Source organism: Ctenopharyngodon idella, chromosome 3 (assembly GCF_019924925.1).
Source record: "Ctenopharyngodon idella isolate HZGC_01 chromosome 3, HZGC01, whole genome shotgun sequence".
Lineage (NCBI taxonomy): Eukaryota > Metazoa > Chordata > Actinopteri > Cypriniformes > Xenocyprididae > Ctenopharyngodon > Ctenopharyngodon idella.
In genome coordinates, this window is record NC_067222.1 from 12517407 (window position 1) to 12661585 (window position 144179).

The 144179-nt window shown below is 37.6% G+C and overlaps 6 protein-coding genes, 3 long non-coding RNA genes and 1 pseudogene across 18 annotated transcripts; 6 read left to right on the forward strand and 4 right to left on the reverse strand.

Moving 5' to 3' along the window:
- Positions 1–9798: 9798 nt before the first annotated feature.
- Positions 9799–10719, reverse strand: LOC127510096 (uncharacterized). The gene is made up of 4 exons (XR_007929480.1): positions 10689–10719; positions 10515–10605; positions 10208–10261; positions 9799–10101 (listed from the first exon to the last, which is right to left on the reverse strand). It is a non-coding gene; the product is annotated as an uncharacterized LOC127510096 (long non-coding RNA).
- An 8365-nt stretch (positions 10720–19084) lies between these two features.
- Positions 19085–33191, reverse strand: LOC127510069 (uncharacterized). 5 transcript variants are annotated; one of them, XR_007929450.1, is made up of 5 exons: positions 32861–33110; positions 32329–32550; positions 32111–32206; positions 22868–22998; positions 19085–20982 (listed from the first exon to the last, which is right to left on the reverse strand). It is a non-coding gene; the product is annotated as an uncharacterized LOC127510069 (long non-coding RNA). The 5 variants fall into 5 exon arrangements; XR_007929449.1 differs by lacking the exon at positions 19085–20982 and having other exon boundaries at positions 22568–22998; positions 32405–32550; positions 33058–33191; XR_007929448.1 differs by lacking the exon at positions 19085–20982 and having other exon boundaries at positions 22568–22998; positions 33058–33191.
- Positions 33192–38016: 4825 nt separating this feature from the next.
- On the forward strand, positions 38017–51685 carry LOC127509930 (neural cell adhesion molecule 2-like). 2 transcript variants are annotated; one of them, XM_051889303.1, is made up of 10 exons: positions 38017–38235; positions 38530–38844; positions 38946–39269; positions 39354–39674; positions 39778–40086; positions 49033–49068; positions 50313–50388; positions 50692–50720; positions 51005–51059; positions 51277–51685. In XM_051889303.1, exons 1-8 carry the CDS (start codon positions 38175–38177, stop codon positions 50693–50695), a joined length of 1446 nt encoding a protein of 481 aa, XP_051745263.1. In that variant the 5' UTR covers positions 38017–38174; the 3' UTR covers positions 50696–50720; positions 51005–51059; positions 51277–51685. The 2 variants fall into 2 exon arrangements, with proteins under 2 accessions (XP_051745263.1, XP_051745262.1); XM_051889302.1 differs by having other exon boundaries at positions 50313–50384.
- Positions 51686–57121: 5436 nt separating this feature from the next.
- On the forward strand, positions 57122–63681 carry LOC127510222 (gastrula zinc finger protein XlCGF52.1-like). Its single transcript, XM_051889788.1, has 4 exons — positions 57122–59584; positions 61163–62300; positions 62438–62505; positions 63671–63681. The coding sequence occupies exons 1-4, from the start codon at positions 59527–59529 to the stop codon at positions 63679–63681; spliced, it is 1275 nt and encodes a 424-aa protein (XP_051745748.1). The 5' UTR covers positions 57122–59526.
- Positions 63682–67104: 3423 nt separating this feature from the next.
- On the reverse strand, positions 67105–72918 carry LOC127509911 (zinc finger protein OZF-like; annotated as a pseudogene).
- Positions 72919–73011: 93 nt separating this feature from the next.
- Positions 73012–88737, reverse strand: LOC127509947 (zinc-binding protein A33-like). 5 transcript variants are annotated; one of them, XM_051889352.1, is made up of 6 exons: positions 87982–88737; positions 84475–84570; positions 83423–83653; positions 76594–76616; positions 76394–76512; positions 73012–74949 (listed from the first exon to the last, which is right to left on the reverse strand). In XM_051889352.1, exons 1-6 carry the CDS (start codon positions 88366–88368, stop codon positions 74453–74455), a joined length of 1353 nt encoding a protein of 450 aa, XP_051745312.1. In that variant the 5' UTR covers positions 88369–88737; the 3' UTR covers positions 73012–74452. The 5 variants fall into 5 exon arrangements, with proteins under 5 accessions (XP_051745312.1, XP_051745311.1, XP_051745314.1 ...); XM_051889351.1 differs by lacking the exons at positions 83423–83653; positions 84475–84570; positions 87982–88737 and adding exons at positions 76687–76917; positions 77152–77247; positions 77393–80265; XM_051889350.1 differs by lacking the exons at positions 73012–74949; positions 76394–76512; positions 76594–76616 and adding exons at positions 78337–80807; positions 83126–83244; positions 83326–83348.
- Positions 88738–98916: 10179 nt separating this feature from the next.
- On the forward strand, positions 98917–103965 carry LOC127510223 (chymotrypsin-like protease CTRL-1). The gene is made up of 6 exons (XM_051889789.1): positions 98917–98921; positions 99465–99556; positions 99664–99829; positions 99908–100176; positions 100293–100438; positions 102607–103965. The coding sequence occupies exons 1-6, from the start codon at positions 98917–98919 to the stop codon at positions 102898–102900; spliced, it is 972 nt and encodes a 323-aa protein (XP_051745749.1). The 3' UTR covers positions 102901–103965.
- An 8959-nt stretch (positions 103966–112924) lies between these two features.
- Positions 112925–120437, forward strand: LOC127510055 (chymotrypsin-like protease CTRL-1). Its single transcript, XM_051889570.1, has 6 exons — positions 112925–113323; positions 114263–114283; positions 114857–115022; positions 115858–116126; positions 116234–116382; positions 117465–120437. The coding sequence occupies exons 1-6, from the start codon at positions 113269–113271 to the stop codon at positions 117783–117785; spliced, it is 981 nt and encodes a 326-aa protein (XP_051745530.1). The 5' UTR covers positions 112925–113268; the 3' UTR covers positions 117786–120437.
- Positions 120438–121140: 703 nt separating this feature from the next.
- Positions 121141–127433, forward strand: LOC127510017 (T-cell ecto-ADP-ribosyltransferase 2-like). Its single transcript, XM_051889500.1, has 3 exons — positions 121141–126287; positions 126368–126472; positions 126548–127433. Exons 2-3 carry the CDS (start codon positions 126422–126424, stop codon positions 127319–127321), a joined length of 825 nt encoding a protein of 274 aa, XP_051745460.1. The 5' UTR covers positions 121141–126287; positions 126368–126421; the 3' UTR covers positions 127322–127433.
- Positions 127434–133618: 6185 nt separating this feature from the next.
- Positions 133619–137260, forward strand: LOC127510072 (uncharacterized). The gene is made up of 2 exons (XR_007929453.1): positions 133619–134761; positions 134909–137260. It is a non-coding gene; the product is annotated as an uncharacterized LOC127510072 (long non-coding RNA).
- Positions 137261–144179: the final 6919 nt, after the last annotated feature.

Sequence of the window (144179 nt, forward strand, 5' to 3'; positions counted from 1 at the left end):
TAATGCTGAACCAAATACATTGACAGCAGCTGAGCAGCAGTCTGGAGGAGATTCCAGTGCATCTAAACCCAGTCAAAAAGATATATCGGAAGATCCAAAGAAGCCTACATCGGAAAGCAAAGGCCCAAACAAATCTAATTCTTCAACCGTCTACATACGTATCCCACTCTCAGACTTGTTTGACAATCAGTCAATATATAATGATTGCGGATCTTCCTATAAATTAATAGATTATAAATTAACAGATCCTGAATTTACTGAAATAATAAAAAAAAAAAGTTATGTTATATTATTCAACAATCAAACAGGGAATGCGGCATGGGTGTATGAGATATTGAACAGGAGTAGTTTAGCTAAACATTGTGTGAAGCAAAAACACTTCCCAAAATTTGAGATCAAGGAAGAACGTAAAAAAAATTATGAGAGAGGTCATCTCGCTGCAGCTGCCAATCACAAGTGGTGTCAGGAAGCCTATGAAGACACTTTTGTGCTTGAGAACATGACACTAATGTGTAAGAGCTTAAACCGCACAATCTGGAAATCATTGGAGAAACGCTGTAGCAGAAAAGCACGCAACAATTTAAATCAGATCCGTAATCTCCATGTTTACACTGGACCACTTTACCTATCAAGCAATGATTCAAACCACGTGATACATAAGGTTGGAAACAAAGTAGTGCCGACTCACTTCTTTAAGGTGATAATTGTTGAGAATGAGAACGGGACAGTGTTAGAGCCAGAATGCTATGAGATTCCCAATGAGGAACAAGAACACAAGGGTCAAATGCCCAATAAGAAACAAGAAAACAAGGATCAAACGCCCAATGATGAACAGGAAAACAAGGATCCAATGCCCAATGATAAAAAAGAAAACAAGGATCCAATGCCCAATGATGAAAAAGAAAACAATGATGAAAAAGAAAACAAGGATAAAAATCCCAATGATGAAAAAGAAAACAAGGATCCAATGCCCAATGAGGAACAAGAACACAAGGGTCAAATGCCCAATCAGAAACAAGAAAACAAGGATCAAACGCCCAATGATGAACAGGAAAACAAGGATCCAATGCCCAATGATAAAAAAGAAAACAAGGATCCAATGCCCAATGATGAAAAAGAAAACAAGGATAAAAATCCCAATGATGAAAAAGAAAACAAGGATAAAAATCCCAATGATGAAAAAGAAAACAAGGATCCAATGCCCAATGAGGAACAAGAACACAAGGGTCAAATGCCCAATAAGAAACAAGAAAACAAGGATCAAACGCCCAATGATGAACAGGAAAACAAGGATCCAATGCCCAATGATAAAAAAGAAAACAAGGATCCAATGCCCAATGATGAAAAAGAAAACAAGGATAAAAATCCCAATGATGAAAAAGAAAACAAGGATAAAAATCCCAATGATGAAAAAGAAAACAAGGATCCAATGCCCAATGAGGAACAAGAACACAAGGGTCAAATGCCCAATAAGAAACAAGAAAACAAGGATCAAACGCCCAATGATGAACAGGAAAACAAGGATCCAATGCCCAATGATAAAAAAGAAAACAAGGATCCAATGCCCAATGATGAAAAAGAAAACAAGGATAAAAATCCCAATGATGAAAAAGAAAACAAGGATAAAAATCCCAATGATGAAAAAGAAAACAAGGATCCAATGCCCAATGAGGAACAAGAACACAAGGGTCAAATGCCCAATGATGAAAAAGAAAACAAGGATAAAAATCCCAATGATGAAAAAGAAAACAAGGAACAATCAAAGCACAAAAAAGAAGTAAAAGATTATGAAGAATTGCTAAAAAAATACAGAAAGAACATTGAATATATTGAGAGAGTCTCTGGGCTGAAGTTCACAGAAAGCAATCCCAATTTGAGAGTGATGGACAGTACAAAGACAGTGGAATGGCAGGGACAGGATGGAAATAAAGAGTCACATACAGCTAAGATAACAGTCACAATAAGCACCCCATACTGATAATGATGATACTGAATGATTGCCTATACTTCTGACATGTTTACAGTGAATTACTATATTACCCTAATGACATTGTACCATGGTGAGTGTTTGATCTTCAGTGTGTGTTTGGATTCCAATTGAAAAGAGGGAACATTTGTTTGAGCTTGCAGTGATATATGATTAACAATCCCATATACTGTATGAACTTATATACAGATGCACACCATTCAAAAATAATTTCATAAACCTTTTGATCTGAAAGCTTATGCTTAAATACTTGAAATTAGTTTTGTAGACAAACATATAATTATGCTGATGTATTCTTTTCTTTCTTTACAAATTACATTATTTTATATATAAACAGCTGACTTGAGCCAAATAGCTCAGAAAAGCAACCAGCAAGTAGCCACAGAAACTGTAATACTGTGTAAATATCATCTCATGTGGAAATATTATTATTATTATTATTATTTTTTCCTGGGAAATGTGAAGTGTACAGTTCTGAACATTGAATCCAGTCTGTGAAGAAGCGTATATATAGTTACAATTCCCTTTCTTTAAATTGTGTTATGGGTCATTCATGGGATTCTGTAATGTTTCTTTTCAAAGTGGTGGTTCACCAAAATAAAAAGTTAAAAGCTTTTTACAATACTTTGGTTTGCCCAATATGATGAATAATATCATTGCATGTAAATAATTTTAATCATAAAATGATGTCTTATTTCTATCTTACACTAATAATTTTGTCATGTCCCTGAGGCATTTTTGGCAATTATCTAAGTTTTTATTTGTGTTCTTAATATGTTCTTCTAAAAGATATTTTACTATAAAGTTCTGTCCCTCAGTCTGTACTCAACCCCGTCACATCAACCATTCTACACCTATGATTAGTAGCGTAAAGGAATTTCCCCCTGCATTATTGTCAAGCAGCAGTTTTGAGATTAAAATTATACTTGTTTAGTGTAACTTAACAATAAAGTTCAATATTTAAAACTGTTTATTTAGACTTACATGATATCATACCATGTATGTCATCTTTCATTTATCTAAGCGAGATGTTTTCAGGCTATGTCAGTAAAAGGAATCAATCACATTTCTAGTTAGATCAATGCTTAACCCAAGGATTTTCTAGAGAAACGCTCCGTGCTGATCTGCTCTGACTCTCTCTCATCTGCTCACGCTGAAAGCAGCGCCGGCGCGACCAGTGGGCGGGACTTATGAATGTGCCGCTCCTATTGGCTCTTAGGAGTGTCTCTCACTGCAGCACAACCAGTGATTGGATGAATCTCTTTTGGTATGCGCTTTAGATTACAGCCCGTAAAGTACTGCGTAACTAAAACAAATTTACAGCGTAACTTTCGATAATTATAGTGTACCTATAAAGTAAGTACGTGTAAGTATAGGGGAACATTATGTAAAGGGGTAACAACCAGGAAAATAACAAATTATTTATAGCCTACTGTAAATATTTTAGAACTAAGGGGTACTTATACTATTATGATGACAACAATCTTACATTTGGGAGCTATTTAGCGAGAAAGTGCACTGATTAAGTGCACTGATTAAGTTGTTTCAAGGCAAATAGAAAGAACTATTGCAATCTTTTTTAATACATGTGGAAATATGCTTGTTTCATGTAGTTACAGGGTAAGTATGACATTGCGGGCCGTAAATTAAAGTGGTGCTTGTTACACTCTTGCTTCATGTAATTACAGCAGTGGTGTAGTCTACGTGATACGCAGGTATACGCCGTATACCCACTAGGAAAGTTCAAGGATTTCCGTATACCCACTTAAAAAAGCACGAGGATACGTAACATCCAATAAATCACAATAAGCTTTGTGGTTTGTTGCTTTTGACATGAAACAAAGTCTCATATTTCAAATTCTGCCCATTTTACTTCGAAATAAAAACAAAAAACAAAAAACAAATACTGCTTTGGCGATCTTCAATGTGTATAGTGAGAGATCACTGTAGTGCAAGAGAAGTGGCAGCGTGAAGCGCGCGTGAACTGATCCTCTCCTCCGTTTTAATACCAGTTACAGTGCGAAATAAACATGAATGAACATCTTAAGGTATGTTAAAAGATAGTACAACTTAACGAAATCTGTATCATGTCTTGTGTAATCCCTTAATCAGTGTTTCAACCGTGGAAAGACGTTAATAACAGTAAACAATGTCACGTAACGTCACATTTAGGCAGAACAAACATATTCAGTGACCATAAACTTGTTAGTCAGCTAGAAAAATGAACTCTAGAGAGGAGCATTTAGCTAAATATATGCACCATATAACATAATAATTACAATTTTATTGTTCTTCAATATCCTATATAATGCATGTTTGAATAAATACGCCAAGTTGACAGCCACCATTTAAATGTCTATATTTCAAAAAACGAATTGGAGTAGAAATAATTTTAAAGTTCGAAGGCATATTATTACCTTATTATTATAAAAAATCAGACACATAATTATAGAGGCAACAATAATAATCAAAAGGTGAGCATTTATTTATAAACAATTTAATAAATCTTTATTCTTTAATTATTATAATTAATATTAATAAATGTTAATTTCCAACATATTTTGGGTTCATTTTAAGCAAGCAATACAGCAATTTTTACACAATAGTTGAGTTAAATAAAACAGCTGGTTGGGCAAGTGGTTTAACCCAACCACTGGGTCAAAACAACCCAGTTGCTGAGTTTGTCCATTTTCAACCCAACTTGGGTTGTTTTTAACCTAGCAGTTTTTAGAGTGTAATAATAGTTGCAACTTGCACTCTTAAATGTGCAATGAAACTTGCCAGCTGAAAAAAACCTATGCTCCAGGCATCATATTTATTTAACATCTAAGGCTAATGTAGATCTTAACTGGTTGAGTTAGATGGTGATTGACACTAAACTGTAGAAAATCAGTCCAGAGTCTCTCCAGCTGTCAATGTCATTGGCTGTTAAAGTCTTGTGTTGCTTCTAATAAATTGACATGTTGATAACACACACATAAGCAGTCTTTTGGAATGCTCTCAATTACATATAGCCTAGATCAGATGCATACTATATGCATTAGTAAGTGTGGTGGTGCTTATAGGGTGTCACTCTGGGATGGGTGCACATGAGGCTGGGAGGGAAAAAATCAGTATACTCACTACAAAAAACTAGACTACACCACTGAGTTACAGGGTAAATGTGACATTGTGGGCTGTAAATTAAAGTGGTGCTTGTTATACTCTTGCTTCATGCAGTTACAGGGTAAGTAATAAAAAAAACAAAATAAAAAAAAACACAAACAATCTGATATCACTGACTCCGAAACCTTTATTTGAAAAACAACTTAATTAAAAACAGGTCTACAACACTTATTATTCAGTTATTCATTTTTTTTTTAAATCAACTTTTCATTTCAAATTCTAAAGTCCTGACAGAAAGTAACATGTTTTGTCCCTTTTTTTGTTGTTGTTGTTTCTCTTGCTTGGCTTCCTCCTCTGGAAGGATGAATCTTAAGAAGGAATCCCATTGCTATTCTGTATTAAAAGAAAATACAGAAAATTTTCTCATGGTTTAAGCTATTCATCTTTTCGCTTCCGACCATATTGTAAAAAAAAAAAAAAAAAAAAAAACTGATGGAATCCGACATCCATGTGATTTTTCACGTGAGTTTCTCGGCACGCTTACGTCACGCTTCAAGTTACGTCAAGCATGAACTCTCAACCCTCTCATGCACCTGCAGGTGAAAGTTGGTCGAAAGTTTTAAATTTTTTAAATATTTGGTATTTTTCTTACAAATACGTATCGTTTCACTTCAGAAGACATTGATTCATCCATTGGGGTCGTATGGATTACTATAGTTATTGCTGTATGTGCTGTGTGATGCTTCGACTTTTAGGAACACATGAGCTTGCATAAAGCATTCCCAGAGATTATTTATTTTTCTAAAAACCTTTGTTTGTGTTCATCTTAAGAAGGAAAGTCGTATACATCTCAGATGAGGGTAAAAGATGAGTAAATGGTGAGCAAATGACATGGGATTCCCTCTTAAGATTCATCAGTGGAAAGAAAGAAAAAGAAGAGGAACAAGAGGAGGAGGAAGCCAAGCAAGAGAAACGAATAAGAAGTGTTGTAACTTTAAATCTGTTTTTAAATAAGTTGTTTTTCAAATAATGGTTTCCAAGTGATATCAGATTGTTTGTGTTTTTTTTTTTTGTGTTTTTTTAATTACTTACCCTGTAACTACATGAAACGAAAGCATATTTCCCCATGTATTAAAAAAGATTGCAATAGTTCTTTCTACTTGCCTTGAAACAACTTAATCAAGTGCACTTTCTTACTAAATTGCTCCCAAACGTAAGATTGTTGTCTATCATAATAGTATAAGTACCCCTTAGTTCTAAAATACTTACAATATAAATAATTTGTTATTTTCCTGGTTGTTACCCCTTTATTCCCAAGACTTTACATATTGTTCCCCTATACATACACATACTTACTTTATAGGTACACTATAATTATCGAAAGTTACGCTGTAAATTCGTTGTAATTACGCAGTACGTTCCGGGCTGTAATCTTAAGTGTTACCTCTCTTTTTCTTATAGAATTTGCTTTTTTTCCTTAACTTTTTTCTCTTTACTGGTAGCCTGGGTTACCCGGGTTACATCAATCAATCTGGGTCAGATCTGATTTCAACCTCTTATTCGTTACCATATTGTTACAGCCACATCAGTTACAGTGTGTGTGTGTGTGTGTGTGTGTACTCTTACTTGCCTTTTTTTTTTTTTTTTACTGCAGTGCATTGTGGTTGAATTATTGATTATTCCACACATTTGCAAAAACTTACTCTGTGTTATAGTCACACTAGTGTGCAGGTGGGGGGTGGGTGTGTCTATTTTGCACTTGTGAAATTTTAGAGTGTCACCCCATCATTGCTGTGCACTTTTTTCTGCACAGTGGTTTATCTGAAGTTTGTACCACCAAAAGATTCTCTGAGTTTTCGTATTTTTCCTATTTCTACTCTTTTTCCTATTTCCTATCTCTACGATCACAGTTCCTGCCTCAGTCGGATTCTCTGCCAAATATCATATCATCTCTGCCAGACATTGTCGCTACAGCTGCTCGAGCACAGAGAAAATGGAGGACAGCATACAGCTCGCTGATGGCAGAAACTATGGTAATGCAGGACTGTCAGTCAGCGGTCGTGGGATGGGCCTGTGGCTTAATGTGATGTAACATTAGAACCATGGCTAAAAACAGAGCTCGTGTAACCGCTCTTAAGATGCTGCGCTGGCTGACTCAAGCCCAAAGTATACTTCGGCTGTCCGCACGTCCGCACACCCCGTCTGCGTGTAGCCTAAATTTCGAGACCGCGCGGACAGTGCGCTTGTAACAGCACATGCGCAAGCAGGACAGAAGAGTCCACTAGGTGGCAATACGCACAGTGTGCAGTCGTTGAAGAAGAGTGTGGAAAAAGCGATTCAAAAACAACACGCTTGAAACAAGGTTCTGATTCTTGGTGTATCTTCTGAACTATGTTGCAATGGTGGATGCACTATTTGTCTTCTCCAATCCTACCCAGTGAATGTCCCGTTGATGACACGACTCAGTGCTGCTCTCCAATGTCTGGTAGAGTATAGAAAAAAATTGTACTGCGCATGTGTCAAACTTGGTCATCCGCGGTTGAGTATACTTTGAAAGATGCGCAGACATGACTGCGAGCGAGACGCATCCGGGCACGGAAAGTGAAGTATACCCTGGCCTTCAGTTCTCGCGGTACTTTGATGCCATACGTCACAATCACATGGTGTCGGCGCTGTCTCAACTCTGACAAAATTTCTTACCGGCATGCACTGCTTCAAGTCAGCCGCCGATCGGTCTGTACAACACTGCATGAAGTCGAACAAGCCTAAAAACATCATTGTTTTTATTGATTTGAAAACTGAGTTGAAAACTGTAATATAAAATAAAAAGAATACATTAAAACTGTTACATGGTGAATGTTGAGTCCAATTGTTTAACGTGAGATAATCACGCAAAATGTTTACTACATAAATGTACTGAGACATAATTGCTAAAGATCTTTAGCAGTAGATACATTCTGAACAGAACTACGCATTTTACAATAATATCAAAGAGTATAGAACCCAAGAGGCGAAATTCTTATCCTTTTTGGGCAACAGCCACTAGATGGCGCTCCGGTAGCGCGGCCGCCATTATGGAGTGAAAATACTAACTGGACCATAGAACCCTTTACATCTTACACACCCAAAATCGGCGAATTTCACAACCAAATCAGAAGCACAAAATTGTATGGCTCCTACAGTAAATGTTGTATTGTCTTATATATGTTTTATTTTACCAGTTGTGGAATCCAACCATTCAACCATCTGATGTAACGTAGTTAGCCTACTTTATTGAGTATTTCCATTTTATGCAACTTTACACATTTATTAATAGTAAATTAATACATTTAAGATCATCATGTTTGCAGCGAACAATATAGATCAGACCTAGTGGAGTAATATAATAGTATTACTCCACTATCTGAATTGAAATATATATATTGTACGTTTTAATGGATCACGCTACAAACATAATGATCTTATAATACATGATGCATTGCTGTGTCCGTTACCGCATAATTCACACTTTTGGACACTTTTGCTTTAACTGCTAAATCAAGCTGTTATATTCATATATTTATTGTCCAACATTCCCAATTTTTCTGATGCATGTCCTTAATTTAATTTCATATGTTGGTATTAATTCAGTGTTTATAATGTTAATAATTGAACTTCAAAGAATTTTAACCCAAACTGACTGGGTTTCTAGAGAGCAAAGGTTTTGTGAAAAAAAAAAGTGGAAGACTTAAACACAAAGTGTGTAAAATAAACTGTTCTATTGAGTTTCGCTGTTAGTGTATATTCTTTGATAATATGTTAAGAAAACAATTACTAAGTTTTTCTACACAAAACAGCATAATCAAAAACAATGAAACTTGACTTACAGGTGGTGAAAAAATACTATAGTAATTTATAGTAAATACTATGGTGTTTTTGAACCATATAGTAAAGTACTTGAATTAATTTGTTGTGGTAATTCTATAGTTGCTGTGATAATATAACAACTATAGTAATCTAAACAAATTACTTTACCCAATACTGTACTAAATTCTCTACAACTTTAGGGTATATTATATTACAATATACACTACAGTTTACTGTAGGATTTATTACAGTTTATCAGTTCACTATAGTTAATACTACAGTATGCTGTAGCATTCATTAACAAAGTGTTGTAAATACTATAATATATACAGTATACTACAATTTACTACAGTATGGTTCAAAAACACTATAGTATTTACTATAGTATTTTTTCACCTGTGCCTCGTTAAGCAAAAGAAACATGCGCTACCGTTGTTCTTCAGAACTTAATCCCGGAAACTGAATGATATAAATTTAAGCTGTAGAATATAAAATGACCAGTAGGGGGAGCAAAAACACTAAAATAGGCAGAACCAGAACATGAAATGTCATTTTTATTAATTTAACTGATCACAGATTTAACTTGTCATTTACCTCTCTAGTTCTGTTCTAGGTCTAAACAAACACAGATTCAGTAAAGCAGCTCTAAAAGAGTCACTATCAGCTCAGTTTGATTCAATTTTGATTCAGTTCAGTAACAGTAAATTTTCTTGTGGAATTATTACTGGCATGTAGAAAAACAAGTAAAAATGCATAGCTTTTCATAGAATAAGAAAATATGTTATATTTTATTTGAAAATAAGAAACTTATGTCATACAGAGTTGTATTATAATATGTTTGCTATAAAAATTGTTTTTAAAAAAAATAACATACTGAGATTTCAAACACCGAAACTGGCATCAGTATTTCATTATTGAGTGCAGAAAAGCGAGTCGCAAATGCCTGATATCTTTGAGTTTGTGATTTATACTGTAACAGATGTAGACGTCAGAGACGCTTCAGTTGAGTCAATAACAAATTGACCTGAGAATCATGTTAATTCAGACCGGCAGATCCTGATCATCCTCTGGACACGGAGCCATTGAACTGATCAGATTCAGAGTGATTCAGTGAATCAGGAGCATCAGATCTGACCTTTATTTGGAGACCAGTTTCAGGATCCCTGTGAGAATTAGATTCATTTAAACATTAATATTCATAAAGCCTCATCTGTACACTAAAACATCATCAGCCCTTAAATGTGCTCCAGTCTCAGGTAATTCACTCACCTGTTTCCTGAATCATTGCACTGATGGACAGATGGTGCTGCCTTTGGAAAACATCTGAACACAGAATGACACTTATTAATATTATATTCATCTTAGTATTTCCATGTATTCAGAGAAATTTTATAGTTTAGGCCAGATGTTTTCAAAGCGAAAACAAAGTGAAATTATAAAATTGTGCTGCGTATTAACAGATGAGGGTAATTTGAGTCAATAAACAAGCATACTGTGTTCATTACTGACACATTAATAACAGTATTTTAGTTTTAGTTTTCATGACTCTTTCTGACACAATTAAAGTTTCTCTCACCTGAAGATCCTTTTCCGCAGCATGAAACACATCAAGATGATGAAGATGATGATGATGATGATGAAGAGAGCAAACAGCCACCAGAACTGATCTATATAAGTGATGAAATATCAAATCAGCTGATGTGTAAGAATGACGAATCAATATTAGAGTTTAGGTTTAAAGCTCTTAAACCTGAGTGCTGGAGAGACAGAGCCACATCATCCAGAACATCTTTAAAACACACAATGATCACAAATATGAGCCAAAATGACAGAAAACATACTGGATTGAGTGAATGAGACACAGTGTATCAGCTGAAACTCACCTGGAGTTGTTGCAGTTTCATTCCTCACTGAAAAACACATTCACAGTCATCAAAATCCCAGGGTTAAATTACAGGGATAGTTCACCCAAAAATGAAAATTACCCCAAGCTTTACTCTCCCTTAAGCCATCCTAGGTGTATATGACCATCTTCTTTCAGATGAACACAATTGGAGATATATTAATAAACACCCTGACGCTTCCAAGCAAATAATGTAGTACTTAGCGTAGTTTGTCGCGTAAGTTACGCTTTAGATATAAGTCGAATCTGTATGGCCGGAAGCTAGTTATTTTACTTTATAAAGTGTTGTAAACTGGTGGTAACCGCTTGGAAGAGCCATGATATTTTTTAATATAACTCTGATTGTGTTCGTCTGAATGAAGACGAACACCTAGGATGGCTTGAGGGTGAGTAAATCATGGGATAATTTTCATTTTTCAGACACCTGATAATGATGAGGAGAATCATTGAAGGAAAAAGAAACACAAGAACTACAACTGACTGGCCACAGCCTTATGCGGAGTTCACACTGCACAATTTTAGTCAGATTTTCACTAATCAACAGATTTTGCAAAATCGCTGACAAATGTCCAAAATCGGAGGTAAATGCTCGTTCACGTGAGTGACAATCACGCAGTGTGCATTATCAAAGACGCGATCTGAGAGAATCAACAATGTGTTGCTGATGGCCGTGAGATATTTGGCATGCATGGACCTGTCTGCGATTCAAAATCCTGCTGTGTGAAATGTGTTCTGACTGAAAATGGCATCGCCGATGACCTACAGCCAAGGAGAGAGCAAGATACAGGGCAGCGGGAAGTTTGGGGAGGAGTTTTAGACCAGAATATCACAAGCTCCTTCTTGGTCTATTTGGACCCAAGAAATACAGGAAAGTTTATTTTTCTCCTTTTCACTGCAAATCAGTGCGCAGACTATTTGGATCGCAAGCTTCTTGCCGGCTACTTTTTAATAACAATTCCAGTCTTGCGTGAGAACTGTGATCTCATGTGTGATCTTGCGTTATTTCCTTATAACTTCACGTGTGTTTGGTTGTGAAACGTAGTTTGTGGACCAGGCAGAGGTGTCAGTGATTCTTCCTATTGTAAAGACATGCAATGTGAAACCCCCTGTCGCTGATCCATCATGCAATCTGCACAAAGCAGTGACTGAATGCTATACCAGATAGTCGTGCAGTGTGAAAAAAACAGTGAATTTGACGACTTTGAAAATTGTGCTGTGTGAACTCAGCATTAGATGAAAACAACTGAAAAGACTCTCTTAAATCTCTCTTATTATAAACCAGACTGACTTTATTTGTCATTTTTTGCAGTTCTTTTTGAGTATTAACAGAGGTTTCGATATTGATGTTTTATCGAAAATATTTGATCACCATTATGGTGATCAGTGTTTCATTTAGTTTGACTCTGAAAAATTGAAACAAAAAAATAGTTACAAAGGAAGCCAGAAACAAAGATGAACAGGTGATATAGTTTTCATCATCATAAAGTAGAATTTGTTAATTTCATCTCTGAACAAAAGTGGTTATTCCATTATTAAATTTTTTCACCAAAAATATTTCCTTACCACTGATCAGACAGTCTAATTTTTTTATATATATATATTGTGGGAAAACATTTTTTAGACACACACAGACATCGTTTAACACCCAGCTGGTGGTTCCCATATAAACACTGAGTGGTGCTAATTTAACTTGAAGCAGAGAAGATTCAGTTCAACACAGAGTTTGATCTGAATCTCTTAATATTCTCTGTTCATGCTGATAGTTGAAACGTTTCTTCTCTTACCTCTGAACATGGTCACATGACTGTAATGAATCTGAAATAAACGAAAGAATCATTAAATCATCACTTATAATGTTCATGAAGGATTAATGCTTCAGATGCATGTGTACAGGTAAGAAAATAATCATCAGTTCTATGTGTTATAAATGTGTTGAGTGAAAAATTAAAATCATTTTACAGATTTCGCAGAATCGCAGATGATCTCATGATTCAGATTCACACAGCGAGAAGTGACGAGACGATCCGATGAGACTGAAATAACAGGATCAATCAGTGTTTCAGGAACTGATGGATCTGCGATCTTAAATCCATCCTGATCAAATCAAACACAAGACAATGAATTTGTCAGCAACAGAAGAAACTGAGGTAATGTTCACAAACAGATGTTTGTGAAGCAAGCAGGTGAGTATCTGAGTACACAGAATGACATGACAGCTGGGTAAATAACAGTCCTTTTCTTTGATTTGTGCTGCTGTCACCTAAAATTATTTGCAATCATTCTGTTGAAGCTGTTGAAAGATACAGTGTCTTGTATGTTGTTCAGTGTGTTTGTAACCAATGGGATACGCACTGACTGCACTATTGCCAAATTAAGTGCTCCAGTCAGAGAGAGGAGCAGGAGGGATTTCATTTGCCACAATACTTTTAGGCCTTTTTGGAAAATGTCTTAGTGAATGTTTTAGTCTGGTTTTAAATGTTAGCTGTCTGTTTTCTGTAATTTTGGTTAAAAAAAAAAAAAAACACACACAAAAAATTTTCATTTCAAACACACTGTTATTCCTATTATTATGTAGACTCTCCATAGACTTAATGGTTTTTATACTGTACAAACTGTATATTCCATCCTATACACTAACCCTAAACCTACCCATCACAGAAAACTTTCTGCAGTTTCACATGCTTAAAAAACATCATTCTGTATGATTTATAAGCTTGTTTCCTCATGGAGACCTAAAAAATGTCCCCACAAGGTCAAAACTATACTTGTAGAGACATTTGGTCCTCATAATGAAGGGAACACTAGTGCACGCACACACACTTTACAACACAAACACATGTTAATTTTTTTCTTCTTCTCTCTTAATTTCTTAACTTGTTAGCGTACACAGAAAAACACCCACCTCTGAATACCAGCTCTGCTCACAGTCAGGATTGAGTGTTTGATTGAAGATGGCAGAAGAAACCGCATACAGAAACCCCAGAGAGGTCTGAATGTCCCCACATGTTACTGTGATGTTATTCATGATTCAGTGCTGAAGGAAACAGTTAAAAACATTTGTGGATGAGGTGTTAATGGTCTGTAATGGAAAGCAGTAAAAGAACCTCATCTTCTGTTATTTCTTCATGTCTTTCAAATAACAACAGGTCTGCTTCTCAGATAAAGCTTTCACATCGTTTCATAACATTATGACATTTGACAGATTTATTAGCTTCTTTACACACATTCAAAACAAAAATTCTAGATTTTTTGTCAGAGTTCAATAACAAGCATCAGTCGAAGACTCACCAATTTAATTTAGTCACATTGTTTTTGTGAATATTTTACATTTGAAGCCTTTAAGATGGTTATAAACTTGCTACTCATAAAAACTGTAATGAAAAGTATTTCTTACCTGAAGTAGATAGCCTGAATGATGGGAGCAGAGAGCTGATGCTGAATGAAACTCCTCCAGAGAGAGGCTGTATTTGAAGCGCATGAGCGACTTTGTGGTGAAATTAGACAAAAGGAAGCAGCAGATGCAGAGGACTTTCCACAAGCACACTACCCCTCTAACATCCAAACCAATGCATGTACACACACCCACACATCCTTTTTTTATACTATACCTAAACCTACCTACCACAGGAACCTAATTCTAACATTCTAACATTCTTTTATAAATATATAGATAGATAGATAGATAGATAGATAGATAGATACAGGTGCATCTCAATATATTAGAATGTCGTGGAAAAGTTCATTTATTTCAGTAATTCAACTAAAATTGTGGAACTCGTGTATTAAATAAACTCAGTGCACACTGACTAAAGTACTTTAAGTCTTTGGTTCTTTTAATTGTGATGATTTTGGTCACATTTAACAAAAACCCACCAATTCACTATCTCAATAAATTAGAATACTTCATAAGATCAATAAAAAAAAGGATATTTTAAACAGAAATGTCAGGCTTCTGAAAAGTATGTTCATTTCTATGCACTCAATACTTGGTTGGGCCTCCTTTTGCGTGAATTACTGCATCAATGCGGCGTGGCATGGAGGCGATCAGCCTGTGGCACTGCTCAGGTGTAATGGAAGCCCAGGTTGCTCTGATAGTGGCCTTCAGCTCTTCTGCATTGTTGGGTCTGGTGTCTCTCATCTTCCTCTTGACAATATCCCATAGATTTTCTATGGGGTTCAGGTCAGGCGAGTTTGCTGGCCAGTCAAGCACAGTAACACCATGGTCATTGAACCAGCTTTTGGTACCTTTGGCAGTGTGGGCAGGTGCCAAATCCTGCTGGAAAATGAAATCAGCATCTCCATAAAGCTTGTCAGCAGAAGGAAGCATAAAGTGCTCTAAAATTTCCTGGTAGATGGCTGCGTTGACTGTGGACTTCAGAAAAAACAGTGGACCAACACCAGCAGATGACATGGCAGCCCAAATCATCACTGACTGTGGAAACTTCACACTGGACTTCAAGCAACATGGTTTCTGTGCCTCTCCTCTCTTCCTCCAGACTCTGGGACCTTGATTTCCAAATGAAATGCAAAATTTACTCTCATCTGAAAAAAGGACTTTGGACCACTGAGCAACAGTCCAGTTCTTTTTCTCCTTAGCCCAGGTAAGATGCTTCAGACGTTGTCTTTGGTTCAGAAGTGGCTTGGTACGTGGAATGTGACAGTTGTAGCCCATTTCCTGAAGACGTCTGTGTGTGGTGGCTCTTGATGCACTGACTCCAGCTTCAGTCCACTCCTTTTGAAGCTCTCCTAAGTTCTTAAATCGGCTTCGCCTGACAATCTTCTCAAGCCTGCGGTCATTCCTTTCACTTGTACACCTTTTCCTACCACACTTTTTCCTTCCAGTCAACTTTCCATGAATATGCTTTGGCACAGCACTCTGCGAACAGCCAGCTCTTTCAGCAATGACCCTCCATGGCTTACTCTCATTGTAGAGGGTCTTGATGATCGTCTTCTGGACACCTGTCAAGTCAGCAGACTTCCCCACGACTGCTGTTGGGATTACTGACCTAAACCCAGTATTTATACCCTGAGAATGGTCCTTTAATAGAACTTGAATATATATATATTATATATATATAAGTATGTTAGAATAAATAAAAAAAACTTCACATAATCATAATCAGTCGCATAGTCACATTACACACACACACACACACACACACACACACAGTTATTCCTATCATTACGGGGACTCTCCATAGACGTAATGGTTTTTATACTGTGCAAACTGTATATTCTATCCTTACTCTAACCCTAAACCTAAACCTACCCATCACACAAAACAACAAAAAACATCATTCTGTATGATTTAAAAGCTTGTTTCCTCATGGAGACCTAAAACATGTCCCCACAAGGTCAAAATGTACTGGTATTACTATACTTGTGGAGACATTTGGTCCCTGTAACGTAGGGAATACCAGTGCACACACATACACACACACAATTGTAAGCTGCTTTACACATCTGCTAAATGTTAACCCCAAAAAGGGCAAGACCATAAAGAGACATCAGAAAATTATTTTATTGCTATTTTCCATCTTCTTAGGACACAAATAAAAATAATAATAATATTTTTTTTTTTAAAAACATGACTTTTATTTTTTATTTTAATGTTTGGTGGTATAAATTAAGTGAAAACAGAATGCTTGTTTGGCAATGCGTATTACAACATTATAGCTAGATTTTTAAAGTTATTTATTCTCTCATAACTTAAACTAAACATTCTTTGAAAAACAAAGTTATTTTTGTTTTTATGGTTCTTCTGTTGAACAATAAGTATAATGCGTATTTATGAATATATTGTATAATGCTGTATAATATTTAATACACAAATTTCTAGAGCCTATAAATTATCAATACAACCAAAACTTTGCTGAAAAACCTGTTGTACACAATCTACTTCATGCCTTCTGTACTCTGATTGATAATTCATACTTTTTTTTTTTATTAAGTAAAGTATTTTTTGCTCAGAAATCTTTAATTATTTTTATAAAGTAAATGTAAGATAAACAGTTATTATACTAAAGCACCTTGTGTTTAGTATCAGGCTTTTATGGCATATATATTGGAGGAAATGTTCCCCAAAAGTCTGTTGTGTTATATTTGAAATTTACATTAACATGAAAAAAATGTAAAAAGAATTTTTAATATTTAAATTTAAAAAAAATATATATATAATCAAGTAAATCCAAGTTGCTTCAGTCCAGTAAATGTTTATCTTGCATTTACTTTATAAAAATCATTAAAGATTTTTAAGCAAAAAGGATTTTATATGATAAAAAGGTATGAATTATCAAGTGCAGAAATCATGAAGTAGATTGTGTACAACAAGTTTTTCAGTAAAGTTTTGGTCGTATTGATAATTTATAGGGCCTATGTGTATTAGGGAAATTTGTGTATTAAATATTATACAGCATTATACAATATATACATAAATAGGCATTATACTTATTGTTACAAAGAATGTTTAGTTTAAGTTATGAGTGAAAAATCTAGCTATAATGTTGTAATACACATTGCCAAACAAGCTTTCTGTTTTCAATTGATTTATACCCCCAAAGGGGCGACGTATCCTGGGAGATACAAACATTTACACACAAATTATGAAAAATGTAAAAACTAAATTCATAAAATTTCAACATAAACGTAATAAGCTTATACTGAACAACAACTTTTTAAACATGTAAGTCCCCTCCAAATATTGTAAATATGTGAAATGTATCAACTTTTATCCGAGGGTGGGTGGATTTCCCACATGTTGTTTTTAAATGCTGCCCGTAAGCTAAACAAAACATTTATGAATAAATTCACCAGATTTAAATATTCACAGCAAACACCCTTTCAACATGAAACCAAGAAATGAGACTCAAACTTTCCCTTTCCCCACAGCCTCTCAAATGTTTGTATCCCCCAGGATACACCGGCAGTTTTAGGGTTAAGAAAACTGTCTCAAAAAAGCGTCTGAAAAAAAAAAAACACTAACTTTCAAATATCAATATATCATAATATTTTACTTAAATATTCAGTTCAATATACCATAGTAAAAAATAAATAAAAACTTTTGACTCGTGTGTCTCTAGTAGGTTTCACATCACTGTCACTGTGGTTTTTCTGGGTTGAGAAAATCTAAACCATGGGTTGATTTACATCTCTTGCGGTTAAAAAGTAAGTGTTTGCATGCTCATTGACAGAGACATGTTTCATATCCTGAACGGATGCTTGTACAAACAGCGGTTGAATGGTGTGGTGTTTTCAGAGCCTTTTCGCCGGGTTTATCAGATGTGTCAAATAATCCCTCTTCAGAATCATCATGATTGACTCAATTCAGCAGAGTTTGATCTGAATCAGGACAGATGTGTGTGTCTCCTTTAATGAAAGTCTGTAATAATGTCAAGGCAGATTCTCATAGTGATGAATGTGTTTGAAGTGTATCAAAAGTGAAACTCAGTTATCATTGCCTCTCCTTTATGTCACTCCAAACCTCTGTGTCTTTACTTCCATGGATCAAAAACACTAAGGTTTTCTTAAAAAAAAAATCTGCTTTTGTTTGACAGAGGAAAGAAAGTCAAGTTTGGAATGACATGAGGGATATATCAGAGTGAAGTGTCTCTTTAAAAATCATCTGTCCATCATAAACATCACGATTAGAGTCGATGATGTCTCTCTCACCTCTGAACATGGTCTCCATTCTCAAATAAAATGACAGAAAAAAGCGTCAGAGCAGTGTTTATAGAGTTCATGAAGGATTTGTTACTGTATGAGTTTATTGTGTTCATGTTGACCTGCAGCTCTAATGATTCATAATTAAATCAAAAGAACATGATCATGTGTGTTTAAATATGAAAACAGATGAATGTTGAGAGAGATTGAGTTGATTTACTCCTTTAGAATGACACTGAATCTCACGATGAAGGAAGTGACGAGATGATCAGATGAGACAGATGCCGCAGGTTCACTCAGTTCGCATACATCGAATCCACACAAACTGAGAGAACCTGAGTGAACAGACGCCCGTCCTGAACAAATCATCAGTGAATTATCATCAAGTGAATAATCCTGCAGCTTGAGGAGCGAATCACACAGACGCCACTGAATACCAGCTCTGCTCACGGTCAAGATTATCAGTTTGATTCAGTAAATCAGCATGAAGTGTGTATTCAAAAACACTGTCAGTCTGAATCACTCCACACGATTCAACTCAAATGAAGAACATGTTTGAAATAACTGAACAAATGACTACAATATATTACTATTGCATGACAAGGCTTTTATTGGAATAAGCATTTAAACATTTCTGGAAAAATGTTAAGAGGATCATCTTATATAATATATCATACGCCAACATAATTATTCATTTCTAAAAGGATCTATGGACGTTTGTAAGCATTTCAGAAATATATGGATATTTTTCTTACAAAAACTCATTGATTCATTTCAGAAGGCCTTTATTAACCCACTGGAGCTGTATGGATTATTTTTTATGATGGATGGATGCATTTTTGGGGGGCTTCAAAACACACCCTTCTGTTCACTATCATTATAAATCTTTGGAAAGCCAGGATATTTTTAGGTATATCTCCGATTGTGTTCGTGGGATAATTTTCATTTTCGGGTGAACCATCCCTTTAAGTGGTTTCCCTTCACTACATCAAATGTTGCAGACTGTAGCATGTGTTTTATTTTGTTGCATAGAATATGTTAAATATGCTTCATGCAAATACCTAGATTTTAAGTAGGTCTATGCAGGTATATCAACCCAAAAGTAATAATATATGCAGGCTTTTTATTGAAATAGTGAGAAGAGAAGTGTCAGCTGACTCCATTTTAAAGTCTGAGATTATATATTCAGTTTACAAGAGACATTGTTTACAAAAGGAATATTTTCCAAGACATGTTTTAACAAAAAACAAAAAGAGAAAGACTTAAGTTTGACAATATGACCTGACGCTGTTGAAGTTGGTTTAGACTAGGGGATTTTTCTCCCTCTTGTTTTAGAAGTGGGTGGCACTGAGTCAAAACAAAATAAGAGTTGCGGCCGCAATGTGGTGGCAGAAAACTAAAATAACCTACTTGAGCAAAATCACCGACTCTAAATGAACTTCCTGAGCAAAAGACATTATTTAGGCATTGTTTACAAGGCGGAGAACTGAAACCAGTTCAAGATTAATAATCATAATTAATAACCAGCTCATGGTGCAATTTCAGTTTGATTAATCGTAATACACCTCTTTCGATTTATTCATCCAAATTCCGTGACATTCCGCGTTATACAGTAAATTCCAATCATAACTGGATGCTTTATAAACCTGCTAATCAAACATTTGGGCCAAATGTGGCAGATAGTTGGCACACTGGCCTGATATATAGCATGGCATGAGCGCATGTGGGCCAAAGTTTCACCGTATGTTTTGCCATGGCTTTAGAATGGACAGGAAAGTTTTTTGGGATCACTATTGCATTGAGGTATATGGCCCAGATGATTTATTGGAACACCAGAATCGGGATCCATTCAGATTCTTTTAACATGGAGATTCAGAAAGCTTCTGCCTCATCTGTACATTAAAACATCATCAGCTCTTACATGTGTTTCAGTCAAATTCACTCCTGTTTTCTAAATCATTGCGCTGACAGACGCTCAGCTCTGATCTCTGAAAACATCTGAACACAGAATGATACTTATTAATAAAATAGTATTATATTTATCGTAGTATTTACATGTACTCAGAGAGATTTTAGGTTACTGTTTAGGACAGAGGCTTTCAAAGTGAGGTTCACAAATTAGGCTATTTTACTTTACTGGAAAATTATAAAATTGTGCTGTATAATTATAAAGTGCACATTTACAGATAAGGGTAATTTGCATCAATAAAAAAAGCATATTGTGCCCATTACTGGTACTCATTAATAACCATATTTTAGTTTTAGTTTTCATGACTCTTTCTGACACAATTAAAGCTTCTGGACTCACTTGAAGATCCTTTTCTGGAACACATCAAGATTGATGAAGATGATGATGATGACGACGAAGAGAGCAAACAGCCACCAGAACTGATCTATATAAGTGATGAAATACCAAATCAGCTGATGTGTAAGAATGATGAATCAACACTAGAGTTTAGGTTTAAAACTCTTGAAGTTTGACCTGTGAAGTGAAATAAATGGAGAGTCAGATGCAGAAAGGAAACTCACAGTGAGGTCACCACACCTGCTTTTGAGCGTCATCTAGTGGACAGCAGTGATGAAACATCCTCATATGCACATGTAATATATAATTAAATTTCCATGCGTGAATATTAAGTATTAAAACACATATTAGAAATAGGAACAATTTCGTTTTCGTAAATGTTTCACATCATGTGAGGGGAAAACCTTTTTGCATCCAACAGGAATCTGCCAATGAAAGACTTTAAAACTAGTGTCTGTATCGTTCCACATGTGCGATCCTTCTTCTGCAATTCTTAAAGCAACTTTTCCTATTGTTGAATGCTGTTTATGACATCGATGCTGATGTGCTTTTAAGATGACTTTTCCTATGTTGTTCTCCTTGTGTGAGCGCGCACGCGCAGATGAAAGCGAAACTGCGCACAGTGCGCCGCGCGGAAGCGGGAGATGGCCTTTCTAACACACTCCACAGTTTAATTTCGTTCTGTTTGTAGCGTTTGTCAGTTTGTGTCTTTTCATGTTTTATATCCGCTGCTATTTCATGTTTTATATCCGCTGCTTGACATGTATGCGCTGCTTGACAACCTGCTCCGTTTTCCAGGACAGTTTTATTCAACGAATTCTACTGCAAAGATGTCATTCTCTCCATAAAACTATGAAAGAAGAGGAAAAATGTGAAACTAATACCATCCACATGAATCGAGGGATCAGATAATTTCAAGTGTCATTCATACTGAAATGTGAGTATTACGTTAGGAAGTTTACGCAAAAGGATGTTTGCGCAAAAGTAACCATTCAAAATTCTACAACTGTACATATTAGCTAAGTGTAACTATACAGGCCTTTGTCTAATATAGTTTACACTGTACATTTAACACAACAGACAAAAACAAAACTCGACTTAAACTAAAGCAGCAAAAGTGTCACACTTACCTGGCTGATTCACTTCCGTGATCCACTTGCAACAAGTTAACTTCAAAATTAACTCATTAGGTTAGTTAATGTAAATGCTTCATTGCCCCTGCCACATTACAATGTACTATATGAAATACAAATGCATGAGCAAGTAACTCTCTAATGATAATATAATGGCTTTGCAATGCAAGTTTCAAACATTTTGGCATTACATGTTATTATTGCCACTTTGTGGACATGCTAAGTCCAGCTGGTTGAAATATATACGTTTTTGTAGCTTAGCCAGCCTTGACTGTTTGCATTATGATCTTTTTAGCCACTTAACTTTGCTATGTGGTTCTAGCTTGTCCTGACATGGCGCATGACAAATAACACTTGTGCTATTTCATCACAGCAACAATGGCTTCACCCAGACATCATCATCGGCGAGGGAGCATGGAGGAACCACTTACCATGTCGTGAGAGATTGTTGTTGTTTTAATATGTTGTTATGGGTTTCACTTCATGCAGAGGCTTAATAAAAAGCCAGCCCAGGCTCATTGGAAATACATGCTTGTGGCGTTGTTTCTGCAACACCGATATTACGTACCTTACTGCACATTTTGTGGCAGTTTCAAAGTGGAATATCTAGTGTGGCACTTAAACACATATTCAATACATGGCACGTTTTTATTACGTTGGCACAGGAACGTACTGCAGGTTTTTTTTATTATGCTACTTCAGGCACGTGTTACGGCGTTTCAGAATTGAAAGATTCAGGCTAAAAGGTTAATGCTGTATCACATTGGTTCTCAAACCTGTCCTGCACATTTTGTATGTCTCTCTATATCTGACACACCCATTTCAGGGCCGTTTCTCAATATACGTTCTTGTCTGTTCTTGTGAAACTCATCAGTTTCAAGTTCTGTTCCAATTCAAAGTTCATATCTAGCCAAGTACAGTTCAAATACCCGGATGTGTTCTTGATCCGTCCCTTTTATCGAGGATGCATCAAGAGGTGACTTCTGCGGACTTGAGACAGCCAGGTATCCCAGAATGCATCTCGCACCAACCAGCAAGCGTCAATAGCAGAGGAGAAAACCTGTAATTTAAACATATTACCATTATTATGTCATGAATATGTATTTGCTGATGCAACTGTGCTATTTAAATTTCATTATACACGGGATTGAGCTGTTTTGTTGAACCAGTTTCACAGGATTCATAGCGGAGCAAACTCACTGAGTTAGAAAAGTCATACAGATGAAGCTGTATATGCATCACTAATGTTCATAAGTATCAGTTTTTAAATCTCACAGCATGTTAGAATTGTTTTGAAGTCATAGCATTGTACAAGGAATTGTGCGAAAATTACGCTTTCTTGATCGAAACTCTGGTGCTGTAAAACGTTTTTTGTGTGAAAAGGAATAAATGTCAGAGTTTTACCGCCTCTAGTGTTCGTTTCAGCTGGAAACTGCCGTGATTTGTATGTATAGGTATGTGAGTTTTGCAGAAATGTAGGTAGAGGCACGTGTTTCCAATGAACCTGGGTAGCAACAACTCTACTGTATATATCGTAGAGTATCATCTGAACATAGCAGTTATAACACGTTTACCATAAATGTAGCAAAACATACAGAATATAACTTATAAATATCGCTGATGTTTGTTTTTTGTTTTTCCTTCAGATCTTTTATTCATCTGAGTGAGGAACTGAATAGACTCCAGAAGGATTTTTCTCCTGAATGCCACAAGCATCTAGAGACAATGGATCATCTTTTTAATGAGTTAAAACCCATTTACATAAGTTCTGCTTGCAGCTCTATAGCAGGAGTGAGGGTGGGGGGATATGGACTGGCTGTCCTGTTTGTGGGATTAGCTTTATCTGTATTTAATGAAGAGGTTTCTATCATTGTTGCTGCAGCAGGGGCAGGTATGGCTATAGCTGGTGGATTAAGACTTGCTTTTGGGCGATACAAGAAACTACAGCAGGAGAACTTAAAACAAAAAATTAAAGAGGAACTTAAGGGAATTCAGGATAAAAGTAACTCTATTATTGATGTATTGGAAAAAATCTGTCAACATGCTGTGGAAATATTGAGAGACCCTTGGCTATCAGACCACACAGCCCAGGCATTAAGTGAACGTTTTGCCTACCGCTTTGAAAAAAGGCACTTAATTCAGGAACATGACAGCAGTAAAGTGGGTGACCAGATGTCTAAAATCATGCATTTGTCTGGAAACCTTGCAGAAATGATCGCCAAGGTTAGTTCTGTGCCTGAAATCCTCAAAGAGATTATCGAAGACAACAAGAGGCGACATGACAAACCTGCTAAACCCACACATGAACAAATAAATATAAAAGAGTTTAGGGAGAAAGATAAATTCTTTAATGAGATGCAGAAAGGAATTTCTGGTTTAAAAAACATAGTGAAACAAATCGGTCAAACAGCAGAACAAATAACAAATCTTTGAATTCAACCTGACAAAATGAAAAAGTATGAACTGGATCCACCTGACAGGGGACAACACAAATAGAGAGCAATATTCCATTGCAGTATTGAAAAAAATTAACATTTCATTGTCCTACAACAACTGATGTTATCATTGTCAAAAGTTAATGTAAATAAAGGAAATTGATACTTTGTTAAATGCAGAAATCCAGGATTGTTTTTGCTCTGCATTACTGATCAAAAGTAGATGTTATTTTGTGCAAATTCTGTTTTATATTAATCACTTTCATAACAAAACATGTAATAAAATGTACACACAAAAATGTGTTGGAATATAAGCTGAATAAAGTAATTGTCTTTAACCCTTTAAATCCTTACCAAAAAAAAGAGAAATGGATAATTATTTATTTGCATTTTTTTTAGTTGGGGCAATAATAAATCTGAATGATTTCACTGTTTCATTGTCCAATGTAAAACCTCAAGTCAAATGTACTGTAAAATGGATTTGTTCTACTGCAACATAATACATGTTTAAAGGTGACCTATTATGCCTATTTTTATAAGATGTAATTTAAGTTTCAGGTGTCCCCAGAATGTGTCTGTGAAGTTTCAGCTTAAAATACCTCACAGATAATTTATAAACCCATGTTGTAAATGCCTATTTTTGACTACAGTCAAGAACAGCCTGTTCCCTTTCAGTCGGTCATGTTCGACATACGTCAGTAGTGACCGACAAATTGGGATATCGCTAGAGAGCCCTATCAGCTTCAAGTGAACTAAAACAAGCCAATGGAGTTGGCGTGCGATATTTGCATAATGCGCACCGCCCCCGCCAGGTGGTATAAATAGGGGAGCAGATGCAATCGCACTCTGTCTTTCTCTTCGGAGTCAACCGTTTGTGTTCTCCAGCTTTCAGACTGAGAGTGAAACTCTACAAGCCTTGTGGTGTACAGCGTCTTGTGTTGGTGTCATGGGACTTCAGCGAGGTCGCAAGCTTACTGAGGAGCCTGAGCTATAAACTCTCAACTGCTGTTTTAACAGCAAATCTTCCCAGCTTTGTCTGTTGCGATTTGGACTGGTTCCTCCGTTGTGTTCAGGAAGTGGTGTACCCGAACACATCGTGACACTCCCTGTGTGCTTCGGCACATGAGAGCTGAGCATTTCCCTTCTAAAAGAGCTTCACAGATGAACCCTGTGTCTTTTTCAAGATGTCAGTTCGTCTGTGCGTTACTGGATGCGGTCGTTCATTGGTCCCCGCTGATGGTCACAATCGCTGCATCACGTGCCTGGGCGTTCAGCACGCTGAAGCTGCTTTTGTGGATAGCTCATGTTCTCATTGTGGGAACATGACTATCGCAGTGTTGAGATCGACCTCCCCTATGCCCTGTTCTGCCGTTTTCTCTGGCTTCAGCCGGGATGATGGTGCGTCGGCGTGTAGGCAGGGTGATCTGAGGATCACGGTCAGGGCTTCCCCGTTGCTGCCGTTGGAGCGTGCTGGTCCCTCTACGTAGCGGCCATCCGTTTCCTTCGGCGCACCCGCGGATTAGTGATACGACCCGCGGACCCCACAGGTAACCCGCGGGTCGGGTTGGGGCGGGCAAAGAAATTGTCACTTTATATGCGGGGCGGGTTGGGGCGGGTCATTAAAAACAATTTTAAAAAATCCATGTATGTTGCGTGCAATTTTCTGTAGCCTATATTAAATATTTGGAAATATCTATTTTCATATTTTATTAGGTTCTTTGATAAGGTTACAATACGAAGGCCGTAGCAACGTAACTTATGTCCCCAAACCTTTGGCGTGACCTGACACGTCACATAAGCGGCACGCCAAGCAGCTCCGGCCGCCAGCCACAACAACAAAAATGAAAAAAATAAAAGTGAAGAAGATGGAAGATGAGGTGCGGGAGAAATTGAGGTCGGAAACTTACATAATTAAAAGAAAAACAGGTCAGGCTGCAAAATCTAATGTTTGGGACCGGTTCTCAGAAATAATTGCAGCAGGAGACAACAGCAGTATCGGCTATGTGAAGTGCAACTCGTGTGAAAAAATGTACAAACACGAGAGCCACAAAACAGGCACTTCTAGCATGGCAAGACATATTTGTGGGGGGTCTAAGAAAAAGAACGACAGTGACACGTCTCAAAATATTACTGCTTTCCTCAAAAGTAAAGTATCAGCACATGTGAAGTCCGAGGTCACAGACGCTTGTGTTGAATTGTGCTGTCGAGATCTGCGGCCCTTCGACATAGTATCTGGAGATGGATTTCAAACCGTAGCCCAGTGTCTAATTAACATTGGTTCACGTTACGGACGTGTGAATGCCGGCAGTGTACTCCCTCACAGGCAAACTGTTTGCGACAGAGCTAAAGCAACCGCGCAAGAAAAAAAAGAAATCCTTTCAAAGAAGATAAATAAAGCTCTGGATTGTGGCATAGCTATTACCACTGACATGTGGACTGATGAGTTCAACAAACGAGCATACACGGCGTTTACTGGTCACTTCATTAATGACGACTGGAAACTGGAGAGCCGTGTCATAAGCACAGCTGAATTTGACTCTACTCTAAAAAAGACAGCGCACAACATCCATGAGCAAATTATTAAGGAGCTGCATGACTTTGGCATTGAACCTGCTCGCATATCAAACGTAATGTTTGTTAGTGACCAGGGCGCAAACATAAAAGCAGCCCTTCGCAGCTACAAGTGGATGCCGTGCACAGCACATGTCATCAACATCGTTCTCAAACACACATTTGATGTAAAAGAGAACACGCCAACATACATGCGCGAAGTTAGTGATATCATTGCTAAGTGCAAAAGCCTCGTGACATACCTGAAAAAATCCGGCACTGTAGTACAACTCCCACACACCGTGACACAGGAATGCGAAACCCAATGGAATAGTAAAGTTGCAATGATGCAGTCAGTCAGTAAACAGTACCATGAAATCCAACAGGCCTTGCAGGAGAAAGATCAGCTCCACAGAATGGATGGCATTCAGCTGGATGTGTTAAACACAGTTACTGAATTTTTGTTGTCTTTTAAAACTGCAAGTGAAGAGATGGAGGGTGACACGTATCCAACTATTCAGCTGGTCGTGCTTTGGTTTTTTAAACTAAAGAAACACTGCGAGCCCCAATACGGTGATCCAGAGTACATGGTTTATATTTGGGCACAGGCAACGCAGCTGCTGAACGAGAAAATGTCCATCAGCGTCACCCACAAGCTTGGAACGTTTCTTTGTCCCCGTTTTAAGTCCCTGAAGATGTTTCAAGCGGAGGAGAGAAACGCTGTGTACGACCAGGCCAGAAGACTTGTCAGGGAATTTGACAGTGCGTCGCTTACACCTCCAGCAAGTGTCAGGGAGCCAGAGCCGATGCCCCGACTCCCTCGAGGTGAGTAGCACCACCAGCAAATAAATAGGCCTGTAGGCCCGGGTCTTGCGTTTCAGCTACAGTGGTCTAATGTATGTTTAAAAGCTTAAATATTGTTACGTTTTATTTTTAGTTGACGAAGCCGAGCGAGTCAAAAGAAAAAGAGATGAGTTTAGTGAGTGGGAGGATGATAGTGAAGAAGTTGCCGAGAGAGACGAGGTTCAGCGCTACATTGAGGGCCAGTTCTTCTGGGACGGAGAGGACATTCTAAACTTCTGGCAGTCGCAGTCAATCGCCTTTCCTGTGCTTGCCAAGGTGTCTAAAATGATTCTCTGTATCCCGGCCACAAGCGCATCAAGCGAGCGCACATTCAGCTCTGCTGGCCGGGTGCTGGAGTCGAGGCGAAATAGATTAAACCCCGGTACAGTGGATGCCATTCTTTTTTTGCACAGCGAACGTAAAAATGCTAAATGAACATTTCTGTGCATTAAATGTGTGGTAGATGCTGTGGGCTATTGTCTTTCTCTTTCTCTCTCTCTCTTTTCATTTTTCCTTTTAAAATTGGACCTGGAGTCTGTTAAGATTGATTGATTGATTGATTGATTGATTAAAGTTCAGCGGTTATCACTGTAAACTGTCAGCCTCGTACAAATCAAAAAAAAATGTTTAGTCCATTAGATGAATAGGCTGCTTTCTAAATGTTGAAAATATTTACCATTATCTTGTTATTAATATGACCTGGTTTATGGTTCATATTCAATCGGATGTTGTTGCCAGTTTACAGGGCGATGTTTCCAAGCACTTTCAGGCTGAAATAAAGGCTGTGTTTATTTAACATTACAATGCCTATATGTCTGTTTAATGGTCGCAGGTGCGGGGCGGGGCGGGTTGTAAAAATAGATACAGTGGTGCGGGGCAGGCTGGGGCGGGCTATATAATTTCACAAAAGCGGGACCCGCGGGTTGGAAAAAAAGCCGACCCGCGCATCACTACCGCGGATGACCGTATGTTGATCGCGGCATCGGAAGGTGAGCAAGAGTCCTCAGGAGATGAAGACTCGGCTGCGTTACCTCCCTCCGGGACAGTAGCGTTGCCCGAGGCCGATCCTGAGTTGACGGCTATGCTTTCCCGGGCTGCCGGGAAATATAATCCTCCACCATGTCCCGGCCCATCTCGGCTTGATGATTGGTACCTCGGGGCGGCCCGCGCTGGTGCCCAGCGCCCCGCCCTGATGCCTTTCTTCCCGGAGGTGCATGATGAGGTGACCAAGTCTTGGCGGACGCCCTATAGCGTTCGTGCTAGACCTGGCCCCTCGTCCGCCTTCACCACCCTGGATGGCGGAGAGGCTAGGGGATACATGTGGATTCCCCCGGTTGAGCGGTCTGTTGCGATGCAGCTGTGTCCAACGGCCGCTGGCTGGCATGGTGAACCGCGTCTCCCATCCCGGGCCTGTAAATTCTCGTCAGGACTGACGGAGAAAGCTTACAGAGCCTGCGGACAAGCTGCCTCCGCCCTGCATGCCATGGCCCTTTTGCAGATGTACCAAGCAAAAGCGTTGATGGAAATGCCCCAGCAAGAGGGCGCGGCTGTCAGTGTGCGAGGCCCCGCCTTGCCACTCGCAGCCCCCTCTCACATCACCAGCAGGTCCCAGTGTGATGGTTGAGGCCGCCTCCCAGCACTCTGCTTCGCTGCCCCACCCCCGGTACGTCTGTGGTGCCTTTGGTCCCACTGGCTCAGTGTCTGAAAGCCTGGATAGCGCTCCCCAGCCTGTCCCGCTGGCTCATTCGGACTATCAGACTCGGCTATGCGATTCAGTTCACCCGGCGTCCCCCGGTGTTCAGCTGTTCAGCTTCACCTGTTCTCCGCGCGGAGATTGCTGTCCTCCTGGCGAAGGATGCAATCGAGTCGGTTCCTCCAACCGATATGAAGTCAGGGTTTTACAGCCCCTACTTCATTGTACCCAAGAAGGGCGGTGGGCTACGGCCAATCCTGGATCTGCTTGTCCTGAACTGGTCCCTTCACAGGCTGCCGTTCAAGATGCTTATGCAGAAGCGCATTTTCGAATGCATCCGTCCCCAGGATTGGTTTACAGCGATCGACCTGAAGGATGCGTACTTTCATGTCTCGATTCTGCCTCGACACAGACCCTTCCTACGGTTTGCGTTCGAGGGTCGGGCATATCAGTACAAAGTCCTACCCTTCGGGCTGGCCCTGTCGCCCCGCGTCTTTACGAAGGTTGCGGAGGTGGCCATTGTTCTGCTTAAGAAACAGGGCGTTCGCATCCTCAACTACCTCGACGACTGGCTTATCCTGGCCAGCTCGCGAGAGCATATGTGCGAACACAGGGATATGGTGTTAGCTCACCTCAGCCGGTTGGGTCTTCGGGTCAACTGGGACAAGAGCAAACTCGCCCCCGGGCAGAGGATCTCTTATCTCGGTATGGAACTGGACTCGGTCGCCCAGACAGCGCGCCTCACAGAGGAGCGCGTCCAGTCAGTGTTGAACTGCCTGAGTACGCTCAAGAGCAGGACAGCGGCCCCACTGAAACTCTTTCAGAGGCTCCTGGAGCACATGGCATCCACAGCCGCAGTCACGCCGCTCAGATTGCTTCATATGAGGCCGCTTCAACACTAGCTCCACGGCCAGGTCCCAAGATGGGCGTGGCAGTGCGGTACGTTCCGTGTCCCCGTGACACCGAACTGCCGTCGCACTCTCATCAAGTGGTCGGGTCCTTCGTTCCTGCGGGCTGGAGTTCCCCTCGAACAAGTGTCCAGGCATGCTGTGGTCCACACAGATGCCTCTGCCACAGGGTGGGGGGCCACGTACAACGGGCATGCAGTGTCGGGTCTGTGGACGGGTCCTCAACTGCAGTGGCATATCAATTGCCTCGAGTTGCTAGCAGTATGTCTTGCACTAAGCCGCTTCCAGGAGCTATTGACAGACAAGCACGAGGTCGGTGTGTGGTCCCTGGACGGGACGCGGAGGTTCTGAGTGATCTCCCGCAAGCGATCGTAGACACTATTACTTCCGCTAGAGCTCCTTCTACGAGGAACCTCTATGCGTTGAAGTGGAACCTGTTTGTCGAATGGTGCTCCTCTCACTGAGAGGACCCCCAATCATGTTCGGTCAGATCTGTGCTCTCCTTCCTGCAAGAAGGCTTGGAGCCAGTTGTGAGTTAGTTGAACCTGATCTAAACCAGGTTGGATTTATATGGATTTGTCAACTCTAAACCTACTCATTTTTGGCTGAAAAAAATGTTCCATTGTCTTTGCCTTGGTATAACACTTGGTGAATTTGTGCTATCAGATAAGATCAGACTGATCACTGAGAAAAGCTAAACTAAGATTATTCGGTAACACTTTACAACAAGATTTCATTAGTTAAAATTAGTAAACTACATTAATTAACATGAACTAATAATGAACTGCACTTCCTCGGCATTTATTAATCTTTGTTAATGTTAATATCAATATTTACTAATACATTATTAAAACCGAAAGTTGGATTTGATGACAGTTAATGAACTGAAGTAACAAACGTTGAACAGTTGTTTTTTATTAAAGGGTTAGTTCACCCCAAAATGACATTTCTGTCATTAATTACTAACCCTCATGTTGTTCCAAACTCGTAAGACCTTTGTTCATCTTCAAACACAAATTAAGATATTTTTGATGAAATCTTAGATTTTCAACCGAACGTAAATAACGCACAAGAACAAACCTCTTGCAGAAGCTCAAACGTGCTGCGTTACACACAATAATAAACCTCATTGGTTACACAGCACGTTTGAGCTTCTGCAAGAGGTTAATTCTAGTCCGTTATTTATGTTCGGTTGAGCTTATGTTCGCGGATCAATGTTTACATGTAAGTAAAGCCTAAATTAAAACTATTCATCATAAAAAGCGATCAAGTCTTTTCAGAAAATTTGGACTAAACCGCTTGATTCATATGAATTAGTTTTACAATCTCTTTATGAACTTTTTGAAGCGTCAAAGTGGTTGTAGCAAAGGCAGTCAATTGAGGGACAGAAATCTCTGATTGCATCAGAAAGATCTTCATTTGTGTTCTGAAGATGAATGGAAGTCTTACAAGTTTGGAACGACACAATGGTGAGTAATTAATGACAAAATTTTCATTTTGGGGTGAACTATCCCTTTAACTAACATTAACAAAGAGTAACAAATACAGTAACAAATGTATTGCTCATGGTTAATACATTAACTTTTGTTAACAAATGAAACCATATTGTAAAGTGTTAACAATTATTAAATAAACTATTTTTTACCTTTACTTTGTCTCCTGCTTTCTACTCTTTTCCCTGCCTCTTGTCTGATAGAACAGTTGTTTTGGATAGTGTATGCTGATAATAACACATTTTCTTACCAGGCAGGTCTTCAGGACGTTTTCTGACTTTTCCCTCATAAACACAGGGAGCCCTTTGAGAGCTGTTGCCTTTCTTTGAGCAAGGATATCTGAGGTCTGAAAGACAGAAAAACAAAAAGGACATTTGACTGTGTCATATTTCTTCAAGTGATTTCTAATATGGTTTAAAAATAAAAACTGAGATGGCTGACAAAAATCTTTAAAATCACATAACTCACATGAAAAATTAAAGTGCTCTTTAACTGCAGCACTCTGTTTGTGTGCTCTTATCAAATGAGATTTTAAGGCACCTACGGTTTTGAAAGTGCAGATGCAGTCAGTAACAAGCAAGGCTGCTTCCAGGATCACCCTTGATAGTGGTGAAACCTGTAATGTTTCAAGAGGACCTCTCTGCTAGTATACTGTGGGCAAATTTGCAAAGCTTACACTGCATTCCAAACCTATGAAAAGGGAAAAAAAAGAAATAATTTGAGAGGTGCAATGTTACATTTACTACAAAATTAACATTAATGTTTAAAACAACATAAAATATTAATAAATGATGGTAACACTTTAGACTGTTTTATTAGTTAACATTAGTTCACTACTTTAGTTAACATTAAAGAATGAACAATACTTCTACAGCATTTATTAATCTTAATGTTAATTTCAACATTTCTTAATACATTATTAAATTAAAATGTTGTATTTGTTAACATTAGTCATTTTGCAAGTTGGATTTTTTACAGTGTACTCCAGATACACTCTCACATGATCAAGCTTTCGTTTATTACAAAAGCCAGATGGTTCAGACAGTCCTTCCTGTTCATACTCCACACTCTAGACATCAGTGTTAAAACAATCACATCCCTTCCTTTGGTTTGATGCTATAGTTACTCCGTGAATCCAGCAGAAACTCTTTAACCTCCACATCCCAGCAGTGTGTTCCTGAGTTAGGGTGTACTCACACTAGGCATGGTTGCCTTGAACCGAGCCTGAGCGCGATTTCCCCCCTCCCCACTTCCCCACTGGCCCGCACTCACACTTGCACTTAACGTTTCAGGCCGAAGCATGCTTACGTCATATACGATGCAACTTTTTGAATGGAAAAAAACTGAAAGAAATGCACTTTCGCTAAGATACTGCCTAATACTGTGTCATTGCCTAAACAGTGTCATTGTCCAGCTTAAGTAAGTTCAGTGTTGATTCTGTTAGTCAGTTAGGCTGACTTTTTATATTAAAAGTAAAGTTAAAGTCTTTATTGTCATTATATTGCTGTGCAAGACAACAAAATATGTTGATATCCTATGTTCTCAAACATATACGTAAAACAACAACAATATTAAAAATAAAAAAAGGCAACACAAAGCACAATAAATATAAAAATGTCAGTATAGTTTAAAAGTATGTAAAAAAAAATACTGTTTAAAGTGAGTAGTGCAATTACAAATATAATTTATATACATTTATATACAGGAACCAGTCAGGAAATGTTCAATAGTTGTACAGCTCTAGCAAAAAAGCTATCTTTTCAGTCTTTTGGTATGAGAGTAAATTGTCCTGTATCTCCTACCCGAAGGGAGGAAATCAAAAAGGTAGTGTGCAGGGTGAAAGGGATCTCTAATAATTTTGCTAGTTCTGCTCCGACATCTGGACAGATAAATGTCCTCAACTGATGGAAACTGTGTGCCAATGATATTTTTTGCCATTTTGGTAAATTGTTGCAGAGCCCTCTGTTCCTCTCTTGTACAATTACTGTACCAAGATGTGGTGCAATATGTTAGTACACTCTCCACATCGGTAAAAGTTAACAAGAATTTTCTGAGGCAATCTTGCTTTCCTTAATCTTCTCAAAAAATAAAGATGTTGTGCTTTTCCAATGACAGTGGATATGTAGACCAGGGGTGTATTCCAGAAAGCAAAGTTAACTTACCGTCACATATACCCTGAACTCTTGGTTTATTAACCCAAACCTTGCTTACTCGAGGTATGCTGGTTCCAAAAACGCGTCCGAGAGTAAGTTCAGCCAAACAGGGTCCTGTCTCCACAGCCACCACATTTATGAACACAGGACAATTCAAATTTAATTTAGAAGTAGGAAATTACTAGTCATCCAGTTTTGTTTATCAGCAGTAAAAGCAGCGGTCCTAATACTGAGCCTTGCGGTACTACATACTGAACTTGTGATCGATACAATCTCTTATGACCTGGTCAGATAAATATGATTTGAACCATGCCAATGCAATTCCACTAATGCCAACATAATTTTTGAGTCTGTTCAAAAGAATGTTGTGGTTGAAATGCAGCACTAAGATCCAATAACACTAATAGTGAGATACAACCACAATCTGATAAGAGCAAATCATTTGTAACTCTAATAATGGTTTAAATTGATGAATTATCAAGTTTAGACAATTCTTCCTCTCCTAAAGCAGTGAATGAATTGAATTTTTTCTTAGGGACACTACAATGCAGTGTACAATGTAGTAGACAGGTTGCATGGTTATAATTTTTTCTCTAATATTATCAATCTTGCAAGTAAAGAAGTTCATAAAGTCATTACTGCTGTGCTCTTTGGAAACATCAGAAGTTGAAGCTTTATTTCTCATTATTTTAGCCACTGTATCAAATAAATACTTAGGGTTGTGATTTGATATTAATGGGGAGATCTGTTAGTGTTTAAAGTTGAATTATTTTGGAATTTAAAATGTTTTCTGGTATGTGTGAGTTTTAACCCTGACAGTTATATACCTGTATATACTCAGTGTGTTTAACACTGGGGGTTTGCTGTGTAGCCAGTGGGATTGCTGCTTACGCATAGTTCTGTCCACTTATGAAGCAGTGTGTGTTTGCGCGTATTCCAATCATAAAATTATTTAAATAAACACTTCAGATACATTGCACCAATAAAACTAACAGTGAATTTGTAAATGTTTTGCAGCAACTATAGCAGACATTTATACAAAAGGAAAAAGTTGTGAAATTCAGTTGTAAAAACCCACTTGAATAAAGAAGAGGAACTGTTATCTAAATGTGTGAAAATTCACAGACATCCGTGGTTACAGAGATGATCATAGTTCTGTGTGGGTTAAACCAGTGCGGTCAAACTGACTGAGTTTTTACAGCCAGCAGTAACATGCTTCTGAAAATACTAGAAATCAAATCACAACACAAAGAGACAAAAAACAACCATTAGTGTTGACAGCAAGTTCAACAGACTATGACATTATTGGCATCACTGTTCTTGGTAAGACTAAAACAATCTATCAAGACCAGTTTCATGACGATAGGAAAAATTAACCCCTTAACATTCCTAAGGTCTCTTTTGAAGGTATGTGTACCTTGAGTGTTACAGAGGAAAGCTAACAGGTAAAAAGGTATTATTTTTATTTAAATGTCATTATATTTTTTTGACCACAAGTCACCTTTATTTATAATGTGCTTTTTACCATGTAGATTGTTTCAAAGCAGCTTTACAGTGATAACAGGAAAATAACAAAGTTTGTTTGTGCTGTACAGCAGCTCTAGAAGAAAACAGTGTCATTGTCCAGCTTAAGTAAGTTCAGTGTTGATTCTGTTAGTCAGTTAGGTTGACTTTTTATATTAAAAGCTAAGTTAAAGTCTTTATTGTCATTTTATTGCTGTGCAAGACAACAAAATATGTTGATATCCCATGTTCTCAAACATATACGTAAAACAACAACAATATTAAAAATAAAAAAGGCAACACAAAGCACAATAAATATAAAAATGTCAGTATAGTTTAAAAGTATGTAAAAAATACTGTTTAAAGTGAGTAGTGCAATTACAAATATAATTTATATACATTTATATACAGGAACCGGTCAGGAAGTGTTCAATAGTTGTACAGCTCTAGCAAAAAAGCTATTTTTTTAGTCTTTTGGTATGAGAGTAAATTGTCCTGTATCTCCTACCCGAAGGGAGGAAATCAAAAAGGTAGTGTGCAGGGTGAAAGGGATCTCTAATAATTTTGCTAGTTCTGCTCCGACATCTGGACAGATAAATGTCCTCAACTGATGGAAACTGTGTGCCAATGATATTTTTTGCCATTTTGGTAAATTGTTGCAGAGCCCTCTGTTCCTCTCTTGTACAATTACTGTACCAGGATGTGGTGCAATACGTTAGTACACTCTCCACATCAGTAAAAGTTAACAATAAGTTTCTGAGGCAATCTTGCTTTCCTTAATCTTCTCAAAAAATAAAGATGTTGTGCTTTTCCAATGACAGTGGATATGTAGACCAGGGGTGTATTCCAGAAAGCAAAGTTAACTTACCGTCACATATACCCTGAACTCTTGGTTTATTAACCCAAACCTTGCTTGCTCGAGGTATGCTGGTTCCAAAAACACGTCCGAGAGCAAGTTCAGCCAAACAGGGACCTGTCTTCACAGCCACCACATTTATGAACACAGGACAATTCAAATTTAATTTAGAAGTAGGAAATTACTAGTCATCCAGTTTTGTTTATCAGCAGTAAAAGCAGCGGTCCTAATACTGAGCCTTGCGGTACTACATACTGAACTTGTGATCGATACAATCTCGTATGACCTGGTCAGATAAGTATGATTTGAACCATGCCAATGCAATTCCACTAATGCCAACATAATTTTTGAGTCTGTTCAAAAGAATGTTGTGGTTGAAATGCAGCACTAAGATCCAATAACACTAATAGTGAGATACAACCACAATCTGATAAGAGCAAATCATTTGTAACTCTAATAATGGTTTAAATTGATGATTTAACAAGTTTAGACAATTCTTCCTCTCCTAAAGCAGTGAATGAATAGAATTTTTTCTTAAGGACACTACAATGCAGTGTACAATGTAGTAGATGGTTGCATGGTTATAATTTTTTCTCTAATATTATCAATCTTGCAAGTAAAGAAGTTCATAAAGTCATTACTGCTGTGCTGTTTGGAAACATCAGAAGTTGAAGCTCTGTTTCTCATTATTTTAGCCACTGTATCAAATAAACTTAGGGTTGTGTTTGTTTTCTTCTGAGAGTCTAAAAATAAGCAGATCTAGCAGTTTTTAAGGCCTTTCTGTACACAGAAATGCTTTCTTTCCACAAAATGTAAAAATCTTCTAGTTTTGTTTTCTTCCAGATGCACGAAAGTTGGTTTTGCAACCTTGGCTAAATGTAGTAAACACAAATGACGATCTGAGATGTCATCACTCTGCTGCAGAATTTCAACACCATCAATATCGATTCAATGTGTCAGTATTAGATCTAGTATTAGTATTAGATCACAAGGTGGAAACATCTTGAGTATCTTCAGGGCATGGTGCCAATGACACATACAGATTTTCATAATGAAACACCAAGGCGTTCATAAAATATAGCATTTTGCAGCAAAATAAATTCAAAATAGTCGCATTTTAAAGCATCTCTGAAGTGCTGTGTCACAGTGCACAAATCCAACTGACGAGAATTATTACTGTCAGAACGGCTCATGCCACTGTAAAATTCACTGGTCAAAGGAAAAACGTACAATCATTTGGTGTTTGTAGTGTTAATAAAGGACTCTGGATCTGATATATTTTCTGAGGACTGGAGAGAGTAAAGCAGCACATTATAAACAATGTGTAGAAACACTCCCTCTTTTTTTAGAGACGCTCATGTAGTGTGTGCAAATGCTTTTTGTTTGACCAAGCTGGATGTTGAATTCATTTTCTACAAGTGAGTCACGGATAGTGGCTAACTTTTCATTAACAAACAAATTTCATCAATAAATATTTTATGATTTTATTTCTAGAATTTAATGGCATGCAGGAAAGTGCTAAAAGAAAGAAGTGAAACTAATAGTAATGCTCTCGTGTGCAAAAGAGCCCATAAACAGTTTTCAGACCAAATATGGGTTGAGCCAGTGTGGTTAACAATATGCACTTCTCATAATGAAGAACATGTTTCACTCAGATGTAAAGCAACACTTCACTGTGGTATAGTGTTACTAAATAGCAACTATAGCTGGATTTAAACACACAGTCTATCAGATTAGAGGAAGTTAACATCCACAGTAGGTGCTTAAACTATATAAAGAAAAGAGAGAATTATAAACAGAAAATGGCTGATAAGTGTGATCTGTGTCTGCTGGGACTGATCGTTCTCTCTTCACTTCTCACAGGTAAAGAAATCTATATTTTCTCTAAAGACATTTAGTGAAATTAGTCTGGAAAGAGTTCATTTGAACATGCTCAGTTTATTCTTGCACACATTCACAAACATCTGATGATGAACAATTATCTTCATATTAAGAGATCTGAACTGCTCTCTGATAAAGAAAAAGAGTTTATTCTGAGAGCGTGTTGTTTGTGAGGAAAAAAGACTGATTTGAATCATCTTTTTTTTATGAGGGTATGTTTTGTTTTCATTTGTTAATATATATCATAATGATCATTCAAATGTACTTGTGTTTCAGGTACAACTGGAGAAGAAGTGACTGATGTGTTCATCAGTTCTGGTGAAAATGTCCGTCTGCCCTGTAATAATGCTCTTTCTGACTGCAAATCAACTACATGGATCCATAGCAGATTCAGACATTCATGGATAGTTAAAATGATTACTTTAGGGAAAAAGAAGAAAGACACAGAGAGACATGAGAGACTGGGGTCTGACTGCTCTCTGAATATCAAGAATGTCACAAAAGAAGATTCTGGATCTTACATCTGCCAACAATATGTGAATGGCAAACAACAAGGACCTGATGCACGTGTTTTTCTGCATGTTCTTCATGGTAATTTATGATTATGTGGTCAATTTAAAAAGGGCAAATTCTTGGTTTAAGCTCCCATGATGATTAAAGAGAGGTGATTCATTTTTTATTTTTTGTTTCAGTCTCTTCATCATCATCATCACCATCATCATCATCATCATCCTCACAGACTGAGATCAGTCCAGGCCGCTCTGTGACTCTCTCCTGTCAGTTGTATTCAGTCTCCTGTGATGATTGGGTCTGTTCTGAAGGACTTCATCTGTCGTGGGTGAATAAGTCTGGTGTTGATCTGAAGACAGACTCCAGATATCAGATATCATTACATCGCTGTATCATCACTCTGACTACAACACTTCTGAATGAAGATGACAACAGAGAGTGGAGATGTCAGCTTACTCTCAGAAATCAACTCAAGACCTCAGCCAGATACACTGGCAATAATTCAAGTGAGAAATTACCTCTCCTAACTCTGTTTCAGAAGACTGTGTTTATCATATCATAATGATCATTCAAATGTACTTGTGTTTCAGGTACGATTGGAGAAGAAGTGACTGATGTGTTCGTAAGTTCTGGTGAAAATGTCCGTCTGTCCTGTAATAATGCTCTTTCTGACTGCAACTCAACTACATGGATCTACTATAACAGATTCAGACATTCGTGGATAGTTGAAATTATTACTTTAGGGAAAAAGAAGAAAGACACAGAGAGAAATGAGAGACTGAGTCTGGGGTCTGACTGCTCTCTGAACATCAAGAACGTCAAAAAAGATGATTATGGATTTTACACCTGTCAAAAATATGTGAATGAACAACAAGGAACTGATACACGTGTTTATCTGCATGTTGTTCATGGTAATTTTATGATTATGTGGTCAATTTAAAAAGGGCAAATTCTTGGTTTAAGCTTCCATGATGATTAAAGAGTCTGTGATTTGTGTTTTATTTTTTATTTCAGTCTCTCCATCCTCATCATCATCCTCACAGACTGAGATCAGTCCAGGCCGCTCTGTGACTCTCTCCTGTCAGTTGTATTCAGTCTCCTGTGATAATTGGGTCTGTTCTGAAGGAATTGATCTGTTGTGGGTGAATCAGGCTGGTGTTGATCTGAAGACAGACTCCAGATATCAGATATCAGCTCCAGATCGCTGTATCATCACTCTGACTACAACACTCCTGAATGAAGATGACAACAGAGAGTGGAGATGTCAGCTTACTCACAGAAATCAACTTAAGACCTCAGCCAGATACACTGGCAAGAATTCAGGTGAGAAACTAACTTTGCTAACTCTGTTTTAGAAGACTATGTGTTTGTATTGCGTGACTTAACCCTCATTCTCTCCTCCTATAACTAACAAAAAAGTCCCTCACAGGCCAAAATGATCCGAAGCCCTATAATTATGCTCTTATTTTTATTTATTTATTTGTTTATTTTTTGTCCAGAAAACCTATATCACTTCACTTTGATAATATTTTTTTCCTATTTTTAATGCATTTATGGAGATTTTTTACTTTAAATTACTTGATTTTATCAATAAATAATACATAAATAATAATTTAAGCACATTCTTCACATTACATTTAAGCACATTCTTCAGAACTTAATAACCCTTTTATGCTGCCTTCACATGCTCTCGTAATTATGAATCTTTGCTGATGTTGTCTTGATGAAAGAGAACCAGTTGGATTCAGAGGATATTTGGTGAATGGAAGGTCTTGGCCGAAGCCTGGCACAAGCTTGAGGTCCCTTAGAAGCTTCTAGCATCAGCATTTTTCACATCAGCTTTTTTCAGTACAGGAAAAGTGAGCCTGTGATCTTGTGATCAGTGATTTTAAAGTGAAGATGTCACACCCTCTTGAGGTGTCTGAGCCAATAATGAGTTGTTCCCTCAGAGGGAGACAGGGCAACGCTCGCAGGCGAAGTCCTCGAAGGGCAAGGTCGATCTGAGGACCGTCATTGCCACTAAGAGGGCTTCGTCTAAGAAATATGGCATAAGAAAAGACGGCAGAGGTGTCAGGATCCTAAGGGTGGTCCCCTCCGAAGCCAGACGGTGTTCACCTCTTTCAACGGTGCCCGCCTGCCTTCGGTGCCCTCAGGGGGGGCGCTCTGCCAACCCCGTCGCAATGTCGGGGGGCGCAGTAGTTCGCTCTCTGGTACAGCCAAGCCAGTCGTTCCCTGCCGGGGCGCCGCTTCAGGGCACTGTGCTGGCTGCCCATATTACACCAGAGGCCAGTCTCGAGAGGTTGATTCCCTTAGTAGATTTTCGAACAGAATAGTCTGTCAAACGTATCTCAGTGGGTCCTGCACACGATAGAAAAGGGGTATGCCATTCATTTCAGAACACGCCCACCCCATTTCAGCGGGGTTCTGCCTACAGTGGTGGGCCCAGAGCAGGCTCTGGTGTTGGCACAGGAAGTAGAGACTCTGCTGCAAAAGGGTCCCTCCTCCCAGCAGGGAGTCAGGATTTTACAGCCGCTACTTCATTGTTCAAAAAAAAGATGGGGGGTTGCGTCCGATTTTAGATCTACGTCAGCTAAATCGAACAGTAGCGAAGCTCAAGTTCAAGATGCTCACTATCAAACACATCGTGTCACAAATCAGGTCCGAGGACTGGTTTGTCACGGTAGATCTAAAAGACGCATACTTCCATGTATCAATCCTCCCACAACACAGGAAGTTCCTGAGGTTTGCTTTTGGGGGCGAAGCATACCAATATTGGGTTCTTCCCTTCAGCCTAGCACTGTCACCCCGCACCTTCACCAAGTGTGTAGACGCGGCACTGACGCCCTTGCGAATGCAGGGCAACCGCATTCGCATAGACCGAACTACATAGACGATTGGTTGATTCTGGCTCAATCAGAGCAGATGGCAGTTCAACATCGAGATGTTGTTCTCGCCCACATGAAAAGGTTGGGGTTGAGGCAAAGCGCGAAGAAAAGTGTGCTTTCTCCTGCTCAGAGAACCACTTATCTAGGCGTTGTATGGGATTCGAATGTAATGCGTGCTCGTCTATCGCCTGCTCGCATAGCATTGATTCTATCAGCTTTTACAGACATAAAGCTAGGCCAGTCACTCACTGTCAAACAGTTTCAGAGACTGTTAGGTCTGATGGCAGCAGCATCCAACGTGATACCTTTTGGCCTGCTGAACATGAGACCATTGCAGTGGTGGCTCAAAACCAAGGGGTTCTCACCGAGGGGGAATCCTTTTCGTGTGATCAGGGTCATGCGGCGATGCCTTCGTGCCCTAGTCATATGGAAACAACCTTGGTTTCTGTCCCAGGGACCTGTGTTGGGAGCTCTCGGTCATCGCGTCACGCTAACGACAGACACGTCCCTCACAGGCTGGAGGGCGATCATGAGTGGTCGCTCTGCTCGAGTTCTATGGCAGGACCATCATCTCTCCTGGCACATAAATCACCTGGAGATGTTGGCAGTGTTTCAGGCCCTGAAGCACTTCCTTCCAGACCTCAGGGACCATCATGTGCTAGTTCACTCAGACAACATGTCGGTGGTCTCATATATAAATCATCAGGGGGGGTTTGAGGTCGCGCCCGTTATACAAACTGGCTCATCAGATCCTCCTGTGGGCCCAGGGGAAACTGCTCTCGGTCAAGGCAGTTTATATCCCAGGGTATCTCAATGTGGGAGCAGACATCCTGTCGAGGCAGGGGCCGAGGCCCGGGGAATGGAGACTTCACCCCAAGGTGGTGAAGCTCCTATGGGAGAACTTCGGCAGAGCCGAAGTGGATCTGTTTGCGTCTCAAGAGACGACTCACTGCTCACCTCTGGGGCTGGATGCTATGGTACAGCTGTGGCCGAGGCTGCGTCTGTACGCATTTCCCCCGATTGCGCTGCTCCCGGGAGTTCTGGGGAGAGTTCGCCAGGACGGGGTCCGTCTGTTATTAGTAGCCCCGTTTTGGCCGGCCCGAGTATGGTTCTCGGACCTGATGTCCTTGCTAGACGGCTCTCCAATGGAAATTCCGATCAGGAAGGACCTTCTCTCTCAGGTGAGCGGGTCGATCCTTCACCCCCGCCCGGAGTTGTGGAAACTTTGGGCTTGGCCTCTGAGGGGGCCCAGCTCATAAGTTCAGGTCTCTCAACTGAGGTTGTTGAGACCATCCTCCAATCCAGAGCTCCCTCCATGAGGAAACTCTACACCTTGAACTGGAAATTATTCACTTCCTGGTGTGAAAATCAGCAGTGGGACCCAGTTAACTGCCCCATTGGCGTGGTGCTGGAGTTCCTGCAGGAAAGATTTTCCACAGGGCTATCCCCCTCCACAATAAAGGTTTACGTGGCGGCCTTAGCTGCTTACCACGCTCCTTTGAGTGGTGTATCTTTGGGGAGACACCCGCTTATTACTCGTTTCCTTCGTGGCACTTTGAGACTTAGACCTGCGGTTCGCACGAGGGTACCGGCTTGGGATCTGGCCGTTGTATTACAAGGCCTTTCTCTGGCCCCCTTCGAGCCTATCGAAGAAGTCCATGAGAAGTTTCTCACACTAAAAACTGTGTTTCTTCTTGCTATCTCGTCTCTCAAGAGAACTGGAGACATTCAAGCCCTTTCGGTCTCTCCCTCATGCTTGGAATTTGCACCCGGCATGGTTCAAGCTTTCTTGCATCCGAGACCGGGATGTATTCATAAGGTCCTCACTAATCATGCTGCAGGCCTTCTGTCCTCCTCCCTTTCAGACGTCAGACCAGGAGAAGCTTAATCTGCTGTGCCCTGTCAGGGCTTTAGATGCCTATGTCCACAGAGCTACCCTGTGGAGAAAATCTGACCAGTTGTTTTTCTGTTTCGGGTCACCTAGGAAAGGTCACCCTGCATCTAAGCAGAGAATGAGCAAGTGGGTGGTTGAGGCCATCTCACTTGCTTACGAGTCGGTCGGTCAGCCTTCACCTTTGGCTGTCCGGGCTCACTCGACCAGGAATATGGCTGCCTCCAAGGCTTTATTGTCAGGAGTATCTCTTCAAGAAGTTTGTGATGCGGCAGGCTGGTCCTCACCGCATACTTTTGTGAGGCTCTACGAGCTAGACATCGACTCCACTCCGGGGCGCAGGTGCTATCGTCCTAGTGTGCGCTCTGACTTCACATGGACGGTCACTTGCTCGTATGGCGACGTGGGCATTTCGTTCCCAAAGCGCTTGACGCAGCGCGAGTTCCCTTGAAAGGAAACGTCTCGGTTACATATGTAACCTTAGTTGCCTGAATAGGGAACGAGACGCTACGTCGCCCTGCCATACTGCCGGCATGCCCGTAAGCGCCTTGCTTTAGGTTTCAGAAGCTGAATGAATGCGTTTTCGGGTAGGCTTTATAGTTTCCTGGTCAGTGACGTCACCCGCCTATGACGTTCCATCACTCTATTGGACTGATTTCATGTGTGCTTCACGATGCAATCACGCAGAGGCGTTCCCAAAGCGCTTGACACAGCGTCTCGTTCTCTATTCAGGGAACTAAGGTTACATACGTAACCGAGATGTTTCCAATAACGTGTTTTGCAGCGTTGAGCAGTGTGGCCAATCACAGACAAATCTGTTGATTTCTGGAATGCAATGAGATGTGAAGCCTTGTTTAAGCCTCGTTTACACTGCACGCGTCTGTGGCGCGTTACGGCTCCGGCAAGGTTTTGTTCCGTCGTCTGCGTGGTGACAACTCACACCACAAGCAATTCAGAAGCGAAGTGGCTGGATTCGCGAGACCATGAGATTTGCCTGTCTGACGTTTTTTCCTTGATTTTTTTTGTGTTTTTAATGGCTAAATGGTTATATTTTGTCCGGTTTAATTGTGTTTATTGCTATGCCATACTTTATTTTGCTGTAGCCTACAGATGAAGTTAATACACTTAAAAGTCCAGTTATGGATGACAAGAACAAAAAAGTTTTAAGTTTTTCAACTTTGAATCTCTTGTCTTCAGTTTCTGGCCTCCTAGTGATGTGAAATATGAGCGGGAGTTTACACAGGGTGATTATTTTCACTTTATTTTGTATTTGAGCTGCGCGTCTTGGACACGGCATCCGTCAAAAATAGGCGAGGCGCCTATCTTTAGTGAAGCGGCGCGGCGCGGCGCTTCTGGGACGCTCTAAAATGCACCGCGGCGTGGCTGGCGTAAACACGAGCATTGACTAGAGTGGCCATGTATCAGCTCCGGTTGCCGCATCGCAGCCGTAATGCACCGCACACGCGTTCAGTGTGAAGCCTCGTTTACACTGCACGCGTCTGCGGCGCGTTACGGCTCCGGCAAGGTTTTGTTCTGTCCTCTACGCAGTGTCAACTCACACCAGAAGCATTTCAGAAGCGAAGCGGCTGAATTCGCGAGACCACGAGATTTGACTGTCTGATGTTTTTTTCCTTGATTTTTTTTCATGTTTTTAATGGCTAAATGGTTATATTTGGTCCGGTTTAATTGTGTTTATTGCTATGACATACTTTATTTTGCTGTAGCCTACAGATGAACAACGGTAATTTTCTTTAAATCTTCCAGTTAGGAGACTTTCGGGTAAGCTGATCTACAGAAGCTTTTGTGCCTTTGCGCTTTTGCTATGGAACGTCATCATTGTCCTGCGTTCTCATTGGTTTGCTGGTCTATGGCGGATTACATGGCAGGATAAGCTATGAGCCGATCGCTCGCCCAAAAGGAAAAATGAGCTGCTGCCAGATCTCGATCAACGAAAATCACATTGTATTTGATACAAAACTAACTAGACTTAACCAAATGGGGAAAAAATCATAACTAAAACAATTTTTTTTTATAGTATTTCATTTTCTCCATAGGGAATTTTTTTTATGAAAACTTGTTTAAGACAGTCATACTGTAACTATCATATATACTGTAACTGTAACTGTTAATCGATAGTTTGTGTCTTATTAGTCTTATTCTTAATTATAGTCTTATTTTTAATTATTAATTTAAAAAGTACTTCTGGCATCAGTAGCGGTTTTTGGCAGAAAATGCCGCCCAGGGAGGCATTTTTTCATGATACATGGGGGGCGGCACAAGCAGTTAAAAAAAAAACCTTGCCCAGGGTGTAATTCAATGTAGAACTGCCACTGTCTGGCATACATTTAAATTGATGCCATGGTGTTTCTTATTTGTCATGTCTGATTTAAATCTGTGTCCTAAACTGATACGTTTAAAGGGTTAGTTCACCCAAAAATGAAAATAATGTCATTAATTACTCACCCTCATGGCGTTCCACACCCGTAAGACCTTCATTGATCTTCGGAACACAAATTAAGATATTTTTGTTTAAATCCGATGGTTCAGTGAGGCCTGCATAGGGAGCAATGACATTTCCTCTTTCAAGATCCATTAATGTACTAAAAATATATTTAAATCAGTTCATGTGAGTACAGTGGTTCAATATTAATATTATAAAGCGACGAGAGTGATGGCTGATTTCAAAACACTGCTTCAGGAAGATTCGGAGCGTTATGAATCAGCATGTCGAATCATGATTCGGATCGCGTGTCAAACCGCCAAACTGCTGAAATCACGTGACTTTGGCGCTCTGAGCTGTGGATTTGACACGCTGATTCATAACGCTCCGAATCTTCCTGAAGCAGTGTTTTGAAATCGGCCATCACTAAATAATTTGTTATTTTGTTTTTTTTGGCACACCAAAAATATTCTTGTCGGATCTTGAGAGAGCTCCGAGAAACCGGAGATCTTCAAATAAACTTTTATTAGTGATTCCAAGAGTACATCTTAAATCTCCGGGAGACCGCGCTTTTGCTGTCGCTGGTCCAAGACTATGGAATAAGCTTCCCTTCGAGGTTAGATCGTCCCCTACACTAGGTATCTTCAAGAGCTGTTTAAAATTACATTTGCTCTCTCTGGTGTTTTAACTTCACACAGGAGTATTTATTATTGACGATGACTATTATTGATGATGATGTGTTTTTGTTGTGTGGTTTGTTTGATTTATTATATTTTAATTATTGATTTTGCTTACAATGTACAGCACTTTGGAGCTACAGAGTAGCCTGGAAAGTGCTTAAATAAATAAATACAATACATTCAAATACACAAAATACATAAAAATAAATGAATAAATAAAAACAAATAAATTAACCAAATTTGTTACATAAACGAGTTGCTTCACGCACAAAAGCAAATTTATAGTGATTTGTAGAACATCTAATTGTCCTTAAACGTGGCGTGTTGCCATCCTCAACACTTGCTGTAGTCATCATAGTAAGATGTAAGACTTCGTAAGGGAACTCCCATAATTTTTGAGCACATATTAACAATACCTTGCAAACGATTTTTGACAGTGATGAAAACCAACAAATAAAAGAAAAAGACAAGATACTTTCAACAAATGAATTGTAAAATGACCTGAGGATACCTCTCTGTAAATTGAAAGAATTTCTCAGCACAAACAATCTCTGGCGTGACTTTTTAATAGTTGCATCAGAATTTTGGTCAAACTTTAACTTATTATCAAAAATCGTTGGCGTCAAACCCCCTACATCCCTTAATTTGGCAAAAAGTATAAACAACATTATTTACACAGTATTTACAGAGTCTTATGGCAAACAAATCAGATTCGGTATCCAAGTCGTAGTCAAACGGGCAATGATCTACATACATGAAAAACCCTCACCTTTTGAAACCAAAATAGGTGAGTGAATTTGGTGAGTGATGGTTTCAATAATTTTAATATTTTCTGGTATATCTAAGTTAAGTTATCCAGGAGCTCTGTTGACATAGACTTAGCTAACGTTAGCTACAGCTTGATGAATTAAGTCATTGAACACAGCAGGAGAGAACGCAACATTAGCCAGCTAGCTAAAGCTCCGGTGGAAAATTATTAGCTAACGCTACCGTTTTTGAGGAGGTAGATTTTGAGGTGAGGGGACTGACAAGGCAGAAGGTAAAGTGGTCCACCGTTCTATCAATAAGCAGACCTGCCAACCTGTGCGCAATTTGCGTAGCGGATACGCATTTTGACTTCAAAGTACGCTGGTACGATTTGTCACTCTAAACTACGCAAAAACCTGGTAACGCCTCTGTGCACGCGCAGTCCTCAAATCAAGCAACAGCAAAACAAGCAGAGTTCGACCAATCATAGCGCTAGGTTCTTCCCCCAAATAGCAAGTGGGGATGATTGACAGATGCGTAAAGCCTATCATTAAAAAGACACTGAAAATCGACACCAATAAAGATTCCCGCTCGATCCATAATACTTAGTAAGGAGGCCATAATAATTTTTGACTCATGGCTGAAGTTAAGTTTCTCCAGCTCTCCCCAGGTTGGCAAAAAAAGCATCTCAAAATGCATCAGATTGATGCTTTAAAATATGGAATATTTAAATTTTTCTTCCAGGGGGAGCATTTTTCTTCCCCCGGACCCCCCTAGAGGGGTAATATCCTTCTCACCTTTTTCACCCCTGACCCGTTTTCATGCTTGGATCTAATAAACCGGGGAATCAGAAATTACAATGACAATTAACAAACACTCATAGTTTCACTAAACACTCACAATCTCTCTGGCATGACACTCTTTCTCAATCAAACAATGACAACACGAACAAAAGCGAAGAAAAACAATCAATGAATGTGAAGAACGATGGCACGAAGCACAAAGTCAGCGAGGCACGAAGGCAGAGGATGAGTGTTTGGGTCGGTCCTTATATTTGGGTCAGGTATTTGGCAGGACCAATCAGTTTTCCACAAGTTAATAGAGGCAGTGCCCACCTGGAACACAAACATGTCTATACACACACACACACACACACACACAGAGAAAGAGAGTATACACACAAGGACAGTTGATACAGACACACAAAATATCTCAGGGTCTTAACAGTGATCAAATCAATAAAATGTATTAAAATGATTAATAATTCCTAAAATCATCTACAAAAAGTAGCTCTTTAATCAGATTTGTCAGTGAGATGGAACAAACATGATCCATTTCTACAGGAGGCTCTTAACATTTCCAGTAACTGATCTGAAGACAACACTGATATGAGCTGCATAAGATGAATGTTTATTAATTAAATGCTTTTTCCAAAATATGGCGTATCTGAACAAAAAATCCATCTTTTAAACTCTGAGTGGACAGCAGCTGCACACACTCCTGATCTGGGCTACAGCAGTTGAAATAAATCAGTCTCCATTTGTAAAAAAAAAAAAAAAAAAATGTCTTGATGTTGTGATCATGCATTAAAATATGATTTTTGTATTTCATTTTTGGTTTTAATAGATGTAACATCAACTACAGCAACAGTACTGATTACAGGTGTGTATGAACATCATCCTCATGGAGTTTTCTAGAATCAGTATCTAAATGTACTGAATCCTCTCTAGAGTTGTTAAAATGGCTGAAAAGTAACTCTTTTTTTAATGTCAAAGAGACATCATTCTCATCTAGACAAAACAATAAATCATGGTCGTTTAATGAACATATGAGATATACAGTAGTCTGTTAGTGTTTCAGCTCATATAAACAACTCTCTGCAATGATACTGATTGGTCAATTGTGGCATTCAGCCATCAGATATTTCCTAATATTTCCTCACTGTCCAGTACAATTAGGTGAGGTGTGAGGACAGGGTTTAGAGATAGGGACCAATCAGCTTGCAGCCTTAACAAGTGTGTGGGGGGGGGATATTGTAGTTAAAATTACATCAGAGAGGACATCAGTATTAATATTACTCTGATGTTGTGTTTGTGTTGTTGTTTGGTCAACTGTTTTGTACATGGAAGCTTTAAAGGGTTAGTTCACCCAAAATTGAAATTCTGTCATTAATTACTCACCCTCATGTTGTTCCACACCTGTAATACATTCATTCATCTTCAGAACACAAATTAAGATATTTTTAATGAAATCCGAGAGGTATATTCTCGTCCATAGACAGCAATATAATCAACATTTTCAAGGTCCAGAAAGGTACTAAAGATATAGTTAAAATTGTTGACATGACTGCAGTGGTTCAAACTTAATGTTATGAAGAGACGAGAATACTTTTTGTGCGCAAAAACAAAACAAAAATAACTATTTTATTCAACAATATCACATCGACGGTTTTAACAATGTCTTTAGTTTCTGGACCTTGAAAGTGGTGGTTAAATTGCTGTCTATGGAGGAGTCATATACCTCTCAGATTTCATCCAAAATATTCTAATTTGTGTTCTGAAGATGAACGAAGGTCTTACGGGTGTGGAAAGACATGAGGGTGAGTAATTAATGAAAAAATAATAATTTTTGGGTGAACTAACCCTTTAAGATAAACACTTTATAACTGCTGAACTATGAAGTGACAAAAGTAGCTCAGAACACCAACACATCTGTAATAAACTGACAGAAACTTACTGAACTTTCTATAAAATCATGATCACAAGTATCAATTTACTTCATTATATATAGGGATAAATATTCTATTAAATGTGGCATTTATTATTGTATTTGTAGATGTTTTTATATATTTGGTTAAACAGTAATACAGTCCTGCTGAATGTGTCTCTCTATCGTCTCTCTCTCAGTGATTGTGATTGTTGCTGCATTCGCTGTTCCTCTTTCTGCTCTTATTATCTGGATGATTCGTAAAAAAAAAAGTGGGTGAGTTCTCATAATTCTTACTATTGTATAACAAATACTTAAATTCACTTTCAGGTTGTATCATAGAAATGTGAATGAAGGCCTTAAAGTGTGACTTTTAAAGATGTATCAGTGATTTATGAGTATTAAAAATCCTTTTCCTCTTTTTGAAATACTTCCAGACTCTGTCAACTAGAACAAAAATGACTCAAATGAGCAGTTTAAAATATTTCAGTGTGATTGATATTAAGCAGCTACTGTGTTTTTGCATGTTTCATCATAAATACTTCTGAAAACTAAGGCTCTTTCGCAACTATTTTCCAGATGACATAGAAGAGGAAAGTGACCCTTCTGTAAGTATTATAATATTAGTGATTTACATCAGCGCATATGGACAATAAAGACATGCCTTAATTCTGAAGAACATCTGAACTGTAGATTATTATAAGTATTAATTAAATGATTGCTTGATGAGGCTTGATTTGAATGTGACTGGAGTGTTTGCTGTTCTTACAGTTGGTGTGAGTTTCTTCCACCACTGAAGAGCTGTAGATTGAGAAATGAGCAAGAGCACTTCCCTTTATGTGGCCTATCTAAAAAATACATTTTTTACATGCAAAATCTTTTCCACATTTAGGAGCCGACATATGCGAATTATTCTGAGATTTCAGCACAAAACATGACAGAATAATGTGAGTAGATACTGTCACATTTCACTGTCTGCTCGTCACTGACATTAATAATCAGAGAAAGTGACCTGGAGAGTTTATATAACTTCAACATGTTTTGGTTCAGGCACCAAGTGTCATAATGAAGTTCTTTTTCACGGACCCTAAGATAATTATATTATTTTGATTACAGCAGCATAGAAATAAATATTGAAGTAACTCTAAATATTTTTAACTCCAGATACACATTCTAGAATTGAGAACATGGAAACAAACTCAACACTGGCTGGTGAGAAGAGAATCAAGAAAAGTAACTGCATCGTGCTGACTCTTAAAAAGAACAGACATAAAACCTTCTTCTTGCTTTCACTAATTCTTAAATCCCTTTCCTGTACTATTCTAGACCATGACTGAAACTTTGTATTGTTCCTCGTCTTTAAGTTTAATCGCTATGTTGTGTTTTTCATTTGTAAGTCGTTTTGGATAAAAACATCTGCTAAATGAATGAATGCAATTGTAAGCTTTATAAGCAATAAATGTAAAGAGAAGAAGAGTCTTTTTGTATATACATTTCAGGAATACTCAGTGAATTATTTTATGAATGCTTCCTTCAAGCATGATTTGTATATTAAATGCTTGCCAAAATCCCATTGTCACTTCATCTCTTTGTTTTTCTTCTTGCTTTTGTTTATCATGGATTATTAATATTAACTATTTAATACCATTTATTTATTTTAGTGTTTCATGCCTTTCTTTAGTACATGGAAAATGAAAGTTCATTCATTTCCGTACATGATTACAGTTTAACATTGTGATTGTAAAATAATCAAGGCTTTTATTGAAGTGACCACCAGGGGTCGATGTGTTTGCAGACTGTTGAGTGTTTTTGCCATGATGTTGGTTCAGTATCTGCTCATGTATTGTTGAGAAATCAGAACAGGGATGTTTTTCTTGATGTTTCTTAAGAATAGTTCACAAACCACAGTGGACATACACTGATTAGGCACAACATTATGAGCACTGACAGGTGAAGTGAATAACACTGATGATCTCTTCATCACGGCACCTGTTAGTGGGTGAACATATTAGGCAGCAAGTGAACATTGTGTCCTCAAAGTTGATGTGTTAGAAGCAGGAAAAATGGGCAAGCGTAAGGATTTGAGCGAGTTTGACAAAAGGACAAATTGAGATGGCTAGACGACTGGGTCAGAGCATCTCCAAAACTGCAGCTCTTGTGGGGTGTTCCCGGTCTGCAGTGGTCAGTATCTATCAAAAGGGCTCTAACCGGCGACAGGGTCATGGCAGTTTGTTGCGTATGGGGCTGCATAGCCACAGACCAGTCAGGGTACCCATGCTGACCCCTGTCTACCGCCGAAAGAACAACGTGAGCATCAGAACCGGACCACGAAGCAATGGAAGAAGGTGGCCTGGTCTGCTCACGTTTTCTTTTACATCACGTGGATGGCCGGGTGCGTGTGCATCGCTTATCTGGGGAACACATGGCACCAGGATGCACTATGGGAAGAAGGCAAGCTGGCAGAGGCAGTGTGATGCTTTGGGCAAAGTTCTGCTGGGAAACCTTGGGTCCTGCCATCCATGTGGCATCCATGAAGCTTCGGAGCGTTATGAATCAGCGTGTCGAATCAGCGGTTCGGAGCACCAAAGTCACGTGATTTCAGCAGTTTGGCGGTTTGACATGCGATCTGAATCATGATTCGACACGCTGATTCATAACGCTCCGAAGCTTCCTGAAGCAGTGTTTTGAAATCGGCCATCACTATATAAGTTGTTATTTTGGTTTTTTTTGGAGCACCAAAAATATTCTCGTCGCTTTATAATATTAATATTGAACCACTGTACTCACATGAACTGATTTAAATATGTTTTTAGTACATTAATGGATCTTGAGAGAGGAAATGGCTATGCAGGCCTCACTGAGCCATCGGATTTCAACAAAAATATCTCAATTTGTGTTCCGAAGATTGAAGGTCTTATGGGTGTGGAACGGCATGCAGGGTTGGGCAAAAATACATCAAAATGTATTTTAAAATAAAATACCAAATACTTTCATTTTAAGTGTATCAAAATAAACTACAAAATACAGCAGCCACACCATGTATCAAAAGAAACTACTGTATTTTTGTATTTTAAAAATACTAAAAAATACTTTTGCAAGGAAGCATTAAATTTCTTCGCAAACCTTCCATCAATTGGCCTTTTTGATCTATCCCTTCACCATTACACTGACTCAGTTGATTAAGTAAACAATGTTTGATAGCAACAGCTTCTCTCTGCCCGATAAATGCAATAAATCTGACATATGCAACCAGTTAAAGGCACAATATGTACAGTAGGATTTTTGGATTAAAATATCCAAAACCACTAGAACAATGTTATATATTTTGTTGACCTGTGTACTTACATTATCCCAAATGTTTCCAAGAATGTTTAAATCCAGAGAAATAAGCAATTTTAACCAGGACACAGGCTGTGTCCATGCGGCGCCTATCAGTGACATCATTACCCTCAGTTTCCGGTTTTATTTTGTAGAAACCATGGAAAAACCAAAGATGCATTATATTCCTCATCTGTCTAATAAAACATGTTTGGATTCATTCATCGACAGAAAACTAATCATGTTATATAGCTTCTTGTTTAAATCTTGTTTTCTTGATTTACCGTGAGTACCATGTTTTACCATGACTAATATCGATCTAGCTTACTGCAGTGTGCAACAAGTGTCTCATAGCAGCTGCCAAGCGAACGCATAGAGTAGCATTATAACAACTTTCAACACACAAATGTATCTAATATAATAAACAGCGCTGCGTTACCCAGGGGCGCAACTGCACCTTTGCTGAGGGGTATGCAAGATCATGGTTGGCGCCCCCCCTAGCCTACATTGTGTTTTGTCTACTTGTGACTTTAATGAATATGACATTGAGCAATTGATATGATCAATTAATCCAGAAAATCCAAAGGATTCACATTTTCTCACATTTTTCAATTTTCTTGCCACTCTATATCTCCTAACCCTCACACACAGAAAACTTCCTGCATTTTACTGTCGATTTAACACGTTAATTAGATTAATTAATTACGATTAAAAAAACATTTTTTAATGCACTTGCCCCGCCCCAAACCTATGTAGGTCATCTGATGAGGAATATAATGCAGGGCAACAGCTCACTATGCGATAGAGCTTACAGAATGCAGTTAGAATGGCCATAAAACTCAAGATACTGGAGCAAAAATGCCCCTTAGTGAGTTTTTGTCTCATATTTATCATATGAGTTAAGCAGTATCACAAAAGTAACGGATTTCAATATTACACGAGTGCTGTTTTTGTCCCAAATAAAATGAGTGCAACGTGCAATACTTTTTTTATACGTAAGTTCAAAATAAGTTTATATTGTGTTATTTTAGACAAAATATTGTCTGGTTTGTTCAATTTTGCCAATGAAACTATAAAGACAAAGCAGAACTGTTCGTCTCCACGCAACACACGGCAGTGTTTCATTTCTGAATCTGCATTTTGAATGTAACAAAAGTGTTTCAGCGGATCATTCATAAAAGACTTGAAGTGGCGCTACACAGACCGACCGGTGTAAGACATCAAACACTTACAGTGATATAGGTTACGCTTACCAATTTCTTGTTATCCACATGGACATCGATGTCCTCATTTTAAGACACTGTTTTCCATTTTCATTTTCTTTTTTGCGTTTTCTGTTTTCTGTTCTGCGCCCCAGAAACGCTTCCCTCCTCTGTCCATTTTGGACATGTGACTGTCCGTAACAGAGCAACGGCTCTTGTCGAAATGGTGAGCAGTTGATATCACTTGAATTTAAAATGCTAAACAAACATTATTTTTTCAACAAACATCATTTTTAAATTTATTTTAAACGTTTTATTCAAAAAGATTTTCAAAGACGTTTTGGCACAATGGCGCCCCCCTCCGTGCGGCGCCCCTATGCACTGCATATACTGCATACCCCATTTTTGCGCCACTGGCGTTACCCAACATACGCAAAAGACCAAAAAAAGCAGAAGCGGTGACTGTGGCATAATAAAATTTCCGCTGCTCTCGAGACGTGTCACGCTCGTCTCTCTTTAGCAATCTCTCCAGAGGTCTCGTTCAGCATCCCATGATTCCACAAAATCAAGGATAAGTGACTGAATAAGCGACCTCTAAATTTACATATTGTGGCTTTAACAGATCAAATATTCACATATCCCTGTGATCTCCCAAGGTTAGTTTTAAAGTAACCAACAGTTTAATGTTTAACAGTTTGTGAATGACTCATAATTGTATCCTAATTTAGTTACTTGGTGTTTGGTAACGAAGGGCCTACTTTGCATCAGCAACACTGACTCAATGACAAACAAGTCATTCATAAGAAGACAACTGATGGCACCTGTATTCATAGCAAAGTTTCTAACTAATTAATAAATTGATTGTTAATCATAAATATAGGGGGCTGCTGCTCATTATAATAGTTTTAAAGAACATTATGTAAATTGGTAAACTATTTAGCCTAGGCTACTAAAACAAACACCAAAACTTAACTGTTGTGAACTCAACAAGTCTGGGCAAACTACTGAGTAGGCACCAATCACCAATCAAAACTACAAAAATACACAACTCTGAAGTATTTTGATACAAAATACAAAACCTTTTTCATCAACCCTATCAAATACAAATTACAAAATACTATTTTGTATTTGAAATACATGTATCATAAATACTGCCCATCCCTGACGGCATGAGGGTGAGTAATAAATGACATTATTTTCATTTTTGGGTGAACTAACCCTTTAATAAAGGACACTGGATCTGATATATACTGTATTTTCTCAGGACTGGAGAGAGTAAAGCAGCACATTATAAGTATAAACAATACCAGAAGACGTTCATGTAGTGTGTGCAAATATTTTCTGTTTGAGCAAACTGAAGCTGATGCTAATAATTGCTTTACAATACTTTTAAAAAATGTTTTAGAATTCAGGAGTCATGGGTAGTGGAAACCTTTTTTTATCACTAATAATTTTATGATTATATCTAGAATTTAACAGCATCCAGGAAACTGCTAAACGAAAGAAGTAAAACTAACAGTTATTAATATTCAGTGCAAAAATATTAATTTTGCTTTAATATCTGTTGTTAAATTTAGGTTTAAAACATGTAATCGCGATGTATCGCTATTTCAAAATAAAAGTTTAAACCCTCGCATGTTTTGATGTTCACTTGTTCAAGAAATTACAGTGGCTATAGTATTTCTATTGTAAAGAAATTGCCAAATATTAAAGATTAAGTGAACATTTGAGTTAAATGTCATTTGGCCAGTATTGAACAAGGATTTGATCTGCTGCAAAGCGGGACAACAACAACAGTTGTCCTGCTGTAAAGCGGGACAACTCACTTTTTTCTTTCTTTTTTTTTTTGTTGTTATGAATAATTACTCAGGATTGTCTGTATTAAAGAGAAAATAATCACTTCATTCGATATTTCTTAATAAAATAGCCTTGACAGCGTACTTACTGGAGCTCCTCTCAACTACTGTCTGAAGAACTGTCCTCTCCCGCCAGTGCTGCCAGATCTTTTTATTTTTTATATTTTCCCATTTATTTATTTGTTTCTTATTATCATTTATGGCTGGATTTAGAGTACCAGATTACATTCTTCTTGAAAAAAAAAAAAAAAAATCATATGTATAATTTTCTGGTTTTCCAGCATGGACAACAGTGTATCATAATAATTGTTGTATGGTTCACATAAAAACTAAAACTCAGCCAAAAGATGCATAAGCAAAAGATCGCCCCCTAGCGGCGAACTATTGAATTCTTTTTTTTTCTTTTTTTTATTGCAAGTATGAACAAGAACAACTTAATCGTATCAATATAACAATGGATGACATCAAATATATATAATGAAGGAAGACAAATGCATAAAGTAGTGGAAGGAAAGCAATAAAAATAAATAAATAAAAAATACAGAGGTAATAAACCAATTTACGTAACATTCATCAGATCATTATACAGATTCATAAATTTGACACCTTTTTTGTTTTTAATCTTTTTTAGTGTTATAATTAAATAGTTAAGGTCACAGAGAAAGTGGTTTAATTTGGGCAATGTTGAAGAAAATTTACATTTATGAATGTAATATTTTGCCACTAAAATAACTAAATTTCCTATATATTCTATATTTTGTTTACAATGTGAAAAATAACAGAATATATCACACATAGTTAAATCAATGACCAAATTAATTAAAAATACTTTTGCAAGGAAGCATTAAATTTCTTCGCAAACCTTCCATCAATTGGCCTTTTTGTTCTACACCTTCACCATTACACTGACTCAGTTGATTAAGTAAACAAATTAGATTTCGAAGCCAAAAAATTTGACAGATCGGACCAAAATTCTTTAACAAGGGGGCATTTGAAGAAAAGATCAATTGACTCAATACTAGACTTACAAAAATTACAATTCAAACTAGTGTTACTAAATTTAGAAATAATTTCATTAGTGGGGTATATATTGTGCAAAATTTTTAAATGTAGTTCTTTAACTTTGACTCAAATGTTTCTAAACTTAAAACGCCCGTTTGCATTTGTATTGCTTTACCACTTACACAATTATTTTAAGTATATATCATTTATTTACAATACGCATGGTTTTTAATTATATTTTTGGGGGGGAACAGCACTCAGATGGTCCTAACTAGTGTTAACAAGATTTTAATAATCTATTAGTAAATGTTGAAATAAGATTAGATTAGATGGAAAAGATTAATAAATGCTGTAAGTGCAGTTCATTATTAGTTCATGTTAACTAATGTAGTTAACTAATGTTAACTAATGAACCTTACTGTAAACTTACCAATAATTGTAATATATTCATTGAATTGGGTGCATCTAAAAGGAGAGTAAACAGTGCGCAAAGTTTCATGCAAGCTGTTGAGGTGAATGCAGGTAAAAACAAATCTCTGCAGTCAGACAGAAATAAAATGTTGGCAGAGATAACATTATATAAGATGGTGAATAATTAAAGTTATATGTTAAGCTCGTTGTCGAGCACATTAAGTGTATGGTATTTGTTGTGTTTCTATTTTTGTATTCTTTTGTTTATTTTTGCATAAGTCTTTTGACAGTTGAGCTGCATTTCATGTCTGATCGGTGTCTTTTCATGTGTCTCCAGGTATGATGTACTAATGTTTGAACAAGGTTATGTTTTTCTGTGTTCTAAAAACAAGTAAGAGACTGAGCTCATTATGGAAAAGCTGGTTTATTGCAAGTTAAATCGGAAGTTTCATGCAAGCTGTTGAGTTGAATGTTTTGTGACAGTACAGACATGAAATGCAGCTCATTCGGTGTCTTTTCTTTTTCAAGTGAGTAAACGAATCAGAGGGGTTACGCTAAACCTCACTCCCCTGATCTCAAGACGAGATCTAGCGACCGATGCTAGAGGCTGCAGTCTTTAGCCTGGTAACACACACACAGACATTTGGGTTGTATTGCTCTGGAACAGTGCTGTAAATAAATCTTAACCACTGTTTCCTAATTGCATCCACTTTCGGAAGGCCAAATACAGCAATAACAACCACTCGACAAAATGGCTACTGACAACTGAAGCCACTCCTCCATTTGGGCAGCATTATACAAATATTTCCACTGAGTAACTTAGGTATGTGAGGGAGAATTCGATCGATGTGTTTTAGCTAGGTCTGGATCTGCCTTCTCTTTTAGGTGGAATAAATATTTTTTGTGGGAGACTTTGTAACTTTGCACATCTTATACATGCTCAAATAGCACAAAATACATGTACAATTTTATTCTTCTTGTTGAATGAGCTGCTGAAAACACTCTTTATTTCATGTCAATAGTTCCTGTTTTCACCTCATTTATTATGCTGATGTATTCAGATCTGCTGTAAATTGACACTTAAAGCTAATTTCATTGGTGTCAACAGACTGAGGGGATTTGTTGACTACAAATATGTACATTTATTTCTGTCATGATGCTTTCAACTGTTTTTCTGGCCATTATTAATATTCGGAAGAATTTACATTACAATTTTTTTCATTATTTTATGTATTTCTACATGTCTGCTTATAATTTAATAAAGAAGCAGAATAATGTCAGGCTTAGAAATGAAATACATTTGTGAATTAGCATCAGTTACTTTACAATAGACAGATATAAATGCTTAGATGTGTCAATTAGTAACAAAACAAACTCAGTAACTGATATATTTGTGATTTTGGCAGATCAGCTCCTCCCACAAAAGAATTCATCATCAGTGAAGCCCCTCCCACAACAGTCACATCCTCGGTGAAGCTCCTCCCACAACAATCACATCATCAGTGAAGCTCCTCCCACAGCAGTTCTCCAATAAATGCTGGAATATTCCCATCAGACGAGCATCAGAGCATCAGGAAGAGCTGAAATCTGCAAAGACTGAGTTTATTAAAGAGGACAGTAAGAACATGAGTGATCCAGAACCCTGCAGAATGAAACACACTGAAGATACTGAAGAACAAAGAGGTTGGTGTTTATTCTTCATTCATTCATGATGCTGAACAACATTCATGTTAGAAAGATTCAAGCACTTCTGCACATTTAGATGAATCAAAATTTGATTTTTTGTTTTTATCAATAAACAGTAAAGAGCAAACTGTCCAGGTTTGTAAGCATAACTTAAGCAAAAGCTGACTTATATTTACTGGTAAAGCTGTATTTCTCATAAATTATCATAGCAGATTATTTTTCTTACAATAACTTTGGTAAGAGGGTTGGTGAATATTGTCAGCACTCAAGAAGTACACTAGACATTGAGTATGTGAAATTTCTATGGACACTGTAAAGTTGAAGAGGAAAGCAGAGAAATTAGCTTGAGCTTGTATTAATGTATCCACACATTCACATGTGATGGAATAGGAGTCAATGGATACACTGGAAATTCAGAAAAGAAAATGGAGACGATGTATCTTAGCAGGATTCTTCATTGAGAATGAGCTGTGTGACGCTGCAGTCGAAGTTCAACTATAGCCATGTTTTATTGTAGTTTATTTACATTTTACGGGGTCAGTGTTTAGAGATAGAGACAAAGCACAAATGCAGTGGAGTTACATGCCCCAGACTCTAGAGTTTCACAAGTCCTGTCCAATCTGCATAACTATTCAAAGAACGGGAGAGGGGCTCCACAAGACATTAAAGACAATAGGTGAGAGTCTCTGTAATCTGACTCATTTGGTTTACAATGAAGAAATTAGAACCCTCATGAGAGAGACTTTGCTTAACAGAATCTTTCATCAGTGGCCTGTTGCACAAAGCAGGTTTCAGTTTCTACCCAGGTAAGTTCAAGATTAGTTTGAGCAAACTCTGGTTTTTCAGGTTTATGAAGGTGGATTGTTTTTTAGCGAGGTTTGTTGCTATGGTAACTGACGCTACATGGCTAACCTGCTCCGAAGCAGGTTTTATTCTGGGTTAGAGATCACAAACCGAAACTTGACCAATCAGCTGTGAGTAAAGTGACATGTATCTGATGCAATAAAGCCACTCCTCCTGTATCTCTCGCTCCAAATTAAATCAGTTTATAGTGGAAACATTTTAGAGACAAAATTGCTCAACATTTGCTGTTAATTATTCATTATATTTATATTAAATAAATTAAAATTCTGAATAATTCATAACATATTCATATAATTAGGCCGATTATATTAATTGACAATATTAAACTTTGCTTTTAAATTCAAATAAATATAATACATGCATAATATAAGCTTTTAAACAGATTAAGCTTACATGTATTCTTTTGAGCTCTTTGTGTAACTATATTAATTATTTGGTCTATTTGTTTGATTCACATGCATTGATAAAGTCAGATATTTAGATAGTCAGATATTTAACATGTCTCACTACAGAAACATGGGATTTGTGCTTATGTTTTAAAAATAAAAACTGGAAGATCACTGAACATCAGTCATGCAAAGTTTCAGGGATGTATAAGAGAAACGCATACAAATAGTATAGGCTTTTTGTCACTTATTTCATTTCACTTTATGTTTCTCTCTTTTCATTATTTTGATGTTGCAATTTAACATTTTTTTCCTTTCATTTCAGACCTGATGGAAGAGAGTGAAGAACTGAGTGAAGTGGAGGAGAAACATCATGACAAACCTGGAGAAAAACCTTTGAGTCGCTCAAAGAATAAAAAGACATTTTTAAAGAAAAAAAGAGCTAAGAAATCTTTCACCTGCACTCAGTGTGGAAAGAGTTTCCCATATGAGAAACATCTTGAGATTCACATGAGAGTTCATACTGGAGAAAAACCGTTTACATGCACTCAGTGCGGGAAGAGTTACATGCGATCATCACACCTTAACAGGCACATGATGATCCACAACGGAGAGAAGCCGTTCACATGTGATCAATGTGGAAAGAGTTTCTCAGAAAAACGAAATCTTGAAATTCACACAAGAATTCATACCGGAGAGAATCCGTTCACATGTAATCAGTGTGGAAAGAGTTTCTCAGAAAAACGAAATCTTGAAATTCACACAAGAATTCATACTGGAGAGAAGCCGTTCACATGTGATCAGTGTGGGAAAAAATTTCTTAGAGCATCAGTCCTGAAGAGACACCTGACAGTTCATATGAAGGAGAAGCCACATTCATGTTCTGTGTGTGGAAAGAGTTTTTCACATCCTAAAAAACTGAAAGAACATCAGAAAATTCATACTGATGTGAGAGAGTACATGTGCTTTGGGTGTGAGAAGACTTTTACTACAGCACACTGTTTAAAACAGCACCAGATAATCCACACTGGAGAGAAACCTTACAAGTGTTCACACTGTGACAAGAGATTCAATCGGTCAGGAAGCCTGAAAGCACATGAGATGATCCACACTGGAGAAAAACCTTTCAAGTGTTCGTACTGCAACAAGAGCTTCAGTCTGTCATCACATCTGAAAAGACATGAGACAATCCACACCGGAGAGAAACCTTACAAGTGTTCCCACTGTGACAAGAGATTTAATCTGTCATCATGTCTGAAAAGACACGAGATGATCCACACTGGAGAGAAGCCACACACATGTGATCAGTGTGGAAAGAGTTTTGCTTTTAAAAGCTACCTTAGGCTACACATGAGGACCCATGCAGTGCATAAAATATATCACTGCTATCTATGTGGGGAGAATTTTCCACAGTTATCTTCTTTATTCACTCATACGAAGAACAATCACAGTCTGAAGTCACGGTAAGTAGTTTATCTTTATGATCTGACAAACATCACTCGTTGTGGCTATTAGAAACCAACTTCCACAGAAGAGACAGAGAAATTTTGTTGGTTGATGATCATGTCTGTTTGAAACAAAACTTGTTTGTTTTTGGCAGAACTACCAAAAAGCATCTGGAAGAAGAGGACAGTGGGAACATGAGTGATCCAGGACCCTGCAGAAGAGGTTGGTGTTTATTCTTCATTCATTCATCACTTTTTTATTTCACATTTGTCTCTCATTTGAAATCTCACATGATTTAATGTTTCTTTTTAGACCTGATGGACGTGAACAAGAAAGGAAAAACAGAAGCTAAAAAATCTGTCACCTGCCCTCAGTGTCAAAAACTATTCACATGTAAATCAAGCCTTAAGAATCACATGATGATCCACACCGGAGAGAAACCTTACACCTGTGATCAGTGCGGGAAGAGTTTCTCATATAAAGGACACTTTAAGAGACACATGAGGATGCACAGTGGAGACAGACCATACACCTGTGATCAGTGTGGGAATAGTTTCCCATGTAAACGAAACCTTAGGATTCACATGAGGATCCACACCGGAGAGAGACCTTACACCTGTGATCAATGCGGGAAGAGTTTCACTCAGTCTTCCACTCTGAAATCACATCTGGCCATTCATTCTGAAGAAACACCATTTAACTGTGGTCAGTGCGGTAAACGGTTTAACTTGGCATCAGACCTGAAGAAACACCTGAAGATTCACACAAAGGAGAAGATTCATTCGTAATATTAGAGCAGAGAAAAAACACGGCGCTATATGTTGAAACCTTGGAAACACATGGAAGGATTCACACTAGAGAGAAACACATCAGAGTTTGATCAATGATCTAGTCTACGGTCTCGATCACAGTAACTAGATCATCTTCAGATCCAGCAGTGACACCAAACGTGACATGATAAAGCATCTCTTCCATAGAAATCTGTCCTAATCAGCTGCAGCGAGAGACACGACAAAGAAACATCATCCAAAGTCGTCAAAGTTCACCTTCAGGAGTTTGTGTCAATGTTCTTAATGGATTTGTATCATTCAGTTCTCTTTCATGAAGGAAAGCAGGAGTTTTTTTTTTTTTTTTTTTAAATAACTCTCATATTTCAGGGAGCTAAAGAGATCATAAGACGTGAATCTGATTTTAACTGATTCTTCATTATTTTTCATTAGAACATATAGTTTCTCTTCCACTTCTACTTTTCCATGCAAATACGAGATATACTTCAATTTATCTTTGAAACTGGACACTTTGCTTCTCTTCTTCTCTTGAGATGCTTTGGCTCTTAGAAGTCAGTAAAGAGAAGGATCTGTGTCATTCATTTTTGTATTTTCTTCAGGTAATGATTAATTAAACTCAAAACTCATTTTATCAACTGCTCATTGTTTTATTGTTATTATTTTTTTTTCTGAAAGCCCTGAAGTTGCCTCTTATTCTTTTGTTTCTTTTCAATTTAAAGGTGCCCTAGAACCCTATTTCACAAGATGAAATATAAGTCTAAGGTGTCCCCTGAATGTGTCTGTGAAGTTTCAGCTCAAAATACCCCATAGATTTTTTATTATTCAATGTTTTAACTGCCTATTTTGGGGCATCATTAGAAATGAGCCATTTCTTTGTGTGTCCCCTTTAAATGCCTGCGCTCCCCGCCCCCAAGCTCGCGACTCTATAATACATAGCATAAACAAAGTTCACACAACTAATATAACCCTCAAAATTGATCTTTACAAAGTGTTCGTCATGCAGCATACCAGATCGTGTAAGTATAGTATTTATTTGGATGTTTACATTTGATTCTGAATGAGTTTGATAGTAGCCTATGTGTGGCTAACGGGCTAAAGCTAACATTACACACTGTTGGAGAGATTTATAAAGAATGAAGTTGTTTATGAATTATACAGACTGCAAGAGTTTAATAATGAAAATAACGACATGGCTCTGGTCTCTGTGAATACAGTACGAAACAATGGTAAGTTTAACCACATTTAACAGTACATTAGCAACATGCTAACGAAACATTTAGAAAGACAATTTACAAATATCACAAAAAATATCATGATATCATGGATCATGTCAGTTATTATTGCTCCATCTGCCATTTTTTGCTATTGTCCTTGCTTGCTTACCTGCATAAAGTCTGTTGATTCGGCTGTGCAGCTCCAGAAGTTAATACTGGCTTGTCTAATGCCTTGAACATGGGCTGGCATATGCAAATATTGGGGGCGTACATATTAATGATCCCGACTGTTGCATCACAGTCTGTGTTATGTTGAGATTCGTCTGTTTTTCAGTGGTCTTTTGCAAAAATCAAATTTACATAAGAAGGAGGAAACAATGCTCTAAAACTCTAATTATTTAACTATGCCAAGGTAAATTCAATTTTAAATTATAGGGCACCTTTAAAGGTTCTTTATGTAAGAATGACAGCTAATGGTTGAAATTAGTACTGCAGTCGAAATTCAAAATATAGTTTGCCCCGCCCCCTCCTCCTCAGACTTGATGCTCACGCGGGTTGCCAGTTCGAAAACGGGTGCAAGCATTGCATGACATTGGAAGGCAAGGAGACTTACACACTGTAAGATAATAAATTGATTTATGATGAATTGATATCGTGTTTTAATATGCTTCCGTTCATAGAGATTTTTAGATGGAGGCTGAGGCTTTTTAGGTTGGGTAGAATTTGTGATATCTTACCCAGTTTGTCGAGTTAATTTCGTATGTCACACATCAATCTGCCTTCAACTCGAAAAAGCATTAACACTGCTTGTATTTTAATGCATTGTATTTTTAGGGATTTCATTTTTATGGGCTAAAATTCAACATGATTGTATATTTAAGCTGTGAATATTTCAATTCAAAACTTTCAGATTTCACTTCCAAAATATTCATTCTGTTTAAAAATACAACCTATAATATTCAGCAGGCAATTTTCTGTCCATTTCATTACGCATTCACAAATTCAGTGATTCAATTTTAAACATTTCACATCCGGGAACTGCAGGAAAAGCAGTAGAGTGCCGAGCATAATCTTAATCTGCTGTTAGTCGACCTCACCAGCAGGCATTCGATTATTTTTGAAATACTAATCACTTATATACTTAGTTTGAGTATAAAGATATTTGCTCACACCACACACACACTACAGTAAATGCAATACAGAGTCTGATGCACACTATATATGTACTTATAAAATGGTTAGCTCCTGTCCTTGATTCTGATTGGTCAATAGCTGATGACCGCTTCACCCAACGGTTCTGTGTATCACTACACAACACCCTTAGCAATAGGGCTGCACAATATATCGAAATTATCGCAAATGTACATATCGCGATATGCATATCGTAATGGCATGCAATATATGAATGATTTTAATAGGCTACTACAAAACGTTGCGAAAAGTCAAAGTTTTGGGTCAACGCATATAGCAGTGAATAGACTGGGCACTTGATTGTTACTTACGTGCCGTTAAAAAGAGTTATTAACCGCAATAAGTTGCGAAAACAACTCCTTACCGTCTCGCGCTGTCTACTGTCTGACACACACACCCGAAGCACGCGCACAAGCCGCCTCTCTGACAGCGTGCGATCCCTTCAGTTCTCTTTTGCGCCTTGTTGCACTCAAACGTTAAAAAACACACACTGTTATGTCAAAATGTCTGTCTTGGTGAGTATTCATGTAAACAGTCGGTTATGTCTTAAGTGAACGTTATCAGTTGGGAAAGAAATCGGATGCGTTTCAGATCCGTGGCCGTGCATCAGGTCTTGGAACAGAGCCTATTACAGTAAACCTGCTGCTATCTGTTAAACAACAAAAAATAAAGAGAAATTCACTCACTGCTCTTGACTGAATAGCTTTTGTAGCTTTATTATTAATCAATGTATATTTAATTCATGTGAAGACTATGCAGTGTTTTAGATTTACATTTGATCATTCAGTTTCTGTATTGTTTCTTACCTGAACGCTATTTCAAGTAAGAATTTGTCCTATTGTATTTGTCCTATTGTCTGTAATTATTATTTTTTAATAACAAAGATAAATAAATTAAAAATAACAAAAATAACTAATCGTCCACCCCTAATTTTAGGTGTTAGTTTCATGTTCTTGATGTTAAGGTTGATTTAACTATACTTTGCACCTTGACATAGCGTAGTTTTTTTTTAGTCTGAATTAGATTTAATTAGATCAGAAGAATATCTATTACCTGTGCATTTCTATAGGGAATTCTTATTGCGCAAGTAATATCGTTATCGCAATAATCAACAACAATATCTCATATTTTCCCAGTATCGTGCAGCCCTACTTAGCAACCACTCTTAGCAATGTAAACTGTTCTGAATTGATATTGTTCATTAAAGCTTACTGTATTATGTAGAGGAGTATTGTGAGAAAGAGATCGAGTGAGTGAGTTTATTACCTGCATTCATATTTAGCATTTTCCTTCAGGTCAGTCCGATGTTCATAGTAAAAAGTCTGTTTAAATGTCTGATGTATTATCTTGTCCTTTTAACAGTTAAGGGGTTTCCCCGTGACTGACAGCGCTAGTCAAAGCATTTGTCATTTGCGTCTTGTTCCATGTTTACAACATTTCAGTCTTTTCAATATAAAAGTCTTCGCTACTGACTGACTGACTCATAAATGCAGTATTTGTTGCCATCTTATGGCGTAATAATGTAACTTCTGTTGTGGTCACGGTCAGGGACTATTTTTTAGGGTGGAAGGAAAGCTTTTAGTGAGTTTACTTCAAGAAAGTTGCATAGATACATATTTTTGGCTTTAATATTTTGTATTTTATGGTAACAGTTTTACAAAAGCAATAAGGTACTTGAAGCTAGTGCTGTATCCTGAATAAATCAGAGACTTCAGCAGAGCCTCTTGTACCTTATTACTTACATTCATGAACACCTGTTGAGGTACTGATACATAAGATGCGGAAATGAGAAAATACAATAAAAAATAAAATACATAAATATTAGGTAGATACAGTATGTTGTCTTAATTATATTTGTTTATATTAGTAAACTGCTTGTTTTATATTTAAAATCTTAACTGTTCCGACGTTTTGATGGTTTTGTGAGAATAACCCCAATATAGTTCACAAGGGAAAGTTCAGAAACAGACAAAGAGACAGTTTTTTCAGTAATTTCTTTATATTCTTTCCCCTCAGAAGTGCTCTGAACAGTCTAAACAGCTCCACAGGCATGAACAGATTAAAGGGATAGTTCACCCAAAAATGAAAATTATCTCACGATTTACTCACCCTCAAGACATCCTAGGTTTTTTTTTTTTTTTTTAAATGGATTCATCCATAATAAATATAATCCATACGGCTCCAGAGGGTTAATAAAGGATTTCTGACAAGAAAAATATCAATATATAAAACTTTATAAATTGAAATTACTACCTTCTGGCGCAATACTGTGCAAGCTGACTTTCGCCAAATGACTTGATAGATGTAGGACAGGAGTATCGTAAGCTTAGACGCCTCTCGTGGTTCAAACAAACAGAGCTGTGCAACAAACTCAAGCTCCTCTTCTCAAGGATATTTTTAATTCATCTGAAAGAAGATCATATACACCTAGGATGGTAAATCGTGGGATAAAATAACGACTTTTCAACAATATAGTGATGAGCCGATTTCAAAACACTGCTTCGGAGCTTTACGAATCGAATCAGTGATTCGGAACTAAAAAAAGTCACCTGATTTCAGCAGTTTAGCCATTTGATAGGAGAACCGAATCACTGATTTGATTCGTAAAGCTCCGAAGCAGTGTTTTGAAATCGGCCCATCACTATATTGTTGAAAAGTCACTATTTTGTTTTTTTGGTGCTCAAAAAGTATTTGTTGCTTTATAATATTAAGGTAGAACCACTGAACTCACATGGACTATTTTAAATATGTTTTTAGTACCTTTATGGATCTTGAGATTTGATGGCATTAGTGGATTTAATCAAAATATCTTAGTTTGCGTTCTGAAGAACAACAAAAGTCTTACAGGTATAGAACTACATGAGGGTGAGTAATAAATGACATTATTTTTATTTTTGGGTGAACTAACCCTTTAAGGATAACCCTGAAACGCCTTTGCTGCACACAGTGCCATCACCTTGAAAACAGTCCTTTATATGTCATACTGGTTTCTGGCAATATTTCACCACAGCAGCATAGGCAGCGTCTCAATGTTCGCCAACACTACACCACATCTGTTTTTAGTGTGTCGCAGTAGAGAAGCTGAATGACAAAACCTCTTCCCACACTGATCACGTTTGCGACTCTTCTCCAGCGTGAGTCCTCTCGTGTCTTCTTAGATTTCCTGATCGCCTGAATCTCTTGTCACAGTGTGAACACTTGTAAGTTTCTTCTCCAGCGTGAGTCCGCTCATGTTTTTTCAGATATTCTGACAGACTGAATCTCTTGTCACAGTGTGAACACTTGTAAGGTTTTTCTCCAGTGTGGATCATCTCATGTCTTTTCAGAGTTCCTGACCGATTGAAGCTCTTGTCACAGTACGAACACTTGTAAGGTTTCTCTCCAGTGTGAATTCTTTGGTGCCGTTTCAATCCGGAAGATGTAGTAAAGGTCATCCCACAATCAAAGCACATCTGATCCTTCACACCGCTGTGACTTTTCTGGTGTACTTTTAAAGCACTCATCTGAGCAAAACTCTTTCCACACAAAGAGCACATGTGAGGCTTCTCCTTCGTATGGACACTCAGGTGGATCTTTAGGGTTGATGATGAAATGAATGATTTACCGCACTGATCACAGTTAAACGGTCTCTCTCCAGAGTGAGAACGCAGATGTAATTTAAGAGTGTTTGCATATGTGAAGCTCTTCCCGCACTGATCACATGTGTGCAGTTTCTCTCCAGTGTGGATTTTCATGTGTGTCTTAAGTGTTCCTTTTTCTTGAAAACTTTTCCCACATTGATCACACGTGTGCGGCTTCTCTCCAGTGTGGATCTTCTCGTGTGATTTCAGATGTCCGGACAAAGTGAATCTCTTGTTACAGCGTGAACACTTGTAAGGTTTTTCTCCAGTGTGGATCCTCTGGTGCTGTTTCAATATGGAAGATGTAATAAAGGTCTTCCCACAATCAAAACACATATAATCCTTCACAACACTGTGTCTTTTCTGGTGCATTTTAAAATAATCCAGGTGTGAAAAACTCTTTCCACACAGAGAACACATGTGAGGCTTCTCCTTTGAATGGACTTTCATGTGGATCTTCAGGTGTTCTGCTCTATAAAATGTTTTACCGCACTGATCACACTTAAATGGTCTTTCTCTAGAGTGAGAGCACAGATATAGTTTAAGACAGTTTGCTTGTGCAAAATTATTTCCACACTGATCACACGTGTGCGGCTTCTCTCTGCTGTGTATCGCCTCATGTCTTTTCAGATGTGATGACCGACTGAATCTCTTTTCACAGTGTGAACACTTGTAAGGTTTCTCTCCAGTGTGGATCCTCTGGTGCTGCTTCAATACGTGAGCTGCAGTAAAAGTACTCCCACACTGATCACATGTGAACGGCCTCTCGCCACTATGAACTCTCGTGTGACGTTTAAGATTTTGTTTGTTTGGGAATCTTTTTCCACACTGAGGGCAAATAAAATTTTTCTTGGCTCTTCTTCTCAGTACAAATTTTCTTTCAGTCTGTGAGCAACTTGAAGATTTTTCTTCAGTTTTGACATGATGTTTCTCCTCCACTTCATTTAATTCTTCACTCTCCTCATTATCTTTTATCAGGTCTATAATGAAAGAAAAAAAAAAAAGTAATTTGAAGTAATTTGAATTTGAATCTCATTACCATACATGTAATTAAGATGTCACATGTAAATCATTAGAGCTGCACGATTCTGGTTAAATTGAGTAACATGATTTTTTTTTTTGTTTCAAACAGAGATCACAATTCTCCCACGATTCTGAACAGAGGGACACACAGAGGGATTTGATGACATTTCAACAATTTTAAATCCATTTAAAACATGATTTTTAAAAAAAAAATGTATAGATAGTAGAGGTTGGAATATCGATACACTATCTGAAAATGAACTATCGCGATAGTTATATAGCTGTATCGATATTTCTACACAGCTCTATTTTGGAATCTGTTTTCAAAAGTTTGCATTTTCAGGCACCTAAAATGTTGTTGTCATGTAAATCAATGGCCAATACATAAAAAGTTTTCCATTTTTAGTTGAAAACGGTGTCATGTAAACAGCCCCTTAGGAATGAGATTGCGTGGGTTTGAATCCAGGTCGCAATCTTTTAACGATTAATCATGCAGCTCTACTAAATACACAGAGGAATGTCTAAATACATAATGCACACATGTTATTTGTGGGTAAACAAAGAGTAGAACGATAATTAATTATCCTTAATTAATTAGCAATTGTTATCTAACTATAAAGTTCAAAAAAGTTCTATATTTAAAAAGAACAGAGTGTCTATTTACACTAAGTGCAAATAGCATCGCTTGTTGGCAAACACTATTCACATTAGCTCCGCCCCCCAATGTCTGGTTGGGTCACTCAACTTTTAAAGTCGGCATGAAATCAAAATTGACCCTATTTACTTTGTTGGTGCATATTACTAGTTTTATGGTGAACAATTAATCCGTGCAAGTGAATACACTGAAAAAAAATTGTTTGTCAAAATCTGAAAAGTTACTTCCGGTCTGGAATGGCGTTCCTTCTCAGAAGACGTCGGCTTGGGTTGAAAACGCTTAAACCACTCCCCTCCAACCGTTAGGCCGTGTGTCCACCAAAGTGTTTTTTTCGGCTGCTAGCGTAGTTTTTCAATTGTTGCCGCGTTTTTTAAACGCCAGGAGCGTAACGAGGCCTTTTTCACGCTCAACCGCTGAGAGCTCGGCGTTTTTTACTGGTCGCCTCGAGTTAAAGAATGTTCAACTTTAAGTAAAACGCTGCGCTCATCACTGTCACTTTTTAGCCAGCCGTCCAATCAGAGTGAAGGAGGGGCGGGACAGATACAACACCGACCAACTGTCACAACATTCTTGCTGTACAACAACATCAACAAGCAGAGAGCGGAAACAAAATGGATGAGAAATTAATATTGCTGGTCTCCGAACATACATAGCAAGTATTCTACATTGTGTCGACATTTTTAGTCTGAAACAAATCAGTTTTTGCAGTTACCTGCAAAATCAGTTATAAGTAACAGTGCCGCGGATATTCCGTATCAAAGCAACAAAGCGTCTCAACTGAAAAAAACCGCTGCGCAGCTGAAGCGCTTTCAAGCGCTCACAGATAGGGGTTTTAAGCAGAGCGCCTAGCGTTTTCAGCTGGCTAAAAACGCTTTGGTGGACACTATGAGCGAGAGATAGGGAGGAGAGGAGGCACGCTAAAATAAAACCCTGCTCTCTATTCAATATTTCACTTGGAAATACGTCACACCACTGGAAAAAAAAGTCGTTTGCAACTTCCGGTTCACGGGGACTTTAAAAAAAAAACGCAGGGAACGTCTTCAGTGGCACAGCAGTAGCGCGTGAGACACGCAAGGCTGGCTTTTAACGCGATCGACGAAGAATCGAATCCGCCTTTTGCCAAGCTGGCATTTATTTTCAATAAAAATTTTCAATAAGTGTTTAATAATATTAAAAGTGTTTATTTGGTAGGGTTTTTGGGAAGGTGTGGGGAGGGTTTTTATTCTCCCAATAAGGCAGCATCCATTTAATAAGTTTAATAAATATAATCATTTACACGTTATGATATTATTGCATCCTGTTAATGTACAAAATACTGAGGTGCAAATGGTTTCTGCCAGTATAAAGTAGGCTATAGATAGCATTAATATTTACTCTTATTGAAAAGAACTGATAGCTTACTTTAACATGGCGTAAATAGAATCTATTGCTATTTGCTCTTATAGCATCTATTGAGCAGACTTTAAAGACCTACAGAAAATAAAGTGAAAGATTAAGTAACAGCAGCACACGATTATAATAAATAGAACTTTATCATGCATTGGTGTCAACGCTAATGTTATCGTTATAGCTAACGTTATCTATTCTGTTTGTATGCAGAAGAACATATTCATACAGATTTGTAATGACATGAGAGTAAGTAAATGACTGAACAATTCCTTTAGTACATTTATAACAGAAAACAACTCAAAGAGGTTGCAGACAATTCAATCATCTTTGCCATTATTTATTTTAATAAAATTTACCTGTAATTTTGACACTAACATATAGCATTTTGGTTCAGTTACTTTCATTTTTTCCTACTGAACATATTTTACATTTATTAAGTATAACGACTGGCAAGTTTTATAACCTTAGCGTTTCACAGCATCATTAATGACAAATCGAGAATAAACACCAACCTCTTGGTTCTTCATTATCTTCTTGCTTCACTCTGCAGGGTTCTGGATCACTCATGTTCTCGCTGTAATCTTCAGTAAACTCTGTCTTTACAGACTTCAGCTCTCCCTGCTGCTCTGAATGCATGGATGTACTTGTAAATTGTGATCGTTTTAAAAAACTGATGCTTCAAAAACGCTGCAAATCTTTGGTTTTGAAACAGCAGTTCAGAGCTCGTCTCTTCCTCTTCGTGTTTTGGGAAACCAACGTAAAATGTGCATTTCCGTCACCTAGTGGTCTGGAGTGTGAAGCGCACATGGAATAATTGAGTATACAGGTGCATCTCAATATATTAGAATGTCGTGGAAAAGTTCATTTATTTCAGTAATTCAACTCAAATTGTGGAACTCGTGTATTAAATAAACTCAATGCACACAGACTGAAGTACTTTAAGTCTTTGGTTCTTTTAATTGTGATGATTTTGGCTCACATTTAACAAAAACCCACCATTTCACTCAATAAATTAGAATACTTCATAAGATCAATAAAAAAGGATATTTTAAACAGAAATGTCATGCTTCTGAAAAGTATGTTCATTTCTATGCACTCAATACGTGGTTGGGCCTCCTTTTGCATTAATTACTGCATCAATGCAGCGTGGCATGGGTGATTTTAACACAAGGAACCGTGTTCACTCACATTTGAAAACACCCGTGTCGCTTTTCTCCTCCGTGTTCGATTATGACATATCATCTCCCGGTAGAAAAGTGGGCGGGAGCAGTAGGCCATCCAGGGATTTCTCGCCTAATGTTTTATGAATACTGAGGATTTGAACATACTACTCTTTTCATGTACTTCATGTTTTCTCCTACTATATAGCAGGCAGGTATGCATATTCAAACGCATTTGTATATGTGCATCCAAATCTTGTGGGAAATAATACACCACCCATGTATTTATAAATACTGAGGAATCTGACATATTATTCGTTCACCTACTGCTTTTTACCTACTTTATAGTAGGGAAATATGTGGATTCGAACGCAGCCCATGAGAGGACACCATTAGGACGCCTCCTGTTGGCAAGCTACCACTTTAGCAACTGATTTTACTGTTTAATATCCAGCCTTAAGCCAATTTTAAGCTACAAAGTTAATATTTAAAGTATTTATATATTTATGTTCAAAGAATGTTGTTCAAATGTTTTCTGGTAACATTATAAAAACATTTATCAAATACTAATGACAATATGTAGTGATTTCCTGAACACTGTTTTGAAAGTGTTTAATTCTAACACTTGTGTAACCTTTCCATTATTTAAGAGAAAAGTTAGGAACAGCTAGCTACAAAACAGGCTACAAAACTTGTCCAAGTATGTTCTTTTAAAACAGCACACACAGTCTTATTCATTTGAAGTTAGTTGTCATTCTAATGTTTTTCTCCTAACATTGAGGAAATGTAAAAAATCTTCTACAATGTATAAATAACGTTTGTGTGGTAACCTTTACATAACACTGAACAAACGGTCTATTATGTTACTGGAAGAACTTTTCAGAACATTAGACAAAGTTATGAGAATGTTCCCTGTGTAGCCCCTCTAGTTCGCACCTGCCCGCTCCAAGCGGGACGTGAACCCGGGCCCGTCAGCATGGAAGGTGGGCGCTCTAACAAGAAGGCTGAAGACCGCTGTCTCCAGCGTCAGTCACTAGAACACCTCTTGAGTTCAGGGGAGTGAAATTTACACACCCCCTACTAGCTTACGCCTGTTAACCGGGAAGATCCAGACCTACAGGAGTAACATTTACTGACTACTGAACGCTAAGATCCTCAGAGAGGGATAACAACTAAAGAATGGAAAGAGTGTGTGAGTGAAGGTGGTTGTGAATGTGTGTAGATGTGTGTTAGTTACAGGATCAGAGAATGACACCGTTCCTCTGTCATAGTCCAGATACACTCTCACACGATCAAGCTTTTGTTTAATACGAGAGCCAAATGGTTCAGACAGTCCTTCCTGTTCATACTCCACACTCCAGACATCAGTGTTAAAGCAACGATGCCCCTTCCTTTGGTTTGATGCTGTAGTTACTCCAAGAATCCAGCAGAAACTCTCTTTAACCTCCACATCCCAGCAGTGTGTTCCTGAGTTAAACCCCTCTGAACCCAGAACACAGGGATACCAGTCGAATCTCTCTGGATTATCAGGAACAAGTTGATTGATCCTGCTGTTTCTCACACTGGTCAGATCATCAGACAGGACAAGATCTGGATGAGCTGTGTTTGGATCCAGAATCAAAGGAGCTGATGAGACACAATCAACAGATGCTATTTATTTATTTATCTGTTTGTGACATGAAGAACCTTTAGATCTCTCCACCCTCCATCATTTCCACTGTATGTGCGAGAGCTCTGGGGCCTCATTTATAACCGTTGCGTACGCACAAAACAGGCCCTGAAAGAGGCGTACGCCAGTTCCTACGCATAAGTTGTGATTTATAAAAACAAACCTGACGGGAAAATTTGCGCACCTCCACGCAAACTCTGACCCATGCGTATGAACATTTTGGAGACAGAGCAGTTTGGCGACACCGAAGGTGAGCTGAAGGACTCACGGCAGATGAAGGAAAACCACTTTAAATCCTCATTTTGAGTCCGAATCATAAATACAGTGCATGTTCACTATAACAGTTTACATAAATAAAATAATGATTTAAACTCGTGTATTTGATATACACATTTACATTAATATTACACTTTCACTAATGGCGATAAGCATTGAAATTACATTACACAGAAGTTAAACAAAACTGATATGAATTTAGATAGTAGATGTGCTACTTTCGATCACTTTTTCTGTGACATGCTGTTTTAATGACAGCGAGGAGCGCTAGGAGCACAATAATTCCTCTTTAAACTAAACTGCAGATGTTATGACCAAATATTTTAGTGAGAACAATGATCAGTGATGCTCTTAACTTCGATATTATGGAAGACACTGCTGGATTTGGTGGTCGAACGGTCCATTGTCCAGTTTGAATAGGTCCAATGATAATAGCTTACTGTACAACCGCAGCTGCAGGAGGTGCTGATGTCGCGTGAAGGCATCTTCAAACAATTACCACTGTATTTGAAAGATACAACTTGAAGAAAACGGTAAGATTTGCGTATTTCCTTTTTAAAATACTTTGTCAGTGACGCGCCGAGACAGACAATTGTATTTACACTGCAATAAATAAGTAGGCCTATCTGTTTCCACTAAAAACAGCCTAAACATCCTAAAGGATATGTTCAACTTATCAGTAAAACTGCAATATATTTATTCTAAAACATAAAGAGGATATTGGAGGATTTTTTTTATCGTATTTATTAATGTGTATTTCACAAATGGCATTTATAGTCTGTATCGAATATTTACCAATGTCTTGTACCTTTGACGGTGTTAACCATAGTGTCACGAGGACAGGAATATGCATAAAAATAATATGCAGATGAGGTTATGCATAGTAAAACTAGGCGTTGTAAGCTCCATATATGGTGATTTCAGGGAGGAGACAGGGTGGAGATGCACGTACGCACAATCTTCCGCTGACTGTGATTTATAAAGGGATTTGTGCGCAGGTTCTGGCGTGCACATGGTTTTATAAATCTGAAAACTTTTGTGTGTACACAGAATCGTACAGTTTTAGGATGAAATCTATGGAAAGTTTTATAAATGAGGCCCCTGATCTTCTGCAGTTAGACTCACTGTTTTGGACGATGTCCTGCATCTTCTTCCAGACTCTGAACGGCAGGTTGCCCAAGTAACGTGGCACATTAATCAAAGCTCCAGAAGCCATCTGTGGATCCGGCTGTGAACTCTGGACTCTGGAAGAACATTCAGGAGTCAGAACTGCAGTGGCTTCGGATCAGAACCAGAGAGACCAGAGACAGGAGCAGATCACTCACCTTTCCATTGAGACTGGAAACTCCTGTAGAACAAACACACCATTTACTATCAAGAACTCAATCAATCAATCAATCAATGATCTGAAATCAGACCTTCAGAAAGCAGACGTCATTGTCTTTCATCATCTCCTCCATGTCTTTGATTGTGTGTAAAAGAGCTGAGATGTGTCTGTTCATCTCCTCCAGCTTCTCCATCATCATCTGCTTCTTCTGCTCCTCTTCCTCCCTCAGTGCAGTGATTGTAGCTTCTTCTTCATCTCTGAGAAACTGATGAAGCTTGTCAAACTGCTGTTTAATCTGACGCTCTGTGTGCTCAGCTTGAGACTGAAATCAAAACACATTCACCTTCGGTCATCTCAATTGTCTTATTCTGGAGACATCTCATCACGCTGCCTGTGGTCGGCCAAACTGTCAGTTGACATCAAAATGCGGAAGGTGATTACTAGCCATAAAACGTAGTAATAATCTGCGTTCTCATGTATGTACCCCCGAGTAGAACGTAAGTAGTTGTGCAAGTAAGTTGTTCTAATGAAATTTGTCAAAAGAATCAGTCCTTACCTTGATGTGATGAACTGTTTTTTCAAACACTCCTTTAACTTTTTCTTTGTGTATAAGTTTCTCTTGTAAGGATTTAAGCAGTGTATTGATCTCCTCCTAGAAATTAAAGTGAAAATCAGATATTTCTGTGAAATGTTCATATATGTAATGCACAATATGTGCAAAATGGTACGGATAAATTTGTATATATTTATGATATACAACTATAAGTTTTTATCCTCAGATATAAATATGTCCTTACCTTATATGATGAAGCCACTTCACTGATGGGTCTGAATTTATGATTGTCGTGTTGTTGTGAAGTAAAGCACACTACACACGCAGGCTGTTTGTCCTCCAGACAGAAGAGTTTGAGTTTCTCACTGTGTAAACTGCAGATCTCCTCAGATGAACGCCTTTCATTTCTCTCCTTCAGGAACGACTCACACACATTTTTTAATGCAAGATTACATGGAGGTTCAGCATGTGAGGATATTCTCTTGCAGACAGGACACTCATGAGTTCCCTTGGTTCTCCAGAACTGTTGAAGACACTCTTTACAGACACTGTGACTACATGATAAAATAACAGGATTCTTGAAGATTTCACAGCACATGGGACAAGAAAGTTCTTCTTCAGATAGTGAATACATTGTCAATGTTTGAGCTCCAGCAATCTAAGATTACACTTTCTGAATGATGGTTTCAAAAATTAATCAACATGAGAATCACAAAGATCTTCTGTCTCTTCTTGAAAGTGTTACTTCTCCACTGATTGCAGATTATTTTATGATTTTGTCGACACTAAGAGGCAGAAAGGAGAAATAAGACAGTCACTTCCTGGTAAGTGATGTAAGAGGGTGGAGCTTCTGCATCTTTTTCATCTTGTCTCGTGTTTAACTCTTATTCTGCCTTATTTGATGTTGGATGGTGATTTGAAATATTAACGATTATCTATTATAGGACATCTGATCTTTCAGTACATGGATACATATGACATCTTTATAATATCTTTATAAATCTCTATTTTTGTTCCCAGATTGAAGAGTGATCAACCCTCCAGCTTGCCACATTTCTATAAAGAGCTTCAACCCGTATGCAAAGAAAATATATTTCCTTATATATGAATGATCAATATATTAAATGATTTAACAGTATATTGAAAATATACAGAATAATATATTGTGTTAATATATTACAATATAAGGAATTGCCACTTTTCATTTATTGAAGAATATGACAACATATTTACTTTTATATTCAGCAATACACTTCATAACATATAGATATACATGTGATAAGATATGGTACTATATGTGTATAAATATATTGAACATATATTTACTCATGCAGTATAGACACACACACACACATAACCAGACAGTAACCTTATCTTAATGCCTGAGATATAGTTGAGAGAATTTTGACCTGTTTTATTTGTCAGAAACAGCATCCCAGCGGTCAACAGTTAATTTTCACATTTAGGAGGTAAACAGTTACTTTCCTGGATCGAAGTTCAAATTGATTTGTTCTAAACAAGTTTGTAGGCATCAGATTGTAACATATGCAGGTTTTAGGAAGCCTCTGTTGGTCATAGCAATGTTCAGCAAACTGCTAAAACTTCAACTGTTGCATGTTCCTCAGTTTCAACTTCGTCTCAAGTAGATGTTTTAGAGGACCAAATGAATCCCCAGCATTAATCTACTTGTTCCAATTCTTCCTATGAGAACAATCATTCAGGGCTTACTAAAGATTCAACTGAAGAATCATAGGAGATTTAGAGTTCTGACCTTCTCTCCATGCATTCATCAACACCTCCCCATCCCCCTCCCTCCTCCACGATCTGTGTAGAGGATGTGTTTCGGGTCTTCCGGAAACAGCTGGCCCGTATCCTCACACAAATCTTCAACAGATCACTAGAGCTATGAGAAGTCCCTTCCTGCTTCAAATGCTCCACCATCATCCCCATCTCCAATAAACCCAAAATCACAGGACTGAAAGACCTGTTGCTTTGACGTCTGTGGTCAAGAAGTCATTTGAGAGACTGGCGTTGGCCCACCTGAAGGACATCACTGGACCCTTGTCATTCTGTCTCTGCCATGGACGCTTCTGTCACCAAGACAAATTCTTCATAAGTGTAAATATACAATAAAACTCATTCTGATTCTGATATAGATAATGAGTGATCAGTGATGTAAACAGAGTTCAATTCTGCAGGAAAGCAGCTTTAAAAAGAAAATAGTGTCATTGTTCAGCTAAGGTCAGTTCATTGTTGATTCAGTTCTGTTGTAAATATCATCAATTTTGAAATGAGTTCAATATAAAACAGCTCTACAGAAAACATGTCATCCAGCTAAGTTCAGTTCTCATCCAATATTTTCAAATCAATGACACTTTTTTAAAAAATAAATAAATAAATAAATCCATCCTCCAGCCGAGAAACATTAGGATGGAGAGCAAATCCTTTTTTAGCTGAAATGTTTCGTATTATTGTTGACTGTCATGTTTGTAATGTATCCACTGACGTTTTGAGTCAGTTGCTCAATTTTACCTCTAGATGTCAGTAAAGCCACACTGTCTCACTGCTCACCCAAGCAAGTTGAGAATTAGTTTGAACAAAAAAACAAAAAAAAACCCAAAAACAAATATTCAGGGTTCCCACTCATTCCGACCAAGTAATGTTTCTAAAAGCAATATGAGAGTGTGAGTGGTATTGCAGTGCTGGATATCAGTCATGTGATCATCACGGTCCAATCACAGCCACCGTACTGATGTTCAGATCAAGAGCACTCTTATGCCAAGTTCGCACTGCATGATTTTCAAAGTCATCAGATCACTGTTCTTTTCACACTGCACAACTAAATGGCATAGCATTCAGTCGCTGATGTGTGCACACTGCACGATGGATCGCGACAGGGGGTTTCAACAGGAAGAATTCCTTTACAATATGAAGAATTGCTGACAACTCTGTCTGGTCTGCAAACTACGTTTCACAACCAAACCAAACACACGCGATAAGTGATAAGGAAATAATTAAAAATTATAGCCAATCCAAATCCAGATCCAAATTTGCAGTGAAAGGGATTTTGCAAAAATCTGTTGGCGTGTGAATTCAGCATTACTCATGTGATATGGATTAAATATTGGAAAAATGATAAAAGAAGGATTAAAACATTTACTGACTATTCAAATGTAAGATCCTAAGAGTGAAAATAGTGTAACAACAAAAGAATGGAAAGAGTGTGTGAGTGAAGGTGGTTGTGAATGTGTGTAGATGTGTGTTAGTTACAGGATCAGAGAACGACACCGTTCCTCTGTCATAGTCCAGATACACTCTCACACAATCAAGCTGCTGAAAAACACGAAAGCCAGTCCGTTCAGACAGGCTGTACCGATCAAACCACACGCTCCAGACATCAGTGTTATAGAAATCACGTCCCTTCCTCTGGTTTGATGCTGTAGTTACTCCAAGACTCCAGTCTGAACTCTCTTTAACTTCCACATCCCAGCAGTGTGTTCCTGAGTTAAACCCCTCTGAACCCAGAACACAGGGATCCCAGTCGAATCTCTCTGGATTATCAGGAACAGGTTGGTTGTTCCAGTTCAATTTCAAACTTGTCAGATCATCAGACAGGACAAGATCTGGATGAGCCGTGTTTGGATCCAGAATCACAGGAGCTGATGAGACACAATCAACAGATGCTCTTATTTTGTTGTTCATATAATGATCAAATGATAAATAAACTGTTCACAGATTATTATAAATGATGACACTCATCCTGTTGATCAAACACATAAGACATTTTTCTCTGATCATGGTCAATGGCTTCATTTACATGCATACAAATAATCCGTTTGTAATCATATTGATGGTCAATTGGACTGAAATGCCTTCATGTAGACACCTCAAATCAATCTGAATGAAATTTTGAATGCTTGAAAGGGCTGGTGTAGACCTGAAATAATCTGATACACTGGAAAAAAAAATAGCATGTAAACACTTGAAAATTACTTTTTGCTATCAGATTCAAAAATACCCTGTGTACATGCAATGCGTATGTTTACATATGTTTACATCTTATGAACGTGTGTACATCTTCTTACAAACTGTTTTTTTTCTTAATTAATTAGTTTACTGACTTGAAAATCTTTTTTATTTAACCTTTTTGTGCATAGAGATCACTACAATGGACAGCTATTTCAAAAAGCATTTTCTTGCATATGACTCCTGCAGGTAAAAAAAAAAAAAAATGTAGCATCAAGCAATATCTAATGAGTCATATCACAGTTAAATTTCCCAAGTATTTATTTTAGATTGGGAGAAAATTCCACTATAGTGGACATTGTGCATCAATAGCTATATTTCAGTTACAATTCATACAATTCACATTGCAGCATGTAATCAAAAAGTAATTTGAGTACATAATGCATGTTGCTTGTAATGCATTACTTTACTCGTAACATTAAAAAGTAATCTGATTACGTTATCCATGTTACTTGTAATGCGTTACTTTATTCCTTACATCAATAAAGTAATCTGATTACGTTATCCATGTTACTTGTAATGCGTTACTTTATTCCATACATCAAAAAAGTAATCCGATTACGTTATCCATGTTACTTGTAATGTGTTACTTTATTCCATACATCAAAAAAGTAATCCGATTACGTTATCCATGTTACTTGTAATGTGTTACTTTATTCCATACATCAAAAAAGTAATCCGATTACGTTATCCATGTTACTTGTAATGTGTTACTTTATTCCTTACATCAAAAAAGTAATCTGATTACGTTATCCATGTTACTTGTAATGCGTTACTTTATTCCATACATCAAAAAAGTAATCCGATTACGTTATCCATGTTACTTGTAATGTGTTACTTTATTCCTTACATCAAAAAAGTAATCTGATTACGTTATCCATGTTACTTGTAATGCGTTACTTTATTCCATACATCAAAAAAGTAATCCGATTACGTTATCCATGTTACTTGTAATGCATTACTTTACTCCATTCATCAAAAAGTAATCTGATTACATTATGTATGTTACTTGTAATCCGTTACCCCCAACACTGCTCATTTCAGATGAGATTGAAAAAACCTGAGGTTTTCTCAGAGGAGAGCTATGGTAGAAATGTGTCCATCTTGAACATAATGAGAATTATCAGCTAATAAAGGTAAATCGCCATACTCTGGTACACTGGAGGGAGCATCTGAGTAGGGTTTCCACAGTTTTTCCTTGACAGGTTGTAGAGATCTCTGATATCAGAACATGAGGATGTGATTCCATCAAAAATACCCGAAGTTCAACTTGTATGAATTTCAATTGCGTTTTCAATATTTAGCATTTATATTTTACATAATTTTACAATAGTTTGTCAAATACACACAATTTTACTGTGTTATTACAGTAATCAATACTTTAATACACTATCTTTTCAGTTTAAACCATAAATGCATGCGGTCCACTCAAATCATCTGGAAATCTCTTTGAAAAATATGTTTTTAAAAAATTACATTTCAAAGCTTGTTTTTCATGCCCAAAGAGCAATAAAAACACATAGGGAAAAAGTGTTAACCCATAACCCTCATAACCCTTCATAACCAGTGAGTTTTTCTAACCCTCAAGATTTATTGTTTTCCCAGTGTTTCCCACAGGATTATATGAGACTGTGGTGGGTGGATAACCTCTAGGGTTATCCGTGGGCATGACACTGACGTTAAACGGTGTCGCTGTCAGCCAGTTTACGTCACTTCTGAGTTCCTACTGGCGGTGAAAATCAAAGTTCCTTTGATGCGAACGCAACCATGAAAATGTCGCTAGGAGAAATGTAGTTCTTAGGGGACCACCCTGATGGCTAATTCCTATAACTGCATTCCTATAACAATGCTGAGCGAAAGCCCCTCATCTTTCAGTTTGTGTCATAAAGAACTTTTAACTCTCCACCCATCTGTATGTGTAACAGCACAGATCTTCTGCAGTTAGACTCACTGTTTTGGGCGATGTCCTGCATCTTCTTCCAGACTCTGAACGGCAGGTTGCCCAAGTAACGTGGCACATTAATCAAAGCTCCAGAAGCCATCTGTGGATCCGGCTGTGAGCTCTGGACTCTGGAAGAACATTCAGGAGTCAGAACTGCAGTGGCTTTGGATCAGAACCAGAGAGACCAGAGACAGGAGCAGATCACTCACCTTTCCTTTGAGACTGGAAACTTCTGTAGAACAAACACACCATTTATCATCAAGAACTCAATCAATCAATCAATCAATCAATGATCTGAAATCAGACCTTCAGAAAGCAGACGTCATTGTCTTTCATCATCTCCTCCATGTCTTTGATTGTGTGTGAAAGAGCTGAGATGTGTCTGTTCATCTCCTCCAGCTTCTCCATCATCATCTGCTTCTTCTGCTCCTCTTCCTCCCTCAGTGCAGTGATTGTAGCTTCTTCTTCATCTCTGAGAAACTGATGAAGCTTCTCAAACTGCTGTTTAATATGATGCTCTGTGTGCTCAGCTTGAAACTGAAATCAAAACACATTCACCTCAATCATCTAAAACTGATTCTGGATTCTAGAGCAGCATGAAGAGTGAGTGGGTAAATGTGGGCTACAACTTTAACTTTCTGAAGTACTAGTACTGTAGCATTAGCAGTAGCAGCACGCACTACTATGCTTTCACATTTGTCGCATTTGCAGTTTGCATCAGGTCTGTGGCTGTATACCACAAACACAACATTTACTTATTTTAATTTCAGATAAAAAGTTGTTACTGAACATGTCTTTCAGCATTGTGATTCTCTTTGTACATAGGCTACACTCTTTCATAGATGTCACGTTTATACATTTAAACATTTTCTTCAATTCATTACTTTATATTTTTATAGAGTAAAACTTTAGATTTATATATTATGTTGCTCAAGGAAGTGGCAAAACATTTAAACATAGACTATATGTTAAAATCACAAACATCTTAAGCCCTTGAGTGTCACCGGCCCACCGGAAGGCCGCTACTGTCAATAATTTCTCTAGTCTGAGTCCTACGCACCTATCTATTACCCACAGGGAATAGAAAAAAAAAATAGAAAATTTCTAAATTTTAATTTCATAGACTTCAAAGAGTAAACTATGGAATAATAAATTGACCTTATGTAATTATCTATTAGGAACTTATATAATTATATTAAATGAATACATGCATTCAGCATTTCTACTCAACAGTTTTCTGTGTGTGCATTATTCCAGCCAGTAAAGGAACATGAAATTGTCAGACAAACCAATGCATCTGTTCTAATATCAAATGTCGAAAAACAAACAAACAAAACAAAAAACAAAACAATCCTCACCATGATGTGATGAACTGTTTTTTCAAACTCTCTTTTAATGTTTTCTTTGTGTTGAAGTTTCTCTTGAAAGGACTTCAGTGCTGTATTGAGCTCCTCCTAGAATTTAAAGGAGACCTATTATATAAAATTCACTTTTACATAGTGTTTGAACATAAATGACCAACAATGGTCCTTAATAAATCAGAAACAGTTCTGGAAACAAGCTGGTTCCAGTTTTCTGGCTAATGTTAGGGTTGGGTATCGAGAACCAGTTCTAAAATTACAAGAACCGGGGATTCAATAAGACACATGCATTTCAATTCTGCTTAATGATTCCTGTGTTTGCATTTTAATGTGATTTTAAACCAGTGGTCTCAAACTCAGTTCTGGAAGGGCTACTGCCCTGCAGAGTTTAGCTCCAACCCTAATTGAACACACCTGATCCAGCTAATAAAGGTCTTCAGGGTTACAAGAAACTTCCAGGAGCTGAGTTTAAGACACTTTTTTAAACCACTTTTTTGACACTTTTTTAAACCACTGAAGCGCAAGAAGATCCAAAAGAGAACTTGCGCAATGTTTTCTGTGCTGTGCTAACGACTTTGCAAATGAGCGTCAGTGAAAGACAGGATTTGCACAAAAGTTAATTCTCAAAGATGGAACAATACCAACTGTTAGTGATCCAATTTCAGATCTAGGACGCCTAATTATATTTTGTGAAAGTTTGCAAATCGCCTTGCAGAATGTGCTTGTTAGCAAGTTGTACAGCTAATCTTCCGATTTGAACATAAGGCTGAACACCGTTACTGACTGTCTTAGACATGATGGTTGTGTTCGACTTGAAGCAGTGAAACACAGACCAATCAGCAATAATTTCAACTGCTGATTCTTTTTTACCCTTTTTTCTAATTTAATGAGTATATTCTCAGAAAAAAATGGTACAAATGCTGTCACTGAGTGGTACCCTTTCAAAAGGTTATAATATATACCATTTAGGTACAACATATTGCTGTTATATACAATTATATTGCTGTCTATGGATGAGTCATATACCTCTTGGATTTCATCAAAAATATCTTAATTTGTGTTCTGAAGATGAACGAAGGTCTTACTGATGTAGAACGGTATAAGGGTGAGTAATTAATGACAGAATTTTCATTTTTGGGTGAACTAACCCTTTAAATTAACAGTGGTTTGTGAATGTTGATACTTTAATAACAAATAATTTAATCGGCATTTATGCTGAGATCTTTAGCTTGTGGCCAGGTGACACGTAACTTAAAACTATTTCATGGAAATTTCATGGATGTAGCCTACTAGTTCTCACCGACACGCTTGTTGTGTTTCCTAGGGTTTTGACATGTTTTATAGACTCTGTATTGATTCTTATTGGTTTCTTAATTGCCCCCCACCCCACAGCACCCTAACCTAAAACATCTTCCTGTGCCCCTGGTACAAAGCCTTAATTGTTTACATAATGAATAATAATTTAGCAACCAAAATGTTACATATATAGCTTCTATAATAAATAAAACTTTTATTTCAGGGATTGTCTCCGATTACTGTCAACACGCTGTAGTTCAGCCCTTACTGAAAAAAGAAAATCTGGATAATAGCGTTCTCTGCATCCATAGACCAATTTCTAAACTTCCATTTCTGGCCAAGATTTTAGAGAAAAGTGTTCTTATTCAACTGGAGTCTTTCCTTGATGAAAATGATATTTGTGAAGTATTTCAGTCAGGTTTTAAGAAGCATCATAGCACAGAAACAGCATTATTAAAGGTTTTTAATGATATTTTTTGGCAACCGATCAAGGGAATATGACTGCACTTTTTAGATCTCACAGCAGCATTTGACACAATTGACCATCATATACTCATCTCACGACATGAAACGTGCTGGCATCTCTGGAAATGCCTTAAATTGGTTTAAATCCTATTTGTAATAGAAGTTTCTCTGTTGGTATGGGTGAGTGTACATCAGCTTCATCACCTTTATCGTGTGGTATTCCTCAAGGGTCTGTGTTAGCACCGCTTATCTTTTCTCTTTATATGCTCCCATTAGGTTCAATTCTACACAAATACAGTGTGTCCTTTCACTGCTACGCAGATGATACACAATTGCATGTACCATTTAAGTCAAATGATTCCACTGTCATGGAAAGATTGTTGGCTTGTCTGAATGATGTCAAGGCATGGATATCTATAAATTTTTTGAGGCTAAATGAATCGAAAACAGAATTGATTATTTTTGGTCCTTCTGAACTTGATAACGCAGTTTAAATTAAGCTGGGTCTCCTGAGCCCCTTTAGGAAACATCATGTAAAAAATTTGGGGATGACTTGCGATAGCGCACTAAAATTTGACAAGCAGATAAATGAAATTGTCAGAACAAGTTTTTTCAAATTGAGGATGATCTCTAAGATTAACCCGTTTTTATCCCAGAAAGATTTAGAAAAAGTTATTCATGCGTTTATCGTCTCAAGATTAGATTCGGTATATTCGGAGCGCAATTCGGTATATTATGGTGCTCAAAATAAAGTCTCAGACAGACCCTGGTGTTAAAGTCATTGCACTGGCTGCCTGTTTCTTTAAGGATTAATTTTAAAATTTTATTACTTGTATTTAAATCTCTACATGGCTTAGCTCCATCTTATATTGCTGATCTAATTCAGGAACAAAAGCTAATAAGATCCCTACGATCTCAATCACAGAAACTTCTTGTTGTTCCTCGGTCTAAGATGAAATCCAGAGGGGACCACGCGTTTGCGGTCGCTGCCCCTAAATTATGGAACAGCCTGCCGTTATATATTAGGGACGCAGTTTAAAAGCCACTTGAAAACATATTTTTTTATGATAGCGTTCGATCATAGATAAGTGCAGAGTTTGCTAGTATCATATATGCCTCTTCTGATCTTAGTTAAGATGTATTTTGTCTTTTTAAGGTTTCTTTTTATATTAATTATATAATTATATGAATGTGTTCCTTTTTTAAAAAAAATTGTCTTCTGCTCATAGTGTTACTCTTTGTACAGCACTATGGTCAACGTTGTTGTTTTATTCAGTGCTTTATAAATAAATTTGAATTTCAATTTGAACTGATATGTAAATATAGAAACATATATGGATGTTTTTGGAGATCTCCAGTATGCAGCTATATCTACTTGGGAATATCTGAAGCATGAGCCATAAAGGCTCCACCCTCTTCTAGAAAAGGGAGAAGCAGCAGCTCATTTGCATTTAAAGATACACATGGAAACTGCGTGTTTTGCTCCCACCCAAACGGGCATTTAGGGCATGCTATAATAAATGATCTGATGTGTATTTTGAGCTGAAAGTTCACATACACATTCTGGGGACACCTGAGACTTATATTACGTCTTGTAAAAAGGGACATAGTTTCTCTTAAAGTAAAAATCTGTAAGACGCCAGAGATTTCTGTCATATGTTCATGTATGTAATACATGGTATGAGCAAAATGGTGACATTTATTTATGACAAGCTTTAATCCTCAAATATAAATATGTCTTACCTTATATGATGAAACCACTTCACTGATGGGTCTGAATTTATGATTGTCGTGTTGTTGTGAAGTAAAGCACACTACACACGCAGGCTGTTTGTCCTCCAGACAGAAGAGTTTGAGTTTCTCACTGTGTAAACTGCAGATCTCCTCAGATGAATGTCTCTCATTTCTCTCCTTCAGGAACGACTCACACAAGTTTTTTAACGCCAGATTAATTGGAGGTTGATGTTTTGATGCTCTCCTGCAGACAGGACACTCCTGAGTTTTCTTTGTTCTCCAGAACTGCTTAAGACAGTCTTTACAGAAACTGTGACTACATGATAAAATAACAGGAACATTGAAGATTTCATGACACACGGGACAAATATAATCATATTTAGCTGGTGAATCCATTTTCACTGTTTAAGCTCCAGCAATCTTTTACTTTCACTTTCTGAATGATGGTTTCACAAATAAACAACAACAAGAATCACAAAGATCTACAGTCTGTTTCAGAAACAAACGTTTCATAAATCTTCTTGAACGCGTTTTTCGTCATTCTCCATTGATCGCGGATTTGTTATTGCTTTTGTAGAGACATGAAAGACTCAGTTTTGCAGAACGGAAAAATAATGAGACAGTCTCTTCCTGGTGAGGTATGTAAAGGGGCGGAGTTTCTGGTCACGTGGGTGTGTTAAAACAGTTCAGAATACAGGCCTTCTTCAGGTTATGTGAACAAAATGCGTTCAAAATTAACTTGAATCAAACTCTCGTTTAATGCTAGAAAACTTTGAGTCAGACGAAACAGAAAAGTGACAGAACATAATGATAAAAAAGACAAGATATTTTAGCACTGAACACTGAAGTAGTTTGAATGCTATTAATGTGTATGTGTATTTGTGATTCTCTGTCAAAAACGTGCATGTTCACTTATACTGTGTGTGTGTGTGTGTGTGTGTGTGTGTGCAATAGCAAGACATTTTCTTTCAAGATGCATATATGAAAATAATGACTATATAGTAGACTGGAGAATATTATATATTATCTATGAGTAGACGCCTATGACTGCTAATAATAAAAATAAAAATAATATAAACCTTAGGACACCATACAGACTTTATCAAAGAATTTGCTGACTTTCTATCGGAGTTAGTACTAACTGCAGATAAAGTCCTTGTTGTTAGTGATTTTAATATCCATGTAGATAATGAAAAAGACGCATTAGGATTGGCATTTACAGACATTCTAAATTCTATTGGAGTTAGACAACACGTGTCAGGACCCACTCATTGTCGTAATCATACTTTAGATCTAATATTGTCACATGGAATCGATATTGATGCCGTTGAAATTCTGCAGCAGAGTGACGACATCTCAGATCATTATCTAGTCTTGTGTTTACTACATTTAGTCAAGGCTGCTAAACTGCCTCCCTGCCATAAATATGGTAGAACCATCACTTCTACCACTAAAGATTGCTTTATAAATAATCTTCCTGATCAGTTTCATCGCCTTAGCATACCAGGCAGCTTAGAAGACCTCAATGTTACAACAGAAACTATTGCCTCTGTCTTTTCCAGCACATTAGACTCAGTTGCTCCTTTGCATTTAAAAAAGATTAAGGAAATTAATCCAATGCCATGGTACAATGAGCACACTCGGGCCCTAAAGGTAGCAGCCAGAAAAAGAGAGAGAGAGAGAATGATTGAGTACAGAAAGGCCTTAAAAACTGCTAGATCTGCCTATTTTTCAAAACTTTTAGAAGAAAATAAGCACAACCCTAGGTATTTATTTGATACAGTGGCTAAATTAACAAGAAATAAAGCTTCAACTTCTGATGTTTCCAAACAGCACAGCAGTAATGACTTTATGAACTTCTTTACTTGCGAGATTGACAATATTAGAGAGAAAATTATAACCATGCAACCGTCTACTACAGTATCGTGTCAGACAGTGCATTGTAGTGTCCCTGAGGAACAATTCAATTCATTTACTGCTTTAGGAGAGGAAGAATTGTCTAAAATTGTTAAATCATCAAAATCAACAACATGTACGTTAGACCCTATACTGACTAAGCTATTGAAAGAGATGCTTCCAGAGGTCATAGATCCTCTTCTTAATATCGTTAATTCATCTTTATCACTAGGATACGTACCGAAAACATGCTACCCTTAGGGAGATATCATTAGGAAGCATGGCGTTAGCTTTCACTGTTACTCTGATGATACTCAGCTCTATATTTCTTTGCGCCCTGACGAAACTTACCAATTCACAAAATTAACGGAATGCATAACTGATATAAAAAATTGGATGACCAGTAATTTCCTATTACTAAATTCAGAAAAAACAGAGATTCTAATTTTTGGACCAAAAACGTCTTCACGTAATAACCTAGAATACTGTCTAACACTTGATGGCTGCTCTGTTATGTCTTCGTCGTCAGTTAGGAACCTGGGTGTGTTCTTTGATACCAATCTTTCATTTGAAGCCCATGTTTCTAGCATCTGTAAAACCGTATTCTTCCATCTTAAAAATATATCTAAACTACGACATATGCTCTCAATGACAAATGCAGAACAGTTAGTTCATGCGTTCATGACCTCAAGGCTAGATTACTGTAATGCTCTACTGGGTGGTTGTTCTGCTCGCCTGATAAATAAACTACAGCTCGTACAAAATGCAGCAGCTAGAGTTCTTTCTAGAACCAGGAAGTATGACCATATTAGCCCAGTTCTGTCAACACTGCGTTGGCTTCCTGTTAAACATCATATAGATTTTAAAATCTTGCTAATTACTTACAAAGCACTAAATGGTTTAGCTCCCCAGTACCTGAGCGAGCTCTTAACGCATTATAGTCCTTCACGTCTATTGCGATCTCAGAATTCAGGCCAGCTGATGATACCTAGAATATCAAAATCAACTGCAGGTGGTAGATCCTTCTCCTATTTGGCACCTAAACTCTGGAACAATCTTCCTAGCATTGTTCGGGAAGCAGACACACTCTGTCAGTTTAAATCTAGACTAAAAACGCATCTCTTTAACCTGGCATACACATAACACATTATCAATTTATTTTTTAAAATCCGTTAAAGGATTATTAGGCTGCATAAATTAGGTCAGCTGGAACTGGGAACACTTCCTGTAACACCAGATGTACTCGTTACATCAGAAGAAGAATGGCATCTACGCTAATATTAGTCTTTCTGTTTATCCCGAGGTTTACCGTAGTCAACCGGATCCGGGCCATATCCAGGTGAGATTGAGGACCTACGCCTTGACACGACCACAACGCACCCCTGAAGTGTCAGCAGAGATTGAGTCAACTAGATCATCCATTGTGAGGGCCTCGTCGACACGACAGCCAGTGGCACAGCTCCTCAACAAACCGTCCCATACCAGCGTGATGAATACGATCCCCAACTGGATTGAACTGGAATAAATACTTTAAATGTTGCGATCCTATCGGGCTTATGATAGCTACTTAAATGGTAACAAAGCACTGTTCACCAGAGGAGAACTGGCCCCCCGACTAAGCCTGGTTTCTCCCAAGGTTTTTTTCTCCATTTAAACACCTATTTGCCACCTATTTGCCACCTGTTTGCCACCTGATGTCACCTGTTGGAGTTTGGGTTCCTTGCCGCTGTCGCCTTTGGCTTGCTTAGTTGGGGACACTTGACATTTGATATTCAACAGTGCTTTGCATCTGCCTGCACTGACACCATTTTCTTTAAGAGCTGCTGTGCAGCCAAAATTATATACCAGTTATCACTGTAAAGCTGCTTTGCATTGTAAAAAGCGCTATATAAATAAAGGTGACTTGACTTGACTTAGGTTGAAAAGAAAACCATCTTGCTGAGTGATGCTTAAATTTTCACAAATCACATCATTTACATTTCTGTGACTGACAGACACATTCTTGCATAGATGAGATGTCAATATTATATATATTTACGAGTAGAATAATTCATCCAAAAATAAACTGTCACCCTCACCAAACCTGAATGGCTGACTTTCTTCTGTGAAAGAGTAGACGTTTTGCAGAATGCTTATTTACGGAAAATGAAAACGTGAACAGGTGATGTAAAGATACAAAAATGACAATCCACCATAAAGGCAGAGAAGAATTACAGACCAATAATAACTTGTTTTTATTAATTCTCACAAATCATGTTTTTTATTATTATGAATAGTTTTTTTTTTTTATTGTGCATTTATAATTGGTTTGCTTACCTTTATTTACATGCAACACATTTGACAAACGCTTAAAATACAACACATATTTCAAAGATCCAAAACAGAACGAGGCAACGGTGACATTAGAACTTTTTTTTGCGTCGCGTCACTTCCCGTGTGGACAGTCACGGCATCACTGAATATAATGGGTTCTCTTGATGTGGTCTTATTATTAATCACACGTCTTAGGCTAAGTTATCAATTGGAAATATCCAGAATTAGATAAATCAGAATATGCCCATGGAAACTGAGCTAGTGAAACACACACACCATGCATTAAACATACACAAATGCATCATGCTCTTTTAAACAGCACCTGTCGCGTGCCCTCATATTTTTGAGCATTTTAATGTAAATTTTCTAAAAACAATACTGACAGCAACAGAAACAAACTTATTTTCTATTAAGCAGAGGTAGCCTTTAGCCTACCCCCGTACCTTATTAAACGTATGAATGCCACATTAATTCCAATCGATAAATTCAGTTAGATGATAAAGCTGTAGGGCAGTTACCAGTAAAATCGGGCACATCACAAGGTGCCTCAGTGCTTCACTCTCGCCTACTTTGAGCTCAACTGCTGATGTTTGAGGTAAACCACGCCCTCCTTATTACCCTACGGACAAAGAAATGTAAAAATACATAAATGTAAAAATAAAGAAATGTAGAAATAAAGAAAAGAATCAATGTGGAAATGCACAAATATGAAAATAAGTAAATAAATAAATAAAATTCGAAATGAATAAATAAATAAAAGATTAAGATAAATAAATGTGTAAAAAACACATTTTTCTTTTTTTGCTTTTCTTTGTATATTTATTTATATATTTACTTATTTATGTTTGATTTTTTACATTTTTTTGTATATTTATGTATTTATTTATTTTTAATTTTGGCAGGTTTGGCATTACATAGACATCATGTTGTTGATAACAAGAGAAAGGTATGTATTTTCTTTTTCTTCGTATTTTTATATCATCATCTATTATCAAAACAAGTAGTTATTATTATTACTCTTTTTATTATTAATATATTTTTCACCATCTGTTTTGGATTTGACCAAGACATTTGAAGATGATGAGTTTCCATGACAGTTTCATATTGAAAATGTTATATTTTGCCATTTTGTTGTAACCATCTAAACCAGCTGAGAAACACAACAAATATCCAATATAATATATTGTGTGTCAGTATCATTTCAACTCTTTTAACTTTTTTTTTTTTTTTTAATTTGAGAAGGCAAAAATACGGAGCCCCGCACATGACATGCAAGAAAAAAAAATTTAATCTAATTCGTTCCCTCGATTTACTAAAACGTGTGCACGATTTAGCCTACTATTTTTTCCTGCATGTCATGTCTGGGACTCTGTACTACAAAAAAAAAAAAAAAAATGCAACCTGTTGTTGAAACTGTAAAAAAAAAAAAAAAAAAAAAATCACCCATGTTCACTTAACTGTGATCTTGTGATTAAACAAAAATTTACTAATAAATCTATCTTTGAAAGTCAGGCATTTGGCGACATAAAAATATACTGCATTGAACCAATGGTTTATGAAATGCAGTCAATGAACAAATTTCTATAATCTCTGAATTTAAAAAAAAAAAAAAAAAAAAAAAAAAGGAAATATGTATTATAAAGACCGGATATTATTGCCTTGCTAATGAGAGAGTTGTTGGTTTACCTTGACAGAGAAAATTAAGACCTGCATGTACTTTCATAATTCTAACCTGCTTACTGTACGTAGGCACCTATATATGGTCAAAATATGAGAAAAACAGTATGTACACTATTCATGCTTCTGAACAACAATCAGTCTTCTTTAAGTGTTAACAGGTTTCTAGTAGTAATTATGTGTACATGTGTAGATATGATCCTTTCGAGAATAATACAAGAATGAAATAGGAATATGGAAGTGGATGTTTACTGACAGTCACACAACAGGTAAAACCAGACACCTTTATACAATAACAGAGGTTTCCAGTAAGTCACATTATATCTGGGTGAACTATAATGAAACCGAATCCCATTGTGCTTTGCATGGGACCGAATGGGGAGAGCATAAAAAATTCAAATGGAGTATTATTTTACAGGTATGTGTTTGGTTACAATGGGTTAGCACTGCGGAAAGAGTGGAGACTAAGGGAAGGGTAAAGGGTAAAATTAGTTTTTAATTCTTAGCATTTAATAGGTTAATATATGTTATTGTTATTTAGCTGGTACAATATCAGTGATGTGACATCAATAAATATATAAACTGAGTGAATTAAACCTGTCATATAAGATCACAGTGAGACTACTTAATTGAGTCACTTAAAAGTAACTTCATTCCATGATGTTGACGTTTGGTGAACAAATTGTGATTAATTGATTCATGTGAACTGATTTAAATCATGGAAGTTCAGCACATTTTTTTTTGTGCACTTCAATAAATGAATAAATAGCAATGGATAAATGTTATAAAAATCTGTTGATCTTGTCTATAAACTGAGCAGTAAAACAGCATGTCTGGATGTGAATGTCTGGAGTGAACACAACGCTTCTGTAAGTGGATCAATGGTAACAAAAAGCTCTCTGTGTTTGTAAGAATTATTTGTTTATTCTGCAAATACAAACTGTGTTTCTAAAAAGATCATCATTATTTTCATCTTGATGTTACAAGAAGGTATAATTTCCTCCGATACAATGTGACTTACTGGAAACTGCTGCTTCTGTAGAAGGTCGTCTGCTTTTACCTGTCGTGTGACTGTGGAGTAACCCGCGAGCATCCACTTCTTCCAGTTTCATACTTTTCAAAGGGTCATAATGCAGTAATTTTCAGTGTGACTTATGGCTCTACATAGCTCCAGGCCTGAAATCCTGATAATAGAAGAATCTGTAGAGATGATTGATGGTTCTGCTATTATAAGCATGAATAGTGTTGACTGTACACACTGGTTTTCGTCATATTCTGCTTTATACAGCATATAGGTGCCTACATAATTATGCTAGAATTATGAAAGTACATGCAGGCCTTTTCTCTGTCAAATATCTTTATAAACAGGGCAATACAGTGTCAGGGCAATAGCATCTGGTCTTGGGTCTTTATAATAAATACTTTTTTTGTAAAGTTCAGTGGTTATGGAAATGGGCTCATTTGAATAAACTATTGACTCAGTGCAGTACATGTTTATGTGCCCATCTAAATATACTGGATAAAATGTTGAACTCATGATGTTTAAAGATAGATATCATATTAGTCAGTGTTGGTTCATCACAATATCCCAATGAAGTGAACACAGGTGAATTTTAAACAGTTTTACCACTTAAAGCATTTTACACGTCTCAAGTTACACAGACAGACCCTACCTAATGTAACATTGACAGACATTTTGATATATTTAATCCACAATCCATCTCTGTATACTGGCACTATATTGTGGATTAAATGTGTATGTCTGTGAATATATGATTTTGGTAGGAGCTTCATCACATTGATCACACCAGTAAAAGAGTGTTCATGTAAGAATGATGGATTGGAGATGCTTTCTGCAAGCTATTTTTTCAAAGGCTTTGAAAAATTGGTGGGGATGAAATCATTTTTAGCAAAAAGTGGTGGGGACACGTTCCACCCACATCCACAAAAGGCACCTATGAAAAGCTGAGAAGCTTTTTTCTGAAAAAATCTGAGACAGAGATGAACGTAGTAGTGGGGTGGGGCAGGGCAGGGAACTCTTGATAAAAGCAGTAGTACTTGCGTTACATCTCAGCAGAAACCTGACAGTCGAGGAAACAGCGGTCAGATCACAGACCAGAACAGAATTATGAAGTTTAACACCGCTGTGAGTGTTGCCAGTGTCATCCTTTTCATAGCAGGTAAGATCTTACAAAACATCTATAATATGACATAATTAGATGTAAATGTTTGTTTCAGTTGTATAATAACTGACAAGCATTTTAATTTCTCATGTTTAAAAAACCTTTGGATCTGAAGACTTATGGATAAATGCTTAAAATTGGTTCTGTAGATAAGCACAAATTCTGCATTTGAATAAATTTCTTTACAAATGCATTTCTGTATTTCAATGGATGATTTTAAATCGTGTTTATTCAGGGATGCAGTTCAAGTTTGGTTGAGTGGAAGTTCAGAGTCTGAATGAGTGGTGACTTTGAAGAAGCTAAAAGATAGTTTTGATTCTGAAATCCCATACTTATATTTCTGTTATTTATACAGTGCGTGCAGAATTATTAGGTACGTTGACTTCCTGAACATTTTTTTTTTTTTTTTTTGTTCAATTCCAAACCACATCAATCTTAATAACAACTACTATTAATTTTGTATTTAATCATTTATAAGTGATATACAATTGTTCATGAAGGCTGGAAGTGAAAAATGTCATATATTCAGGCGTGCAGAATTATTAGGCAGGTTTTCTTTTACAGATAAATGAGCCAAAAAAGAGATTTAACTCAGACTGAAAAGTTATAAAAAATTCTTAAATGCCCATGAGAAGGATGCAATACTAATGAAATACTAGAAATTGCAGTTAAGGCATGACCATAATGCTCATTGGGTCAGCAGGGTCAGACAAAAACAGGTGGAGAATAAAAGACACATTAACTGCAAAACAATTAAGAATGAAGGTGAAGAATTAAGTGTGAAACCATCAGGAACCCTTTAGTCTCCAGCGACACCATTTTCCAGAACTGCATCCTACCTGGAGTCTCCAGAAGTACAAGGTGTCAGGATATCAGAGACTTAGGTTAGGTAAAGAATCCTAAAAAATTACCCCCACTTAATAAGAATCACAAGCTGAAGTGTTGTGAAATACATGAAGACTGATTTTTTTTATAGGCTTTATAGACAGACAGATTGAGAGTGACTCTTGATGGACCAGCATCACATCCTCTTGTACCACTGTTTGAAGAATTCATCTTCCAGAATCTGGCAGTAAGTTTTGGAAGATCCTTTTTAGTCCATCTCATACCCTGAAGTCTGTTTTGCAGAAATGAACTCATAAAACTTACTGCCAGATTCTGGAAGATGAATTCTTCAAATAATGGGATGTGTTGCTGGTCCTTCAAGAGTCACTCTCAATCTGTCTGTCTATAAAGCCTATAAAAAAAAATCAGTCTTCATGTATTTCACAACACTTCAGCTTGTGATTCTTATAAAGTGGGGTCATTTTTAGGATTCTTTACCTAACCTAAGTCTCTGAGATCCTGACACCTTGCACTTCTGGAGACTCCAGGATGCAGTTCTGAAGTTCTGGCGCTGGAGACTAAAGGGTTCCTGATGGTTTCACACTTAATTCTTCACCTTAATTCTGAATAATTTTGCAGTTAACATGTGTCTTATCTTTTCTACCTGTTTTTGTCTGACCCTGCTGACCCAAAGAGCATTTTACTGTCCAATGGTCATGTCTTAACTGCAATTTCTAGTATTTCATTAGTATTGCATCCTTCTCATGGGCATTTAAAAATTTTTGACTTTTCAGTCAGTTAAATCTCTTTTTTGACTCATTTTATCTGTAAAAGAAAACCTGCCTAATAATTCTGCACACCTGGATATTTGGTCTTGGCAGAATAGATTTGCTACACCGCTGCTGCTGCAGAGCAGAAACAGAGACTTGCTGCCAATACATTCACAGACATTGCTGTGAGCATGTAAGACATGCTGCTGCTGCTGCACATGTAACATACATGAATTAACCCCCCAACAAAGCAGGACACCGAGAAAAGGGCAGAGCCTTCAACAACATCTAACAGATCATTACAGGTGTAAGCAAAGCCAGTAACGCTGTGGTGAAACAGCTGAAAAAGACTATTGCTGTACATTGTAAAGCACTTTTCACATTTATGGGAGATTTAGACAATACAGCAATACTGCAATTTTTATTATTATTATTATTTAATGGGACTGCATGTTTTACTATCTATGTGTGCCTTGGCCACCTCAGCACTAGAAATGCATGCTGTGTGTTCTCATGACCAATAAATAACATTGCAAGCTGATAAAGATGGGAACCCAGCACCACCTGAGCAAATATCATCATTTAGTCAATTGATTATGATAATATGCTTTTATTTGATAAACCATTAGGAGATTCATTCCATGAAACCGGTACGATTTAAGTCCCTCAGACCTTTTTAAGTGTATTTTATCTATTGGGTCACCAAAATCAATTTTTAAAAGCTTTTTGTATCAATTGAAATGTACCCTTTAATAAAGTTTAAAAAAACATGACATACATTTTACCTTTATATCTATTTTGTCATGTCCCTTATGGCCTTCTATGAAAGTGTACTTGGGATATGAGTAATAAGCTTAGAAAAAAGTCCATACATTTTGCCAATACCATTAATAAAATAAATCCCATGCTTTTTTGCTGGTAATGTTTTCCCCCCATAAAAATAATGAACTGATACTTATGTGATGTCAATAACAGGAAGTGACATCATAGAAGTCCTCTGAACAACACTGTGTGCAGACACAGGCAAGTTACCAGCTTCTTTTATGAATATAACTTATTTATATTGTGATATTGTGGTTGTCAAGCTCAACGACTCAACTCTGTTACATCAAATAAAGGTAGAAAACTATTACTTGTGAAAATTATCTTTGTTATTTCAACAATATACGTGATTTCTTATTATCATGCATGCCATGTGCTCTCCTGTCATTCACTAGTGGCCATTTTGAGCAAAAAATCACAACCCCATCACACTCAACCCTGTTACTTCTTTGATCATAATGGGGTTGTGAGTTTGTGATGGGGTTGTGTTTTTAACACTTTGGTTCTGAAGTTATCCAGTAATTTAAATGAATTATTATATTTGATCAACTATGTATTTATTAAGATTAATGTGGTTTGAAATTGGTAAGATGTACCTGGAAAAAAAATATGATCAGAAAATCAATGTGCATAATAATTCTGCACGCACTGTAGAACCTTTATTCTAAAATGTGGAAAATTGTGATGATAATAATAAAGACTGAGAAGTGCCCAAGCTTTTATGAAGCAATGTAAACTACTTGAGCAAACTACTACAACTACACGTTGTTTGAAAACGCACACTCTCACTAAATACAGATTATTAAAGTTGTTCAAATATAGCTACACTTTGGGGTTTGGGTCATCCATACATTCTTCAAATTGCTTTTCTTAGGTTAATTACTTAATTTCATATGCCTATAAAATCATTTAACAGGTATTTTGGCTGAAATCCATAAACACCATTATTCAGGAGAAAGATTGTATGTTGTTTTCATGTCAACATGTGCCAGCGCTGATGTTACAGGCGAACCAGTAACCATGGTCTACACAAACCAACTCTCTTCTATGTCCTCTACTTACTTTGTCTAAACACAGGTTCCCTTGGCCAGTTAGATGGTAAGTAGCCATAATGGCCATAAAACTCTTGTTCCACACAGAATGTTTCTTCTATGTCGGTGAGGAATGTTAACAAGGAAATCTCATATCTTCTTTCTCATCGTCAGTATGTGGTCGAGCCCCCCTCAACAGCAGGATTGTTGGAGGGGAGAATGCAACGGCAGGGGCTTGGCCATGGCAAGTCAGCATTTATGTCTTCGGCTCAAGCCATAACTGTGGCGGGACTCTGATCACTAAAGACTGGGTTTTATCTGCAGCTCACTGCTTCGAGAAGTATGAAGAAAAATAAAGCTCAAGATACATTTGTAGATTGATAATAGTGAGATTAAAGCAGACTTTCTCTGTTTACAGTTTTGATGTGTCTAAGGTTGTGATGTACTTCGGGCGTCTGAGACAATCCGGCTCAAACCCTAATGAGACATCCAGGACAGCTAGTCAAATCATCACCCATCCTAACTATGACAGTAAGACTATTGACAATGACATAGCACTGGTCCAGCTCAACTCTTCTGTGCCTTTCTCTGATTACATTAAGCCGGTCTGTCTGGCGGCGGCTGGTAGTGTATTTGATGCAGGTACAGAGAGCTGGGTCACTGGATGGGGCAAGCTACAATCTGGAGGTGAGTGAACATTCACTTGGCAATTAACCAAATACAAACAATACTGAAAACCTCAACAGTTTACCTAGAAATGGTTTTTAAAAGCCATAAAAAGTGTCCTCTGATCTGTTTCACAGGCCAGGCTCCTGATATACTGCAGCAGTTGATGATGCCCATTGTGAGCAACAGGAACTGCTATAAAGCTTATTTGTTGATCAATGGCATCACAAGCAATATGATTTGTGCTGGATTTTTAAATCAGGGAGGGAAAAGTATATGTCCGGTAAGTTACCAGTCATTAATTTGAACCCTTTTTAATCCAAAGAAATTTACACAATATACTCACCTGCAAACTTTACACTGCCAACCTAGTTGCTTAATTAAGCCAGTTTTTACTCCACTGATCATGAACTTGTACACTATGACTGGTTTTTACTTCACCTGATATGCATAGGAAAGAATGGAGTTGCAAAGCAGATTATAAAATAAATTAAAATAAGACACTGAGGCAGGAAAAAAGCTACTGAAGGGCTAGTTCACCCAAAATTGAAGGGCTAGTTCACCCAAAATGAAAATTTGCTGTTAATTTACTCTTTTGAAAATGCCCAGCTGGATGCGCTGGAGGCACAATCACTGGAAGTAATATGTTACTACTATCTAATTACACAAATAGTTTGTTTTTATCAACAGTTACTGACCTTAGGCAAGGCAAGTTTATCTACATAGTGTCACATGTTTGGACTCTCTGTTTGTTCATTTAGTCACATGTTCTTCTTTGTTCTCAGTTTCCCTCCACTTGTTTGTATCCTTGGTTACAGATTAATTAGTGTCTTCAGTTCAGGTGTGTTTGTTTAATTAACCTCATTAGCTCCCCTGTTTTCTTTGTATTTAAGCCCTTAGTTTCAGTCCAGTCTTTGTTTAGCTTTGTTTATGTTACTCAGTGTTTGCAGTTACTTTCCTGGTGATTTTCCCTGTTTCTTGTTCAGATTACTCCATTAAATGTTCTTGAAGATATCTCCTTCATTGTGCTTTTGAATACTGCAACCCATCGTTGCACATAGCACATTTCATACACAATGGTAATTCAAAATGCTTTGCATGAAAATGAAACAAATGCATAAGAATGAAAATGGATTGCATAAGAAATAAAAATAACAATAAAAGCAGAAAATACCTCTATCTGGATGGAAGAGTTTCAGTCAGAATATTTGTTCCAAATCTTTGATATCATATTCTCATTTGACAAAAAAAAAAAAAACGTATATTTGTCAAGCTTGCTATGGGACTTTCCCATATTGGTTGTTTTTCTCTGTGGATTTTTTCCAGTGCCTAAATCTCTTGGACATCTCCAACAGATTAAATTTTTCACCTAAAATCAGCCAGAGGTGCATTTCCTATACAACGACATAACTCACTGCTTCACTATCATTGTACGATGCTTTGTTGAAGAAATCAGCTAGCTAGTCACAACTGTTTTTGAACTGGGTTTGGGGTAGGTCATTCGTATGAATTCATACAAATTTGTCAACTCGTAAAACACGTATGATTTAGCAAAAAAACGGATGAATTCGTACAAGTGAGGTTGTATGAATTCGTAGGAATTAGCCACCTCGTAAAATACGTGCAAATTGCCGTGAGATCGGGTTGGTTGTCGCAAACCTGTTGTTCAGCCACGTTGGTGAATGATATCAAATAGGTGGTGGAGTAATAGCGTCTTTAAATGAATCTGTTTGAGAATTAGTTATTGCTAGATTTTTTGCTGTAAATTACAGACTAATTCTCATTTTTCTCAGTTATTTTGCTTTATTTCCAGATTCATAGGCTCGTTCTTACGTACAAGTGCACTCTTCAAAAACGCTGCTTAAAATCTCTTGACAAATTAAAATATGTAAATGACATTTGTATATATTCAAAATAAAAGATATACATGATGTACCAGTTTGCTAATTTCTCGAGAGCTGTCGTTCCAACCACACAAGCTTGTGAATGTTCGTTTGAAATATGGTTTTGGGAAACACCAAATCACTGAACTATGTAAGTAATGATGAAACTTGCAATGAGAACTGGCTCATGTCCCGAGAGGACGGGGACCTTTACTGCATCCAGCCACCAGGGGGCGATCAAAACATCTTAGATTCATTTTCAAGGACATGTCTCTCACACTTGGTTTTACCCATAGTTAAACATTCTTGGGTTGCTTTTCATTTCTAGTTTTTGCATCCTTGTTTCTTTTCCTCGCTTCCTCTCCTCACGTCTCAGGAAGCGAGGGAAGGATACAAAGGAAAGAAAAACGGTTAGTGCTCCCACTATAAACAATTGAAAAATGTATGCTGGCCTCAGGATAAAAATGCTTGGGTGGACACACGGCTAGCATACTTTTATCATTGTGTCTATAACAGTTGGTCACTGTATATTGTCAGAGATATAAATGCTGAATGTTTTTCAATGCAGGGAGACTCTGGAGGTCCAGTGCTCAGTAGGAACGGTTCCCTGTGGATTCAGTCCGGCATTTCGAGTTTTACTTCACAAAAATGTGATGACCGCAAATATCCCAGTGTGTTCGCCAGAGTTTCTCGATACCAGGACTGGATCGAGTCTTACATGGGAAACAACACACCTGGATTTGTTGAATTCAATCCAACATCCAACTTCAACTTTGGAAGCGTACCCAACCCACTCTTATTATCCCTTTCTCTCACGTTCTCCATCATTCCTTTCACCTTCTCGCTCTGTCTCTCTTCCTAAAGATTGATTGAACAGTAATTCTCAGGGTTCTTTGATAAAGAGGACAGTTGTGCTGTACATGCTGTCAGTTATATTGTTATTGTTGTTAATTATTCTTAATCTTTTTAAAAGTGTACTATTCTTCAAAAGCTCTCTAATGAAGTTCAGCATGCTTCTGCTATCGGAGATTCAGGATGTTTGCATAACAATAATGATTATTTTTATGTTTATATGTCTGATAACCAGTATGCATAAACAATAAAGGGTTTGGAGCTCTGCAATGGGATCAGGGTCATTGGTTGTTAAATGTAATTATCTTTAATCAATTACCATGTTGTAGTCATACTCTCAGAAATGGCTTAAGTGTAATTTTAGTGAATTTAAAAATTATTCAAAGAGACTGAAATAGGAAAAAAATAAATTCTGAGCAGCAAATCTGTTACATCAGAGGAAACAGTTTACGGGAATTTATGAAGGGCATCAAACAGTTGAAGAAGGGCAGAAGAGAGGAAAGCTTGTGGCGAGTACATGCTAAAAGCTGTAGAGTAAATTACATTGTTCACTGCATTTTTTCAAGTTATTTGTTAGCAATTTATATATCAGTTATAAAAATGAATGTTGGAGAGGATTTTAACGTATGCACACTCTAAGATCAAATCTGTGCATACGCACATTTTATAAATGAGGCCCACAGGATTCGCAGCAGACTTCTACTGGACATTATGTAATGAACGTGTGGACTCAGAGGAAGATCACAAGGGATTAGGGTTCCATTTGGGACAGGGCCATTGACGATGATAAAACGAAAAGCATCATGATGCAGTGCATGCACTGTGACATGAATAAATTATGCAGCTGAACTGTCTGACAATTTGCTTTTATTTTTGCTGTTGTTTTGTTGTGTATTTAGTTCCTTGTTTTGTGATGTTCAGACTTTATCTGTAATGTTAATCACCATTGTTGAGATTCACATGATGAATCACATGATGACTCTAGATGTCTGTTTGTGTCTGAATAATTACACATCAATTGTAAGATCAAAGATTAAACTCTGAATGAGATCAATGAATCAGACCACTAAATGATGATTGTCATCACCTGATCACATTTTCTCTTCATTTCTCTTGCCATAACAAATGTGTTTTATAAACATAATTACAGCAGCCAGAAAAAAAACTAATGAATAAGAGTCAATGGTCAAGAGTCCAACTAAAGCAAACACTGATCACCGTAATGGTGATGTAAAACTGTATTATTTTCAATAAAACATCATATTGCACTCATACTGCACTCATATTTATTCAAGAAAATCATAGCCTTTTGAAGTAGAATGTGCATTTCCTGAAGAAAATGTGAGTTATGTTTTAAAACATGATTACAAATCATTGAACAAGTGTCTGTCTATTACCTGAGTATTAAGTGTCTAAAAGTGTCTATTACCTGATTTCTGATGAGTTTTATGCATTTGTAGACGTCTTAATGAGGTATTTGTATGTTGCAATGATGAAGTAGGCGTAGGCGTTGATTTCTTCTGCAGAGGCGGCGTTTAACATATGACATAGATAGGCACATTCCAAGATCAGTCAAATACATAAATCTTTTTCAATGTGTATAATGGTCTTATTGTGCATTATTTATGATGTGTCTTGAGTATTGTCACTGGCCCTGGTGTCAGTAAAAGCTTTTATTGGACTAACAAGGAAGTTTTCAGTTCTGAAACTTACAGGATATTCTTATAGTATCTCTTATATATCAAAAGCTCAAGGAAAAGTTGATTTCTCAATTGATGACCTTTAATAGACTTCAGACTTGACTCGACACAAAAGAGTTGTGAATATTTTAATTCTAACCTTTAAACCTAGCTCTACTTTTTATCAATCTTTTCGTAATGTGTGTCCATGAGAGAGAGATAGAAAAAGATGTTAATCCATTTATTGCTTAAAGCTTATATTTTAACGTATTGGCAATCGGCATGCATAAAGTTTTCTATTGACTTAAACATTCTGAGGTTTGATATTTTCTGATAATGAATGTCTTCAATAACAACGCTGCTGTATAACAAACTGTGAGGAATCTGGCGCCAGTACAGAGGATAATTTGTGACATCATGTTGTTGATAACAAGAGAAAGGTAAGTATTTTCTTTCTCTTTGTATTTTTATATCATCATCTATTATCAAAACAAGTAGTTATTATTATTACTCTTTTTATTATTAATCTTTTTTTCCCATCTGTCTTGGATTTGACCTTGTTTGGAGATGATGAGCTTCTGTGACAGTTTCATATTGAGAATTATATTTCTGCCATTTTGTTGTAACCGTCTAAACCAGCTGAGAAACACAACAGATATCCAATATAATATATTGTGTGTCAGTATCATTTCAACTCTTTTAACTTTTTTTTACTTTGAGAAAACAAACAAACAATAAATAAACAAATAAATAAATGCAATTTTTTTAAAGTTAGAAGCACCCATTGTTAAAACTGTTAAAAAATTCACCCATGTTCACTTAACTGTGATCTTTTGACTAATAAATCTATCTTTGAAAGTCAGGCATATGGCGACATAAAAATATACTGCATTGAGATAATGGTTTATGAAATGCAATCAATGAACAAATTTCTATAATCACTGAACTTAAAAAAAAAAAAAAGCAAATATTTATTATGAAGACCAGATGTGATTGCCTTGCTTATGAGAGAGTTGGTGGTTTACCTTGACAGAGAAAAAACCTGCATGTACTTTCACAATTCTAACCTTCTTACTGTACGCAGGCACCTATATATGGTCAAAATATGAGAAAAACAGTATGTACACTATTCATGCTTCTGAACAACAATCATTTATCTTTAAGTGTTAACAGGTTTCTGTGTCCGTGGGTGTGCAGAGCTGTCTAAACAGTGTGCAGTTATGTGTACGTGTGTAGATATGATCCTTTAAGAATAATACAAGAATGAAATAGGAATTAGGAAGTGGATGTTTACTGACAAACACACAACAGGTAAATCCAGACACCTTTACAATAACAGAGGTTTCCAATAAGTCACATTATATCTGAGTGAACTATACCGAAATCGAATCAGAAAAGGAAAACACAGATTGTCTGATTTACTCACATTATTTGTCTCTTCTTAACTTGATTTATTTTCTTTTAATGACTGTAAATATAAAATGTTCAGTGTAATAGATTAAATTATTTAGGGTGAATATGAACTAAACAAGTCTGTTCAACAGCACTTGAAAATGTTTTTTGTTTTGTTTTTGTTTTTTTGTTTTGTTTTTTGCTGTTGTAGTTCCCATTGTGATTTGCCGAATGGGGAGAGTATAAAATGTTGAAATGTAATTATTTTACAGGTATTTGTTTGGTTACAATGGTGTAATGTACATATATGAAACTGAGTGGATTAAAATATAAAATCACAGTGAGACTACTTAATTGAGTCATTCAAAACACTGAATTCAAAAACATTACAGAAACTCTAACATTAAACACTAACATAAACTAACAACATATTTCCCTTTCCTGAAAAAACACATAAAATAACACTTAATCCCTAAATGTACTCTCCTAATGCAGTCCCTTGCAAAGCATGCTGGGAACTATGGATCCACTGCCCAGTTAGTTATGTCAACATTAATTTGTGTGTTTCAATCAGCAATGTTAAGTTGTTGTCTACACTTATTAAGTAAAGCTGACAATATTCATTTTTATTATACTAAATGTATAGCAGCCCTAGGCTTCTTGAATACGAGGCAGAGAGTCTCTAACGGGTGCAATTGTTTGTATTCTTCTAGAACCAGCATAAGCACCATGAAAACTAAAAATAAACACACAAATAGCTGGTTAATAAGTCTTTGGCATTACACATAAAACAATTAACACAATTGCACTGGGCCCACTCTAGGATGGTTTTCGCTAAAGTGAAGAGGGGCTTTGAAGAGAGCCCACCCTGGTGATTTATGAAGGACACCACTGTCATGCTGTCTGACCTGACCAAGACGTGGTGTCCCACCAGGAGAGGAAGGAAAGCCTGGAGAACTCGATATACCGCCATCAATTCCAGACAGTTGATATGTAGCTTGCTTTCCGGGCCGTTCCAAGCACCAAAGGCCAGACGGCTGTCGCACAGAGCTCCCCAACCCATCTTGGAGACATCTGTGAAGACGACCTTCCTCTTGTCTATCGCCCCGATTGCCACGCCTTTCTCGAACCAGCAAGGGTTTGTCCAAGGGGCCAGGGTTGCGACACACGCCTGGTTCACCTTGTGCGAGCAATGACCATGTTGCCAGGCTTGGGGTGGGACCCGTGGTTTCAGCCAGTACTGCAGAGGGCACATATGAAGCAAGCCCAGCTGCAGAGCCAGAAATGCTGAACTCATTAGACCTAGCATCTTCTGAAACGCTGGTAGAGAAGCCCCGGGCGTAAAGGTCTTCGCAAACTGCTGAATGGCTGAAGATCGCTCTGGAGTGACCACGGCCCTCATGCGGGTTGAGTCTAAAATTATCCCCAGGAAAGAGACAAGTTGGCTGGGAGATAACAAGCTCTTTGGAAAATTGACCCTGAGCCCCAAGCACTCCAAGTGGTTAAGGATGATGGATCTCTGAGATATTAGCTCCGCCTCCGACTGGGCCAGAACGAGCCAGTTGTCGAGGTAGTTCAGAATGCCCACACCCATCTGCCTCAGAGAGGAGAGAGCCGCATCCATGCACTTCGTAAAAGTGCGGGGAGCCAGAGATAGCCCGAACGGAAGAACCGTGTATTGATATGCCACCCCTTCGAAGGCGAATCTCAAGAATCGCTTGTGATGGGGGGCTATCTGGATGTGAAAATAAGCATCCTTCAGATCCAGGGTAAAGAACCAGTCTCCCGGGCATACTTGCGGGAAGATCTGCTTCAAAGTGATCATTCTGAACAAGTGCTTTATTAGGGCCCTCTTCAGATGTCTGAGATTGAGGATGGGTCTGACTCGCTTAGTGCCGGGGGAACCACTTCTATGGCTCCTTTTTCCAGCATGGCGTTCACATCAGAACACAGGACGTGTGCGTCCTTGGTTTCCACAGAGGTTTGGACCACACCATTGAATAACGGGGCCTGTTGAGTGAATTGAAGTACATAACCTCGTTTTACTATGTTTAGCACCCTCGCATGGCGAGGGGCTGAATTGGTTCTGGCACCAAGTCGCTGTGAGGGACTGTGGTGCGTGTATGGGGTGGAAGAGGAAATTTGCTCTCTTTTTGAGTATGTTTGTTTTTCATTATATCCGCTATCAAGTCAAGTCACCTTTATTTATATAGCGCTTTTTACAATGCAGATTGTGTCAAAGCAGCTTTACAGTGATAAATGCTATAACAGCGGTGCACTGCCAGGGCGTTTGAACAGGCTCTATGCAGGCAACAAACAGTTTTTCTTGAGCACCCGGAACTGAACGGGGTGACAGGAAAGCTGAGCGAGGCATTTTGGAAGGGTGGTCCAGCCGCAGCGGGACTTAACTTCCTACTCTTCCTTTCCTGGACATCAGGCCGACTTCTGAGGCGCAGGGTCCAGCACCATCTTGGGTCGGGGTCCCTGTTGCATCAGAGGGGGATGGCGCCTAGCAGAGCGCAAGCGCTGTCTATGCTCAGGCCATGGTGCGGGCTCAGTGGCTGGCAGCTTGTCTTTGCCCTGCCCATCCTCTGCCCTGCTGTTTTTTCCTCACAGGCTCCTGGAAGGAAGAAAACGGGAGGGCGTGAGGGGCGGAGTCACGTTCTGAAAAGAACGCTATCCGCGAGCGCAAGGAGGCCAAACTTATACTCTCGCAATGAGAGCAGGTCGTTTCAGTGAGCGCGGTTTCTGCGTGGGATTTCCCCAGACATAGCACGCACTCACTGTGCCCATCATCAGTGTGCAGAGGGGCTCTGCATGTGCCACAACCGTGACGTGACATTTGCAACAACGTCGCAGAAATGTGCTCTTTTGAAATAGCTCTTTTAGTAAGCAACTGCATTGCAGAAAGATACACTGAAGTGCACTCGCTCGACGCTGGCTTGCGCGATTCCGCTCTGTCATTGGTTCGTTTACTCCACGAACCAATGGCCGTGCAGTTAACACTGCGTGATTGTATAAAGGCTTCAGAATCGGAGAAAAAGGAGTTTTCCCCATATGTGTCTTGTCTTATTAATATTAATAATAATAATAAGACAAACGACGCAGTACTTGTGTAGTATCACAAGGGAACTATGCGTTCTTACCTAGTTTTGTGAATGCAAAGCTGGTGTGTCTTATCTGCAACGAAGTTGTCGCTGTTTGCAAAGAATATAACACTGTGTCTACAGCGGACGTGAGCGGCGCGACACAACGCGTCAAAAGATAATAACCCATTATAATCAGTGATATTGTCTACACTGGATGCAGCTCGACGCAACACAACACATTCCCGACAGTGAACGGATTCCCCTTTCTGTTTCTGACGTAGTCCAAGTGCTTTACAACGGTCGGTTTGTTGAGTAGACAGCTTTTAGCCTTTGCGGCTCGGCGCAAAAAAAGACGCATCTGGTGTAGACACGGTGATAATATTAGACAGCACCATGAGACGAAGATCTATTTCAGAACAGTGTTGCCAACTATATTCAAAGGAAAGTAGCTAAAGCATACCCAAAAAGTCACTAAAGGTCGCTAGATGATGTCATGCGTCAATTAGCATATCTGTGACATCATCACGTTGTACTTGCATTCTGCCTGCCTAATGTTTTTTTCTATCCTAATCCATGCTCACAGACTGGATTTTGATATAATAGCTATAATATGGCCGAATGTCCAATAAAACTGTTCTCATTTCCAATATATATTTTTTGTCAGACAACAGAACGAGTATATGATATAGTGAATAACTACATATTTTGTGTCAATTATCTTAATTCAATAAGGTTGGAAACTGGATGAACTTAAGCTCTGTGATATAGTGAGCAGTGATAAGCACAAGAGAAGAATGGAAATCAAAACTGTCAAACTAAATTCTTTAAATGTAAAACAAAGGAGATGCAGATAAGTGACAACTCTGTGGAAACACTGTGCTCATGTGTAGCTCGCTCATTCACGTCAGATGCCGTGCGGTCAGTGGAATGTGCTGCTGCTCCTCTCAGCCACTCACTGAACAGAGTAGATGCAGAGAGAGGTGCGACTGTAGCGGGAAAGCAAGACCTCGCGCTCGCACAGTACTGGCGACTTTTGGCGACAGAGGTTTGTCCAAAAACTTGCTAGATTTGTCGCTAGTCGCTTTTTTTTTTTTTTAAAAAGTCACTAAGGGGGTCTGAAAAGTCACTAAATCTAAGGTTGGGACGCTAAGTTGGCAACACTGTTTCAGAACCATCCGCTATCAAAATAATCTGGACGCGGGCCAGATATTATTGCTGGCAGGCCAGGTTTGGCCCGCGGGCAGCCTACTGCCGACCACTGCTCTATAATGAAGCCGGCCTTTCCCTATCAATTGAGTCTTCATTAGCTGAACTAGATGTTGAACAACATCATAAAGTTTTAAACACTATATGGCTGGATATCTTAAATGTTACTGCTCATTTGAAGTTTTTTAAGCCAAAACCTAAATCTGAGCCATGGGTTGATCAAAATATTTGTTCTCTGAGACAATCGTGTAGGAAAGCGGAAAGAAAATGGAAAAAAGACAAACTGCAAATATCCTTTGATATTTTTAAGAACTGTTTGACTTTGTACCAGAGAACTGTTAAGAGAGCCAAGTCTTTTTATTTCTCTAATTTGATTGACACACACCACCAAAGTTCTTTTCTCTGTCATAAATTCAGTGTTAATCCCTCATGTAAATTCCTTTCAAAATCCTACCTCTGTGAAGATTTCTTGAGATACTTCAGTGACAAAGTGATGAGTCTGAGGGCCCAGATACAAGATTATGATACAGATTATGAAATGTTGACGTTTGTTAACCCATCTGCCTCTTGGACGACTTTTAACCCTGTCTTCTTACAATCAGTAAAGGAAGTAATTGCAAAACTTTAACCCTGCTCATGTCTCTATAATTCAATACACCCTCATTATTTGAGGCAAATAATTGACATTGTGGGACTGGGAATTGTGTCATAGCTAAAGTGTTTGCAATCAGGGTCCATCAAGTTAAAGTTAAGTTGGTTTAACAAATCAAAGTTTTTCTGTTATAGTACAAATTAGATTGACTTTCTCCTTAGGCAATCTAACTTGTGGTGTGCCTCAGGGTTCTATTTTGGCACCCACCCTTTTCTCTCTATATCTACTTCCTCTGGGTTCCAAATTTAGGAAACATTTTCTTCCATTGTTATACCAATGATATACATGTGGAATCTGTGTCTGGTAATTGACAACTGCTTGAAATGTGGCAAACAAATCAAATGTTGGTTCTAGTTCTTTGTTCTCTTTCTAAAATTAAATCTTTCCTTTCAGAGAGCTCTTTAAAGATTGCAATCCATGCCCTCATTAAGTCTCGGCTGGACTACTGCAACTCCCTCTATTATGGCATCTCAAAGACCCAAATTTCTTGACTACAAGTAGTCCAAAATGCTGCAGCTAGATTTCTGAAGGGACGTAAAAAAATTTGATCATGTTACGCCCCTCCTGAGATCCCTACACTGGTTGCCTACCCATTACAGAACTGAGTATAAAATCTTACTACTTGTGTCTAAATCTTTAAATAATCTAGCTCCTTCTTATCTGACTAACCTACTTCACCCCTACACTCCTGTGAGAGGACAAAGATCGGATGGCAAATTCCTCCTTACGATCCCCAGCTTTTAAAGTGGCTGGCCCCACGCTTTGGAACAATCTTCCTAATTTTATTAGAATGGCTTCCACTACCTGAGTTCAAATCTTGCCTTAAAACTCATCTTTTCTCTTTGGCTTTTAGTATGTAATATTTTTAAATGTGCTCTAGAAATAAACCGTTTATGTTAGTGTTTAATGTTCAGTTATGTTGGACATTTAAAGGAGTTTCTGTAATGTTTTTGAATGTTGTGGTTACCATTATGCAGAAGAGTGGCGCCTGTGTTTAGGCTGTGAGCCTCATATATGCATGTATATAGGATGGAATTCCTGCTCTCAATTAAATTGAGTTTGTTCAATGAGCTATTGTTTTTTGAGTGAGTACCTTATTAATAAGGTAAATTAAGTCAACAATTGTGTATTTACACAAATACATTTTGTCAGCTTTACTTGAAGTTATTTTGTTCATACAACTAAATTGTTATTTGTACAAATTACTCAAAATAGTTGTATGGAACCCACTTGAGACGGCTTTTTTAAGTAAATACAACAATTAATTTTTTGAGTGTAAAATGTGACTTACTGGAAACTGTTGCTTCTGTAGAAGGTCGTCTGGTTTTACCTGTCGTGTGACTGTGGAGTAACCAGCGATCATCCACTTCTTGTAAAAATTCCAGTTTCATACTTCAAATTTTTTTCAGAGGGTCATAATGTATTCATTTGCAGTATGACTTATGTTTCTGCATACCTCCAGGCCTGAAATCCTGATAACAAAAGAATCTTTAAAAATGATTGATGGTTCTGCTTTTATAAGCATGAATAGTGTTGACAGCTCATATGTTTTTCTCATATTTTGGCTATACAGCATATAGGTGCCTAGAATTATGAAAGTACATGCAGGCCTTTTCTCTGTTAAAGTAATCAAATATCGTCATAAACAGGGCAATAGCATCTGGTCTTGGGTCTTTAGAATAAATATTTTAGTTTTTTAAGGTTCAGTGGTTATGGAAGTTTGCTCATTTTAACAAACTATTGACTCAGTGGAGTACAGGTTTATGTGCCCATCTGAATATACCTGGATAAAATGTTGAACTCATGACGGATGTTTAAAGATAGATACCATATTAGTCAGTGTTGGTTCATCACAATGTCCCTAATTCAAGCATTTTACAGGTCTCAAGTTACACAGACAAACCCAACCAAATGTAACATTGACAGACATTTTGATATATTTAATCAACAAACCATCTCTGTATACTCCCGCTATATTGTGGATTAAATGTGTATGTCTGTGAATGTATGATTTGGTAGGAGCTTCATCACTTCAATCAACCAGTAAAAGAGTGTTCATGTAAGAATGATGGATTGGAGATGCTTTCTGCAGGCTATTTTTTTCACAGGCCTTGAAAAATTGATGGGGTGAAATAATTTTTAGCAAAAAGTGGTGGGGACACGTTCCACCCACATCCATAAAAGGCACACATGAAAAGCTGAAAAGAAGCTTTTTTTCGGAAAACATCTGAGACAGAGATGAACGTAGTAGTGGGGTGGGGCAGAAAACTCTTGACAAAAGCAGTAGTACTTGCTTTACATCTCAGCAGAAACCTGACAGTCGTGGAAACAGCAGTCAGATCACAGACCAGAACAGAATTATGAAGTTTAACACCGCTTTAAGTGTTGCCGGTTTCATCCTTATCTACACAGCACGTAAGATCTTACAAAATGTCTATAATATGACATAATTAGATGTATTTGTAGCACTTACCTTGATTTCTATTCTCCTTCCATCTATTTGTGTATTTATTTAAAAAAAAAAAAAAAAAAAAATCCTTGCTACGAGCTTGTTACTGTCATAACTGTGACTTCACACAGCACTTACGTACTGTTGTTCTCATGTTGATTTCATTGATTCTACTATTCTCATTTGTAAGTCGCTTTGGATAAAAGTGTCTGCTAAATGACTAATGTGAATGTAAATGTAAATTCAGTAATGGTTATTTCAGTTGTATAAAAACTGACAAGCATTTTAATTTCTCATGATTATAAAAATCTTTGGATCTGAAGATTTATGGATGAATGCTTGAAATTGGTTCTGTAGATAAGCACAAATTCTGCATTTGAATGAATTTCTTCACAAATGCATAATTTCTGTATTTTAATGGATCATTTTAATTCATGTTTATTCCAGGACAGTTCAAATTTGGTTGAGTGAAAGTTCAGAGTCTGAACGGATGGTGACTTTAAAGAAGCTAAAAGATAGTTTTGGTCACCACAGAAATTCCACACTTATATTTCTGTTATTTATATATTTGGTGACTACTTGCACATTGTTTGAAAATGCATTCAAAGACAGACGACTCTCACTAAATACAGATTAAGTTGTTTAAATATAGCTACACTTTGGGGTTTGGGTCATCCACCCATTCTTCAAATTGCTTTTCTTTGGATAGTTTCTTAATTTCATATGACTATAAAATAATTTAACAGGTATTTTGGCTAAAATCCATAAACACCATTATTCAGGAGAAAGATTGTATGTTGTTTTTATGTCAGCATGTGCCAGCGCTGATGTAACAGGCAAACCAGTTCATCAGCTCTCTTCTATTCTCTATCCTCTACTTATTTTGTCTTTGTCTAAACACACAGGTTCGCTCAGCCAGCTAGATGGTAAGTTATCATATCTTGTTCCCCAACACTTTATAATAACGTTCAGTTACAAGTCACAGTGGATAAACATTTATAAATGCCTTACAGTCAGGTGATTCCAGTGGATTATATTATTAAAAACTATTAAAACTAAGCAATCATGTCTCATTTCCACAACTTAGGAATACACAGCCCTAAATATATATATATATATATATATATATATATATATATATATATATATATATATATTTACACACACACACACACAGATGTGTATGTGTATGTGTGTGTGTGTGTGTAAAGGGTTGTTCAGACATCTAGTGGCTACAGTATGGTATTACAGATTATTTTTTAGTCCTTTGATAAAGAAAGTGTTTTTGTAGCTGGAAGGCAGAGTTTTCACTGTACAACCATGTCGTTTGCATTTTCTTCTTTGAAAACAAAATTACAGTTACTGGATTTTTGTATTACGTAACGTACTCTGCTTATAACTGAACATTATTCTAAAGTGTTACCCACACAGAATGTTTCTTCTATGTCGGAGAGGCATTTTAACAAGGAAACCTCATATCTTCTTTCTCTCATCATCAGTATGTGGTCGAGCCCCCCTCAACAGCAGGATTGTTGGAGGAACAAATGCGACAGCTGGGTCTTGGCCGTGGCAAGTCAGCATTCATGTTTTCGGCTTAAGACATAACTGTGGCGGGACTCTGATCACCAAAGACTGGGTTTTATCTGCAGCTCACTGCTTCCAGAAGTATGAAGCAAAATAATGTTCAAGATACATTTGAAGAGTTTTGTTCCAAAATGCAACTCCATTTTGATTAATTTGAGTAAAAAGGTGTTTTCTTTACCAAAAAAGTGGCAAGATGAAAACCACTATTGTCTGTTTCAAACTTTCACACAGCATCTTTTGGTTTTAAAAACATTCAAAAAATTCAAATCAACATTTTGATTTCAAAAAGTTTATTATAAAAACATATTATTATTTTTTTCCCAAAATGCAATAAATCCATGACACTTTTTTTTTTCAAAATGCAATTAATCCATCAATATAAAAGTTATTTTTCAAATTGAAAATACACAACAAAGTAAGTTGATTCACATATATGACAGAGTCTAAACTTTGCCAATATTTATCTTATATACAGGCATTTTACTAAAAATACATTCAGCCGTCGCTCCCAAAATGGTCATCTTGTTAATGTTATGAATTATTTGTCATTACCGATTAAAGAGTATCTGGCGCCACTGTACGGTTAAATAAACACATTTGCCGAGTACATTGGTATTAAAAATGGCTTTTTAAAAAGACTTTAATGTTTACAGTGGGTGGAATGGTGCGCTGTGATTGGTTGAGCAGACATATCGCGTTCTGCAGAAAAAGGAGAGTGGCGTTTGTCGCGATTTGGAAAGAAAGTGAGAAAACCTGACAGAATAACACGACGGATATCACATTTTTCACAAATTTTTTTTTTTTTAAATTTAAAAAAAAAAATTTTTTAAAAATGGCATTTATCGCGTTTTCAAACCAAACTCTTCATTTGTAGATTGATAATAGTGAGATTAAAACAGAATTTCTCTATTTACAGCACTGATGTGTCTAAGGTAGTAATGTACTTTGGTCGTCTGAGACAATCCGGCTCAAACCCTAAAGAGACATCCAGGACAGCGAGTCGAATCATCACCCATCCTAACTATGACAGTTCTGCTATTGACAATGACATAGCACTGGTCCAGCTCAACTCTTCTGTGACCTTCTCTAAATACATTAAGCCGGTCTGTCTGGCGGCGGCTGGTAGTGTATTTGATGCAGGTACAATAAGCTGGGTCACTGGATGGGGCAAGCTACAATCTGGAGGTGAGTGAACATCAACCAACCAAATATGAACAATACTGAAAACCTCAACAGTTGTCCTAGAAATGTTTTTTAAAGCCATAAAATGTGTGCTCTGATCTGTTTCACAGACACCCAGCTTCCTAATACACTGCAGCAGGTGATGATGCCCATTGTGAGCAACAGTGACTGTAATAGGGCTTATTTCGGGGTCAACAGAATCACAAGCAATATGATTTGTGCTGGATTTTTAAATCAGCAAGAGAAAAGTATCTGTTCGGTAAGATACCAGTCATTAATTTGAACCCTTTTTAATCCAAAGCAATTTACACAATATACTCACCTGCAAACTTTACACTGCCAACCTAGTTGCTTAATTAAGCCCAGTTTTTACTCCACTGATCATAAACTCGTACACTATGACTGCATGATCTGCAGAGGAAAGAACAGAGTTGCAGAGCAGACTATAAAATAAATTAAAATAAGACACAAAGGTAAAAAGATGCCTACACTTTCTTCCACTATAGAAAACACTGTAGAGAAAATAAAACCAAAATGTCCCATAAATGTCCGCTATCATGCTGATGTTGTCATGAGTCTGAGTCTGCGCAGTAGTGATCGTGAGGTGGAGCCACGGTATCAAGGCCCCACCCAAACTCCTTCTGATCCAGTCGAAGGCAAACAATCATGACGCCACATCCCATAATTATACCATCAAATAATTAAATAAACCCAAAGTTATTTGAAAAATGAACAGGGACCTTTACTGCAGCCAGCCACCAGGGGGCGATCAAAACATCTTAGCTTCATTTTCCAGGAAGTGTGTCTCACACTTGGTTTTACCTAAAGTTAAATGCTGCATTCACGCCACCTTGTATTTACTGGAATCCTGCAATGACAACACGTGACGTTATACTCTGAGCTAAATGAATCTACACAGCGGTCAGGTGGTACATGTGGGAGCTTTCAGAAAACTCCCAGCTTACAAGCTGTAACTACGATCTCTATGAGGACGTGAACGCTTTTTCAAGCTAGAATCTCGTAACTGCAGGAATTACGAGGACGTTTGAACGCACCTAAACAAGTCTTGGGGTGCTTCTCATTTCTAGTTTTTGAATCCTTGTTTCCTTTACCTGCTTCCTATCCTCACGTCTCAGCTCCACCCTGATTGGGATGCAAGGGAAGGATACAAAGGAAAGAAAAATATTTAGTGCTCCCACTTTAAACAGTTAAAATAGGTATGCTGGCCTCAGGATAAAAATGCTTTAGTGGACACATGGCTAGCATACTTTTACCATTATGTATATAACCGTTGTAGTCCATATTGTCAGAGATATAAATGCTGAATGTTTTTCAATACAGGGAGACTCTGGAGGTCCAGTGCTCAGTAGGAACGGTTCCCTGTGGATTCAGTCCGGCATTTCGAGTTTTACTTCACAAAAATGTGAAGACCCCAAATATCCCAGTGTGTTCACCAGAGTTTCTCGGTACCAGGACTGGATCAAGTCTTACATGGGAAACAACACACCCGGATTTGTTGAATTCAATGCATCATCCAACTCCAACTTTGGAAGCGTACCCAACCCACTCTTATTATCCCTTTCTCTCACGTTCATCCTCATTCCTTTCACCTTCTTGCTCTCCCTTCTCATTTTCAAACGAGTGGTCAAACGAAACCACTGATATGTTTCTATGACATCTAAAGATGTCCTTTTGATCTATTTGAAAGAAAGTCTGTGAAACGTGTTGCTAGGGTGCTCTACATGGTTGCTAGGATGTGGCTTGATAGCTTCACAAAGATCCTGAGAGACAGACCCCCCACTCATAAAACAGCTGAGCCAAGCAGTGAACAACAACTCAGCCAGCAGAGAAGTGGAGACTAACTCAGCCAGCAGTGTTGCAAGAGTCAGAAGGATAGACTGCAAATAGGGGCGCAAATAGAGGCGTCCAATAGGCGAACCATAGTCCAGCAGGGCAGGCACAGCAAAGACTCACAGCGGCTGAGATGAAGAGTGACAAAGTTACCAGAGAATCCCAGTGCTTGGAAAATGGGATATAATCTCCACAGGCCAAGTGGCATTTTAAAGACAAAAGCAAAGCAAGAGAATCAAACAAATGAAGAAGATCGGTCAGTTGCTGATCTTGTGTTTTGAAGCAAAAAGCATCTGGTTCTGATTTATAGCCAGTTAAGCCCAAAACAAATTAATTTAACGAGATAGATGTAGCATTTCTGTATTCATACAGAAGATTTTGTTAAATCAGAACTCTTGGCTGCTAGATGATTTTCTCCCAATAACAGGGTGTATACGGCCATTTGAAACTTCTGGATCCTAGAGGAATAGTTGTTGGAAATACAAGGACAAATGCATGGAGTGGAAAGCTAGAAAAACTAATTCTAATGCCTGTTTTAAAATGTAACACATGACCATTTATTGTTATGTAACCTGACGGTGGTGGTGAGAACATGACAAACAGTAAATTATGACAAAGAGTGATCTTTGAAAAGGACAAAAAAGCTTTCTCAAAGTAGTCAATGTCTGTTGCAGCATATTTTGAGTCTTCTGAAGCCATTTGATAGCTTTGTGCAAAGAACAGACTGAGACTCACAGTGAATAGATGCAGTTCACATTCATTGCCCACATACAGGTTTAGAGAGAGATGAGGGTGAGCATTTGATGACAGGATTTGTTTTTGGGTGAACTCTCTCATTTAACTGATTGTCTGAAATATATTAGCAAAATCAGCAGGAGTAAAGGCTGATTGATACGGGAGCCTCTGCACCGTAGGCTATGCGTCTGTTTTCATTTGTACTTCTGCAATGTGTCCGCGTCGACGTGCATGCAGACCACTAGTAGGAAGTGTCCGCGGTCATGTTGAATATAAAGGCAAAAGCTGAAGAAGAAGCAGCTTGTCATGTTTGTTGTCAGAGAAGCTTCAGCAGTGATGGCGGCAAATAGGTAACAACTTTTGTTGCAGTTTGACTTCATGTGTCCACTGAAACAGCAACGGAGTGTCTTTAAAGACTACTTCTGCCATGGATTCAAATCTCAAGTTGTCAGCCCAAGCCTCTGTTACTAAATCTAAAACGTGACTTTAGAACTAGTAACGAAGGAACAGTCGCTTTATTGAAGCTTATTGTATTATGTAGAGTATTTTGGTATTATGAAAAAGAAAGATTGACTAAACGAGTGTATTACCTGCATCTGATTTAACAGTCATTCTTCAGGTCAATGTCCATAATATTATATCCATTATAAAAACAAATCTGTTTGAATATCTGCAGAGGAACGCAACATCTTTGTCTTTGTCCTTTTAAAAGTTCCCACAGTGCTAAAACAACTTCCTTGTTCTGACTCACTCATAAAGAGAGTCTTTGTTGCCATCTAATGGCGTAATAATGTAAATTTCACTTATACTATTGATGGACCCTTTCTCAGTACCAAATACGGCATATTATGTATATAAAATAATATTTATTGAACAACATTTAAATTAACAACAATAGCCATTATAAAAGACATAAACACAAGCAAACAATTTAGTCAAACACACAAAAGCAGCACTCCAGTACAGGATTTAAGTTAAATATAGCCTAAATATAAAGTTCTGAAATTTAATTTTTTAATTAACCCACATCTTTTTGCTCTGGAACAAGTATTAGATTAATAAGACCAAAGATTGCCCGTTTGATATACCCCAAATTAATTATATTTTTAACCACAATCTACATAAGAGCCAGCAGTAAATACCCGAAGGACTGGCTGAAATGAAGCTGTTCTCGGCGGGTACACGAGCACTGAACGACCGCTGGCGGTCTGGAGCTCACATCTGCAAAAGCGTCAAAACGAATTCTAAAAAAGGCACTATGTTTAAATATGAGACACATATTTGAGGTCTAAATAACTACATTCTCACCTAAAAAACTCTTTAAACTACATTTCGTGACATAACAACAGTAGTTTTTATAAAAAAAAATATGGTTGATTGGCTCGACCGCCATGACAGTCGCCGCAAGTGGAGTGATACAAACTGTGAAACGGTTCCAGAGCTGCTGATACTGGGAGAATATTGCATGGCTCTCAGCCAATCAGATTCGAGAACCAGAAAGAACTGTTGTATAAAATGGATTTTGGAAGCATTTTAATTTAATTTAATTTGATAAAATTATTACTGTATGAGTGAAGTGTTCAGTTTCACTCCCGCTTTCAATATGAGTTCTGCCATCAGTAACACCAGGCCAACTGATCCGAACAGGTACACAGGAACCAGAGATGGGCACAAATACATCAAAAAGTATTTAGTTACAAATTACAAATACTTACTCATCAAATGTATTTAAATAAAATACAAAATACAGCTGTAAAAAATGTATTTAATTAAAATACAAGTCATTTGTAATTTGAAAATACAAACAAAATTTACATCATTTGAAGTGTTCAATGTAACAATTAAATATAGATTGATGATCCTTATAAAGATACTAAAGTTATTCAGTAAGGAGCAGTGAGTGATTTTGTCCTTCTCTTTTGTTGCTTGATCAACAATAATGACAGACAGAAGCAGGTTTATTACGCTGATGTCCCTTTAAGAACGAACCGGTCACGGATCAAAAAATAATAAGTGTGAATCAAAAATTTAAAAACACCTGTAAAAATATATAGCACAAACTTAAAAAAAAATAATGCAAAATGATCAGAATGTTCAAAATGATCAAAAATTAAAAGCGCATTTAAAAAAATAACAAGCATGAATCAACTTTAAACACATTAAAAATGATATTGCACAAATCTTAAACTTGTGTTTATGTGTTCTTAAAAGTTGTTTTCCTTGCTTTTATTACTTTGTGCTCTCCTACATTTTCTGCTCATATTTTACTCTTTTGTGCGCTTGTGCTGTTTTTCTCTTTGCTCTTCTTTCTACGTTTTGCTCAAATGTTGCAGTTCGAGTTTCATGTAAATTAGGCCGGGCTTAAGCGTCACCATTGGTCCACTTGTTCTAGATTGACAGCTCCTCCTCTAGCCAATCAATCGAAGAGAGGGAGATGACATCACTTCAATGCGACTCATGGCTACTGACTCATACAGGGAAGATAACAGTTTAATTTGAAACTTTACAAGGACTTTCAAGCTGTAAAATTATCTGAATTATGGACAAATAATTCCTTTTTTTGAGATAGGCTTCTTAACGTGCAGTCTTGTTATGATTGTTAATCTTTATGTTCATAATATATGGTATTTGGTGTTAAAATATTACTTGGCTCATGATGCTAATATGCTAAGGCTACTGTAGCTAATATACTTATTAATTGTTGTTGTTAAACGATCATAGGTAAATTAATTCTAAGAATGCATTGACTACAAAAGTGTTACAGAGGAGATAGTTACAGAAACCAGGTGGATTTGATATGCAGTGATTTATTTACATAAATTTATATGTTTATTTACATAGCTACATAATTGCATAATACTCTAAGATTATTGTTTTAAATATAGCTTTAAAAACAAAATTATATATCAGGGATAGGCAACATCAGTTCTGGAGTGCCGCTGTCCTCCAGAGTTTAGCTCCAACCCCGATACAATAAAAAATAAAACTCACCCGTCTGTATTATTAATAATCCTGAAGACACTGATTAGCTGGTTAAGGTGTGTTTGATTAGGGTTGAAGCTAAACTCTGCACTCCAGGAACGACATTGCCCATCCATGTTACAGAAATATGAAGTTAAATGGCCAGTAGGTGGCGGAAAGTTACTGTCTTTATGAGTGAGTCTTTCATTTAAACGTTTTGTTCACATCGGGAATTCATTTAAGAAACACTGCTGTTCTGCTCTCATCAAAATAGTGCAAAAACACACTCAAAATTAACGTATTGCTATATTGATTTATACAACAGCTCAATAAACATTTGCAATCGCATAATACTGGGGAAAACACTCTTGCTGGTCTGAAGGCTATTGCTTAACTTTATAATTTTATAATCTCAGTGTTAAAATGTGATACAATTCATAAACCAACACCCTTGTCAATGACATACTGTAGGCCTACATAAAAAGACAAAATCTATAAATCTGTTTACAGAAAAACAATACATGACAAAATATGCAGACAGTTTACAATTACGAGCAATATACAATGATCTAAACCAGTGGTTCCCAAACTTTTCAGAGTGAAGTACCCCCTGAGGCATTTACCATCTTTCTGCGTAGCCCTCTCTTCCACTTAGATTGTAAATTTTCCATTAAGGGACAATATTTGCCCCCTAAATTGCCTTTGAAAGCTACCCTTTTAATCTTTATGAATACCTTTACAACATTAATAAAGTTTTAAATAAAAATATGTTCAATAGAGAAATATGCAGAAGTAGATGGCGGTAAGTCACTGTCTTAGTGCGTGAGTCATCGAGTCATTCGTTCAAAGACGCAAGTGGCTGTATTTATGAATGAATCATTGAATCATGACTTTCACCAGCGATTCGTTCAAAGTTGCAGATTCGTTCTCGAAACACCGCTGTGTTGTAATCCTGCTGTTGCTTTCGTTGCAAAATAGAGCAAATACTGTGAAGAATAACACTTAATATTACCCTTTTGTTTGTTGAACTGTTGTGTGGATATTTGGATTTGCATTAAGCTCGTATAATATTATCAACATTAAAAACAAGAACTCACATAAGATAGGTTTTGTTTTGTATCAAGAGTTTGAATCTTAAATTGATATTTATGCACGTTTTGTGCCAGGCTATTGTTCTTCATGCTAGTAAGTGCTAAATCTGCAGGTACAGAACGGCAGTAATGTAGCGCGATTTGCTCAGGCAGCAGACTCCACCTATTTGCACCCATATGCGCGCTGCTTATGTGGAAATGGAAATTTGGTGTGGAAATTTCAAGAGAGCGATGATAAAGTGAACCCATGAATCATGCAGATTCACTGAGAACTGTTGAACAAGTGTCTATGGGCTTTACCCTATGGTTTTATACATTTGTAGATGTTTTAATTAGACATTAGAATAATTAAAATGAATAATGGTAGTTATTAATCTCTTATTGGCCTGTTTAGCTTGAGCCATGGAACAGAGAAACAAGCCTTGAAAATTGATAAAAGAACACATATTATACAGACACTCTATATTTAATCTTATTAGATGATTAGTTAATAGCATTTGATAGATTTTACTTTCAATAAAACTCTTGCAATACATTTGTAAAAGGTGTTTTTATGCATGTTTGGCCTGAGTTTTGTTGCATTTACACTGTTCTGACCACTAGGGGTCACTGTGGAGACGGGTGTCAGATTGTTTCGAAGTCTCGACACATTAAGGCACATTTGCTTCAGCTGCTTCAGTGTTTCACGAAGCTTCGATCTGCCCATCACTATATACAGTATAACAACGTCCTACCACAGAAAGATTTTACCCCAGCTCGGAAATTGCCAGCTGTGACGGTTATCTTCTCCTGTATGAGTGTGAGCATCGGTAGCCATGAGTCGCATTGAAGTGATGTCATCTCCCTCTCTTCGATTGATTGGCTAGAGGAGGAGCTGTCAATCTAGAACAAGTGGACCAATGGTGACGCTTAAGCCCGGCCTAATTTACATGAAACTCGAACTGCAATATTTGAGGAAAACGTAAAAAGAAGAGCTAAGAGAAAAACAGCACAAGCGTACAAAAGAGTAAAATATGAGCACAAAATGTAGGAGAGCACAAAGAACAGAGTAATAAAAAGCAAGGAAAACAACTTTTAAGAACACATAAACACAAGTTTAAGATTTGTGCAATATCATTTTTAATGTGTTTAAAGTTGATTCATGCTTGTTATTTTTTTAAATGCGCTTTTAATTTTTCGATTCACGCTTATTATATTTTGATCCGTTCTTTGCCATTCTGATCATTTTGCATTATTTTTTTAAGTTTGTACTATATATTTTTACATGTGTTTTTAAATTTTTGATTCACGCTTATTATTTTTTGATTCGTGACCACAATACTATTGGCGGGAATTTAATCACATAGACGTCGGTCACGAGCTCAGCAACTGTAACAACAGCTCCCTTATAACAGCATTCCTTGTAACAGCATTCACACGAGGCGTCGGTGTTAACGCTTCTCATTTACTTTGAATGGGTGACGTCATGCGTTGCCGAACTAAATTGTGGGTCGCTTCACTTGCGTTGTTCGTGGCAGAAGTTAAAAGGCTTGTTCGAGATGCATCGGCGCTGCGCAGACCGATCGGCATCAAAGTACCGCAAGAGTCATTCAAAAGCGTAAAGAGTTGTCTGCTCTCCAGTCGCTCTCGCTGTACATTTGCCGATCGGTCTGCGCAGCGCAGATGCATCTCAAACAAGCCAAGAAATTTCTCAAATTTTCAAGCGCCAACACAAATGTCAGCCAATCAGATTGCCTTATGCAAATACCCTAGCACAGACGCTAGCCAACTGCATTCATGCAACACCGGAAAGTAATCTCCATCAAGCCAACTCCCCATGTGAATGCACTGTTACAGTTCCTTGTGAACCAAAACAATGAGCTTATGCTGCACTCACGCCATAACTACTGTAATTAAGAAATGGCAACCCATGACGTTATACTAGGAGCGGTCCGTGACTCTAATTTATGCGTTTCAGTGGCAACACTACCAACGCCAAATTTAATCTGCAGCAGTCAGGTGGTACAGGTCAGAGCTCTTTAAGTTGTTAATCTTCATTATTATTGTAATGTTATGTGCTTTGAGACAGGAGGTAGTTTAACGCCGTCTCTGGTGACGCTTTTGCTCCCTGCTGTGCGCGTGTAACGGAGGCCAGCTAGTAGTTGCTGCTGCGAGTAAACCTTACTCTAGCGAGTGACGCTAGGGGTTGCAGCCTTTAGCCTCCTTGTTAGAGCATCCGACTCCCATGCGGACGGGCCCGAGTTCGCGTCCCGTTTGGAGCGGGCAGGTACGAACTGGAGGGGCTACACTGGTGCCGTGACCCGGATGGGAGTGAGGTTTAGGGGAGTGAGTGTAACGGAGGCCAGCTAGTAGTTGCTGTGCGAGTAAACCTCACTCCTCTGATCTCAAGAGACGCTCTAGCGACTGACGCTAGGGGTTGCAGCCTTTACCATCCTTGTTAGCGCGTCCGACTCCCATGCGGATGGGCCCCGAGTTCGCGACCCGCTTGGAGCGGGCAGGTGCGAACTGGAGGGGCTACACGCGTTCATGTGTTTTGAAGGAGGCGTGGCTTTGGAGACACTCTGAAGGGAGGGTGGGATCTTATGCTTTCAAAGCTAGCTCACTATTGCTAGCCTCTCCAAAAATGACCTACCCTGCCCTTAAGCCTGGTGATGAAAGTTATTGTATGCGAGAAGAAAAATAACATATTTCATTGTATTTTTAGTATTTTAAATACAAAATACTTTCTCTCAAAGTATTTAATTACAAATTACATTTGATTTTTTCTTTGTTAAGGAAAATACACATTACAAAATACTCAAAAGTAATTAAATACGTATTTTAAATACATTTAATTAAGCTACTGCTCATCTCTGACAGGAACAAACCTGTTAGTTTGAATAATTTATTATGATCATTTAGTAAAAGAAAGAAAACATTAAACACTATACAAATACACCGAAGTAAACTGAAGTACAGTAGTCAACATTTGAAGTTGATCAAGATCTTTCATCAAAGTTGTCCTAAAACCTTCTTCATTAAACAACAACCCAGATCAAGGCGCTTAATTGTGTTTTCATTTTCTGATTAATTTGGTCAGTCTTTGTCTAGAAGCTGATAGCAAGAATGAGTAGATGTTCAAAACACATTAATCATTAATATTTTGTTCAGCTTTTAAACCACAATCATTTCAGTGATGTTTCTTTTGTTTAATTTGAATCGGTCACTTTCATAGTGTGAGAACAGCTGGGAGTAAAAACTACGTGTTTTTTTCAGCCTTACTCAGTTTGACTGGTGTGAAACCACACAGACCTTCATAAGTGTTGCATTATGATGAGCTAAACAGTTTTGTTAAGATCACACGTAAGCTGTCATATCTCAGAAAACACACACCCACACACACATTGTTAGTGATATGAAAAGCAGCTTCACCCTCCTCATCTCTTAGTTTGAAGAGTTGCCGTCTGGCTGTGAGCGACTACATTTTCTGGCCTTCTCTCATCGTTGCTCCTACAAAAAATAGAACAAAATTTCCTAACATTCCCAGGTAATTTGAGCTGTAAAGTTATTGTGCACATCTATGCACATATTCCTGTAGAAGTGATATATTTTGTATTTGTATTTCAGCATCTGCACTTCACTAGATCTACTGGATCATCTGAGAGATTCGACTGAATCAAGATGCTGCTGATGATTGAAGCTCTTCTACTAATTTCAGCTGCCGTAGGAGAGGTGAGCTTGTGTTCTGGTATGAATATTACAGACATGAAGACAGATGATTGATCATTATGATATCTGTTAATGCAGGATCTCAGAGCGGCTGCTGCTGTCAAAGGACAGATATTTCCATTGGATATGGCAGTGAATTCTGTTGATGACGATTTTAAGGGCTGTAGAGAGAACATGGCAAACCTGGTGAAGACAGAATATCTACAGAAGGAACTCAATAACTCAGCTGAATTTAATAAGGCTTGGAAAAAAGGTCTAGAACATGGCCAGAAAGATTACAGTAAAGATAACTTGACAAGCAATCATTCAGTTGCCATTTATGTGTACACTGATGATATGGTATTTCGTGATTTCAATAATGACACTCGTTACGGTAAACAAAACTACACAAACAAGACATACAAATGGTATTCACTTCATTTTTTGTTAGCAGATGCGATACAGATTCTGAAGAAAACACAAAAAGGATGCATGACAACTTATCGTCGTACAAATGTTAAATTTAATGAGAACGTACTGAACACAACAGTTCGTTTTGGATCATTTGCATCTTCCTCTCTTCATAGTAACAAAACTATTTTTGGAAATGTGTCTTGTTTTAATATCAGTACTTGTTATGGTGCTGAGGTGACAAAATATTCTAAGCTTCCTCGTGAGAGAGAGTGGCTGATTCCTCCGTATGAGATGTTTAATGTCATTGATGTCAAGACGAGAAGAGATCAGAAAGATCTCTGGTGTGACACTGTGTTCGTGTTGAATAGCACTGGAACAAAAAGTGATCTGAACTGTGCTTTATTCAGGGGACCAAGTCCAAAAATAAGTATTATGTTTGGAATGGAACAAATGTTTTGAATGAACATTTCCACACAAATCAATATAAATGTATCTCTTTCCTCTCAGTGTACTGATTATTTGTCAGAGAATACAACTTCAACAAAATAAAGTTAATTTTGAAGTGACCCAATTCAGTGGCCATGTTTTCTTCATTTACATTATTTTAAAAGGGTTTGCTATTCAGCCATCATTAGGATTAGATTTGGCTATGAGATAAATGTTTTAAAAATAAAATTCTAAATATAGACCTTATGCAATTTTTTATAGAAAAATTAAATCTATATTACCAGTAAACATTACTGTGTTGATGCAAACGGTCTGTTTTGATTAGTAGCCTACAGGATTATCTTTTTTGGCAAAATAAAGCAAAAATATTGACAATATTGTGTCACACACACACACACACACACACACATATATATATACATAAACAATGTATTTACTAATCAGTCAGTACATGTAAACAGTCTACAAATCACATATATTGTTTGCACATTTTCTTGTGATTATTGACAGGTTGGCTCATGTTTCTTATATCCAGATATGATCTATTAACAATGTAATGACAAGGCGTCAGACAATTTTGCTTGATAAGATTAATGAAGGGCCATTGCCTAATTTAGGCCAGCTATATTGAGGTATTGTAATAGTGGTTTAATTTCACAATAGTGGAAAATAATGCCCAAGCTTAGGAAAACACAAACATGGCAATGAAGGCCGGTCAGGGAGACGTGGACACTGCTCTGTTTGCCTGATTCAGAGATTACTTTGATACCCAAGTTTTTGAGTTGGAAGGAAGCACATTTTCAAAATGGCAGAGAAGAGAACAGTTTCCGTTAACTGTAAGTGCCGCCCACCCCCTGTGTGTGTGTGTGTGTGTGCGTGTATATATATATATATATATATATATATATGCACCATGAAGCCTTTACTAGGTCATTACTCAGTCACAACATTTGTGCTTGTGAAACCACTAAAACACAACATTGAGAAGTGTCGCATTAACAGATGAGCAGATGCATCTATATATAGCTAAAAGCCTCATAATGAGATAAATACATCTGTGACAAGACACTATATACGTACATTTCATTTGTTCAATGAACTTAAATGTTAGTTCAGCCAAAAATGATAATTCTGTCATTTATCATTTACTCACCCTTGTGTTGTTTAAACCTGAATGACATTCTTTATTCTTCTACATTTAGTCATTTTTTCCAAAGCAACTTACAAATGAGAACAAAAGAAGCAATCAAATCAACATGAGTGCAACAGAAATGAAGCTGAGGCAAAATAATCAAGAATCATGTTGCTCAAGTGAAGCCAGAAGAATCATATTTATGTGTTTCAGCCACATGAATGACAGAGGGAAGTCGTATTTACAAGTGGAAAACTGTGAATTCAGACGATACCAGTGTTGCAGAGTTTTGACATGGCAAATGTGTCTGTTGTGAATGGAAATGAGTTTGTAAAGTTCTGCACTGTATTAAAGTCATAATAAGGCAAAAGAGTTTATAGACAAGAAATACAATGTCTACAACTTCATGGCTGATTATAGATTATGGGAAGTGGTTTCACACCAGAGATCTTTCTGATCTGTTCTCAACATCAGTAACAGTGACTTAAGTGTTTCATATAAAGGAATAAGCAGCTCTTTCTCAAGAACTCAAAGTACGACTGACGTGGAGGAAAGGCATAGACATATATATGGACTTTTACGGCAGAAACTCAGAGTGTGAACCCACACACATAAAGCAGACATTCACAAGTGTTGAATTATTAGATAGGCTAACCGTTTTAGATGAGATTCCCCTTACAAAAAATAAGTACACTTAAAGCTCATTTTATGAGCTATACTCAAGTTCAAGTATATTTTAAGTATACTTTATGTAGTAAGTATACTAATATCAATGTAGTAGTAGTATACTTGTGAGTGTACTATTTCAATACTACTTTGGACTAAATTGGCCCACTTTTTTGTGTATAAAAGGATACTTAAGTATACTTTAAGTGTAACAGTAGTAAACTTTGAGTACATACCAAGCGGCAAACTCCCGTGGTCTCTCTTGAAGCCAACACGGAAGTGACTTAAACTGCAATTCATCAACTGGCCACTAGGGACAGGCTCCAAAAGAGAGCAGAATCTCATTGACCCCCATGTTAAAATGCCCAACTTCACAGCAGAAAAAAAAAAAACATGTTTACAGCCTGGTACAAATTGTGTTTTTTGTCTATACAGCTAATTTTTCCCTTCATGACAACTTTGAGGGGGATGAATTTTTTTATACCTCATCGATTTAAATTATATTAAGCCTTAAAGTTCTGCATAATTAAGGGCATGGCCACTTGAGTGACAGGTGGATTGACACTGCTGTCACTACTAGCCATTTGTCTGAGCCGTCACATTACCTCAGCTAATTCCAGCCGCTGAACTTGGCATCTCTGATTTGTTTGTGCTTTTTTCGGGATTATTTCATTCTATTATCAAATAATATGGCTTGTTGAGTGGTTAATGTTCGAGACAGATGTACATCTGTGTCATAGGCGTATTTTGCGGGTGGGATGGATGGGACATGTCCCCACCACTTTTTGCCAGGGCCGATATTGTCCCCACCACTTTTTGAAACATCTCGCGGCACGAATGTATACTAATACAAAAGAAACTTCTCTAATTGATTAGCAATTCATTTGTTTGTGTTAAATAATTGGCGATCTGGTGCTGGGATGTGTTGTTTTTGAAATCATGTCGAGTGCTCGTTGCCGCTGTTATCAGTAGCGCAACAGTGTTCTCTGGCGCTCGTGCACACTGAGCAGTCTTCACACGGACGAGCGCTTCAATCTATTGCTTAACGCTGTTGCGGCCGGAGACTCTATTCCTTCCGGTGAAATCACAAAACAAAATACACATAAATCACTGATGAACATTTTTGGTTTTAATGAGAAAAAAAATTAAATAAATTACATGAGGGTGGATTAGAACCCAGAACCTCTTGCACACAAAACAAAAATTCCACCACTAGTCTACCAAGACAACAGACACTTTTGGGCTTCAGAAATGCTCTTCAAAAACCTATGGGTGAAGTCACAGACACTACGTCCATATTTTTTTACAGTCTATGGGAAGAACGCTTGATTATGGTGCCGTTGTCTGTTTTAGCAGGCTATACTGCCATCTTGTGGTAGCAGGTTTTCTTAGACAGTTGTGTGTGGACTGTGTAAGGCTAATCCGGTGAAATGAATAGGGATGGGCGATACCACTTATTTTGTTTTCGATACGATACCGATACTTTCAAGGTCAATATCGCCAATATTAATACCGATACGATACCTCTAATATGAATTTATAGATTTTAACATTTATTCAATTATTGAATTACTAAGAGTAAAATGGGTTATGATACCCACTTAACATTATATTTGAAAGGCATTTTAACATTCAATATGCCTTAATTGCAGTTTATTAGATTATATTTTTGTTTACACATAGTTAAAATGTTTACTTGGTAAACCAAATCTACAAATAAGCCTACTATATGCCTAGCTGAACTATGGTCACTTTAGTAATGGTTCATTTTCATAAGCTGCCAGTGACAAGCTGTTGCACCCATTCAATGCAACATTTGTATTCTGACAGAACATCAATATGAACTTTTAACCTTCAATGTAAATAAATGTAATTGCACAAAGTATGTAGGCTACTATTTCATTTTGTTTATTATGAAATAACTAATAATAATAATATTATATTTTTCTGTCTGCTGTTAAGCATTGTTCTGGGCTGCATTGATGCTTTTGGGAAACGATACTTTCTTACGATGCTAAACGCAACCCTGTTTGAATGTAGTGTTGGCAGTGACTGGTAAAAAAAAAAAAAAAAAAAAACACCTTAGTATCGATATTTTAATTTGAGTATTGATACTTTCAGTACTCAACGTCAGTATCGATATATCGATACCTCATATCGATCTGCCCATCCCTAGAAATGAACGTCTCAAAATCCAAATGAATCAAACAGGATCGACTTGGAATCTAGTTAATGAATGTACACATGTCACCGGATCCACAAATGCAGATCTTACTCATTGCACGCACAAATTCTGACCTACATTAATACAAAATCAAAGTTTTGTATTCACAACTATGTCTCTATTTGTACAAAAGCCTTCACATGCACGTAGTTCTAGATTTTGCACACAGAAGTTGTAAAGTATTAGTTTAAATGTAGCAATGCACATTTGTGAATTTGTCAAAAAGATGGGTAGTTAATAATTTGTTGTTTGTGTGTGGGATGTGAAATGCTTGAAATCCATGAAAAGGAAGTCTCAAAATCCAAATGAATCAAATTAGATTGACTCAAAAAAGACGTCAATGAATACACGTGTCACCTGATCCACAAATGCACATCTTCTTTGTTGCATGCGCATCTCAGGGGCGTAGTGCCGAATCTTGGGCCCTCTGCAAAGACAGTTTGTGGCCTTTGCCAGCATCCCATGATACACGCAACTTATCCTTTTTTTAAAAAATAAATAAATAATAGTGTACAACTATACACAGATATCTGTAGTCTAGAAATGGGTTTAATAAGCTGTTAAAATAAAGACTTTAATATGTCTGCATTGTATTTTAGAGGCTAAAAAGAGATGAAAGTTCTCAGTTGGCATATACAGGTGCTGGTCATATAATTAGAATATCATCAAAAAGTTGATTTATTTCACTAATTCCATTCAAAAAGTGAAACTTGTATATTATATTCATTCATTACACACAGACTGATATATTTCAAATGTTTATTTCTTTTAATTTTGATGATTATAACTGACAACTAAGGAAAATCCCAAATTCAGTATCTCAGAAAATTAGAATATTGCGAAAAGGTTCAATACTGAAGACACCTGGTGCCACACTCTAATCAGCTAATTAACTCAAAACACCTGCAAAGGCCTTTAAATGGTCTCTCAGTCTAGTTCTGTAGGCTACACAATCATGGGGAAGACTGCTGACTTGACAGTTGTCCAAAAGACGACCATTGACACCTTGCACAAGTAGGGCAAGACACAAAGGTCATTGCAAAAGAGGCTGGCTGTTCACAGAGCTCTGTGTCCAAGCACATTAATAGAGAGGCGAAGGGAAGGAAAAGATGTGGTAGAAAAAAAGTGTACAAACAATAGGGATAACCGCACCCTGGAGAGGATTGTGAAACAAAACCCATTCAAAAATGTGGGGGAGATTCACAAAGAGTGGACTGCAGCTGGAGTCAGTGCTTCAAGAACCACTACGCACAGACGTATGCAAGACATGGGTTTCAGCTGTCGCATTCCTTGTGTCAAGCCACTCTTGAACAGCAGACAGCGTCAGAAGCGTCTCGCCTGGGCTAAAGACAAAAAGGACTGGACTGCTGCTGAGTGGTCCAAAGTTATGTTCTCTGATGAAAGTAAATTTTGCATTTCCTTTGGAAATCAGGGTCCCAGAGTCTGGAGGAAGAGAGGAGAGGCACACAATCCACGTTGCTTGAGGTCCAGTGTAAAGTTTCCACAGTCAGTGATGGTTTGGGGTGCCATGTCATCTGCTGGTGTTGGTCCACTGTGTTTTCTGAGGTCCAAGGTCAACACAGCCGTATACCAGGAAGTTTTAGAGCACTTCATGCTTCCTGCTGCTGACCAACTTTATGGAGATGCAGATTTCATTTTCCAACAGGACTTGGCACCTGCACACAGTGCCAAAGCTACCAGTACCTGGTTTAAGGACCATGGTATCCCTGTTCTTAACTGGCCAGCAAACTCGCCTGACCTTAACCCCATAGAAAATCTATGGGGTATTGTGAAGAGGAAGATGCGATATGCCAGACCCAACAATGCAGAAGAGCTGAAGGCCACTATCAGAGCAACCTGGGCTCTTATAACACCTGAGCAGTGCCACAGACTGATCGACTCCATGCCACGCCGCATTGCTGCAGTAATTCAGGCAAAAGGAGCCCCAACTAAGTATTGAGTGCTGTACATGCTCATACTTTTCATGTTCATACTTTTCAGTTGGCCAAGATTTCTAAAAATCATTTCTTTGTATTGGTCTTAAGTAATATTCTAATTTTCTGAGATACTGAATTTGGGATTTTCCTTAGTTGTCAGTTATAATCATCAAAATTAAAAGAAATAAACATTTGAAATATATCAGTCTGTGTGTAATGAATGAATATAATATACAAGTTTCACTTTTTGAATGGAATTAGTGAAATAAATCAACTTTTTGATGATATACTAATTATATGACCAGCACCTGTACATAGATAATGTAACGAATCGTCACACAAAGTGGGATCCATAAGCAGGCTTTATTAAACAGTTCTCGTGGTCAAACAGGCAAGGGTCAAACAGTGGCAAACAGGTACAGCAGGGAAAAGACAGAATCGTGGTCGTAGAACAGGCAGTAGATCAGGGCAGGCAGATATCAATCACAAGTCCAATACAGAGCAAATAGTCCAAAGGGCGGGCAGCAGAGAATCGTAAACGAGTAGCAGACTGGGTTAATAACAGGCAGACAAACACAATAAAGAAAGCTCAGAAATGCAAACCGTAGTAGTACAAGACCTCGCAATGATTGCAAGGTTGAGAGCAGCTTAAATAGTCCAGGTGATGCGCTGCAGCTGGGTGTGGTAATTAGTGCCACATGAAATGTAGTGCGTGTATGGAGATGTGTGAATGCGTTAGTATTCGGGTGATGGCGCCCTCTGATGGCCAGAGGAGGGAATCACGGAGTTCGTCTCTGTGACAGATCAGCATAAAAAATGTCTCTGTTCATTGAAGTCACTGTGAAAGTGTTTTTTTTTTTTTTTTTTTTTTTTTTTAAACAATGTCCATTGTGCTTGGAGTAATATAATGTTTGCTGGACAGTAGCAACAGCTCTGTATTTTCTTTCCATTTGTAGACTATTTGTCTTAATGTGATGAACACCCAGGTCTTTGGACATGATTTTGTAGTTTTTTCCAGCTTTCTACATCTCTATAACGTGTCTTTAGGTCCTGTGAATATTGTCCGGATAGATGATGGTTCACACTAACCAATCTATTTTCAGAAGAACAGATTTTGACAGATTTGACATGTACAACCCACATTTATCTTATTTCCTTAAAAGGGGACCTACTACTGTGAATGATTACTCAATATCTTCAGTACATTTAGAAGTGAAGGAGATATGACTGAAAGTTGAGAATCTGTCAAATAAATGGCATAAAGATTGATTTCTGTGTGTGTGTTTGCACTTACTTCTATAATATATACCACAAATAGTTAAGTACAAATTGAAACACTTTCACTTTCTGCATTGCCATGTGATTTCAAGGAACTGCTGTGATGTTATTTCAAAGAAATCCTGTGTCATGTGCTATATAAATACCAGTAGAGAGGTTTCATTTGCTATTTGGACCTCTGAAGGTGGACAGAAGATACAGAAATCAACGCTCAGGTTTGTCTTTTTATCACTTTAATTTCAACTGTTATGTATTACACTTTTACTAATTGTAATTATTTTCATTTTTAATTATTTGAATATATAATTTATTTTATGTTCTTGGTTCTTATGTTCTTGGTTACTCTTGGTGCATATTGACAGGCTTCGAAAAGACATGACACACAATTGATAGCAAAAGCATCCAGTGGGACTGATGGTAGCCAGTGACAGCTGCCACCCTAAACATGAGCTCGCATATTGATGCATGAACAATTTTCTGACTTACGTATGAAGGAGCGTCACTTATAATCAACCCTTCTGCAGATATTGTCCAAAGAAGAATTGAAATCTTTACATATCTAATATAGCCTACTAAAGCACACTATTCATTTGAGTTGCATCTTCTGTCGGCTGTAAAATGTTTTTAAATCTGACAGAGACAGAAATTGCATCGCCAAATCAATGTACTATATTTAAGTTTATAAATGTAAATGTTTTTTCTTCCTTTTTATTTTTTAATTGGTTGAAAATGTTGTTTAGCTGAACAACAAATGTAAACATAACACTGCATTCACACGGGCCGTCAGCGTTAAAGCTTCTCATTTACTTTGAATGGGTGCCGTCATGCATTGCCGAACTGAATTGTGGGTTCCATTGCCTCGCTTCACTCACTTTGCTTGCAGCAGAAGTTAAAGATTTCTCAACTTTTCAAGCGCCAACGCAGCCAATCTGATTGCCTTATGCAAACACCCTAGAGCAGTTGCTAGACAGTTGCGTTCATGCAACACTGGAAAGTAATGTGTTTGGCTGTTGTACTATAGTCACGTCAGCTTAAGCTTCAGACACGTCCTTCGTCAAGCGTTCACGCCGACGCGCTGTGTGAATGCAGCGTTAATCGTATAGTGATGTTACTATCTGCTTATCTTCACCGAGAGATGCACCGATGCATCGGCCGCCGATATTTATGGACCGGTTTTTGATCAATTTACAACCATCGGTATATCGGCTATAGCATGAAAAGGCCGATATAACAAACCAATGGTTTATTAATTAAGGCACTGAGCTGTATAATTTCTGTTGCATAATCCAAGATTAATCCTATTATTCCCACTCTGCTGCTGTCTGCGTTTTAATGTTAATCAAACAACAAAAGACAAAAAGAATTAATATGTATAGGGCCCTATGATTTCCGCAATGCGGAAAACGCATATGGAATCAACGCAATGTAATAATAATATATGAATTTCATTTATACGGTGAAGTATATGCAGTGTTATTTTACATTTGTTTACTTTATTTATGTATCTGAAGACTGGAGATGGTCCTCACTGCAGAACACGAGATCTAGATCCAACTCCTCCCACTTTACATATCCCTAAACCTACCTTCCTCTGCCCCCCTGGATCTAAACCTACCCATCTTCAACCCCTGAATCTGGATCCAACTCCTCCCACTTTACATATCCCTACATCTACCCGTCTCCACCCCCTGGATCTAAACCTACCAGTCTCTGCCCTCTGGATCTCGTGCAGTGAGGGGCTTCTGGGAAACTGTTACAACTCGAGGAGCACGGGCGTGTCTCTGCAGTGGCATTATGTCATCAGCTTGCGAACACAGTTTACAGGGAAAGACCGATGTAAGCCTGTGGCTGTAGGATACAGTGTTTCCAATGCCACTTGTCCTGTATTTTTTCTTTCAATAGTGAATAGACCTATATTAAGGGTAACATTTGTGCAACAGAATGCAGTGTTAAATTAATACACACTATTTGGTGTGACATCTGGATGGCAGCCACAAACATCTTCATTCATGTTGTTTCTTTCTTTTTTATATGCATTATCTTTCCTTATGTACTAATTTCTTAAAATATTCAATATTCATTTACTCATTACTTTTCATTATATTTTACTTTACTGTTACTTTTTGTTTACTTATGTATATGTAAGCCTATATATGTTGTGTGCTGTATTGTCATCTCAACTTCACAGTTGTGACTCATTCATTTCCTTTTTTTATTTTGGCAATGTTACATTATACGATAACAACTGTAGAATTTATGCTGGTCAGACAAAGACTAATCTGGTCTGATAAAATTCACCTAAGATCATTCAATAAAATTTTTTTTTTTTTTTCATAAAAATTTGCTTTCTGTTATTTGTCTGTCTGCATGTCTTTTGTAAAAGAGTTAACATGGCAAGCTGTTGACATGGTGTTGAATAGGCCAAAATCTGATATGTCAGGTCTAGTGAAGACTGGATCTTACACATTTAATTCCTTAACTTTTCACCTGATGTATAACACTGATAAAACATTTGGCATTAAACTTTATATAGTTTAAAAGAAAGGCCGCCTAGAAGGCACCAAGTCAAGGCCAAGACCAGAGTGTGTCCAGACCAAGACTTTGAGGGGTTGAGACAGAGACCAAGACCAGACCAGCACTCCTCACATTCATCTGAAACATCCACTGTCTGAGAAAAGTCTTGATGAAATAATAAACATTAATTTGAACTACAATTACAAATGCACAAATTATTTTATAAGAAGTTTCAAATATACATTTTTGAATATAGAAATATGATGGTAAAACAAATACAATTATACTTTTTAATATGACACTAAAACCGCCAAGAGGTAGCGGTAAATCACTCAGTGAGTGAGTCGCAAATCATTTATTCAACCGATTCTTTTAAAGCACTTGATTAATTCAGCAGTGAAACACCACTTGTGTTTTGCTGGGAAACACACAACAGTTCTGCTGTGGATTTGTGTGGAACTATTTTAGATCAAATACTTGTCAAAATGTAAGTCATTTTACATGACAACTGCGTTTTGCCAGCCTGAGAATTGAAACCGATTTCAAAGTGTGAGTTTTTGAAAAAGATACTGTTATCATTTCTGTGTAAAGTTAAAAAAATGCAAATCTGTGAAAATGGTGACGGCATGCACGTGTATTACGTGTTCGGTCTATAGGCATGTGCGTTTGAATGCTTATGTGCACAGGCTCGTAGTCTTTCTTTACAAAGTGACATTGCCAATCATGTTTACATATTATTTACACAATGGCAGTAAGTTGTTCACAATACATTGATTCTCCTAATTTTTAATTTTTTTTAACATTTCTATTTTTTTCATAATAAACCTGCCGCTTATATACGTTCGTGATTCTTCGAGATTTTTCCGGTTGTGAGAGGGAAATATAGATGAAATATAGTTAAATATAAATGAAATGTATCTGAAATAATATAATAATAATAATAATAATAATAATTGAAATATAGATGAAATATTTGATTTAGTAGTAATATTGCTGTCAATTTCATGTTTTTCAATATTTGTTTTTGTAATGTTGCTGTTTTCTAAATTTACTTAATTTAAAGATGTTTTAAAATCATAAGATATGATTTTGTTTTATTCAGTGTTACTATCAGCAAGCACTAACAGGTACATTAGTGTTAGTATTTTGAAGTATTAACTGTCCATACATTGCAGTTTAAAAAGAATCTGTTGAGGCTCTTGTTGGTGAATAGAATATATTTTTTGAAATATATTTTTCTGTCAAAATAGTACAAGATTATCCTACAATATATTACATCAAATAAGGGTTAGCACAAAAGTTATCTAAATGTAATCCAAAAGCAGTCAGATGATGTTATATTACTGATTACAAATTTTGTCATGTAACTGATTACCCAGCTCTGGACACGATAGACGTAGGATCCACAGCAAGACCAATGAGTACTTGTGCACCACCAACCCCTCTACCAGATACCTTCAGACATAACCTGCGCTCTCTTTCTCCTGCTCATCTTTCCTCTGTCGTGTCATCCTCCCTTTCCTCACCCACACAATTCTCATCTCTGGATGTGAATACAGCTATAGACACTTTATGTTCTACTTTAGCTTCTTCTCTAGACAATGTTTGTCCTCTCTCATCCAGGCCAGCACGTGCCACTCCCTCTAACCACTGGTTATCTGATGTTCTTTGTGAACACCGGACCAAACTCAGGGCGACAGAGAGAAAGTGGTGCAAATCCAAAGACCAATCTGACCTAGTTAAGTATCAGTCTCTGCTCTCATCCTTTTCTGATGAGGTTCATGCCGCTAAATCTACATATTTCCAAAACAAGATCAACAGCACTTCAAACACACGTACATTTTTCAAAACATTCAACTCTCTCCTATGTTCCCCTCCACCACCCCCCACCACCTCTTTAACTGCTGATGATTTTGCTCATTTCTTCACTGACAAAACAACAAACATCAGCAGTCAGTTCTCAGTTCCACACACACAGGAACTCAGACCTTCCACATCCACAGCCACAAATCTTCTATTCCCTCACTGAGGCAGAAGTATCTAAACTTCTCCTCTCCAGACATCCCACCACCTGCCCTTTAGATCCCATCCCCTCACACCTTCTACAAGCCATCTCTCCCACACTTCTACCAGCACTCACACACATTATCAACATCTCTCCACACAGGCATTTTCCTTACCGCATTACCAAGCAGGCTCAAGTAACCCCACTGCTGAAAAACCCACATTAAACAGTTGTAGACAGTTACAGACCTGTCTCTCTCCTACCATTCATAGCAAAAACACTTGAACGGGTTGTGTTCAACCAGGTGTCATCTTTCCTCTCACAGAATAACCAACTGGATGCCAAACAATCAGGCTTCAAGAGCGGTCATTCAACTGAGACTGCATTACCATCGGTCACTGAATCCCTGCGGATTGTGAAGGCTGATTCCAAATCATCAGTTCTCATTCTGTTAGATCTGTCTGCTGCCTTTGATACTGTGAATCATCAGATCCTTCTGTCCACCCTCTTATTGCTGGGCATCACAGGTACTCCACTTCACTGGTTTATCTCACAGGTAGGTCTTTCAGAGTTGTCTGGAGATGGGAGGTATCCAAAGCTCATCAACTGATCACAGGAGTTCCTCAGGGTTCAGTTCATGGACCCCTCCTCTTCTCCATATACACTACATCACTGGGCCCCATCATACAGGTACATGGTTTCTCCTACCATTGCTATGCTGATGATACGCAGCTCTTCCTTTCATTTCCCACAGTAGCTGCACAAATCTCAAGCTGTCTGGTGGACATCTCGGCATGGATGAAGGAACATCATCTGCAGCTCAACCTGGCAAAGACTGAGCTTCTTGTCTTCCCTGCCAATCCAACTCTACAGCACGATTTTACCATCCAGCTAGGTACTTTATTGATTACCCCATCAAGGTCGGCCAGAAATCTCGGAGTAATCTTTGATGACCAACTGAACTTTAAAGAACACATTGCAAAGACGAGCTCGGTCATTCAGATTTTCACTACACAACATCAGGAAAATCAGGCCTGTTCTAACACAACATGCAACACAACTTCTGGTCCAGGCCCTGGTTATTTCTAGGCTTGATTACTGCAATGCTTTTCTGGCTGGACTTCCATCATGTGCAAACAAACCTCTACAAATGATTCAGAACGCTGCAGCACGTCTTGTCTTTAACGAGTCTTGTCTATCCATCTCTCTGCACTGGCTACCACTTGCTGCTCGCATCAAGTTCAAGGTGTTGACCCTTGCTTACAGATCTACCACAGGCTCAGCACCCTCCTACTTCCACTCACTCTTACGAGTCTACATCCCTACCAGAAGCCTGCGATCGCTAAATGCGCAAAGGCTTGTGGTACCATCACAGAGAGGCACTAAATCGCTCTTCAGAACATTCTCTGTTCCTTGCTGGTGGAATGATCTCCCCGCCTCCATCTGGAATGCAGAATCCCTGGCAATATTCAAAAGACAGCTGAAAACTCATCTCTCTTTTGAGAGCACTTAATCTCATTTAAAAAAAAATAAATAAAAACGTTCTCTTCCTTCAATCCCTCCCTATTCTAGCATATGCTATTCTAAGCAAAGTCTGAAACTTGTATTGTTGAGCACTTTTTGCGTCTATTTGCCTCTCCGCGATGACTCGCTATTGTACTCCTCACTTGTAAGTCGTTCTGGATAAAAGCGTCTGCTAAATGAATAAATGTTAATGTAAATGAGTATAGAAGCTTTATTATTACAATCAATGGCCATCCTTTGAAGTGTCACAAAATTGTGAAATTTACAGAAGTAGGTATAAATAAGGTACAAAAGTGAAAAGATACCAATGTATACTTTTAAATGACTAATAATATTCACATAAATTGTCCTAAGACGCAGTCTGTTGATTTTCAGCTTAAAAACTGTATAATCCAAGACTCGTCTGTTCAATTTTTGTTGCAGTTGGTGAATTGTCTTGTCAGTCTCTCCTGGCTGGCTCGCCAAATTGTTAGATTTCTCTATGTTAATTTAACATAGACATTTTGCTGTGTACTATTACATAAATCTTATAGGTTTCATGTATGTATGACTGACAAACCTGAATCACATTCAGTTTATTAATACAATTACATAAATCTGACCTGTTTCAATTATGTATGACTGACAGAAAATATAAATCACATCCAGTTATTAATTTATGTTAAACCTATGTAATCCAAATGGATGAAAATGTATATATGCAAATCAAAATACATAAATATTAAATTAAGACATAAATGTTTTTTGAGTGTATTTATAATGCATTCTAAGACTATTCTTAATGCATTATAATGCACACATAATGCCTTAAAAACAAACTTATATACAACATATACAATGCAACATTTAGAACGCACAAGGAAGATGCAAAAAAAGGATATATGGCACCACCATGGCAACAGGATAACTAAACTTTTGAAAGAGCACTTCGTAATTGAATGGGAATAATGGCTTGTCAGGAACCACCCTCACGCATTCTTGGCCGCCTTATACATGACATTAGAAAGTACAACTTTCATGAATGTGCTTAACCAGACTGTAAAATAAAACATTTTTGTGCACCTTAAATTGTATATAAATGTTTATATTGTATATTTAAATGTGTCTTTGCTTATCATTTTCAGGACAAGAACAAAAATAACCAATAAGCTGGACATAAATAAAAAAAATAACAGCTGCACACACACACTTGTGTTATAACACTTCTAAATATCAATTGAAAAGGTTAAAATGTTAAAATGGGATTGACCTTCTGATTTCTAGTTTCTTTTTGTATATATAAATATTAAGCTACATATTAAATCTACATGCTTTTTTCAATATTACTACTACATATGTATTACATACATATGTTTATTGAATAAAACATGATTTGCATTGTGTATGTATTGTTTCTTTGTACTTTTCCACACAACTTTGAGTTTACCTTAGGGGAAATGTCTTATAAACACTTCATGATATCTTATAAAAGAAGACTTACCTTTTGTTACTTTACTGAAAGCTGACAAAGATCACTTATAAATATTATGACCACATTATAAAGCTTTTTAGATGTTTAAAAGAAGACTTTGTATTTGTCACTTTATTTTAAGTAGTAAAAGACCACGCATAAGATGTAGTATGATACTGTGCAGAAGCATTATGCATGTATTATGAATTATAATACCCTTAGGGGCTGTTCACATATTGCGTCTTTTCCACGCGCAAGTCAGTTATTTCAAACGTAGCCGCACGGCAGGTGCTTATAATGGAAGCGACGCTTGTGGAAAAGGAGGAGAAGCGGAGCGGCCATGCTTTCTACGCTTTGTTAGACACGATATGTGAATGGCCCCTTATGATGCATTATAAATAAAGGCTTAGAAAAGTTACCAAATTTACTTTTCTCTCCAGTGAAATAATAGCAGATCCACATCAACATGATGTCCAGGCTTTGCTTCTGGCAGAACAAGAAGAAGAAGAATAAGGAGAAAGAAAGGCCACATGATCCGGTTAAAAAGAAAGATAATGAAGAAACATTTAATATGGAGCAAACTTCAGTTCCTGTCACATCACAAGTTCAAACCACTAAAGCCAAGGACAGCACAGACCACAGTCCTAAAACAAATACACCGGGAAGAGAAAATCAGGCAGATGATGAACACAAGGTAAATGGTACATATGTGTTGTCTACAGCAGTGATGTTTTACAACAGTTATAGTCATAGCGCCACCAACTGGCAGCAGGAAAATACAAATGACTTTGAGGTAGTCCTCCAATAATTAAACGCATATTGCCCACCATGCTCTTGTTTTCCTAGAGCTACCAGGTGGCGGTGTGAGCAGTACTATCACAGTAAATTACCTGGTGTTAAAGGGTTAGTTCACCCGAAAATGAAAATTCTGTCATTAATTACTCACCCTCATGTCGTTCCACACCCGTAAGACTTCAAAACACAAATTAAGATATTTTTGTCGAAATCCGATGGCTCAGTGAGGCCTCCATTGAGAACAAGATCATTAACACTTTCAGATGTCCAGAAAGCTGCTAAAGACATTTAAAACAGTTCATGTGACTGCAGTGGTTCAACCATAATGTTATGAAGTGACAAGAATACTTTTTGTGTGACTTTATTCAACAATGTTTAGTGATGGCGATTTCAAAACACTGCTTCATGAAGCTTCAAAGCTTTATGAATATTTTGTTTCGGTGGTTCGGAGTGCGTATCAATCTGCCAAACATCATAAGCATTTCGAAATTTCAATGGTTCACCGTTGGAGGGCGTGACTTTGGCAGTTTGATACGTGCTCCAAACCACTGATTCGAAACAAAGTATTCGTAAAGCTTAATGAAGCAGTGTTTTGAAATCGACTATCACTAGATATTGTTGAATAAAATCGTTACTTTGTTTTTTGGCACACAAAATATTCTCGTCGCTTCATAACATTAAGGTTGAACTAACCCTTTAAATTAACACCGCTCCGTGTTCATATGGGAACCGCCAGCAGGGTGTTAAAAGTAACACTGAATCGGTGTTAGAGTTAATTAGATACTTAAGTGATTAACTGAGTGATGATTGTTCGATTATTGAAGACACTTGATGATAACGAGAAGAATCACTGAAAGAAAAGAGAAACACAAAAACTACTACTAACTTCCAGCCACAGCCTTAGATGAAATCAACTGAAAATACATTGAAGAGGACATAACACACAGTTTCTGCCAATCTCATGTTAGTATTAAGTACCTATAGAGTAGTACTGCATCTTTCATATCTCCGAAGAGTCTTTAGTTTTATCAGATTTTTAAAAGACAGATACGCTGTACCGATTCTTTCCAAAAACAGTCACAACATGCATTATCCCTGGATAACTTTTGATTCATTATACTATTGTTTGTATTATATGCCCTTACATGCCGATTTCCAGCAAAACACATGCAGTTTTACTTACCGCCTGCAGTTCCGTCCATGATCATTTATCGTTGAGACAACTCCATTTTTCAGTTTAAAAAGATCTGTAAATCCAGCATTGAACTGGGCCTTGTTTTATAAAACATTTGTCACCGAAATGCCGGAAATAAACACTTGCACAACATCATTGCTGCTCTGGAAA

What these genes read in the sequence shown, in the direction of transcription:
- LOC127509930 (XM_051889302.1), top strand. Translation starts at nt 38,175, where the DNA reads ATGGCTGATAAGTGTGATCTGTGTCTGCTGGGACTGATCGTTCTCTCT. An exon ending in AGCAACAGTACTGATTACAG is followed by an intron (nt 49,069 to 50,312) that starts GTGTGTATGAAC and finishes TCTCTCTCTCAG; the next exon opens with TGATTGTGATTGTTGCTGCA. An exon ending in GATGATTCGTAAAAAAAAAA is followed by an intron (nt 50,385 to 50,691) that starts GTGGGTGAGTTC and finishes ACTATTTTCCAG; the next exon opens with ATGACATAGAAGAGGAAAGT.
- LOC127510222 (XM_051889788.1), top strand. Translation starts at nt 59,527, where the DNA reads ATGAGTGATCCAGAACCCTGCAGAATGAAACACACTGAAGATACTGAA. An exon ending in AGATACTGAAGAACAAAGAG is followed by an intron (nt 59,585 to 61,162) that starts GTTGGTGTTTAT and finishes CTTTCATTTCAG; the next exon opens with ACCTGATGGAAGAGAGTGAA. An exon ending in AATCACAGTCTGAAGTCACG is followed by an intron (nt 62,301 to 62,437) that starts GTAAGTAGTTTA and finishes TGTTTTTGGCAG; the next exon opens with AACTACCAAAAAGCATCTGG.
- LOC127509947 (XM_051889350.1), bottom strand. Translation starts at nt 88,368, where the DNA reads ATGGATTCACCAGCTAAATATGATTATATTTGTCCCGTGTGTCATGAA. An exon ending in AAACAGTTCATCACATCATG is followed by an intron (nt 83,654 to 84,474) that starts GTGAGGATTGTT and finishes TTTTGATTTCAG; the next exon opens with TTTCAAGCTGAGCACACAGA. An exon ending in ATGACGTCTGCTTTCTGAAG is followed by an intron (nt 83,349 to 83,422) that starts GTCTGATTTCAG and finishes TTTGTTCTACAG; the next exon opens with AAGTTTCCAGTCTCAAAGGA.
- LOC127510223 (XM_051889789.1), top strand. An exon ending in GCAGCTCACTGCTTCGAGAA is followed by an intron (nt 99,830 to 99,907) that starts GTATGAAGAAAA and finishes CTCTGTTTACAG; the next exon opens with TTTTGATGTGTCTAAGGTTG. An exon ending in GGGCAAGCTACAATCTGGAG is followed by an intron (nt 100,177 to 100,292) that starts GTGAGTGAACAT and finishes TCTGTTTCACAG; the next exon opens with GCCAGGCTCCTGATATACTG.
- LOC127510055 (XM_051889570.1), top strand. Translation starts at nt 113,269, where the DNA reads ATGAAGTTTAACACCGCTTTAAGTGTTGCCGGTTTCATCCTTATCTAC. An exon ending in CATCCTTATCTACACAGCAC is followed by an intron (nt 113,324 to 114,262) that starts GTAAGATCTTAC and finishes CTAAACACACAG; the next exon opens with GTTCGCTCAGCCAGCTAGAT. An exon ending in AAGAGAAAAGTATCTGTTCG is followed by an intron (nt 116,383 to 117,464) that starts GTAAGATACCAG and finishes TTTTCAATACAG; the next exon opens with GGAGACTCTGGAGGTCCAGT.
- LOC127510017 (XM_051889500.1), top strand. Translation starts at nt 126,422, where the DNA reads ATGCTGCTGATGATTGAAGCTCTTCTACTAATTTCAGCTGCCGTAGGA. An exon ending in TTTCAGCTGCCGTAGGAGAG is followed by an intron (nt 126,473 to 126,547) that starts GTGAGCTTGTGT and finishes CTGTTAATGCAG; the next exon opens with GATCTCAGAGCGGCTGCTGC.